Source organism: Ursus arctos, unplaced genomic scaffold (genome assembly GCF_023065955.2).
Source record: "Ursus arctos isolate Adak ecotype North America unplaced genomic scaffold, UrsArc2.0 scaffold_13, whole genome shotgun sequence".
In the NCBI taxonomy this organism is placed as follows: Eukaryota; Metazoa; Chordata; class Mammalia; order Carnivora; family Ursidae; genus Ursus; species Ursus arctos.
The window spans coordinates 31,231,833-31,376,011 of NW_026622797.1; the positions used below are offsets into that span (position 1 = coordinate 31,231,833).

The 144,179-nt window shown below is 38.8% G+C and overlaps 2 protein-coding genes across 5 annotated transcripts; one reads left to right on the forward strand and one right to left on the reverse strand.

The window, feature by feature from the left end:
- The first annotated feature begins 11,927 nt into the window (after positions 1-11,927).
- MED23 (mediator complex subunit 23) lies at positions 11,928-58,675 on the forward strand. 2 transcript variants are annotated; one of them, XM_026504805.4, is made up of 30 exons: positions 11,943-12,244; positions 12,599-12,630; positions 12,794-12,881; positions 15,344-15,468; positions 16,456-16,567; positions 17,979-18,077; positions 18,649-18,750; positions 19,421-19,490; positions 20,756-20,868; positions 22,386-22,481; positions 23,024-23,041; positions 28,097-28,297; positions 29,886-30,029; positions 31,946-32,091; positions 33,092-33,337; positions 35,517-35,659; positions 36,674-36,848; positions 37,775-37,938; positions 44,874-44,998; positions 45,991-46,196; positions 46,284-46,464; positions 47,467-47,637; positions 48,076-48,292; positions 49,868-50,104; positions 51,083-51,248; positions 52,251-52,323; positions 53,309-53,523; positions 54,461-54,581; positions 55,561-55,692; positions 57,539-58,675. In XM_026504805.4, exons 1-30 carry the CDS (start codon positions 12,197-12,199, stop codon positions 57,704-57,706), a joined length of 4,134 nt encoding a protein of 1,377 aa, XP_026360590.1. In that variant the 5' UTR covers positions 11,943-12,196; the 3' UTR covers positions 57,707-58,675. The 2 variants fall into 2 exon arrangements, with proteins under 2 accessions (XP_026360592.1, XP_026360590.1); XM_026504807.3 differs by lacking the exon at positions 23,024-23,041 and having other exon boundaries at positions 11,928-12,244.
- Positions 58,676-60,636: 1,961 nt separating this feature from the next.
- ARG1 (arginase 1) lies at positions 60,637-72,696 on the reverse strand. Of its 3 annotated transcripts, none has more exons than XM_048225928.2 (8): positions 72,605-72,696; positions 68,300-68,507; positions 65,649-65,823; positions 63,467-63,626; positions 62,124-62,218; positions 61,696-61,800; positions 61,355-61,491; positions 60,637-61,132 (listed from the first exon to the last, which is right to left on the reverse strand). In XM_048225928.2, the coding sequence occupies exons 2-8, from the start codon at positions 68,343-68,345 to the stop codon at positions 60,966-60,968; spliced, it is 885 nt and encodes a 294-aa protein (XP_048081885.1). In that variant the 5' UTR covers positions 68,346-68,507; positions 72,605-72,696; the 3' UTR covers positions 60,637-60,965. The 3 variants fall into 3 exon arrangements, with proteins under 3 accessions (XP_048081885.1, XP_026360589.2, XP_044242268.2); XM_026504804.4 differs by lacking the exon at positions 72,605-72,696 and adding an exon at positions 72,127-72,588 and having other exon boundaries at positions 68,435-68,507; XM_044386333.3 differs by lacking the exon at positions 72,605-72,696 and adding an exon at positions 72,301-72,495.
- Between the last annotated feature and the right edge of the window lie 71,483 nt (positions 72,697-144,179).

Here is a 144,179-nt window from a genome sequence, read left to right on the forward strand (position 1 = left end):
CTGTTTGGAGTTCAATCAGGTAGAGTGTTTGGTGGCAGTTGCCTTTTTTAAAAGGTCAGACGTAGAGGGGTCATGCTGAAGAGTCTGACAGTTTGCTGCCCAAATCCTCCCCTTTTTAAAGGGATTGAATCAGTTTTGGGTCTCTGCAGACCTCCTCTGGTTCTGCTCGTTATCAGTTCTGGGGTGTAAGCTGACTTGGTCTAGGCAATATCTTCTAGCGGCAGAACCTCAACTGCTTCCGTCATTTCTTGACCCAGGCTTCTGCTTGACATGAGAGACTCCATTTTACTCTCTACAATTATGTAGTTCATTGCCTCCCCCCACTGCCAAAACATCCTTCCTCTCTTCTTCCACCCTCATCCTCCACCCTCTTCCAACCATGAGAACACAAAAACACTGGATAAGAAAGTCAAGAGGCCTCTGATACAATCTTGTCTCTCTCACAAGTTAATTGACTCTTGACATCAAATTATTCATTTTTAAGATGGTCTCAGCTTATCTCTAAATTACTAAATTAATGGAAAAAGATCTTAGTCGTTCAGGTCCTGAGGTGAGTAAACCTCAGGGGATCTATCTGGGGCACACACCCAGTGGAGGTAGAGATGTTAGCATTGTTTGCTGTCTAGTTTATTTTCTACTACAGCAATACCCCTAAATGAGCCCATAACCCCAACCTCTTTTGAGCGTCTCAAGTCTTAGAAACTTATTCCCAACAGTCCACCGGAGCATTGGACACTGGCCAAATCTACACAGTCCATGCAACTTAGACTTTGGAATAGACTGCCTGGTCACCTGGATCTGATCCTATACTCTTTAACATTGGAAGCTGTGCAATTCTTTTCCCCTTTAAACTTTATTTTTTTTATAAAAGGATTTTTTTTAATTTACTTGACAGAGGGGGACAGAGGGAAAGACAGAAAGCACAAGCAGGGTGAGTGGGAGAGAGAGAAGCAGGCTCCCCACTGAGCAGGGACCCCAGTGTGGGGCTCCATCCCAGGACCCAGGGATCATGTCCTGAGCCAAAGGCAGGCACTTAACCAACTGAGCCACTCAGGCACCCCTCCCCTTTAAACTTTAGAACAATCTGCACCTTCTGGGTTCTGAAAGCTTCACTCTGCTTATTGTAATGATTAATGGCCTAGAACAGTTGTGCTCTGATAGGTAGATATCACTACATCTCCCACCAGTCATAAATATTTCTCACACTCTACAAGGTCGTCATGAATTCGCAGAGCTTTTCTAAAATCACAGAAAACCTATTTGCTGCTGTCTTGGGAAAGCCCCAGGGACTGCCAGCATCAACTTCTTAAGTCACATAAACCCAGCCTTTCTGGTTAAAGCACTAGAGCTTGAGTGGTAGTTGGACAAGCCAGACTGGGAAGGTTCAGAGAAACTAGATACACCGAGAGAGGTGGTGGAGGTGAGGCAGATACTAGGCTCAGGTCCAGCAGCAGAAAGGAGTCTGTCAAGGTTGAGAGACCTCAAATAACATAATAACAAGAGGGCAGGTGGCCAACTTCAAGGAGGGCCTGTCATAAGGAAAAGGCAGAAAAACACACAGAGATGTTGACAAGCATGCCTAGCAAGCAGAAGCTGTGCTAATGGGTAGTTAGTATAGGAAGGGCAGATGCTAGTCCATGGCCAGTGAAAATCCAATATTGGAGCTGATACTAGGACTAGCAGTCCAGGTAGGACTGCTGTTAACAATGCTGAACCAGGGCTGAGAGGCAACATTTTATATGAGGGTCAAGCAAAAGCTCAGCATGGGCTATAGGACCCAAGTTCTTGAAACTGAAATACAAATAAAGTGGCTGGGTTACTAGACATCCAAACAATGACAATGATAATGTAGAATCAATGACTATAGATTGATATCAGTATTTTGCAGTACCTCTGTGTGTGAAAAGACATTTTCCAAGATGAAATACATAAAGTTTCACTGCCAGTCAACTCAGTTGAACATTTATGATCAACTTGGAGATAGAGAACAGTCATTTTGAACCTCAGTTAAACAAAAATTTTCTCCCAACCCTGGAGGGGAAAAAAAGAATTCCATACGTCTTATCAGGAAACACTTATTACCAAGAGGGGAAAAAGGTACTCTATTATTATTACTTTTTGAATTTTACCAATAAAAATTTGCAAAAATTTATTTCTTAACTTATGGTAATACACACACATCTCTGATTTTATACACATAACTACGTAGTACCTTTAGTTTTGCTTCTTGGCCCACAAAGCTTAAAATACTTACTAACTGGTCCTTTGTAGTATTGCTAATCCCTAATCTACCCCTAATTTCTTCCAACTTTCAAAGGCTGCCACTAATGTATTTGGCCAGAAAAACTTGCATTAGCTTGTCACTTGAACCACCAATTACTACCTCTTATGATTCAGAAGTCAGAAGCCTACTCTGATTCCTCCCATGGCATTGCAATTGTTTTCTTCTGAACAGTCAACATTTCTAAGGTTGTCTCTGGGTCTGGAGCACTGTTTCTCTTACTTTGCCTCAAGTGCAGAAATATGCCCTAGTAATGTTAGAATTTTAAGACTCTTTCTTACTTGTTTCAAAACTCTGAAATAATTTTACTGCTAAAAATTTTCCAAGCTCTCGTAGATTCTTCTTGTTTTCAGTGTTCTCAAGTGGACCTCATTTATGACTGAAATTCTAGAGACATCTCCAGAAAAGACATCCAAAAACCAGAGTGTTATCATGCTACCTGTGTTCTCCAAGGCTCTCCAAGGTCCATTTAGGCATAGGCCGTGGGTTCATTCTTCTTCCCTGAAACCTGGCAGGAACTGGATTATTTTCCCAAACTCTGGTATCTCTACAGCATGACAGGAACAAGGTCAGTTTTGACTTGCCATTTGGTCCAGTATCTATCACAATGGCCAGCACCTATAAGACATTCAATAGACACTTGTTGAATAAATCATTAATGGTTTCAAAAATAATGAGAGGTCTAAGCCCACCCTCATAAATGTCTAGTAAACCAAATTGTAATGAATTACTTTACTAGATATAACTTCGGATGTGATCCAAATCTTTTCCTATATCCAGCATTTCAGAAATAGCAATCATTTCAAAGGAAGACTCGCCCATGAAACAAATGCACTTTATTTGGATTCTTTCATTTAATTCAGAATAAAAAATAACAACTGAGAACCACCAAGCCCCAGATTTTATGCCAGGTGATGCAAGAATGTTTAGCATCTACTCTAAAGAGCTTCAGTCTGGTAGGAGAGACATTTTCAACCATAATACAGTGTGGTATGCGCTATACTAGTGGTATTAATGAAGCTCTAGGGGAATAGAAGGGGAAACAATTAAACTTTTATAAGAGAATTCAGAAAGGTATCAACATTAGTTTGCTAGGGCTGCCATAACAAAGTACCCTAGACTGGGTGGCTTAAACAACAGAAATTTATTTTTTCACAATTATGGAGGCTGGAAGTCCAAGATCAAGGTGATGCAGGGTTGGCTTCTCTTAAGGCCTCTCTCCCTGACTTGCAGATGTTCACCTTCTCCCTATAACTTCCCATGGTTGGCTCTCTGTGCATGCACCTGTCTGGTGTTTCTGTCTGTGTTCCAATGTTCTCTTCTTATAAGAACACTAGTCATATTGATTAGGGCCTACCCTAATGACCTCATAGTAACTTAATTACCTTTTTAAAGAATCTATTTCCAAATACAGTCATATTCTGCAGTAGTAGGACTTCACCATATGAATTTTAGGGAAACAAATAATTCCATAACGTAAGAGGTAACATTTCTAATAAACGTTATGTAACTTAAAATGTAACTCAAGTGCTATTGCTGAGTAGCAGGATCATGAGTCCCATCACCACTCCAATTACGTCTAGAGCACAGTCTTTGCCAAGGTTTTATGCACTTGCACGTGCAGGCTTCAAGGGAAGCTCTGTGAGCCGCTTGAAATTATGCACAGCCTTGATTTTGTGAATGTGTGTGTGTGTGTGTGTGTATTTTTCTTTTTCTTTTTAAGATTTTATTTATTTATTTGGCAGAGAGAGAGCACAAGCAGAGGGAGCAGCAGGCAGAGGGAGAGGGAGAAGCAAGGAGCCTGACACCGGACTCAATTCCAGGACCCCAGGATCATGACCTGAGCCAAAGGCAGCCGCCTAACCAAACTGAGCCACTCAGGCATCTCTGTACTTGTTTTCTTTATAGCTTACATCAGGCAAAGCTTCTAAAACACAACACTTTATTTTTTTTAAAGGTTTTATTTATTTATTTGTCAGAGAGAGAGAGAAAGCACAAGCAGGGGGAGAGGCAGGCAGAAGGAGAAGCAGGCTTCCCGCAGAGCAGGGAGCCCAATGTAGGACTCAATCCCTGGATCCTGGGATCATGACCAGAGCCGAAGGCAGATGCTTAACCGACTGAGCAACCCAGGTGTCCAAAAAACAACACTTTAAAGGACATAACAGGACGAATATGGCAGAAGAAATGAGACAAATCCAAATTGAGGGACATTCTACAAAACGATTTACATGGAATCTTCAAAAATGTCAATTTTGTGAAGTGGGGACAGAAAGGATTACAGAACTGTAGTCTGAAAGGTGAAACCTAACAACTAAATGCAATGCAAGATCCCTGACTGGATCCTGGAAGAATAAAATGGAGTAAAAATGGAAGAAAAAAAGGATAATTGAAGGCCATTACTGAGACAAGTGAGGAAATGTGAGTGTGGATGCATTCCAGATAACAGTGGTGAATTGATGTTTAATTTCCTGAGTGTGATAAGTGTATCGTGGTTGGGAAAGTCAGGTCCTAATTGCATTGACTTACAGAAGGCACACGGTGAAATATTTCAGAGTGAAGTTATGATGTCTGTAAATAATTCTCAAGTAGTTCACACAGATAGAATCAGAATGGAGAGGGACAGAGAGAAGAGAGACAGAGAGGAAGAGACAAAGAAATAGTAAATGTGGCAAAATGTTTAAAATATGTGTGTTGATTATTAAATTCTTCTAATTTTTTCTCTAGGTTTTAAAATTTTCAAAATAGTTTGGGGAAAAGAAATAGTCTTTTGAGAAAGCTAATGGAGGATGTGCTCTCCTCCATCCCCCAAACCAGGGAGTAAATAGAGGAAGAGGAAGGCTTGTAGCTGAACACACAGATGTTACATAGGACAGGGTGGTGAAAGGGAATCCCCAGGATGCTATCCCCCCGCCGGTAGCCTTGAGGCAGGTGTAGACTGCAGGCAATCCGGACAGGCAGAGGACTCAGGAGGGACATCCGCAAGAGGAAGGTAAGTTGGTGAAGACTTTACACGTCTGCTTCCTGAGAGGAGATTTACATCTCAGACAGAGGTTTTTGGGTGAATTAGTGATAGGCACATCCTAAACTTAGCAAAGAAAAAAACATAAGACAATTATTATTTTTTTAAAGATTTAATTTCTGTATTTGAGAGAGAGAGAGAGTGCACAGAGGGAGAGGGAGCAGCAGACCCCCGCTGAGCAGGGACCCCCCACTGCAGGGGCTCCGCTGGATGGCTGGACACAGAGACCATGACCAGACGCTTAACTGCTTATCCAACTGAGCCACTCAGGTGCCCCAAAGACAATGATTAAGTCCCCAAACAAAACAAAAAGTGGTACAGAAAAGAGAAATGTAATCACAATGCACTGTGTTGCTAACTGTAGATAATCGTTACGGAGTCAGAACAGTATGAACGGTCTGTAATTATTTACTTAACAAGTTCTGATACATGCATGAGTAGGTTGGAGAAGGAGGAAATGTGAGGCATACCAGGGAACACTACATACTCGTCTTTCCTGGTAAGAAGTTGATATAATATCTAAAACTGAAATAGCAGGAAATAGTAGAATAAAGCATGTTATATAGAAAAAGATTTGAAAGTGGCTAGCTTCTGGGAAATGAGAGATAGGGAGGAGTTTGGTTGAAAACTATTATTTTTTTAATATGAGCTTTGGAGAATTATTCATCTTTTTAATATTTACATGTAATGCTTTGAAAAAGAATAACAGTGTAAAGGAGTTAAGGATTATATTAATAGTATTATCAATTGATTTCACAGTGTATAACCAGAAAATTAAAGTTTTTAATTCTGGGGGCGTGTGGGTGGCTCAGTCGGTTAAGCATCTGCCTTTGGCTCAGGTCATGATCCCAGGGTCTTGGGATCAAGCAGGCATCAGGCTCCCTGCTCAGCGGGGAGCCTGCTTCTCCCTTTCTCTGCTGCTCCCCCTGCTTGTGCTCTCTCTCTCTCTGTCAAATAAAAAAAAATCTTTAAAAAAAAGTTTTTAATTCTGGACTACACAATGAACACTACTGGTATGAGTTAAAGTACTGTCTGAATCAAAACATCTCTATACAAATAAAACAATCCAGGAAAAATGAGGTTTTTACAAGGCAGAATGAATTATAAGAATCAGAATTCTTTAAGCTGTGAAATCTATGCGGTAAGAATTTTAAAACAATAAATTTGGAGTTAGAAAGCCATTCTTTCAAAAGAAAGAAAGAAAAAAGAAATGAAGTAGCTTGGGTTGAAAAAATTTAAATGTGAGCTTATGGGAAAGGAAAAGCCAAAGAAGGATCTAATGTCAGAGAGTAAAATAATGGAAGATGTGCTCTCAGAATATTTACCCGGTTCTGGAGAATAGAGTGGACCGGAGCGGGGAGAGACAAAGACAGAGAGGTCAGGTAGGTGTGAGTGTCACAGTCCTAGAGAGAGGTGACAAGCTCCATGAAGCCCATGGAAACAGGTAAGTGCTGGCCTTGAGAAATAGGACAGCAGCACCTCTGAGCTTGGAGACTGATTCTAAACTCAGGTGACTAGGAGAAGGGTGGGCAGGGCCCTTAGCAGAGAGAGGGGCACCAGGAGGAGAGTCTAGTTTTCTAAAAAGATGACAAGTTAGGTTTTGGACCTAGTAAGGTTGAGTTATTTGGGGAACATATATGTTGAAATCTTCAGCATCAAAAGTAAAGAGAGTATCTTCTAGGAAAGAAGTCTCCACTCCATTTTTTTAAAAGTATTACTTTATAATAAATAGGCAATCTTTCCCATCTTTCTCAGGTAGCCAATCCTGATACTTAGGCATTTAGATTAGTTTTCTGCGGCAGTGCATGGGTGGCTCAGTAAGTTAAGCATCCGCTCTTGATCTCAGCTCAGGTCTTGATCTTGGGGGTTGTGAGGTTAAACCACATGTTGGGCTCCATGTTGGGCACGGAAACTACTTTAAAAAAAAAAAGATGGATGAGTTTTCTGTGGCTGCTGTAGCAACTTGCCACAAACTTAGTGGCTTAATACAACATAAATTTATTTTATAGTTCTGTTTCTTACAAGTATGCTACAGGTCTCATTGGGCTGAAATCAAGGTGTCCACGTGGCTGGGTTCCTTTCTGGAGGCTCTAGGGGGAGAATCTGGTCCGTTACCTTTTCCAGCTTCTAGAAGCCACCCACATTCCTTGGCTGATGGTTCCCTTTCCATCTTCTAGGACAGAAACCTTGCATCTCGTTGACTATTCTTCTTTAGTCACATCTTCTGGCTCTTCTCTTCCAACTCCCTCCTCTACTTTTAAGGACCAAATATTTTGATTACATTGGGTCTATCCAAATAATCCAGGGTAGTCCTAGTTTAAGGTCAGCTGATTAGGAATCTTAACTCCATTTGCAACTTTAATTCCCCTTTGCCATGAAATCTAACATCTTTTCAGGTTCTGGAGATGAGGATATGGACATCCTTGGGGGGGGCTAGTATTTTGCCCACCAGAGGCAAAACTACTTCTATACTTTCTCCTGATGTATGCAAGCACATACCTGTAAAGATAGATAGTGGTTGACATTTTCTTTCTTCTTTTCCTCCATCCTTCTCTTCTTTTCTTCTCCCCTCCCAGGCTTTCTCCCTTCTCTCTTCTTTTCTTTCCTTCCCAACAAAAGTGGAAGTGTGGTGTGTGTAGTTAAAAGGAGCACTCCTCAAGATTATCCTCACTTCTGACACCCATTCCAAGTTTGGGAGTCTCTAAAACAACACTTAGGTTTGATGATTTTCTAGAAAGACTCATATTATACTCATGGTTATGGTTTATTATAATTAAAAGATACATATGGAAATCAGCCAAGGGGAAAAGGCACATAAGACATAGTCCAGGGAAGTTCCAAATGGAGTTTCCAGTTGTCCTCTACCCATGGAGTTGTGGACAGCATTACGTTGCTGGCATCAGTACCTGACAACATACACGAAATGTTGCTAACCAGTAAAGCTCACTTGAGTCTCGTGTCCAGAGATTACTGGGGCTTCACAATGTAGACGTGGTTGATGCCTTTGTAGCTGAATTCTATCTCCAGCCCCTCCAGAGGTTGACCTCATAAGCCAAACTTCCTCACCCCAAATCACATTGTTAGACTGCCTAGGGTATCTCAAGGGCCCCAGGCAAACCAAAACACAGTACAACATTCCAAGGGCTTCAACATTATCCTTCAGAAGTCAAGGGCAAAGACCAGATTTTCATTTCATTGATGAGTCCATGAGTTAATTTATCTGCTTGGAACCTGAAACCCAGCTTACTCTCCATATCTTCCTTTACAATCTCAATATTCTTTCATTCATCATTCACTCATTCATTATGACATTATACTAGAATTTGGAATAGAAAACATGAAGATACAGATGATACTCTTATGTTGCTCACATGTTGATGGGGTATGCCTCCTCTCTACTCCCATCCTCCAAAGACCCTAAGCTGCTTCATTTCCACCCTCAAATCTAGGGTTTCCAGCTGCCCATTACATTTGCTATATCTTATTCCTTAAGGAGGTAGGTATACCCCTGGGTTCTTCTAAACCCTGCGCTTGTTTTTAAATTTCTTTTTTCTTTTTTTTTTCTTTTTTTCTTTTTCTTTCCTTTTTTCCTTTTGTCTTTCTTATAGCTCACTCCATTATTTACAAACCCAAAGCAATCATCTCATTAGCTGCTGACTCAGACTACTCACCCGGGCTTTCAGGGCCCTCCGATTCTGAATGATGCCTAGCCTGGCCTCCATCACTAAGCTGATTTAAGTATTTGTCTTGAGTCCAGAACTAGCAATGATCTAAATGTACCAGCCTTTTCCACAGAGTGGTCCTAGGTGTTCTCAGTTTATCCTAGTCTTGCTGGTCACTTCTACCTCCATGTCTGCCTTTACTTATTTCCTGAACTTCTGACTTAGTTCCTGTTCCCAGCACAAAGGCTCCATCTGGAACCAGTTCAGTTGCCCTGGTTCGATCATTAGCACACTTCCTTGGGTGCAGTTATGTGTTCACCCTTTTGCTCAGTCCACTTTGAGCTGCTCCAGGTAATTATTCTTCCTGCTGTGAAGGCTTGGTCATTTTTGAGGAAAGCTAAGAAGGTTGATATGTTACACATTCAAGCATATCTCCATCCAGTCCTTTCCTTAATATGTTTTTTTTCTTCCTTCTAGTGAACACAGTTATTTGACATTTTCTGCTGAGGAAATTATATTCCATTTTATAGAAATTTCAAGGTAAGGATTTAGAAGAATATTTTAACTGAATGGACTGATTCTTGATTATGGCGTACAGAATTGTGGAACCACTCTGTCACTGATTATCATCAAATATTGCCAAAGAAATAAAAGAAGACCTACATAAATGGAGAGAGCTACCATGTTTGTGGACTAAAAGACTCAACATTGTTTCTGTGTCAATTATTTCCAAATTACTCTATAGATTCAACTTAATCCCCCCAAAATCCCAGTATTCTTTTTGCTCAAATAGACAAACTGATTCTAAAATTATATGGAAATGCAAAGGACTTAGAATAACCAAAATAAGCTTGAAAAAAATAATAAAATTGGAGAACATAGGCTACCCTACTTCAAGGCTTCCTAATAAGCTACAGCAATTGAGATACTATGATATTGTCATAACAACTGGAACTCTCACACATCTGTAGTATTAGAGTATAAAAATGGTAAACACCAGTCTGGGGAACTGTTTGGCAATTTTTTATAAGGTTAAACATATACTTACCACATGACCCCAAAATTCTACCCCTAGGCATTTACACAATAGAAAAGATAATATATGTCTGCAGGAAGACTTGTTCAAGAGTGTTCATAGCAACTTTATTCACATTATTCAAAAACTGATAATAATCTAAATGTGCACCAACAGGTGAACTGATAACATTCTCTAGTATACTCATACAATGGAATGATACACATGGATGGATCTCAAAACATGCAGTTGTGTGAAAGGAGCTAGACACAAAAGAGTACATACTGTGTGATTCCAATTATATAAACTTCAAGAACATCCAGATTAATTAGTGGTTACAGAAATCAAAACAATCTTTGCTTCTGGGAAGGGGGACTGGCTGCAAAGGAACACCAGGAACTTCCTGGTGTGATGAAAATACTCCATATCTTGACTGAAGTCGTAGTTAAACCAGTGTAAATATTGGTCAAGATTCATGGATCTGTACATGTAAAATTTAGGTGCTTCATTGTTTATAGATTATACATCAATTGAAAAAATGAATATTGGGGGAAAACACATCAAGGTCTAGGACTAGATGGTCAATTTTTATTCAATGGATGAAGCATCAGCAAGCATGATATAAAAATTAAAATGTATTTGGTTGTGAAAAAAATGATGTAATTCTTTCCCGACCATTCTACCTTTTTAACTATACAAGCCCTGGCTAATATTAAGATTTGCTAGCATTTGCTGAGAACATACTGATTTGGAAACAGAGTGGAGGTATGGAAATCTGCCTGACAGTAACTGAAAACTCTTAGAAGATAGTCCAAAATAAGATAATGTGTTTATTTTTATTTTTTAAAAAGATTATTTATTTATTTATTTGACAGAGAGAGAGAGCCAGTGAGAGAGGGAACACAAGCAGGGGAGCGGGAGAGGAAGAAGTAGGCTCCCAGCGGAGAAGCCTGATGCGGGGCTCCATCCCAGGACCCTGGGATCACATCCTGAGCTGAAGGCAGACGCTTAACGACTGAGCCACACAGGCGCCCCCAAAATAAGATAATGTGTTTAGCATACAAAAAAGAACAATAGATTGTTAGGCTACTTAGATTTTAATAATTCTGACTCTGTCATCCTTCTAGCTTGGACATTCTACAAAATTGATTCCTGCAACAGAGTTCATTAAGTACCTAACATTGTGACTAGCGTGGAGCAAAGGGTGAACAAATATTGCATACATGAAGTACTCTACTACTTATGCACTAAGATGTTATATGAGGATAAGGAAGAGACCCTCGTTCTGCTTGAACAAGGGGGGCAGGCTTCCGGGAATATGTCAAACGGATGCTTGGAAGAATACAGTGGTAGGGGTCACTCCCTGCAATGCACTTAGCCATTGCTCTGCCCCTGCCAATGGGTCAGCCTTCCAATCTGCCAACCATTCTCCACCCCCACCTTCACCAAAGATGCTTTAGGTGTTCAGTAATTGACAAATATTATGTATTTATTATATTATTTCATTTTAGATGATTATAGCTAATCATTTATTATTATTTAAAAAAAATTTTAAAACGGTAGACATTGTTTGATTAATTAAAAATAGTATTAATGCATTCATTTTTTAAAAATTTTTATTAAAAGCCTGCTATGTGTCAGGCACTGACTGTTGCAAGGCACTGAGGTTACCATACTTGAGAAGACATGGTCTCTGTCGTCAAGAAATCTATGGTTTCAACTCCTGGCTCCAAAAGGTCAGCAGCTCACGGACATCAGGTTGACCTCTCGCTGCCTGCCATTCCCTGGGCTCCAGGCTCTTTTCTCCCTCCCAGGAGGCAAAAGCATTAGCTCGGAGCAGGAAGCAACTCCCGCTCTGGCCGGGAGGTGGCGGCCTACAGCCGACGATCCCTCAGGGTGACGTAGGCTCAAGGCTCCACGTGGGGGCGCTCTCGTCTGGCTCGGCGGGCCGCCCTTCTCCACGGCCGGAACCAACGGGCTGGGTCCCTGGTTTCTGCAGGTTTCATTATCCGCACGCACCCGGCGCTTCCCGGCTTCCGTGTGGACGCCGGCGTTTTGCTGGGCAGGAGAGGGGGAATCCTCTCGACTGAGAGCTAGAGAGAGAAAGCAACCCCCGCGAGCTGAGGTTTCCTGCGGGCGTCTCCGCCCCTCTGCCCGTCAATTCCCGGAGCTCGGGCCTCACCCGGGCCGCGCGCCGGGCGTCGAGGGAAGGCGGGGCGATGGTACAGATGGAGACGCAACTGCAGAGCATTTTTGAGGATGTGGTGGTGAGTGGAGGCGCCGGGGACCCAGGGCGGTTGGCTGGGCGGCGGGGGAGAGCCCGGGAGCCCGGCCCGGGCCACCTTTCCCCACCTCTCCTTTGTTGTGACACCTTGTGTGCCTGCGAGGGTTTAGCGAGTTTCAGAATGCTGTCAAATTCGAAGCCCCCTTTGAAGTCCACAGCACCCTTGGTGACAGGCCAGGCCGGAAATGATATTTTGTGCGGGTCGCTGATTAAGGTGACTTGTCCTCTATTACATTTAATACTTTCCTCAGGGAGGGCCCTCTTTTTTTTTTTTTCTTTTCATTTTTCTTTTGTTTTCTTTTTGTCTTTTACATCGCTTGCTTTTTGTTTCTTACAGAAAACGGAAATTATAGAAGAGGCGTTTCCTGGGTGAGTATCTATGCATGGCAGAATTTTGTGGTTTTACGTGAGTGTATCTTTGTAAGATTTTACTTAGGTTTGTCTTGGAGGTATCTTAAGATCCATAAGATGCTGGTTATGTTGAATTAGCCTTTTAGAACTAGTAGCAAATAATGTGAATTTTGTTTTTTAGAATGTTTATGGACACCCCTGAAGATGAAAAAACAAAACTAATTAGCTGCCTAGGGGCCTTCAGACAGTTTTGGGGTGGTCTGTCTCAGGTGAGCACTGCATTTTTACTACGTTCAGCTGATTGTTTTTGATGCCTTCTTTTTTACATTACTTTGATGTTGCTGTTGAGGTCTTTCTGGAAAGGGAGAAGCAAAAATGTAGTTATTTGTTATTTGTATATTCTGGTTTCCATTTGTTTCAATTTGCGTTCTTGCAGTCAAGAACCCGTAGTAAGAAGTCAAACTGATGACAGCATGGTGTAAGATGTCTTTAAAAATCTTCCCTCATGTTACATTATATAAAACCATTTTCATCCTATTTTGATTTATTTGGTGCATGGGAAAACAGCTCTGGTAGGGATTGTAAAAGATAGAGATTTCATTTATTTACTCAACAAAGGAGCTAGCAAAGCACTGATACAAAGATACTTTGTTTAAAGATACCGTAGTAAAGAAACAAAGATGCCACAATAAGGATACTATAATGAAGATACAAAGGTATTCTTTTTTTTTTTTTTTTTTAAGGTTTTATTTGTCAGAGAGAGAGAGCACAAGTAGGGGGAGAGGCAGGCAGAGGAAGAAGCAGGCTCCCTGGTGAGCAAGGGGCCCAATGTGGGGCTCCATCCCAGGACCTTGAGATCATGCCCTGAGCCAAAGGCAGACACTTAACCAACTGAGCCATCCAGGTGTCCCTAGAAACATATTCTAATAAAAATGAGGAAAGGAGCAGTAAAACTTAGTAACAAAGAACGGTCACCAGAAAATGTATCCATGAAAAAGACAAAATGTATGATCCTTAAAGAACTGGTGTTCCAATAGTGTATTATCTCTCATGGTGTATTCTTGGTAGGAGAATGAGAACTGTTTGCATTTGAGCCACTGGTGGTAAGACTTCCTACTCAAACATGGGTTACATAATGGCATACATTCATTTTTTAAAAATCTTGTTTTAATTATCTTCTAATAGGTAATCTTTTCATATGGCTCCAAATGCAAAAGGTACCAAAAGGGAAACCCAGTGAATAGTCTGCCTTCCATCTCCTTTAGCTTAATCACCCGCTCTTTTTCATATCAGCAGCCAGTATCCCCAGTTTGTTGCCTTCTGGAAGTATTTTACACGTATAGGATCCCATTTGTATAGAACGTTTATATAATGTGTTCACTGTTTATTAGCACCTTTTTTCCTCCTCCTGTTCACTTCTGAAAGTAATTCTACATCAATCCATTGAAAGTTCTCTCTGCCTTTCTTTCTTACAGCAGCACAATCTATTATGTGGCTGCACCTTGCTTTATTTAACCAGTCCCCTACTAACTGACACTTAGGTTATTTCTTAACTTCACTTTAAACAGTACTGTAATGAACAGTATTATGCACGGGACACTGCATAAATTTCTGGAAGTAGTATTGCTAGGTTAGAGGATATGTCTATTTATAATTTTTATAGAAATTGCCTAATAGCTTTCCATAAGGGTCATACCAATTTATACCCCTCTAGCAATGTGTAAGAGTATCTGTTCCCCAGGGCCCCTCGGTAGGGTGTTAATGAATTTTTTTGATATTTGCCAATCTAAAACAGGAGAAATTATATCTCATGGTTTATTTTGCATTTCTTTGGTGTTGAACATCTTTTCAACATATTTTAATTTTTTAATCCATTAAACATTTTATGAATTAAGGATGGTCCTTGTTTTCAAGAAATTTATATCCTAATGGAGCCAGGAAGAAAATAGATATTTCTGAATCACCAGTATACATTCAACAATAGAAGTGTGTATGAGGGACAATGGTAGTGCAGAGGGAGAGGACATGTAGGTTCTTCCTGAGCGTATCCTAGAAGACAAACTGATATGGAGACTACACTTTGGTATCAGATTTAAAACTATACAAGTCTACAATATTTAATATGTCATTGGATTCACAATTGGGCTCTTAGGGATTAGATTCACACAATTCTTTTTTTTTTTTTTTAAAGATTTTATTTATTTGACAGAGATAGAGACAGCCAGCGAGAGAGGGAACACAAGCAGGGGGAGTGGGAGAGGAAGAAGTAGGCTCCCAGCAGAGGAGCCTGATGTGGGGCTCGATCCCATAACGCCAGGATCACGCCCTGAGCCGAAGGCAGACGCTTAGCCGCTGTGCCACCCAGGCGCCCCAGATTCACACAATTCTTATGAGACTGATGTACTCATAGCGGATTTTCCCCCCCACTGATACAATCCTTGTTAGAGTTTTCTATTGACCATGAGTATGTTAATAAAAATCTTACTCCTTTTAGTGGTCTCCTGTAATAAAAATAGTGGGAGTTTATAGAATTACATGATTTTATGCTTAATAAAACTGAAACACTAAATCTGAATTTTTCCATTTTTTTTAAAATTGTTTTCATCTGTGAATGTTTATAATGGAGTTATTTCATTCATAGTTTTGATATACTCCCAGGTATAGTATTAGGTATTTGTCAGTTGTAAATGTCACTTTGGACCTAAAATGTAATCATTTTTTAATTTTCCAGGAATCTCATGAACAATGCATCCAGTGGATTGTTAAGTTTATTCATGGCCAGCATAGTCCTAAAAGAATTTCTTTTCTTTATGACTGCTTAGCAATGGCAGTGGAGACTGGTCTCCTTCCACCCAGGTATGTTTAATGGTGAATATGAGCAATCCAAAGAATTTTGGTTTTTTTTTTAATTAATGTTTGGAAATTGGTCGAGGTTGTTGTTATAAAAGGATGAAGGAATGAAGAAGGAAGTTAGGCTCAACAAGTAATCCTCATAAAACCTCAGGTTTTAGTTTCTAGGGTGTAGTATTCTTAGAATTGTATATTTAAAGGCTCAAAATGAGGCAGGCTTTGCCTTTCATTCCAGGGGCTAGGATCACTTAACATTTTATTAACACTTAACGGTTATGGTGGTTGACTGAGCTCAGTAGGCAGTTTTACCTCAGGGTCTTGGGATTATCGTCCGATGGTGGCTATGGCTGTAGCTATGACAAAGGTTTCCCCATTCATATGTTTGGTGGTTGATGCCTGGCTGTCATCTGACACTTTAGTTGTGGCTATGGGCAGGAACCTACATAGGCCCCTGTCCATGAGACCTGGACTTTATCACAGCATGGTGGTGTCCAAGACCCAAGCATTCAAAAGAATGCTAGGCAGAAGTTGCATTATCTTGCCTTGAGGCATAAGTGTCCCTTTTGCCATAATCTTAGGCCTGCCCACATTTAGGGGAAGAGAATGTAGGCCCTTCTCCCACCTCTTCATGGGAGGAGTTTCAGTGTCACCCATCAGAAGAGCATGTGGGATTGAAAATCTTTTCACAGCCATCTTGGAAAAATACAATCTACCACAAACTGATAGATGGTAAATACTTAATCAATAGCTTTTGGTAAATTTCTAGTAAAAATATAACACGATATTATTTAGTTCTATTTTGTATTCTATCTTTCACACAAGTAAGCAGCATAATATATTATATATGTAATTTTCTAAAAGTGCTCTTGAATAGTAATGTACCTTTCTGAAGAACACTGTGACAATATAATATCCAGAGCACACAGACCTTGGCTATTGGAAAACTTGGCAAAATTCTGTCTTGTAACTGGAATGGGTATTCTTATTTTCTAGGATGGTTTGTGAATCCCTGATAAACTCCGACACACTTGAATGGGAAAGAACACAACTTTGGGCCTTAACATTTAAACTGGTTCGGAAAATAATTGGGGGAGTGGATTACAAGGTATTTTTTACTAATTATAAAAAGTAATCACTTTGAGACATGACTAACTTTTCAGTGTGTATATCTTAACTTCTGAGGGGAGAAATGAGGTGGAAGCGTTTACAAAATCTATTTTTTGATGTATTTCCTAAAGGGACTTAAAATTGTTCAGTGTTTCCCACAGCTTTTCTGCTTTCCTCCTAGTATTCTTTAATGCAGGTGGCTAATATTTTTTTATGATGGATAGGAAAGTCAGCAGGCAAACTCTGGGCCCCTTCATCCCACAGATCTTATGATGTTGTGACCCCTTTCACATGAAAGAGCACAGAGCAGGGGTATGTGGAACTGTGAAGGGATGGAGGCATCAACTGATAAAGGGAGAAAGTCCTGCTTTACCTCTACTTTGACCTCCATTGAAAACATGTCCTTCAGCACTTCTCTTGAGCCAAACTAACAGCATATACTCTGTAACTGTGTATCTTAATACAACTCAGGATCTCCCTTGCTGCACAGCCATTCTCCTTCATTCAAATCACTTTGTTGCTGTCCTTTTTGAAAGAATTACCAATGCCTGACCCTATGCTTTATGTCTGTATTTTCTCAAATCTGAAATGACTTAACTGGTTATTATTGATTTGGATCATGATTCAATACAAAATTAAATCCAAGAAGTTTTTTTTTTTCTTTCTCTTTAGTTTCCTTAGCAGGTTAACATGTAGTTTCTACTTTCTTATTTGTATGGTGTTTTATAATTGTTGCTGATTTCTCTCATGTGTATGTTTTGTCTATCTTTTTTACAAGATTGATCACACAGTTTATACTCAATAAATGCATGTTGAATGAAATTTCTTCTCCATGTATCAGATTCTGCTCTGAAGTAATGCAGCTGGTAATAGATGAGAGGAGATGACCAATTAACAAAATAGCTTTATTGGATAAGTTTGAGTGATTAGGTATGTGATGGATGAGAAGGGGGATAAAATTAGAATATGACAAAGGGAGTGAGCAGAAGGAATCTCCTGCCAGAAAGTTTAACATTATGGCCCATGTCTCATAGTATTTTCAAGTTCTATTCAGATTGTTTCTGCCCCTAAGCTCAAATTAAGCTTTTTGGACCATTGTAACAATAGAAACTCTTGTAATGTTGTGAGGGTCCAGAAAGCTTCGCAGAGTGTGGAAAGATTAATTTTTATTGTAAGTAACTTTCTTTGTTCATTCATATTGTTAGACGTTCTTTAAAATTCTACTTTGGAACATGACTCTTCTTTTGGGCTATAGTTAGGGACTCGAATGTTAGTTCTGATTCAGAAAAATTGAAAACATGATCTTGAAGGTAACTTTTTTCCTGAGTATATTGTTGAAATCTTTAGGTGTTTTAACTAGCACAAGGAGCGCTACTTAGTTTTAACCTATGGGTTTCTTCTTTTATCAGGGTGTTCGAGATCTCTTAAAAGTGATTTTGGAGAAAATCTTGACAATTCCCAATACAGTGAGCTCAGCTGTTGTACAGCAGCTTCTAGCAGCAAGAGAGGTAATTTAGACATGTCCGCAATTCATTGATCGTAACCTCAAAAAAGTCTATAGTTCTGTGCCTTTAAAATATATGGTAGTTTGTGGACTATCCCATTTGGGTACTTTCACAAAAATCACTTCTAGTTTTAAAGATGCTGTTTTACTTGTATTATATTTCAAAAGAAAATTTTAAATTTTAATTAAGTCATGGCTCTTAAGTAAGAAAACAACGATACAGACATTAAAGTATCTTTAGCTGTTATAAGACTTTAGCCTATGGACCACTTAAAAGATCTTTGTGCTTTGTAACTGATGTTGCAAGAATTATTACTTTGGTCTATTGCTTTCCTGTTAGAGTCTACAAATATTTAAAGCAATATTACTTAGTAACATCATTTCATTTTTCATTAATCTTCATTTTTAGAGATTCTTCACATATAAATGAACTCTTTATGCTACAGATTGAGCCCAATAAATCCATAAAATAATATCTTTGCTTTTAATATCTTTGTTGTTACCACTGTTGCATTTAAAGGGTTTATCTGTTGAACTAACCAAGAGGAGTAACGTTGCTTTTTTATTTTTCTTAGGTTATAGCATATATCTTGGAAAGAAATGCCTGTTTATTACCAGCTTACTTTGCAGTCACAGAGATTAGGAAACTGTATCCTGAGGGAAAACTTCCACACTGGGTAAATCTGATATTTTCCAAGTTTTTTTGGTAGAAATTTTAATCAAAAATAGTTACATTAATCTTATTTTTGTGTGCTTATTTTTAAAATGGTCACTTATGTCCTGAGATAAAATGTACTTTTTTATCATTATAATGTATTTCTTTTATTTCTCTGCTATCCTGTTGAGACAGTTTCTTTTCTTTTCTTTATTTTTTTCTTAAGATTTATTTCTTTATTAGAGAGAGACAAAACGTGCCTGGAGTGGGGGGGGGGGCAGAGGGAGTGGAGGAGAGAGAATCTCAAGCAGACTCCCTGCTGAGCACAGAGCCTGACACAAGGCTTAATCTCACAACACTGAGATCATGACCTGAGCCAAAATCAAGAGTTGGACACTTAACCAGCAGAGCCACCCAGGTGCACCAAGACAGTTTCTATATCATGTGTGAAAATATGCCAGCTTCATGAAATATCGAAGGACATAGTGGTATGATTTGGCTTAATTCAGGGACAGATGAACTGGGAAGTAATTGTTTGGAAGGAAGTAAAAAAGGACTGACTTTTGAGTAATTTTTATATGCCACGTATTATGTTAAATCTTTACATACGATCTCATTTTACATAAATGATGGTTATAGTCAAAGCAATCTTGATTTTATTTTTATACTTATGTTTTTTCTTTTGTTTTTAGTTACTTGGAAACCTGGTATCAGACTTTGTGGATACCTTCAGGCCCACAGCAAGGATAAACTCCATTTGTGGTAGGATTATAATTTAAAATGTACTAAATAGTACCTGGTTTTTAGTGAACTATTCAACAGAATTGGCGGATGGTATCTTACACATGTCTTGGTGGTTTGTCATTTTGGTAATTTTGTAGAAGCTTAATAATAGCCATTTACTTGTTTTTAGGTTCTTTGCAGAGTATGGGGAGGAAAAACCAACTGTCTGGACTGAGTCTAAGCTTCAGATAGAATCATTCTAGAAGATAGAATGATTTCCTGGTGACTAGAGGGAACTTTTAATAGAGCTAGTACAGCACCATGGAATCTCCAGGCCACTAGAAGTCTCAACTGACTGTCCCTCTCTGGCCATAGTACACAAGACTATCAGGCTCTTTAAGCCCATTCCAATTCACACTTTTGTTCTGTACTTCATTTATTTTTTCATTTTTTCATGTTTTGTTTTGTTCTCACGATTTGCTTTTAAAAACAAGCATGTGATTTGGCAGTTGGTGCAGTGCCCAGCACTGTCTGGTTATATAGACCATTATTTAGTCAGTGACCAAATTATGAACACTTCTTGTAAGTCGGATGCTATTCTGGATTGGAAATACAAAAATAAAGCAAGCAGGCACTAGACAGATAATTCTCAGACTTCTAGCTTTTTTGTAACTGAGTGGATATTGATATCATTTAATGAATTCTGGAAGTGGTACAGGTTTGAGAAGGATGATGAGTTCAGTTTAAGATCTGTTAAGCTTGAGGTCCCTGGGAGACATCCAAGTGACAGTATTCATTAGGCAGTTGGATATATGAGTTGATGGTCATATGCTACATCTAAGTCCTCTAGGAACAGCATGCATAAAGTTAATCATGTTGACCCTAGACTAAAGATCTGCAGACTTTTTTTTATAAATGGTGACCATAAATATTTTAGGCTTTGTGAGCTATACAATCTGTTGCAACTATTCAACTCTGCCATTATAGTAGGAAAGCATCAGTGTCCCAACAAGACTTTACAGAAACAGGTGACAGATTGCATCTGGCCCATGGATTATGGTTTGCTGATCTTTATCCTATATACTTGGACAAATGCCAACATTTTTGAGTTTGGAAGTCCTATACAATTGGTCTCCAACCGTCTGGACTAAAAATAATCAAAATTCTCAAAATTTATATCTAATTACCCCTTTTTAAAAATCAGTGCCTGATTCAGAATAGATATTAAATATTCATAGAGTGAACGAGGGACCAGGCATTTGTGTTCACGTTTACTTTAAAACGTTTTTTTGTAATACATACAGGCCGCTGCAGCCTTCTGCCAGTTGTAAATAACTCGGGAGCCATTTGTAATTCATGGAAATTGGATCCTGCAACTCTTCGTTTTCCTTTGAAAGGCCTTTTGCCATATGATAAGGTATGTTGATAAATATAATGGAACTTTGGTCCATCTAACAGTCTTCATCCTGGATTATATGATATGTTATGCTAAATTGTTTCTTCATAGACTGAAGAAGTATATATTTAATGAAAATAGTTTTATGGTTTCTCATGTGATTCTAGTATCCAAATACACCCTGTGGTTTGTAATATTGGGTGTTTATGCTGCAGTTGGCCCCGACAAAGCACTTCTGTTAAGAAAACCAAATCTTTATAATGGAAACCTTTTTATTCTTCCTTTGCAAAGTGAGGACCAAAAATGAATTTGCACTTTTCTTAAAATTTAAAGAGTGAGTCTCTCCTTTGTTAGATTTTTTATTTTTTATTTTTTTTAAAGTTTTCAAAAAATTTAAGTAATCTGTATGCCCAGCGTGGGGCTCGAACTCAGGACCCCGAGATCAAGAGTCACATGCTCTTCCAACTGACCCAGCCAGGTGCCCCTACCTGTGTTAGATTTTTTAAAGGGGGTTGGAGAAGGCAAAGTAGAGTAGAATATTCTCAAAAGAAAAAAAAAAAATCTACAAGTATCAATAAAATGAAGCATGAGAGATAGACAGACCTAAAGCTAGAATGAAATTTGATAGATTCATTATAGTATCTTGGGTGTTGAAATGGTTACAGAGCAGAGTATGAGGAGGACTAGAGGTTTTTTTTTTTTGGACTAAAAATTTTTCATGTAAATGTTTTATGTCAAAAATGCTGTACAGAGTGATTAGGAAACTAGTCCAGAAGTGAGGAGAGGGAAATAGTGACACTAAGGTCACAGTCCTGGACTCTTGGCATATTAGTCGGCAAAACTTGGGAATGTGAAAAAGTAGTAAACTAAATGGAATTTACAGTTATCATGATAGCAGTAATATTGAAAACAGATCAATTCATTATACACTTACTGCATGCTAGCCACTGTTCTAAGAAGTTTTTTACAATAGCCCTTATTCTCAACTATTGTCTTAGTATCTCCATTATACAGATGATGAAACACAGAGCAGGGTAGTAACTTGATTAAGGCTCCATGTTTATGAAATGGTAGAATTAGAATTTGAACTCAGACATTCTGATTCCAGAATCTACACTCTTAACCCCTGTACTATCAAGTCATTTGTCCTCTCCAAATTTGGAAGTAGTGTTTGTTTGTTTACACTTGTATGAAAGTGATTGGAAACTACCTCCATTCCTCTTTGGTTAGATTTCTGAGCAGAAAATTTTCCTTACAGTGATGCTTAAGACTCTCCTGTGACAGTAACTGAAGTCTTTCTAAATTGAGCCTCTGTTTGACCTTGGGCAAGTCCCTTCACCTCAGTTGTATCTCCTATCAAATGAGGGGTGGGATCAGATTAACTGTAAGCACTAAAACCCTATGATTTTTTTCCACTAGATACTGCCTACTGTGTGAAGGTAACAAGTGCCTTTAGCAGATTTTTTTATCCCAATTTCAAATTTGAATTAACATTTACTTTGATCTTGAAGCAATAATTTTTTTTATTTTCTTTAAAGGATCTGTTTGAACCACAGACTGCTTTGTTGAGATATGTATTGGAGCAGCCTTATTCCAGGGATATGGTCTGCAATATGCTAGGTTTAAATAAGCAGGTACTGTACTATGCTGGAAACCGAGTAAATTCTGCATAGAATCTGCACTATTCTTTTCTCTTTTCTTTGCTAGAGCTAACTGAGCAAAACAGTTAAGAACTATTTGGTGATTTTTTTTTTAATATATGGTTTATTAAACAATGTATTGTTCCTATCATTTATATATTGCTTTAAAAATGTTTAAATTAAAAAGGAGATATTTTAAAAGTTGGTTTATTTTGCATTGCTTTTTTTTCTATAAGGCCAGTTTCAAGTATACCTTTTGCCAGAGAAACCTACACATGACTTAACCATAATTTTTGATTTTTTTGTTTGGGTGCCTATTTTTATAACCCTTGGTATCTTCAGCGTGGCCTGACTGCTGATTTTTTTTTCCCCCTTTTTGGTATATGTTTGTTTTTGGTGGTTTAACATGTGGGAGGGTTTGTGCTGACTCTGGGTTCCTTGAGGCTGGCCTCATAGTCACTGTTTTGTCTTTTCTTTTTTTCTTCCTTTATTTTTGTTCTGTCCTGTCTTGTCCTGCCCATCCTCCAATGCTCTAGACCTTGAACATTGCTCAGGTATGTTCACAACCTTACTGTTGTATTGTGACTAACGATACGCTGGCCGCTTTGTAGCCACTGATTCCATTTAGAGAATACATGTATGGTCGGGGCTTGAAATTGGCAGGACCATGCTGAGACCAAGGCCACTAAAATGCATTTCTTCTTGGGATTTGAGAGTTGTTTTTGGTGGATTGTTTTTGGTTTTGGTTTTTGGTGTTTGTTTTTTTATATTCTTTTTTTTCTTTTTTCTTTTTTCTTTTTTTTTTTAACAAAGAGACAACACCTGGCACACAATAATGCCTGTCACTTTTTGATAGGTTGTTTTTCCTTCCCACTCCATTTTACTTTTTTTTTTTTTTTTTTTAATACTTTAGGGCTAAAGCTCGCCTTGTGGAATTTTCAGAGATGGAAAGATTTATGGTGGCCTTTATCTTTCCAGATTATTAAAACATAAATAAATAACATCTATAAAAATACTTACGTTGCTTTGCCTTAAAACAAAAACAAATTAAAAACAAAACAAAAAAGAGGAAAAACTTTAATAGAGATACATTATTTTAAAAGTTGGAGTGGTAACTTTATACAGGGAAGGTTTTTTTGGAAACATGGGGATTGACTAAGAAATGTCACACTCTTAGGTGACCCCACACCTGCTTGACAAACACCCTTCTTTGTCAGTCTTTGCCAGAAGTGTCCTCCTCCTAGAGTGGGCTCCTTGCAATTGAAGCTCACCTGTAGTGGGAGAAAAACACTGTGGCCAAACTTTATAAACCAAACTCTTATACAGTCCCAAGTCTGTTCCAGGACTTTTCACCTTTGAGATTTTAAGCAAAATAGTGGTTCCAATTATTTTTGTTAAAAATTTTTGAGCCCAACATATTAAAATAGACCAGCTTTTTGATTTTAAAAAGACGTTCTTGTCTAGGTTATATAAAATAGCGTTACTGTTTGCAATACTATAGTGAAGGTTGTGCCAGTGCTTCCATTTATAAAGCCCTATTTTTAAGGACATATAGCTTGGCCATAAAACTTGCTCAGTGTTGAAACTTTGCATGCCAAACCTCACCCTAGTAGCAGTATCTCTTTTATTATTTTAAGTTTTTTCTTCTGAAAAATTTACCAAGTTTCCTTGTTTGGACAAGCCTATGTACATGTGAAACTGAAACTGCTTCACACTACAGTACCTGACAGTTACTTCATATAACCTGTCAATTTAACATCTTATATACCAAGTCATTAATTCTGATCAACTTTCACTTGAGTTAGAGGTAAGTATTCAGTCAACTTTGAAAGAATGCTTCACGCTATGTCTTAAAACTAATTTTTGCAATGAACTTTAAGTCATACTTGACTCAATTTTTCTTACAGTTTGGTGGATAAGTGTACCGATGGGTCATTCGAGCTGCGAGTACCTTCCCCCAGATATCCTTAGTTATCATTAGCTTTTTTCTCTTGGGATGCAGCTCTTCTCAAAGTAGAAATTGACAAAACAATTCATGGAAGAGTATTTCTGATTTGATTATTTTAATAACAAGTTTCAACCTAAAAAAAGTTTATGACTAAGACATAAATCCATAAAAAATAAAGTTTATAATGGAAATGCTGACAGAACATTATTAGTATTGGTCCCACTGTAAACATTGTCAAAAGTTCACAATTCATCAGTAATTGTTTTGGTAGAAAACTCTGTAGTGAATGGACTTGTAGATGGAAGATACATGCTGATTTGACTTGATATATTATTATTTTTACCACCTGGAAAGTAGAGTAGAAAATGAGAATACAAAGTATAAACATATGATTAAAAATAAACAAGTTATTTTATCACATCTTTTATCATTACAGAACTATATCCTGCACTATACTTTCTTGTCCTTTCTCTAGCAATGCAATAATTTACTTAAAGCTTGAAACCTTTTAATAGCTGTCCATATTGCATTTTCCAGTAGGAATTGGGCTATATTTTATCCTAAAGTCGGTCACATTCAGAAAGTCATAAATAGCCCAGTTCTGTGACCAGCAAGGTGGAGTGTTCACAGTGGAAGAATCCTGTTTTGTGTGTTTACACAACTTTGTGTTCTTTCTGCTGAATAAGAACATTACAAAACGGATAACACTCCTCAAGCTCTTTGGTGGTGTGTAAACTCTGGCTACCCTGAGACAATGAAGTACTAGACTAATCATTCAGTTATCTTTGAAAGGCACCATTGAAAGTGGTATTAACGCATAGGGCTCCAATTCTGATTGGCAGAGAATATGATAAATGACATACAAAGGGATTTCTTTTCCCAACTCGTCCTGAATAGGTATTGCTCTAAAATTGATTTCTAGCACTGAAATAATGATTTGAAATTTAACTTAAGCCCACCTAACTGTAATATTTTAAAATTTTACAACAAAAGCAGTACCAGAACTGTTAAATCGAAGTTGTCAGGGGCCACTTAATGTAGGATGTGGTTACTTAGACTGAAAAGGATTACCATTTGCCATTTGAAATAATGGTGGGAAAGAATCAGGGGCATGAGTAGAGGTTAATGCTAGTGTTTCTATTAATGCCTTGTACCTCATTTTCAGCTTTTACCAAAGCTGAAAATTAAATAAGTTTCCAATGTAGTTTGAGCTATAATGCAGAAATTAAATTGTTAAAATATTGACCTTAGATTCTTATTGTTTAAACAGGTTTTAACTAAATATGCGTATAGATATGATGTAAACTAGCTAGTTTGATTTATATGCCTATATCTTGAAGACTTAAATTTACAAAAGCTTTTAGAAAGCACATTGTAAATAGCCATAGACAAAGCACCCAGTGGCTTACCAAATTACCATAGCCTAGTGATTGATAATTAATCATTATCAGATTATTAAACTGCTTTACAAATTTTCATTTGTTCCACTTTGTAAAATAATCTACATGGTGGAGAATATTAATTGTAATGTACTTACTTTTTAGTAATGAAAACTAAAGCTAAACTTATTCTAAAGTAGTTCACACGGACCATTTTATATTTCAGTGGAGTTCTTTTTTTTTTTTTGGTATTAATAAAATTGGCAAATAAACGAAGGAAATAAGCTATCTCAAAACTCAGTTTGAGAAATATCCTTGGCTTTAACCAAAACACCTGGGAAACAGTTAATCCTGATGGATGTTCTGCCACACTCAGACACAGGGCATTGGATGCCGTAGAGATTCCAGACTGATAAATTCTTAACAGAAAATTTAGAGGAAGTTTGAGTCGTGGTATGTATTGAAAGATCATCAGCTTTAACTGTAAATTTCCCAGTTCTTACTTTGTCAAAATCTTAATATTTTTGGCTTTCCTCTTTAAATCCTTAACTATATGACCATTACAACATGGTTAAAGATATGTAGGTAAAAATCTAGTTTTTTAAAATAAATATCTAATACTAAAAAGGGAAATTCCAAAATGACTCAGGTGCTAAAAACCAATTTTATTTAGTTTGTTCTTTTTTCCTGAAGTGGACTAACGGAAGACCATCATGGATGGAGGAATAGATGACAAATTGGTTAGTTTCCAAACTAGAAGCAAATTCCCATCACTAATGAAAAATTCCTACTGGAAATCCTGGCTTTACTTCTTTTCACAAATTTTTCTGACTCTTGTATACTTTGAATGATTTCACTCTAAATTTGTGTTGTCTGACACATTTCTTAGGTTGTTGGTGGTTGGCAGAACTAGTGAATTTCAAGCCCTGTACACAGTAGTTTTGCATGCTGATTTAAGAAATAGTTTGTAGTGTTGTCTGTTGCACTTTGCTCTGCTTCATAATGATAATTACATTTGGAGGGAAAGTACTGTAGTCTCAACTGGTGGTGTTAATATTGCTATTTGTAAACCTGTAATGTGGTTGAACTGTGATCATGGCATTGTGTTTTTGGAAGAACTCTGAAACAACCATTGATGCTTACTGTTTTGGATAGATGTTTGTTCTATTTGCATGCTTTAAGAAAGTGCAGCTATATTGGAGCTTTACAAGTTTGGAGCTGGCAAAGAGCATGCAGAAGAGGGGATGCTACTCATTATGTTTTGTTTTTTTCCAAATCCGTCCCCATTTTGCATTTTTTCCCTAAATTTAAAGAAATCATATCCCTTTTTCATGGCAAAAGACTAATAATCATGTCTAAAGTTTAGAGGGAAAGCATCTGTATTAGTAATTGTATTCACTAGAAAGGCTTCCAAGTGCCTGGCCATTAAGTCATATAACATATTTTATAAAAGAAATATGAAAATGGCTTAAAATATGGCTTAACATATTTCTTTTGGTAAAAGTATATTTTTTTAAATCACTTTTAAAAGCATAAATCTTTTTGCCTCTAGAAAGGGAAGTTGCATTTTCATTTTTAGTGTTTAAATTCAATTCTTTTTCTTGTTTTAGAATTTAAAATAGTCTAATTTAAAATTAAAGCTGCATTATGTTTGGCTTCTAAGAAGGAAGAGCAGAGATTAACTTCGAGGTTGGTTTTTTTTTGTACAGGAAGTTTCCATTTCAGTATCAGGATCAATAACACACATTGAAAAACAGATACTGAGTAATCTGGCAGCTATTTAGATATACTTCTGTGTGTAAAGTTAGTATAAACTTGTGGCGGTTGTTCTAAAATACATAGATTCTCTCTGCCTTGTTTGCTGTCATCACAATATTTGATTCTTGGAGATTTGGGGTTTTTATATTTTGAGTTAGAATGCGAAATTAATACTGCTATCCTCATTTCATATGCTTTTTAAATTATCATTTTTTCAAAGGATAAATAACAGAATTTTCTACTGTGCAGTGCCCCTTGTCAAATTGAAACGATGTGTGTAGTGAAAGTCAGAAGTTAATAAGTCTGTTTTCCATGAGATCTGAAAAATAATTTTTTATGGAACTCATCGTCTATGATAATGTAACATGATGCAGCTTTAATAGACTAAATCTAACCTTAACTTTCTAAGTTCAACTTCATTCCATGCTTCTCAGCCTCTTGTTACAATTAATGCCCATTAACTGGTAACTTCTAAAACTAACCGGGAGGCTTTTGGAATACTGTATCTAATCTCTGCCCTACAGCACAAGCAGCGCTGCCCTGTGCTGGAGGACCAGTTGGTGGATCTGGTGGTTTATGCCATGGAGCGGTCCGAGACTGAGGAGAAGTTTGATGATGGCGGAACAAGCCAACTCCTGTGGCAGCATCTCTCAAGTCAGCTTATTTTCTTTGTGCTTTTCCAGTTTGCAAGTTTTCCACATATGGTCCTTTCTCTTCATCAGAAGGTAAGTACTAAAGCTTTCGTCAGAGCCACTTCACCTGTTGATTAGTATGTTTTAGACTGGTATGGACATTGCCTAGTGATTTCAGCAATGGCACAAGTTCTGAGCCCTAATTTTTTTTGTGCAGTGCTTTTATGGTTTCTAAACTTTTCATTTTCTTGTCACTGTAAATGTTGATTTCAGTCAATTCATTCCACATATTTATAGTGCAAGGACCAGGGAATGCAAAATGAAAAGGCACTGTGATACACTCAAGGAGCTCCTTACTATTGGGAAGATAATTTACTAGTTCACATAATGGAAGCATGTTTTCCTGCAGTAGGAATGAAGGAGAATAGTCCCTATTCAGGACTTCAGGAATGGCTTTATCAAAGAAATCTTGAAGCTAGCACTTGAAGGACAAGGAGAAATTTGCCAAGAGGAAAAGATAAGGCATTTCTATTGCAATAAGATGATCATTTGGAAAAGGATAAATGTGTGCAAGAACTGGAAAGAAAAATAAAAACAGGAAAATGTTGGTGAGATCAGGAAGGCAAGAAGCAAGACCAGACATGGAAAACTTCATATGGCCAAGTGTTTGTTCCAAGGTGTTTAGATCCTCTTTGGGAGGCAAATGAGGAGGGGAATGACATCATCATATACAAGTGGGAAAAATTACTGCTAATTGCCACATGTAAGAAGACGGTGACATAAAGAGATGGAGGGGGCCAAATCAGAGGCAAGGAAATTGGTAAGGGAGCCTTTGCAGTGATCTGGGTGGGAGATGCTGACAGCCCAAAGCAGAACAGAGGGAAGGAGCCCAAGACCAGGTGTGCTGAGACAGGTGTGCTGAGAGACAGATATGCTGAGAATAGGACTTGGCCATGGATAGGTAACAGAGGGAGTAACAGGAGTCTAGGATCACTCACTGGTTTGTACTTTGGCAGTGAATGAAAAAGTGGGACAACGAATCCAAAATAGGGACTACAAGTGAAAGAGTATGTTTGTGGAAGAGTTGGTTTTATCATACAATTTTAGACACATTGAATGGAAATAATTGTTGTTATATCTGTAACATCTCTCCAACATGGATTATTTTGGGGAAACTTTCGTAAGCATTGTTAGAATCCTCCCAACCACCAGTTACCCCACACTGCCATCTCCACCACCATTGATTTCTGTTACAATCTGCAGGAAACAGGAAGTGTTTTTTGATAACAACTTCTTGAAGATTTTAAATTAAAAAAAATTCCTTTTGGTATCATGAAGTATTCCTTGTGTTTTGATGAGATATTTTAAGTAATTATGTCATATTAAACTTGATTCTCTTGCATACATGGTCAACCTAGTTCTAAAACATTTAACTTTTGATATGCATTGCTGTTTTGGGGGTCAGGGAGGAAACATATATAGAATATTAAAATAATTTAAAAGGCTTTGCTTGGTGTGTCTTGAGTTGAGACTAAGTACTTTGTAAATGCTGAAGTTAGATGCTAACTTTCAGAGAACAGGGTTTCTCCTGTTTTTTTGTTTTGTTTTGTTTTTCTTTAAACTTTACTATATCCATCTCTTCAATCAACTGTGTAGATGTGTATTTAAACGTCTTTTACAGTTAGCAGGGCGAGGACTGATTAAAGGTAGAGATCATCTGATGTGGGTTCTCCTGCAATTCATTTCTGGAAGTATTCAGAAAAATGCACTAGCTGATTTTCTCCCTGTCATGAAGCTCTTTGACCTTCTATACCCAGAGAAAGAAGTAAGTTTTACAAAATAGTTAACAGTGTGATGAATGGATTATGTCTAATTTGTGTTTAGTGTGATTTTGTGATTTAGAAGCTGAAAACCTGAGTTCTTTCCCAATTCCGTGACTAGCTATAATTGGGATGGACGTCAGTCCCTCTTGACATTAGTTTACTCATATGTAAAGTGAAGAAATTGAACTAGATTATTTCTGAAGTTTATCTTAAATTATAATTGAACATCTTATATATCAAGCTCTTTCTCTACATTCCAAACAGGTTTAAAATTTTGAAAAGCATTAAGCTGTTTTAATCTATACACATAATTGAGTGACCAAATAACATCAGTATCTGTTAATATCTTTTTTTTGTTTCCTTGCCAATTGAGTATGTTCCCCTTTTTTATTATATGAGTATTTGAGTAAAATATGGTTTATATTGATGATTGCCATTTTTAAAAACACATTTTGTTATGGAAATTTTTAAATGCACAAAAAAGGTAGAGTGAATAGAAAAATGAACTCCTATGTACTCATCACCAAGAAATATTTAAGTTTTTTAGTAGTTTCAGGTGTATAATATAATGACTCAACAATTCGATACATTACTCAGTGCTCATCATAAGTGTACTCTTTAATCCCCATCACCTTTTTCACCTACCTCCCCTCTGGTAACCATCCTTTTGTTCCCTGTAATTAAGAGTATTTCTTGGTTTGTTTCTCTCTCTCTCTCTCTCTCTCTTTTTTTTTTCTTTTTCTTTGCTTAGTTGTTTGTTTCTTAAATTCCACATAGGAGTGAAATCATATGGTATTTGTCTTTCTCTGACTGACTTATTTCACTTAACATTATACTCTCTGGCTCTATCCATGTTATTGTAAATGGCAAGATTTCATTATTTTTTATGACTGACTAATTTTCCATTGTGTGTACACACACACACACACACACACACACACACACACTCTCTCACACCATATCTTCTTCATTCATCACTCAATGGACACCTGAGCTGTTTCCATAATTTGGCTATTATAGATAATGCTGCAGTAAACATACGGGTGCATGTATCCCTTTGAATTTGTGTTTTTGTATTTTAATACCCAGTAGTGCATTCCATTACTGGATGGTAGGGTAGTTCTATTTTTAACTCTCTGAGGAACCTCCATGCTGTTTTCCATAGTGGCTGTACCAGATTGCATTCCCACCAATAGTGCAAGAGGGTTCCTTTTTCTCTACCGACACTTGTTTCTGAGTGTAGCCATTCTGATAGGTGTAAGGGGATATATCATTGTAGTTTTAAGAAATATTCTTGCTTCATCTTTCCACTTATCTTTTTTGTTAACACTGGACAATTTTTCCGAGATCAGACAAGATCGGGCGTGTTTGGGGTGGAATGGTCATAGACAACACTGGGCAATTTTTAAGCAAATTCCAAGCATCCATGTCATTTCTCCCATCAGTATACAATATATGTAAATGTGTGATGATGTATATTATTAGTACTTACTTAGATTGTGTATTTCTTAATTGTTATATGTTCTTTGAAAAGCTTATATGTGACTTTTAGAAATTCTGTGCTTTCATTATATTCATCACATTCAGTAAAATTTCATAATGTGTTTGGTTTTTAAAGAATATAATTTTTAAATGATTGTGAATGCCTCGTGACAGTTAAGAAAAACAACTAAGCATCTGAATTTCTGCTGATTTCTTGACAAGTAAAAACAATCTTGTAATAGTTTCATTACTTTATAGCTGTTAGATCTTCTGATTTGTATCATTGAATAGTCAAAGAACCATTGAAGTTACATTAATAAAGGATATTTTAAAAAGAGGTGTATCAGTAATGGATTATTAGAATACATATTTATTAGAATACATGTAATTAGTTAATTCTTCTCTTTCCTATAATATGCATATTGTTATTTTCCAGTATATCCCAGTTCCTGATATTAATAAACCCCAGTCAACTCATGCCTTTGCAATGACTTGCATTTGGATTCATCTCAATAGAAAAGCCCAAAATGACAACTCCAAGCTGCAGATTCCAATACCTCATTCCCTAAAGCTTCACCATGAGTAAGTAATTTGTAGCTTAACAGTTAATTTTTTTAATTAATAAGTGGTGTATTATAGGCTAATGTTGGTCTCAGTATTTGTATGAAGTATGGAAATCTCCCCACACCCACTGGGGTAAAGGTGAATATTTAATGTGCAGTGGCCTACCAACACAAACTGACCAATACCTGTATCAGAAAGCAACTAGAAAATTTTTATATGTATGCAAATATTTATTTATTTATTTATTTATTTATTTATTTATTTATATGTGTATTTATATTTAATTTCCAGGTCTAATTTTTCTTTTACATCTTTTATCTTAATTAAAGTTCTTATTTTCCAAAAGCATGTGAAAATGTTTCAGAATTTCTTAAGTACTCAGGATTTGAGAGTGATCTGACAGATGTCTTCACTCCCTGGGCAGCCGGGATTATTTGAGCTGCTCTGGCTGGTGTGCTTCCCTTACACCATTTCCAGAGCTATGATTACTCAGAGAAGATTCCCTGGTTAGATAGACATGGCTTTAGATAGTCATGGGTGTTAGGAACACCTAAACTTCCCACCTAGAACTTCTGACAAGGACTGCCAAATCTCTTCATAGGAGGCTGTAGGGTAGGAAGACTTCGCATTTCATCTGGCTTCCCCTTTATGAGACGTTCCGTAATCATCTTTTCATAGTGACATCTATAATGAAGCCAAATTGTTGTGCTTAACTAGATAGGTAATAGATAGAAACCAAGTTCATGAATTCTTGAGTTATTTCTTTATTATCTGAATCTTAGTGCTGTGTAACAAATATCCATTAATTGACTACTTGTGATTACTTAAGTTCTTTTTGAAATGCTACTCAGACTTTTCTGTTTCCACTCTACATTTTGGGCAGAAACTGTATTACCTGTAGGAATAAAAGATAGTATTAGTAAATCATTTCATGAAATTAAATGTTTTTTAAAGCACAGAGTTAACTTTCTGGAAATTATTTGCATTTTTTACTGTTCATTGGTACTTGAAATTTTAGGTTCCTACAGCAGAGTCTTAGAAATAAAAGTTTACAAATGAATGACTATAAGATTGCGCTGCTGTGTAATGCATATTCCACAAATTCAGAATGTTTTACATTACCCATGGGAGCTCTGGTAGAAACTATTTATGGAAATGGAATTATGAGAGTACCTCTTCCTGGAACGAGCTGCTTAGCTTCAGCATCTATTACTCCCTTACCCATGAACCTCCTGGATTCACTGACGGTTCATGCCAAAATGAGGTATGTTCTTTTTATGTATTTGGTCCTGTGTCAGGGAATTGATATCAGTGTAGTGTAGGCTTTATTTCATCATTGCGTTTGTTTATAGTCAGGTGCATTTTTTTTAAATGAGTAGGTTTATTTTATTACAAAAATGATATTTATTTATTTTTTATGATTTTATTTATTTATTTGAAGGAGAGAATGAGAGCACAAGTGGGGGAGGGCCAGAGGGAGAAGCAGACTCCCCACTGAGCAAGGAGCCCAACATGGGGCTCCATCCCAGGACCCCAGGATCATAACCTGATCTGAAGGCAGAGCTTAACCGACTGAGCCACCCAGGCGTCCCCAAAATGATATTTATTATAGGAATTCTAGAGTATACAAATAAACCTCAAGAAAATATTGCCATAATCTCTTCATGAGAAATAAGCATTGTAAAATTTTTTGGCGTATGTTCTTTTTTTCTATCTATAAATATATGCATTTATGGGTTGAGATTTTTTTTAACAAAATAGATTATTACTGCAATACTCTTTTTTTTTTTTTAAAGATTTTATTTATTTATTTGTGAGAGAGAGAGATCAGGAGGAGAGGGAGAAGCAAACTCCCCACTGAGCAGGGAGCCAGATGTGGGACTCGATCCCAGGACCTGAGCAGAAGGCAGACGCTTAATCAACTAAGCCACTCAGGCGCCCTGCAATACTCTTTTATAACCACCTCTTCCCCATAATATTCTATCAAACGCCTCTTTCAGTCTGGTGTTTTTTTTTAAAACATCTGTTTTAATTTCTGTGAAGAAGTCTTTTGTGTGGCTATATATGATTATTTAGCCAGTTCCACATTGTTTGACATAAATTATTTGCAGTGTCTTAGTACTATAATGATGGCTATGAAAACTACCTTTAAGGCTGTCTTTGCACCTACCTGTAATACGTTTTTATTAGATAATTTGCTGGAAATAGAATTGTTGAGTCCAGGAATATGAAAATTATAGTGCCTGTACTATATTGATTATAAATAGGGATGCTTTTAGAATTGACATTATGGTTTCTAAAAAGACAGAAATGGCTGTTGGTTGTGATTCTAGAACCTCAAGTACCCCTAGGAACCAAGCTGACAATGTAAGTGAGTGCCACATGCTGCTGAAAGAGAACCAGATACTCATGCATATGCAAGTATATGTATCTAGAAGGAATTGAGGCTGACTGAAGTGTGCAGGGCTTACCTCATGGTCCTGCCATTGTAGCTTATTTCTATAATGTAAGAATGTAGATTACTGTAGGTATCTAAATTTTTTTGAGAAGGGCTAGAAATCCAGATTTTTATTTCTAGTCTTTTAGCTCTTAAGTATTGGCTCTAAGTTCAGAAACTTATGTAGGTAAAGGAAAATATATCTGTGGGGCATCAGTTCTAAAAGAGCCATGCTCTTTTTCTAATGGTAAACATTGTCATAACATTATACATGTGCTTTACCTGCTTGTCTGACAGAGTTGAGGAAACCCTGTTAGAATCCAACATTTGGATCTTAGCAGTGATTTTTTAAAGTAATTCTGTAATAAAAGTCATTTAATTTCTCAAAAAGTTTTAGTTATGTATTTGAAAAGGAAAAACAGACTAAAACCATTCATACATAATCTTTTAAAATTATTTTGGGGTTTGTTTTTGGTTTTTGTGTGTTTTAGTTTTTGTTTTAGTCTTTTTTTTTTTTTAATTCAAGTGTATTCTTATGAGTCGTACCCAAATTTTGCTTTTCTGTGAGCAGAGGGATCCTGATGCACATTGAAAGCACCGTGGAAACCAGAATTAGTCTCAGGTTGTACACTGCATCGCTACCAAGTGTCCTGCACAACTTAAATGGTTAAAATGGAGTTCATGCATTTTAAGTTTAGATTTTTTTCCTAAAGATTTTATTTATTTGTCAGAACGAGAGAGAGAGAGAGAGAGAGAGCGTGAGAGCGAGCGCACAAGGAGGGGGAGCGGCAGGTAGAGGGAGAAGCAGGCTCCTCACTGAGCAGAGTCTGATGCGGGACTCCATCCCAGGACCCTGGGATCATGACCTGAGCCAAAGGCAGGCATTTCACCGACTGAGCCACCCAGGTGCCCCTAAGTTTAGATTTATACCAAGTTCCCTATAAGTAGAGTAACTTCTTATCTGTGTCAGAAATAAGGATTTTTCTTTTCTTTTGTTTTTTCTCAGCCTTATCCATAGCATTGCTACCAGAGTGATAAAACTTGCTCATGCAAAATCCAGTGTGGCCTTGGCTCCGGCCTTAGTGGAAACTTACAGTCGTTTATTGGTCTATATGGAAATAGAGTCCTTGGGCATCAAAGGATTTATCAGTAAGACAGAACTTTCTGGTGTTTATAACCAATAACCCATTCATTAATTCAACAGATATTCTTTTAGGTGCGGGGGATACAATAGTGTGCAGATGTCACTGCCATCATAGAGATTACCTGCTAATGAGGGAGACAGACAAAAAAATAAATAAATGAAGTAGGGAATGTGTCAGATGATAAGTCTTATGGAGAAAAATCAAGCAAAAAAGAGGGATAAGCGTGTAAGAGTCAGGAGAGTGAGTTGTACTTTTAAGTAAAGTTATGATAAGAAACGATGTTGTGTTAAGTGCTTGGGGTACAGTGAGCTAGAAAGACAAGGGTCCTATTCTTATGCAAGAATGTGTGGTCCCAGGTGCTTCTTTTGCTGGTGCCCCTGGGACCAAGTCTGGGGCTAAGTCTGACTAGCAATAGGGAAGCAGTTTTCCTGCATTTCAGGAGATAGCTTATAGTGTCTGTAAGTTGTTACGCAGTTTTAAATAATAGATACTTTCTAATATAGAAGTGTTTTTCTGATTCATGGTAATTATAACTTTTTACTAATACAGCATTATTTTAATTTGAACCATAATTACTCTTTCCAGATAATTGAGGGTTGAATACAGCTTTTGGGGAGAGAGGAAGGAGTAAGAGTGGGTGTCATGCAATTTGTATATTAAGAAACAATCCTCATGCTTCAAAAGATTAGGAACAGTAACATTCTAAAAGTAATTTAAAAGACAACTGAGAAGTGAGGAAGGGTAATTTTTTTTCATATGTTGTCTCATTTTTTCAGATGAACTTAAATATCATTTGTCATATTCCAGTAAAAAAAAAAAAAAAAAGCAAACGTGGTGTTCTAATTAGGATATGGATTATTTTCCTTACCATTAAAGGAGAAATTAATGGAGAACATTTGGAAAGTGTGTGTGTTCATGATCAAATCTTTACATTGATTTTACTCCATGTGACTTTTCTTCAACGTCTTTTAATTCATAGCTTTTATAATTGGTGCCTTAAATTGTCTTGTTCCTCAAGGTCAACTTTTGCCCACTGTTTTCAAGTCCCACGCCTGGGGGATCTTACACACGCTTCTTGAGATGTTCAGCTACCGCATGCACCACATCCAGCCTCATTACAGAGTGCAGCTCCTGAGCCACCTGCATACTCTCGCCGCGGTTGCGCAAACCAACCAGAACCAGCTCCATCTCTGGTGAGTGCTTGGATGACGGTCTTGCCTTAAGATTGCTTAGCAACTTTGTTGGACATGGGGAACTTAATCCTTTTTATTATTTGTATTCATATGTCATAAGTCTCCTCTGCTTCTAGAGTATTTTATTTTCAATACAGAAGAAGTAGAGGACAGCTTTTTATTTTTTATTTTTTATTTATTTATTTTTTTTTAATGATTTTTTATTATATTATGTTAGTCACCATACAGTACATCCCCGGTTTCCGATGTAAGGCTCGATGATTCATTAGTTGTGTATAACACCCAGTGCACCATGCAATACGTGCCCTCCTTACTACCCATCACCGGTCTATCCCATTCCCCCACCCCCCTCCCCTCTGAAGTCCTCAGTTTGTTTCTCATAGGAGGACAGCTTTTTAAATAGGAAGTTATTAAGGTAGCTCAGTCCTCGCCTAGTGATCTTTGGCCTGAGAATAAGTACTTCCAAGGCCTTTGACAAAATGTTCCGATTTAGCCCTTTAGAATATTGGATTTAAATACACTTCAGATTATGGTTAAATTATCATGTCACTTTGGTTTTCTCTAAGTGAAAATGTATTTCAGATTGAAAAATGTAATTTTTGAAATTCTGTATATCCGGGTGAAATTGTTTAGTCCTATAAGCTACAAGCTGTCTTTTTCAAATGTGTAAATAATGTCAGATGCTTTTTGCTATAAAATTTGGCACCTCAGTTTTTTTGTTTTTGTTTTGGCACCTCAGGTTTTTAAAGGAAATTAAACAAAACTCATTCTCATGTAAAGGAGGAGATTGTTTTTTTAATCGAAGAGGAATTCATAGTTTGCATGTTTTTCCATTTTGATTAACCTAGAGTTAGATTTACTTCTATAATTCTGAAATTTTATATGCAACTTCACTTTTTCATTTCTTTTTGTTCTCCCACTTTCAGTGTTGAGAGCACTGCACTTAGGCTTATAACAGCGTTAGGGAGCTCGGAGGTACAGCCACAGTTTACACGCTTCCTGAGTGATCCCAAAACGGTGCTGTCCGCAGAATCTGAAGAGCTGAACCGAGCCTTGATATTGACCTTAGCCAGAGCAACTCACGTAACAGGTACGGTGAATATGGTGGTTACCGCCAACAAAAACAGATGAATTAGAGCATGCGGTGTCCCTGCTGATTATGAAGGGGATGACATACTGAAAAGATCCATTTCATTTGTTTAAAAAAAAAAAAAAGTTTTATTTTTAAATTTTTTAAAATTATTAACATATAACGTATTATTTGTTTCATGAGTGCAGGTCTGTGATTCATCAGTCTTACACAATACATGGCACATACCACAGCACACACCCTCCCCAGTGTCCATCACCCAGGTATCTCATCCCTCCCACCGCCTCCACTCCAGCAGCCCTCAGTTTGTTTCCTGAGATTAAGAGTCTCTTATGGTTTGTCTCACTCTCTGGTTTCATCATGTTTCATTTTTTCCTCTCTTCCCCTATGATCCTCTCCCTTGTTTCTCAAATTCCACATATCAGTGAGATTGCATGATAATTGTCTTTCTCTGATTGACTTATTTCAATTAGCATAACACCCTCTAGTTCCATCCACCTCGTTGCAAATGGCAAGATTTCAGTGTTCTGATGGCTGCATAATATTCCCTTGTATATATATATATACTACATCTTCTTTATCCATTCATCTGTCAATGGACATCTGGGCTCTTTCTGTAGCTTGGCTATTGTGGATATTGCTGCTATAAATATTGGGGTGCAGGTGCTCCTTCGGATTACTACATTTTTATCTTTGGGGTAAATACCCAGTAGTGCAATTGCTGGGTTGTAGGGTAGCTCTATTTTCAGCTTTTTGAGGAACCTCCATACTGTTTTCCAGAGCGGCTACACCAGCTTGCATTCCCACCAACAGTGTAGGGTTCCCCTTTCTCCACATCCTCGCCAACATCTGTCGTTTCCTGATTTGTTAATTTTAGCCATTCTGAATATTGTGAGGTGGTATCTCATTGTGGTTTTGATTTGTATTTCCGTGATGCCTTGTGATGTTGAGCACTTTTTCATGTGTCTGTTGGCCATTTGAATGTCTTCGCAGAAATGTCTCTTCATGTCTTCTGCCCATTTTTTTTTTTTTAAAGATTTTATTTATTTATTCGGCAGAGATAGAGACAGCCAGCGAGAGAGGGAACACAAGCAGGGGGAGTGGGAGAGGAAGAAGCAGGTTCCCAGCAGAGGAGCCTGATGTGGGGCTCGATCCCATAACGCCAGGATCACGCCCTGAGCCGAAGGCAGACGCTTAACCACTGTGCCACCCAGGCGCCCCCCTCTGCCCATTTCTTGATTGGATTATTTATTCCTTGGGTGTTGAGTTTGATAAGTTCTTTATAGATTTTGGATACTAGCCCTTTATCAGATATGTCATTTGCAAATACCTTCTTCCATTCTGTCAGTTGTCTTTTGGTTTTGTAGACTGTTTCCTTTGCTGTACAAAAGCTTTTTATCTTGATGACGTCCCAGTAGTTCATTTTTGCCCTTGCTTCCCTTGCCTCTGGTGATGTGTCTAGGAAGAAGTTGCTGCTGCCAAGGTTGAAGAGGTTTCTGCCTGTGTTCTCCTCAAGGATTTTGATGGATTCCTGTCTCACATTTAGGTCTTTCATCCATTTTGAGTCTGTTTTTGTGTATGGTGTAAGGAAATGGTCCAGTTTCATTCTTCTGCATGTGGCTGTCCAATTTTCCCAACACCATTTGTTGAAGAAACTGTCTTTTCCATTGGATAGTCTTTCCTACTTTGTCAAAGATTAGTTGACCATAGAGTTGAGGGTCTATTTCTGAGTTCTCTATTCTGTTCCATTGGTCTATGTGTCTGTTTTTGTGCCAGTACCATCCTGTCTTGATGATCACAGCTTTGTAGTAGAGCTTGAAGTCTGGAATTGTGATGCCACCAGCTTTGTTTTTTTTTTTTTTTCAACATTCCTCTGGCTATTTGGGGTCTTTTCTGGTTCCATACAAATTTTAGGATTATTTGTTCCATTTCTGTGAAAAAAGTTGATGATATTTTGATAGGGACATTGAATGTGTAGATTGTTCTAGGTAGTGTAGACATTTTAACAATATCTGTTCTTCCAATCCATGAGCATGGATTTTTTTTTCCATTTCTTTGTGTCTTCGTCAATTTCGTTCATGACTTTTCTGTAGTTTTCTGAGTACAGATCCTTTGCCTCTTTGATTAGATTTATTCCTAGGTATCTTATGGTTTTGATTTCAATTGTAAATGGGATCGACTGCTTAACTTCTCTTTTCTTCTGTCTCGGTGTATAGAAATGCAACTGATTTCTGTGCTTGGTTTTATATCCTGCCACTTTACCGAATTCCTGTATGAGTTCTAGCAGTTTTGGGGTGGAATCTTTTGGGTTTTCCACATAAAGTATCATATCATCTGCAAAGAGTGAGAGTTTGACTTCTTCTTTGCCAATTCAGATGCCTTTTATTTCTTTTTGTTGTCTGATTGCTGAGGCTAGGACTTCTAGTACAATGTTGAACAGTAGTGGTGATAGTGGACATCCCTGCTGTGTTCCTGACCTTAGGGGAAAAGCTCTCAGCTTTTCTCCATTGAGAATTAAATTCACTGTGGGTTTTTCATAGATGGCTTTTATGATATTGAGGTATGTACCCTCTATCCTTGCACTGTGAAGAGTTTTAATCAAGAAAGGATGCTGTACTTTTTCAAATGCTTTTTCTGCATCTATTGAGAGGATCATATGGTTCTTGTCCTTTCTTTTCTTAATGTAGTGTATCACATTGATTGCTTTGTGGATGTTGAACCAACCTTGCAGCCCAGGAATAAATCCCACTTGGTTGTGGTGAATAATCCTTTTAATTTACTGTTGGATCCTATTGGCTGGTATTTTGGTGAGAATTTTTGCATCCATGTTCATCAGGGATATTGGTCTGTAATTCTCCTTTTTGGTGGGATCTTTGTCTGGTTTTGGGATCAAGGTAATGCTGGCGTCATAAAATGAGTCTGGAAGCTTTCCTTCCATTTCTATTTTTTATAACTGTTTCAGAAGAATAAATATTAATTCTTCTTTAAATGTTTGGTAGAATTCCTCTGGGAAGCCATCTGGCCCCATGCTCTTGTTTTTTGGGAGATTTTTGATTACTACTTCAATTTCCTTGCTGATTATGGGTCTGTTCAGGTTTTCTATTTCTTCCTGGTTCAGTTTTCATAGTTTATACGCCTCTAGGAATGCATCCATTTCTTCCAGATTGTCAAATTTGTTGGCATATCGTTGCTCATAGTATGTTCTTACAATTGTTTGTATTTCTTTGATGTTGGCTGTGATCTCTCCTCTTTCATTCATGATTTTATTTGGGTCCTTTCTCTTTTCTTTTTGACAAGTCTGGCCAGGGGCTTATCAATCTTATTAATTCTTTCAAAGAACTAGCTCCTAGTTTTGTTGATCTGTTCTACTGTTCTTTTGGTTTCTATTTCATTGATTTCTGCTCTGATCTTTATTATTTCTCTTCTCCTGCTGTGTTTAGGTTTGCTGTTCTTTCTCCAGCTCCTTTAGGTGTAGGGTTAGGTTATGTATTTGAGACCTTTCTTGTTTCTTGAGAAAGGCTTGTATTGCTATATACTTCCCTCTTAGGACCACCTTTGCTGCATCCCAAAGATTTTGAACAGTTGTGTTTTCATTTTCATTTGTTTTCATGAACTTTTTAAATTCCTCCTTAATTTCCTGGTTGACCCAGTCGTTCTTTAGTAAAATGCCCTTTAGTCTCCATGTATTTGAGTTCTTTCCAACTTTACTCTTATGATTGAGTTCAAGTTTCAGAGCATTGTGGTCTGAAAATATGCAGGAAATGATCCCAGTTTGGTACTGGTTGAGACCTGATTTGTGACCCAGTATGTGATCTTTTCTGGAGAATGTTCCTTGTGCACTCAAGAAGAGTGTGTATTCTGTTGCTTCGGGATGGAATGTTCTGAATATATCTGTGAAGTCCATCTGGTCCAGAATGTCATTTAAAGCTCTTATTTCCTTGTTGATCTTTTGCTTAGATGATCTGTGCATTTCAGTGAGGGGAATGTTAAAGTCCCCTACTATTATTGTATTATTGTTGCTGTGTTTCTTTGATTTTGTTATTAATTGACTTATATAATTGGCTGCTCCCATGTTAGGGGCATAAATATTTACAATTGTTAGATCTTCTTGTTGGATAGACCCTTTAAGTATGATATGATATAGTGTATGATATAGTGTCCTTCCTCATCTCTTATTACAGTCTTTGGTTTAAAATCTAATTTGTCTAATATAAATATGGATTGCCACCCCAGCTTTCTTTTGATGTCCATTAGCATAAGTAGTTTCCTACCACTTCACTTTAAATCTGGGGGTATCTTTTGGTCTAAAATGAGTCTCTTGCAGACAGCATATCGATGCGTCTTGCTTTTTATCTACTCTGATACCCTGTGTCTTTTGATTGGTGCAGTTAGCCCATTTACATTCAGGGTAACTACTGAATGATATGAATGTAGTGCCATTGTATTGCCTCTAAGGTGACTGTTACTGTATATTGTCTTTCTTACTTCCTGGTCTATGTTACTTTGGGGCTCTCTCTTTGATTAGAGGACCCCTTTCAATAGTTCTTGTAGGGCTGGTTTGGTGATCACAAATTCTTTTAGTTTCTATTTGTCCTGGAAGCTTTTATCACTCCTTCTATTTTCATTGACAGCCTAGGGGGGTAAAGTATTCTTGGCTACATATTTTTCTCATTTAGTACCCTAAAAATAGTTTTTAATACCTTCACTATTTTAATCATTAATGTGGGTTCTTCTGTGTACTATCATTTTAACTGAGTTGAGCTTCAGTTTTCAGACATTTTACATCATTTTTAAGTAGTGGTTCTTGAGGTTTTTGGTCTAGGACCACTTTACACTCTTAAAAATAAAAAAAGAAATTCCCAAAGATTTTCCATTTATATGGATTATATCTATCAATATTTACTTTATTAGATATTAAGATAGGTGCTTTTTAAAATTTTTTTATTTAAATTCGATTTAGTTAATATATACTGTATTATTAGTTGGGTGCTTTTTAAATATTTTTTGATTCACTTAATAATGAACTTGTTACATATTAACATAAATGGCATATTTTTTGTGAAAAATAAACTACATATTCTCCAGAACAAAACTTCAGTGAGAAAAGGTGCCATTGTTTCACATTTTTTGCATCTCTTTAATATCTGTTGTAAAAGAAGCTTTGCTGGATTCTTATATTTACTTCTACATTTCATCTATTGCAATATGTTATTTTAGAAAACAAAATGGCCCCACACAGATAAGAGGTTGGAAAGGGGAGGAGTATTTTAATGGCATTTTCTGATAATTGTGAATATTCTTTGATGCCACACAAAATTGGACAAGTGATGATTTCTTAACCATTAGTTGCAGTATAGAATCCAAAATTCAATCAGTGAACTTTTAGTATTCTATTACATTATAATCCTTTGGTCTGTTTTGCACACCTAATGGTTTTTTTTAATCCATGTATATTTTATAACTTCATAAATTAGTTTTTGGAAAGCTTTGGTTCACTGAATTATGTAGATCTTGTATATGTTGGCACACTTTGTTATGCAGTATCATAAAATTACATTTGTTAGTATCACTGCAAATTTCATTAGGAAAATTGTTAAGTTTTAGAAAACTATTGGGCTTATAGTAGTGGATACAGGTTTTCCAAAATTTTGATTTTTCATTTGAAAAGTCAGATTTTATCATTGGCAAAATATGTGGTTATTTGTTTTCCTTGAAGTAACAGGCTTCCTTTTTTAATTTTCAAGAAAATTTCTGCTTAATGCCCAAGTCCAGATAACTAGTTCTCTGTCAGATGTTCACTCAAGTAAAAATGGAATTCCATAAAAAAATAAAAAGCTAATTATTCCACACTTGATCTTAGCCAAAAGGCCAAGAAGTGATTTAACTTGATATTCAGACAATTGCACAAATACTTTTCCTTAGGATACCCATCATACTTTATGCATGCTTCCATTTATCATAACATAAAATTAGATGTACTTAAGGGCTAAGATACGGTCCTTTTCACTACTTCAAGGATATTCTTGAGTAAAACTGGCACTTCCCCCCTACTCCCCCCGTGCCATGATAGTATAGTGAAGATTACAGTGGCTTTTAATATAGTCTGGTGCCACTGTTTGATTGTTCTGAGGGCCAGTAGTTTTACTTACCATTACCTTTGCTCCATCAGCGCACATTTCAACACAGTAAAAAGGTCAGTGCTATCTTAGTATTACTATTTTAATAGTTTTGACCTTATTGAATCCTTGAAAGGATATTGGGGACCCACAGAATCTGCAGACTACACTTTGAGAACTGCTGTTTTAAAGAAGTAGTTATTGAACTTAGCAACCCCAAATATATCTATGTAAACTATCTTATTTTACATAAATTAACCTTCTTGATTTAGAGAGTTAAAGTCTATAGCTATTTCAACCACTAGGAAAGGTATCTACTTTCTTAATTCTATTTCCTTGGCTCAGTAAAGTGCTGATACCTCATTGTCAGAGTGAACTACATGAGCAATCGTGGTGGGCCTGTATCACTGTTAGATCATTAGTGCTCTGTAATCTTAAAAAAAAAAAGATTGCAGGGGCACCTGGGTGCCTCAGTTGGTTAAGCGTCTGACTCTTGATCTCAGCTCCGGTCTTGATCTTAGGGTCATGAGTTCAAGCCCCATGTTGGGCTCCACGTGGGCTGGGTGTGGAGCCTACTTAAAAAAAAAAAAAAGATTGCAATGTCTTTTGTCTTATTTTCACTAATTGTGTTCATATTTACTAAGGTAATCATTCAAATTATTTATAAACTAAGAATGTAGGTTTAAACTGAATATAGTTAAGCATTGAGTGTATTGCAGTGAAATTCGATGGGTGTACATAATTGTTACTTTCTCTGTGACATCATTTATGAATTGTGGGTAATTTGTATCTGGATTACATCTATTTGTTTATGTTTAGATTTTTTTACAGGCTCTGATTCAATTCAGGGAACTTGGTGTAAAGACATACTTCAGACCATCATGAGTTTTACTCCGCATAACTGGGCATCACACACTCTTAGCTGTTTTCCAGGCCCACTACAGGTAATTTGGTCTTGAATTACATATTGAATATATACAAAGTCATTCTTTCATTTAATGTATATGAAATCATTCTTTGTAATTCATTTCTTCCCAGGTAGTGTTATTCTAGAGATTGTTTTTGTTATATCCAAAGGAAATTAGCTTTTATTTCCCTTTTTAAAAATTTGCTATTCCAAAGTCTCTTGAGTTGTTCCCTGTCCTACTCCAGGATTAGATATGTTCCTAAAAATTTAATTTTGGTTTCATCTTATTAGTTAACAGTTTTAGAATGTTGTGAGAATTAACACATTACCTGAAAAAATATTTTTCTCTCTCAAAATTGAAATGGGGAGAAATACAACTTAACAGAGCTTCACAGGATACACGTTGTTACAGTTGACTGAATTTTTTTTTAATCACACAGAAAGGAAAACTTCATCTGTCCTCTACTTTTCAGAGAAAAGTTTAGGCATAATGAACATCTGCTTTCTAGAACTTCCAATAGGGCTAGAGCAGTAGTTCTCAAACATACCAGAATTACCTAGAGGGCTTGTTCAGATAGACTGCTGAACTTCCAATTCAGTAGGTCTGGAATGGGGCCTGAGTCTACATTTCTTATAGGTCCCAGGTGATGCTGATACTGATCTGAGATAGTATAGTAGATTTTCCTTATAGAGATAATAAAATACGTAACCAAAAGGTACATAAATTTCTTTTTTGTTGTTGTTTTTTTGAAGACGAATAGAAGTATCAACAGATGATTGAGGAAGCTTGAATTCAGGCTTACTTGGAATTTCTGCTTAGGAAATCTAGGAAAGGAATCTTAGAGATAATCTAGTCAAGCCTGTGTATTTTCCCATTATAGAAATTCAGGTCTTGATTACTAAGTTGCTTGAGGTCACATAGAGTTTATTAGTGTCACAATCAAGCCTAGAACTGGTTTCTTGATTCTATAACCAATGCTCTTTTTTTTTAGTATAACCCTTGAAGTAAACTTCTGATCTTCCTTTTAGGCATTCTTCAAGCAAAATAATGTACCTCAGGAAAGCCGTTTTAATCTGAAAAAAAATGTGGAGGAGGAATATAGGAAGTGGAAGTCAATGACCAATGAAAATGACATCATTACCCACTTCTCTATGCAAGGCTCTCCTCCTCTCTTCCTTTGTCTTCTCTGGAAAATGCTCTTGGAAACAGATCATATTAATCAGATTGGCTATAGGTAAGCCAAAAACCTAGATCTGCATTCCATTTGACAGACCATATACCATATAGCAATATAACTTATTTTTTACTCTTGGTTTTCCAGAGTATTAGAAAGAATTGGAGCCAGGGCCTTGGTAGCCCATGTGAGAACATTTGCAGATTTCTTAGTGTATGAGTTCTCTACATCAGCTGGGGGTCAGCAACTCAACAAATGCATTGAAATTCTTAATGACATGGTATGGAAATATAACATTGTTACACTGGACCGATTAATTCTCTGCCTGGTAAGATTACACTTATTGAAGAATAAGTTTTTAAGATGCTTCATTCTCTTTCGGATCAAGGTGTATGACTGACGGATCTTGTGCTGATCTAGCTATATTGCTTCTAAGGATTTAATGAAATTATACTATAATCAAGCATTGCTATCACTTCCCTAAGGAACTAGAGATTTCCCAGTGTCTTCATCATTGATTCAGCAAGTGTGTTTTGAATATCTGCTGTGTTCTATGCATAGAAAGTATAGAAGTAAATAAGACAGTCATGGTCCCGGCCTTGTGATGCTGTAAAAGTACAAGCAATTAGACCCTGAGTTGATTCCCAAAGGCTCCCACTACAGGCAGGAAGTGGTAAAAAAAAAAAAAAAAAAAAGTCATTGTATTTCTTTGCAGAGTGCTAATAATAATTTCTGTACACTTTGGCAGCCATAGTCAGAACTCAGTGTTTCTCGCAGCCACCCAATATTCCCCAACTTATTTTTCCTCTTCACTTGATGTCTATTTCAGGCAAAATTTTAAGAGAAGACACTGAACCAGGCTGGAAAATGCTACTTTTTAAAAAAACTATAATGGTGATATTGGGGTGGCTTAGTTGGTTAACATTAGCCTCTTAGCTGTGGAACATAAACAAAAATATGGTTATGATATAGTAGGAGAAATAAGCTAAGTTTATAAATCACTAAAACAGAAAAACAAGATACAGGTGTAGGGAAAGTATCGGCAGGCAACAATGAGAGACCACATCTATCTAGGTGAGAGATCGTGAAGGATGGATTGAATTTCAGCAAAAGAAAAAAGAGGGACACTTCGGACAGAAGGAATGGTGAGAATCAAAAGTGGGCAAGAAAGTCAAATATGTTTATGAAATTCTGAACAGTTGGTTAGGGGTAGACTAGACATGCAGTGAAATTCTGATAATAGTGAGATATTCAAATATAGACTTGTAGCAGAGCCACGCTTTTGCACGGGTCGGACATTTTAATATCATTTTTCTGTTGTTCCCCAAAGGCCATGCGTAGTCATGAAGGAAATGAAGCCCAGGTTTGTTATTTCATAATTCAGTTGCTGTTACTCAAACCAAATGATTTTAGAAATCGAGTAAGTGACTTTGTGAAGGAGAATTCTCCAGAACACTGGCTACAGAATGACTGGCACACCAAGCACATGAATTATCACAAGGTACTAATGCAAATCACCACTGCAGGGAGTCTTGTTTACGCCATTCTTAGGTATTTGGCTAATTGGTTTGGCTGTTTTCTCTGTGGTTCTACTGTTCTCTCTCTAATCTGTGTAGAAGGAAATTAGCTCTCTAAACTGCTTCAAGGTTCTAGAGTATCTCTATGTTAGGAATTTATTGAAACTGCAGTTTTAGTAGATGTGAGTACTTACATGCAAAATGAAAGGGTTATTATAAATTCTTTTACACATAAATCTCTTGGTAAGTCTTTGGGGTAATATTTTTGTCAAGTAAAGCACTCCGTATTTATTTCATTGCATTGCAAAAACAGACATAGTTTCATATTCTTTTAAAAATGACAAGTTTTTTTATGTAGCTTTATTTTTTTAAGAGAATATAAAAAGATGCCTTGAACATTTACCATTTATTCACTTCCACAGAAATACCCTGAGAAACTGTATTTTGAGGGCCTGGCAGAACAGGTTGATCCTCCCGTGCAGATCCAGTCTCCCTATCTACCCATCTATTTTGGAAATGTGTGTCTTCGATTTCTCCCAGTATTCGATATAGTAATCCACAGATTTTTAGAGTTGCTTCCAGTTTCCAAATCACTGGAGACTCTTCTAGATCACCTTGGTGGCTTATATAAATTTCACGGTAAGCTTTTTCAAATTTTAATTCCATCTAATAACTCAATAAACAAAAGTAGGCTGGGCATAACTGTGTGGGTAATCATGGTTCTAAAGATTTTATTTTAATTGTTTTTCAATAAAAACTGTTTTGAGAATAAGTGCTATATAGTGATGCCATGAAGTATAAAATAGATGACATAAAAACATGAATAGGTAGGTCATGGCAAATGTATTAAATAGCAGAAATAAAAGTGATATGCAAGAGTTGCCCCCTTTTACGTGGTTTGTGATTAGTTGCCAAATGAGCAGAGAAGGAGAAGAGTCTGATATGAGTTCAGAACAGACTGATATTACTGTGAACTAACTCAGCAGGCTTCCTAGATGATAGGGTTCGAGCTGTTGATATATGTGATTTATATAAACAGGAAGGAAAAGAGAACGTCCTAGGCAGTAAGAATCCTTTGGAAAAATCACAGCATTTTTGTAAACAGTCTTCTCATTGGCTAAATTGAGAGTTGAAACTTTGTATCCAACAGATCTCCTTAAGTGCCAGGCTGAGAAGTTTTGATCTTATAACCTGCAAATAATCAAGAGTCAGCTAGAAGTTATTGAATAACGTCATGGCATAGAAAGCATTACTTTAGAAAGATAAATCTAGTTGTAGTTGGCAGCATGTTTTGGAAGGAGGAAGCCATTTCAAAGACTTCTGTCAAAAAATTCAGTTATATGATTAGTACCTAAACAACTAAGATGACATTGGAAATGAGAAGGAAGGGACGAATAGTCAAGGAAGAAGGAACAGGACTTGGTTCCCTGTGGGGAGAATATAGAAAGAAAGAAGTCAAAGACAACTCAGAAGTTTTAAACCAGGTGACCAGAGAATGGTGAAGTCAGCGACAGGAGCGTGAAAGGCCTAAGTGTATTTTTCTGGGGGGTGGTTCTGCTCAGTCCTTTGTCTAAGATGTCTTCCTCCTAACCAGAAGTCCGAATTGCATTTTAGCACTACAGACTAGGTATGAAGTTCAAGCAAGCATTCCTTTAAAAACTTTTTTTGGGGGCGTGGGGGGAATTAAATAACATATCCACATGGTAGAGAGGGGTATGCAGTGAAAAGTAGTTAACCCCATCATGACCTCCAGCTGGCCAGTTTCTTTCTCTGTAGGAGACCATTGTTACCAGTTTCTTGTGTATCCTTCCTTAGATATTCTGGGGTTAATTTTTTTCCCACAAATAATATAAGATATACACATTGTTCTGCACCTTGTTTTTAATGCCTTTATAAGGTGTGAGGATTGATTATTTTGTATCAGTACATAAAAAACCCATTCGTGCCACACATGCCATGATTTACCTTGTTTTGACTACTTAGGCTGTTTTAATCTTTTTGCTAGTGTAAACAGCGCTGCAGTGGATATTGTATATATTATTAGAAGCTTTCTGCCTTGTCCTAAAATAAAACTATTCATTATATGCAATTGCCCAGCATGTGAAATAGTTTCATGAGCTTCTGAGCTATTTTTGGTAATCTTGAAAACAGGGGGTTAGTTTTTTATTGTGGGTAACCAGATAAATGTGTGATGATCTGTTTTCTTCTTGGCAGATCGCCCTGTGACTTATTTGTATAATACTCTGCATTATTATGAAATGCACCTGAGAGAACGCCCACATCTCAAGCGAAAGCTTGTCCATGCCATCATTGGCTCACTCAAGGATAATCGACCGCAAGGCTGGTGTCTAAGTGACACATACCTGAAGTGTGGCATGAATGCACGAGAAGAAAATCCTTGGGTCCCAGATGACTCCTACTATTGCAGATTGATTGGCCGACTAGTAGATAATATCCTTTTCATTGTGATTTTTCCAGACCCTTCAGAAATAACTATATGTTGATTTGTGAGAACACATATTATCCTTTCAAGGTAGTATTTTTATATATTCCAAAACTTCAATTTTTTTATGATCATTTTTATTTCTACTTTTGTAAAGGTTCTGAAATCTTAAATTAGCAGCATCAAGTTAGCTGCCAGATAGGCAGACATTCACTCCATTATTTTTTATATCTAAAAATAGACCTAATGAGGTTGTTTCAAAGGAAAAATTCCATTCCTAAAAAAATGTATTCTATATTGTAGTAAATGCACCTGTTTGCTTCTGGAGAACATAGAATTTTGTTGCTTTAAATAAATCCTTAAATGCTTTTTGAAAATATTGATAGATAATAACAAAACTTAATTTCTCTCTTTTTTAATGAAAAGGCTGCTGTATTTGTATTTTTATTTCTTTATTTAGATTTCATGTTTTAAGTTATTAGCATTATGGTTTCTGTGTCTGTACACCATGCCACTGTTCACTAGGTAGAGCAGTTTTACATAAATGAGTGTGATTTGTTTTCCTACACGAAGGCATTTGTAAAATGTAAATGAGTAAAAGAATTACTCGTTATAAAGTAATGTTCTTATCAACTGTCTTATAACTACTAAAAGAAATAGGTGGGTGAAGCCTGGGGCTACTCTGGTTGCCTCTCTAGCTATCTTGTCACAGTTATAAAAGCACACCTGTGTAAGAGCAACCGTTTATACCTTGTGGTTAATCACATGGTTCCTGTTAATACATTTCAGTTTTGTCAAACTGATGTGTAGTTGATTCTAATTATTTACCTCTTAATTTCTGTTCAGTCACTTCTTGGGGGCTTATAATCAGATAAATTGATAATAAAATGCAGTGTTTACATGTGAAACACTTCTACAACTATAAAGCACCACAAATGTGAGCCGTTAATCTCAAAATAAACAGTTATTGCTTTAACCATCTGCACCGATGGCTGGCAAATCTCCTGGTCCATTCCCAAACTGCGACTGGAGATTCAATGAGTTTCCCAACCCAGCTGCGCATGCACTGCATGTTACTTGTGTGGAGCTCATGGCCTTGGCCGTTTCAGGTGAAGATGTTGGAAATGCTCTTCTAAATGTCGTCCTGAAAAGGTGTGTATCCTGTTTCATGCAATAAGATTCATTGTTTATTTGTAAAAAGAATGATAGTTTATTTGGAACTGTTAGACAAACCTGTTGTCCCAAGGCTGATGCACGTGGGATGGTAACTGTCTTTTGGTCCCAGATTTTATCTTTGTGATATAGATGTAATGGAGTGAGCCCCGGACAGGTCCGAAGACCTGGGTTTGTTCCCACCTCTACTCTTTGGTAGCTGTTTGACATTTAATAAAGTTAGGAATAATGTTAACATCTCACTAAAGACAGTCTTTCAAGATTCCATTCTTTTTTTTTTCCACCTGTACTGGGAGGTTTTTATTTTTTTATTTTTTATTTTATTTTTTTAAAGTTCGATGATTCATTAGTTGCGTATAACACCCAATACGTGCCCTCCTTACTACCCATCACCAGCCTATCCCATTCCCCCACCCCCTCCCCTCTGAAGCCCTCAGTTTGTTTCTCAGAGTCCATAGTCTCTCATGCTTCATTCCCCCTTCTGATTACCCCCCTTTCTTTATCCCTTTCTTCCCCTACCGATCTTCCTAGTTCTTATGTTCCATAGATGAGAGAAATCATATGATAATTGTTTTTCTCTGCTTGACTTATTTCACTTAGCATTATCTCCTCCAGTGCCGTCCATGTTGCAGCAAATGTTGAGAATTCGTTCTTTCTGATAGCTGTGTAATATTCCATTGTATATATGGACCACAACTTCTTGAAGATCAACATAAAGTAGGGGATAGTGACTGGAGAAGTATAAATAAGTAGAAATAGTCTTTCATCCCAGCAACCATTGTTAAACAAGACAACTAAGTAAAGCCTTTCTTAGCTTTTGGGTGTGGTAAATTTTTACTCAATAAAAATCTATTGTAGCTTTATTGGAGTAGGTTAGTTGTCAGTCCTGAATTATATATATTCTCAAAATAAGATCCGTTGTCAACCATATAAAAGTATTTTTGTAATTTCACATTTTTATTCTTTTTTCTTCACTTATAGTCAGCCGTTAGTACCAAGAGAGAATATTACAGCATGGATGAATGCAATTGGATTGATCATCACTGCGTTACCAGTGAGTTCATAACTGTGATTTGTACATAGTAATGGAATGCAGTTGTCCCTTGTCGGCCACGAGAATAGGATGCATGTAAGATGCCCTGGACAAGGACATCACACAATTAAGGAAGTGTTTCATATTTTTTAAGTTTTTATAGTATTACTGCTTCAGAAACCTACAGTGAGTGTTTTGTTTGCCTTCTGCCTGAGATCTAAAAACCTACCTGACCTCTGGGTCCCTGCATCCTTTGGTCCCACCTTATCTATCCAACCTTACTTTGACCTTAAAATCTGGTCTCCTTTTGACCACTTAACATGTTAGGTATCTAGAGCCTTTGCTCATGAAAATAATACTTGTTGAGGTATGTTTTAAGGACTTCTGCTGTGTTGCAGAATGAGACATGCAGAACCCCTCTTCCTTCTGTCAGCTTCTCTAAATCCTATTCATTCTTTTCCAGCTTAGGTCCTGCTTCTTCAGTGAGCCCTTCCCCGACCTTCCCTCATGTGATGTCTCCCTTCTGTGACCTCATGTGTGTCTGCTCAGCACCACACAGTTGACTGTTGCAATATCTTCCAATGTCAATAACATTGTCTAACCCTGTGCTCTCCAGACTTGATTGTTCACCTCTCCAAATCAATCACTTTTTTCTTACACACCTCCAAACATATGTGTTTATTTCTGAGTTATATATGTGTACTAGTGTTGTCTGTGTGATAGATATTGGCAAGAGCAATTTACTGTATAGTAAATATCAGATACTGGGAGGCACATGTATAGAGCCCTCTAACTCACAGACACTTATCCCCAGGTTCTATTGACCTAATTTGACTTATTATGAAGCCACCCCCTTTTGCCTTCAAAATCTTCATTATACAAAAACATAAGCTATATAAGTAAAAAAACTTTAAAGAATGAGAAAGGCTTTGGAGTGGAATATTGGAAATGGGGTGGAATACCGGATAAGGGATATTTTTCATCAGGCTTCCCTCTGATTTTAAAGGAGCCATATTGGATTGTTCTGCATGATCGAATTGTGAGTGTTATCAGCAGTCCCAGCTTGACATCTGAGTCAGAGTGGGTTGGCTATCCATTCCGCCTCTTTGACTTCACTGCTTGTCATCAGTCCTACTCCGAGATGAGCTGCAGCTATACGTTAGCTCTCGCACATGCTGTGTGGCACCATTCTAGCATTGGGCAACTTTCTCTCATTCCCAAGTAGGTATTATGATTTCTTAAGTAAATTGGGCTTTTTTCATTTTTGTTTTTTTTTTATCTCATTTACACATGAGGTATGTATCTCATTCAATAGAATAACTTGCAAAGTGAGTTTTAATTAAGTAGAGTTTCTAAATAATGAGAAAGCTCCTTTATTTCAGAATTGTTTGAAAAAAATTTATTTGTGTGTGCAAGAAATAATCTGGCATCTAGTTTTCCATTACAGTTTCAGGAGGTTTAGTCAAATGCATGCTTTTTCCAGAATATATCCCAAAAGCTGTATTTTGAACTGAATAACTCATATTAGCCTATTTTCTGATTATTTTTCTTGACTATAAAATTGATAGTAATTAGATTCAAATTTCTTGAGAATGGCATTTATATTAAATTGGTTATTCTCTTTTTATTTCAAATACAGGTTTTTCCTGCTATTCAAAAGTAGAGTATTCCTATGAAACCTTCCATAAGCCAAAATGACATAAAGCAAAGCGTATCCCACCCTTTCTGAAAATTCATGTTACACCAATTCCTTTTACAGAAAACCTACATTAGCACCTGTTTTTGCTAATCAAAAGAAAACCAAAAAGAATTTTTGCTTTTACAAAAAAAAAGCCATTGCTGTAATAATGTAGGCCTTTTGTAAAAGCAAAGTGGCGTAATGCAGATTTTCAGAAAGCAGGCAGGGGATACCTGTAATTCACATTCTGTCATTCAGTAATTTTACTGTTGAGAATGACCCCTAACTCTGAAGTAATTTATCTTGATAATCAAATGAAAATAATAGCCAGTGAGGAGAATGTAGGATTAATTAGAAAAAGAGACTTTACAAAAAATTACAAATTTTAGAAGTGCCTAGGTAGGCTGTGTCAACAAAGTTCAAGCAATTCAGCTGATTTGAAGTCACCACAAGTGTTTATTTCTAATCTTCAAATCTTAGGTTTCTCACTGAAGTCCTTCTTCCTATAGTGAAGACTGAATTCCAGTTGCTTTATGTGTACCATCTTGTGGGACCATTTTTACAAAGATTTCAGCAAGAGAGAACTCGATGTATGATAGAGGTAAAATATAACCTGGGTTGTCTGTGGTAGGATTAAGTTCTAAAAGATCTATTGCTGTTTTTTTCCCAGTGTTTTCCAAACTGTATATCATCATAACCATTAGTAGTGAAATTAGTTTAGTGGGATCTAATGATTTTAGAGGATTTAGTGTGCCCATAATTTAGTGTGTCTGTAATGAGTTTAATGTGGGATGTATTACATTGGAAATGCAGGGGACATACTCATTCTTAAAGTTGAAAAGAAAGGGATGGAGAAGTGCATATGAGAGCCTGCACTATAATACAGAGGAATTAATTAAAATCATGGGAATGGATGAAGTCAGTCACCTAACAAGAGTACAGAGAAAAGAAAATGAGACAAGTATAGAACCTTAAAGTGTGAGCCAATCAAATGGAACCAAGAAGGTACAACCTGAAGTATCCCTGAGACTGTAATTATCTCAGACATTGAGAAATGGTTTCTAGAAAGGATATCGTCTATCTCTTCATATTAAGCGAAATTACTGAGTTATGAAGAGAAATTGCATTGAAGCCCTATTAGGCTAAGGACATTTTGTAGCACTCTGGATTCCTTTGTAAATGCAGACCATATCAGGGTGCCTGGGTGGCTCAGTCAGTTAAACATACAGCTCTTCATTTCGGCTCAGATTATGATCTCAGGGTGTTGGGATCAAGCCCCACATCAGGCTTCCTGCTCAGTGGAAAATCTGCTTGAGATTCTTTCCCTCTGCTCCTGCCCCCACTCACATGCACACTCTCACATACTCTTTCTCTCTCTCTCTCAAATAAATAAATCTTTAAAAAAAAATGCAGACCATATCGTATACCCCATGCATATAGAGGTTTGTATGATCAGTGACAGTTCTTCAACAAACATGTTGTCCCTCTGTGTTAGTCTTGTAATGGAGTCTACCTACATCATTCTAAATGATTGAACCTTTTTTGCCCACTTAAATAATTTTATATTATTTGTTAAATAGATTGGAGTGGCATTTTATGACATGTTGCTGAATGTAGACCAGTGTAGTGCCCACCTAAATTACATGGATCCCATCTGTGACTTCCTGTATCATATGAAGTATATGTTTACTGGTGACAGCGTAAAGGAACAAGTAAGTTAACTTTGTCTTTTAATGATATTTAGTTTAGAAAACTTGAATATATGATGATACAGTTTTGTTTGAGTACTTTTGTTATCTTTTTTTTCTTTTAAGGGGAAAAGGATGGTACTATTAGACTTTTTTAGGCTACATGAACACATTATTCTGCATATATAATTCAAGTACTAGTGAATACATCTTATGATTTCTCACGCTTTTTCCCCTTGCTATTTGCAACAGGACGTCTGAAAAAGACCTAGGTGGTTGATTAATAGTAATCTCATTAGGAAAAAACAGTACAGAAAAGCTACTTTTTAAAAGACCAGAGAGGTGCTGTATAATGAGTGAAGGAGATCCCATTTTTCCCCACACTGACTAGGGTACACTTGGGGGACATTGGACAGATTTCAGCATAACTAGAAGACTGAAGCCAGGGGGATCAAGAGAATAATTCATAAAGGGTATTTGAAGGAATTGGAAGTACTTAACTTGAATTTTCAAAGTCCTAGGGAATTGTTCATGTTCTCACTATTTGGAGGGTTGCCATTTGGAATAGGCATTGGGTTTGTTGTGTGTCACTTCAAAAGGCATATATAAACTCCAGTAAAGTTAAAGGAAAGCACATTCTGACTCAGCTTATAAAGAGGCACTTCCTGGTAAAGTCGTCTGAAAGTGGAAAGGACGTCCTTGAATCATAACTGAGTTTCCTGTCTGTAGGAAACCAAAGCTTGGCTCTTTTAGAAGGGTGGAGGTAGGGCAGATAGGTGAAGTGACCTCCCCTCCAAACCTTAATGTTATTTCTTTCTCTGGTAGGAAAAGAAGGTAAACTGAGTATAAGCATAAGAATCCTAGTCTACTGGATTCTTTCCTTGGAGCTAGGGACATGGAGTGAGGAGGATGTTCACTTCTTTATTGCCTTAGCAAGATTGTCGGAGTTGAGTGGAAACCAATACCGAAATGTTTGATTTAGCATATCCTTTGTATTTGGGCTTCAGAAGTTCTGACACAAGGGAATACAGAAAGGAAAAATTATTGATGGGCTGATCTTCCCTGGTAAGGTCAAAGAGCATTTGGATACAGCTAAGAAAGCCGTCGAACTGCTTAATGATTTTATTTCTTTAAAGTAGTTTAAGTAAAAGTAGACGTAATATTATTTTGTTTGAATTCCAAGTATAAATCAAAACCAAAAAATTAGCTTTGTAGATAAATGTTACAGACGTAAGTTATTCAGAGAACTTCAAAATATAATCATGCTTCATGCTTCTGTGATGATGGCATTTTAAAAGGATGGTGAACTGGGTGCCTGGGTGGTGCAGTCGATTAAGTGTCCAATTCTTGGTTTCAGCTCAGGTTGTGATCTTGGGGTCGTGAGATTGAGCCCCATGTCCGGCTCCATGCTCAGCGTGTAGTCTGCTTTAGATTCTCTTTCTCTCTCCCTCTGCTACTCCCACCTGTTCTTTCTCTCTCTGTCTCTCTCTTTCTCAAATAAATAAATCTTAAAAAATATATATTAAAAAAAGAAAAATAAAAGGATGGTGAACTGGTTGGATGCATAAATTTCCAGTGGAGACTATGTTAGCTTTTGACAGTGGGATGACTGGCTAGCTAGGTAAGTGAGTATGTTTTTGTAAGTGTAGACATATATAGATTATATGCACATGTATAATGTGTGTGAGGGAGAACACATTTTTTCCTCATGTAAGAGAGAAATAATTTTGTTTTTGTTAAAACATAGAAACTTCTCATCCAGCCCACTCCACTCCCTAGTTTATTATTTCCAGATATGTATAAAGCACTTCTTTAACGGTGGGAATTGAAGTTCTCTAGTTAAAATATTTTTAATGTGTTTATTTCTTAGGTAGAGAAGATTATCTGTAATTTAAAACCAGCTTTAAAACTTCGTCTTCGATTCATCACACACATTAGCAAGATGGAGCCAGCTGCCGTGCCTCCGCAAGCCATGAGTAGTGGGTCTCCGGCCCCTCAGTCTAGTCAGGTGCCGGGGTCCTTACCAGTAACTCAGTGAAGTCCAGGTGTACGGTGGTGGAAATGGAAACACATTTGTCTTTGAAAGTGGACTCACATCTCTTAAATCTGAACATGATCGGGCTACATAGTGATGTAGTAGAAGCGGTAATGTTCAGATTGTTTTATTTTGATTCAAATGATGAATCTGGATACTTTATAACTCCCATCTCCCTATCTATATTTTTGTCTCTAAGAGATCAAGTAAGCTACATGTTGCTCCTGTCCATAACAATTTATTAGAGCTACCTGGGAATATGGAGGTATCTATGATCAAATGACTTTCGTTAGATACTTTCAGTCTTTCCTATTCTAGTCACTGGTTTTATTTTTAATTTTTATTAAGGACTTCAGTCTTTAAATACATTGTTTTAAAGGCACTGCATGTAAAATAGTTATCTAATCATTTTATACATAAATCTCTTGGTGTATCTTTGGGATAAGAGATTTATGTCGAGTGAAGGACTCTAGATTTCATTGCATTGCAGGAGCACAGTTTCATATTCTTTTAAAAATGGCTTAAAATTTTTACCATAGGTTTCCAAATACGTGGGTTAATGTTTCTGTCAAGGCAGATCGGCAAGTTTTTGCCTTTGCTGTGGACTTGAACTTACTGTATGAAATGAGTTGGAAGCCATGTAAGAAAATAACATAGAAATGCATAAACTTAATAAAATCATGGTTAAATGGTGATTCTCCAATCTCTATTTTTAAAAATAAATTAATTGCCTTTCCAGGTTGACACTTTCACCTAGCCAATGATACGATTCTTTAAATTTTTATAATCTTAAAAATTTTAAGTATTTATATTTTTAAATACAGCATACATTTTGGTTCTTTAGGGTTTATCAGATTTTGAGAGACAAACTGTTAATTTGGGGTGGGGGGAAATGGCATTAAGATTGTAAAAGCCTTGAAAAGTAATTACTAAAATCTGTTGAATGAATAAACTGATTACTTACTTACTCAATCTGAGTGAGTGTCTGCTGTGTTCCAGGCAGTATGCTAACTGGGTTATAAGAGAGAACTGGGCTGTTTCTAGGGGTTGTACACTACAGTTCATGACTGACATTGGCCTGGGACTTAAGAGTTACTTTTTTTTTTTTTTTTAAGAATCAGAGAAGTTTGACTAACTATACTTCAAAAATTTACTTCCAAATGCATTCCTCTTACACTTTTATCTTGCTTGTGGTTCATATTATTCTGATCATTAAATCTTTATTTGCCATGCAAGTCCAGGTTAAAATTTCTATAACGGTGTAAGTAATTTTTCTAGGTTAATGGTATTCTTAAAATTCTCCAGAAATTTTGGAGAAATGAATTCAAGTATTACTTTTAACATAGTTTCAATATATTCTTGCTGCCTTGAAGAATGTATTGCTTTGAGATCATAGAATGGGAATAATTGTGACACTGGTATTAAACAGAATAAAGAAAGTGAAAATCAGTCCCACTTTCCCAAGGACAAATACATTCCAGTTAATTTATTAAAAATTCCCTTTTCTCCTCTCTTACTAAAAATATGGGGATCTGATTTTCCCAAAAGAGGCTTTTAAAAGAATTGCTAATCAGGCATTAGAAGAAGATAGATTTATTTGGTTTTAGAATGCACCTGAGGGGAAAACAATGCCTTTATATTCATTGCATCCTAAAAGTTTTTCTTTCTGAAAATTAATAGTATTTTCAGAGTGGCTCTGTCCTATAGGACTTTCTGCAGTGGTGGAAGTATTGTGTCTGTGCTGTCCAATACAGTCAGAAGCTACACATGCCTACTGAGCACTTGAAATGTGGAACTGAATTTTTTATTTTATTAAGCTTTAATTAATTTAAGTAACCCCATGTGCCTACATTATTAACATTATACTTTAAGGTCCATCATAATTGCTCTTACCTAAAAGTAATTCAGTAAAATATTTATCTTACAGAGTCTACAGTGTCAACAGTTAGGTTTAAGATTCTGGGGTGCATGTGAAAAATCAGATGATAGAGGCTCTTTAACACATGCTGTTACAGCAATGGGATTGGCTTCATTACAGAGTCTGCTGGAGTTCTGTATAAGTTGGGGAGGAGGGGAAGAGTTTGCTTCCCTGATTTTGATCATGCAGTTGACCCTTAACACAGGGGTTAAGGGTGCTGACCTCCACACACAGTCGAAAATTTATAACTTTTGACTCCCCAAAAGCTTAACTACTGATAGCCTATTGTTGACCAAAAGCCTTACTGATAACATTAGCAGCCGATTATCAGATATTTTGTAGATAATATACATATATAATATGTATTATATACTGTATTCTTATAATAAAGCTAGAGAAACGATGTTATTAAAATCATAAGAAAGAAAATTTACATTGCTGTGCTGTATCAAAAAAAAATTCAGTTATAAGTGGACCCACACAGTACAAAGCCATGTTCTTCAAGGATCAACTGTAGTTTAGTCTTTTATTTTATTTTATTTTATTTTATTTTATTATATTCCATTTCCCTCACTATATTCCAGAGCCAAGATGAGTTTGTGGGTTGTTTAAGGATTTCAGCCAATGAGACACTATAATTGCAATGAGTGAAGGGGAGGAGGGAATGTTTGGAAGCCGCAGATAATTTAGTGAAATTCCTATCTGAATTAGAAGGTATTAGAAACAAATAATTTGGTTTCTTCTTTCTACCTCCAAAAAGGCTACCTCAATAGCAGCCTTGCTTAAAGTATAAACCAATATCATGTCTGAGGTTTAGAAAAAGTAAAACATGGTCATCTAACATTAACGAACTTGGAGATTCACGAGGCCGTACCATTACCCATTTTACAGATGAAAAAACCAGGAGGCAGAGTTTCGTCTCACCAGTTTCACAGTGTTTGGGGGATGATGATTTCACTGTGGGCTTTTTAAATCCTCAATAAATCCATGTGTTTAGAAACATACAGACATAATAGAACCTTAATATAAAGAGTTTATTATAAAAATCACATCTTTTGAACAACATGGGAATATGGTCCCTTTTCAGGTGGGATAGCTTTATCTCCTGATATCAGGAGTCCCACTCTATGTGTGCTTTTAATTACACAAAACTTAGAATTTCCAAATCTTGAATTTCACACCAAGAGGGAATTGATAGTTTATATTAATTATACCAATATTTACCAAGGCAGAACATTTTTCAGAAAGACCAAATATTTGGGAAAATAACTATAAGCTTAAGTAAATTATTAGATTGGCTAATTATGACATTAGCTGTGAGATTTTTAGGTGATGTTTCCACATTTACTTAGGTGGGTTAAGGTAGTCAATAGGCTTATGATTACCCTCCCGTGCAACTCCAAAGCAAGACAAGGTTATTGCTACTGCTGTGTTCACTGTTCGAGTTACTTCTTCTGGTGTCTTCCCCAGAGAGGGGTTCACTTCCATTATATCTAATCCTGAGAGTAGCCCTGTAACAACAATGGAAAATAATGTAATTTGTTAAATAGTTGACGTTTTTAATCCAGTACCCTGCCTTGAAATATTATCCAGGAGCGTGAACAGGTGGTGATTGCATCATGTGATGGGCATTCTAGAAGTGTCCGATGGGGCTTGATTTTCAGATCGGAGGGTATAAATATATACTGGCCATGTGTACACTTGCTTCTTTATTCATCCCAATTTTTACCTACCTGTTTTGTAAATTTCTTCTGCAATGTAGAGACCTTCTCTGTAAGACAGACCTCCCACAACTGGTGTGCCCGTAGCTGGTGTGAAAGATGGGTCCAATCCATCAACATCAAAGCTCAGATGAATTCGCCTTTTTTTCCTTTTAAGAGGTGGGAAAGAAATTCAGTTTAAAGTTGGTGGTTTAATACATAGTACATAAATATAGTTTTTACCTTGTTTTATAAAAAGTAACAATCCAGTGAAGTTCCATAATTTTACATGAAGGCTTTATTAATAATTTACATTAACATCAGTAGTAAGTCCTTTTAATAATATTTACATTACACACACACAAGCATCATACCTTCCTAGTAGATAGCTGAGGGCTTCTTCCATCACCTTGCCAATTCCCAGTTTATCCACTTCAGTCATTGAAAAATATTTAATACCCAGAGTTTTCAAAATGTAGCTATGAAAGATATTAAGATAATCCTACAGTTAATAAAGAGTCTAACTCTATGCTGTCTTGTTTCCTTTTAAAGAAAGGATCATTGTGGTAAAATACATAAAATATTTAAGTCCTATGAACTATATGTATATATCGATTTATTTTTAACAGTAAATTAATATAAAGATCACCTGATTTATAGACATAAATATTTATATGGGTATATAGTTATAGACATATATACTTGGTGCTTAAAATCATTTTTTTTCTCATAGGTTTGACCAGCATGCCTAGCATGCAAAAGAGAGAAAATGAAGGTAATTCACATCAAGGAATAAACTTACTGTTCCCCAGGGTCCACGTCTCTCAGGCCAATATACACAATATCTTTGGCAGATATGCAGGGAGTCACCCAGGAGAATCCTGGTACATCGGGGATCTAAAATTGCAATGTTTCCATTTGATTAGTATATATGATTCTTGAGCACATCTTATATTGAAAGTGAAGGGCCCTTGCTGGATTGCATTTATCTTCTATTTAGAACATATATTTTGAAGAAATCATTAAAACACAATACAAAATTCAGAAGAGAATGCCTGCCTTGGTTTGGGGTATCTAGGTAGCTTGGCCTTACCCACTTTCACCCTGGTCCAGACCCGAACCTGAATCATTTGTCAGCATTTACCCACTCCGTGCCCCATTCCACTGGGCTCTGCTTTCCCAAAATCTGCTATGAAGAAATCGGTGTGCTTTCATGACTTTTGTGGCTTTCTTCTTTATTCCTCTTCTCAGTAAGGACTTAGAGTCCCAAGGATGGCTTAGAGTGACTGGGGGAGATTTTCAAGCAGCTCTTCGGGTGCTCTCCAGATGTCCTGGAGCCAAGGGTGGCTATTCCCATGTGCTAACTACACACTTTGCAACTTTATAAATCTATCACTTGGTCATCAGTTCAGAAAGTGTTACTTCTGAGCACTTAACAAGGGGGTTTGGATCCCCAGGTATCCTCATAAAGACCAATATTGTACAGCTATATCAGTAAGAATTGTTTTTGATATGCTACAGAATATCGATGAATATGAACCACAGCGTTACATCTTCATCTGGAATGTCACCTCACATCTTTTAGAAAAGAAGTTTCTAGGGAGCAAGGAGTTAGTTCTTCCTCTTACGATGTAGATACAAACTTCTCACAGTAAGGATGCTAAATAATAAACCTTTGTAATCCACATTTTAAAACTCCATTTTTGAAAAAGGTCCCATGATTGGAGGGGACGCTTGCAAAGCATGAGAGGCTGTGTAGCACATGGTAGAAAGAGGTAGGTTATAGATCAGTTCTGGTGCTTGCCTTGCTATGTGCTTGGCATGTGATCTTGACCAAGTCAGTTAACCTCTGAACCTCTGCTAATTTGCTTATAAAGGATTACTCTCTGCCCCACATACTGAACTGGGTAACTTAAGAATCAAGAGGGAAGATATATGTAAAGTCAGTTTGCAAACTATCATGTAAGGTAGAGGCACAGGGCCTCACTTCCTTTACGCACCAACCCTTAGCTTATTGGCTGCTGAGAAGATGGTTTGCAATGACATCGAAAGTAAGATGGCACCAGGTTCCTCCTTCCCTTCTATCACCTGAACTTCTGCTAAAGAGACCGTTCCTTTCTAATAGAATAGCAACCAGCCTCTTACCTTTCCTTTTAGTTCCTTCAGGAGAAAAGACACCGGTTGTCCGTGCAAGTTCCCACTTGTAGTTGTCAGTGGAGTGTTGATATCGGTGTGAGCATCCACCCAAATGACACAGAGATCTGGGTGGACCCTGGCATGGCCAGAGATGCTTCCAACCGCCATACTTCAGAGGAAAAATACAGTGTGAACATCAGGTTTGCAATATTATTCCATCCATCATATTATTAACTCCGTGCTCTCACTTGGTTTTCCTTTCAGTCAAAATGGCTGGTACTTCTGATAGGTTTTTAATTGGAGGTGCCCATTAAATACTTATAACCATAGAAAGCATAGCTTGTGCTTAATTACTAACAAGTTAAGTTTACACCAATGGCCCTACTAAAAAATCTGTGATTTTTTTTTTTTTTGGAAACCACCTTCTAATAAAATTGCAAATTATTATTTTAACCAAAAATTAAATCTGTATAAAAACACTAGCTACACAAGAAATTCCTTAGCATGAGACACTATTTAATTCTCAAGATTAAATCAGTCTCACTTTCTCTTGTCTCTTGGGAAATACTTCCATTCTTTCAAGTGAATTACCACAGAGTCCGTTTTTCCTAAAATCCAATGATTTTACAACTGGGGAGCATCACTCAGAAATCCTTGTATCCAGTTCAGCCAGATTTTCCTGGGGGCTCGCTTGCTGTTCGTCACTCAGACGCTCTCTTGAACTCTCTCCTCTCCTGCCACACGTGTAAAGACCCACTCTTAGCCAGGTCCAGAACTCTCAAAGTTCCACTCAAATGCTCCGAGCTCCAGAAACTTTGCCGGATGGAAGCACTGAGTGACATCTTACATAAAAGTCCGAAGCTTAGGATTGGCCACCCGGCGTCTGTGTTCTCCCACGGCAGACGGTCAAGCGTCGTGCAGAGAACTGTGACCTCACAGTTGCTCAGGTGAAGGCAGCCCGCCTCGAAGCTTAGTATTGATCCTGCTGCTCGATATTTGTTTCCCCTTCAGATGTCTTGGCTTGTGGCTCTTTGCCACTCTTAAAACTGCCACTTACAAATTTTTCCACGTAAAAAAGAAAGTGAGCCCCAGTTTCTCAACTGCAGTTTTGTCACACAGGAGCCCCGGAAATGGTTTGGCTCTGGAGCCGAAGTGATTGATGCCTGCTTCAAGAGCCATTGTTGTGTTTGCACTTTTTCTTTTTAAAAAGATTTTATTTAACTATTGGACAGAGAGAGAGACAGCCAGCGAGAGAGGGAACACAGGCAGGGGGAGCGGGAGAGGAAGAAGCAGGCTCCCAGCAGAGAAGCCTGATGTGGGGCTCGATCCCAGGACCCCGGGATCATGCCCTGAGCCGAAGGCAGAGGCTTAAGACTGAGCCACCCAGGCGCCCCGTGTTTGTACTTTCTGATCTGATTAGACCTCTGAATATGTGCTCGGGGACCTCGAGAGTAGACATTAAAAAGGCTCGTGCACAGAACGGGTCTTTGCCACATTATTTATAATCAGGAAAATTTGAAAATTACCTGAATAGGTGGCAATATGGATATGTAGAGTGATTTAATACCTTGATGAAAAATTATACAACAATAAAAATTATGCTTATATATATCATGAGGTAACATAGGGAAATCTGTACTTTAAGTTAAGAACAAAGTATGGGATAACACGGTTGTTAAACAAAGTCAGGTACAAGTGAAACAGTACGGCAGGAAGCAAATATGTTCGATTTGCAGTTTCACTTGAAACGCTTGTTAGGAAATATAATTACTATTATTTTATTTATTTGTGTGTGTGTATTTCAAAAGTTTGAAAGTATTACTTTTATAACAGGAAGCGTATTTTTAAATGTTGACTTAAATAAGTTGTTCTGGAGTCAAGTACAATAACCTGGCTAGGAAATTTCTCATGCTTATTCATTTAGGAATGTAAGTTTGTGCTGAATATTTTACTGAAATCCACTCATGTCATATATTTTCTGCTGTAATAAAGATAATGCAAGACTTCAAATAGAGCTTTCTCTATTTCCAAAAGAAAATAATAACCGAAACAAAAGAAAAAAAAGGCAGAAAATTCGGTATGAAGTATTGATCAGTGCTTTCCCTTTCCTATTTTCTCTTCTCTCACGGTTTGGTTATACTCCCTTATGCCATTTGTGCCAGACTTCAGAGAGAGAATCATTAAACAAGACCTGTGATCTCCGCCCAGCACCAGGCTAGTCCTTCCATTCTTCTTGACTTCCGCCACCACGCCGGCCAGCTGCTCGTTCGCTTTTCCCACGGACCTTGGATTCTTCACAATTTGAAAGGGAGGATCACTAGGGACATCAACAAAGGGCACGTCCCCATAATCTTTCACATCACACTCTATAATTAAAAGCAAAATTCAAGTTACTACATAAAAAAAGATTACATAACAGTCTGTGTAGGATCATTCCAAATTTACACAACAGTGTACATTTATTTATTTATTTATTTATTTATTTATTTATTTATTTTTAAAGATTTTATTTTTATTTATTCGACAGAGATAGAGACAGCCAGCGAGAGAGGGAACACAAGCAGGGGGAGTGGGAGAGGAAGAAGCAGGCTCATAGCAGAGGAGCCTGATGTGGGGCTCGATCCCATAACGCCAGGATCACGCCCTGAGCCGAAGGCAGACGCTTAACCGCTGTGCCACCCAGGCGCCCCAACAGTGTACTTTTATAAGGATAAGCAAAGAAAACATTGGGAAGGACCATAAAAGTTGCAAAGGTAGAAACCATGTCTGTTTTTGCCTGACATCGTCATCTCAGCTGTACACAGGCTCTCGGTGAATACCTCTGGAATCAATCCAGCGAGGCTGGACACGAAAGTAGGACAGTGATAATCTTCCGGTTTGGGCTTAATGAGCGGCCTTGCCGTCTTTATCTCTGTGTGGTCCTCTTGGCTTATGTGCTTTCTACCTTTCTCCAATAAGCATTTGTATTTATAATAAAGAAATAGTTTTTTTTTAAAGAATATATATATATTATATATTATGTTATGTATTATGTGCCCAGAAGGAAATACACCAGTCACACCAGTATTTTCTAAATTTTCTGACTATAATTAACAGTCCTTGGTTTCAATCCAATCTGTTACCTGCTGTAGCAGTTCAGCTCCCTCCTCGGTGCATTGTACCTGCCTCATAGTGGTATTGTCAGAATTCAGTAAGCATACGATTAGCAACGAGCTTAACACTTCAGTGAGCTCAGGAAATAAAGGCTTATTATAACTTTTTAATAAGGAGAAATCGCAGGCAATCCCAGGTTCCTAACGACGTGGGTGCACGTCCAAGAAGGCCTTGCATTAGGCTTCAAGGTACAGAGCTTCAGGTAAAACTGTGGCATGAGATCAGTTCGGGGTTCTGAACTAACTAGTCATTGTGTATTTTATTTATTATATGTTTGTGCGTATCCATGATTCAATAACACATCTAAGAGATTTAACCTGATATAAAACCTCACCAAATTATGCTCGTAAACTGAGACTAGTCCGGTCCATTTACACAACCCTTCTGTTCTCTCTCCCCCTCCTTTTTTCAGCTTCATGACATGTAATTCTTATTTACTACAATTCTTTCATCTTAACTGTACAGGTCAATGAGTTTTAGAAACATCTACAGTCTTGAAACCACCACCATAATCAAGATTGAGAACACGTCCATTACGCCCCCAACTCCCATATGCCCCTTTGCAGTCATTCCCTTGCCCATCCCAAGGCAACTGCTGATGAGCTTCTGTTGCTATGCTTTTGTCTTTTCTAGAATTTCATGTACAAGCAGTCACACAGTAGGTGTCTCTTGTGTGTGCTCTCTTTCACTTAGCGAGCTGTCTTTGAGGCTCACCCATGTCCTCGCCTGTGTCAGTGGTCTGTTCCTTTTATGGTTGAGCACCAGCCCGCAGTGTGGGTGAACCACCGGTCATGTATCCCTTCACCAGTTATGGGTGTTCTGTTGTCTCCGTTCTTTGGGCTGTTAAAAATAATGCTGCTAGGGGGCGCCTGGGTGGCACAGCGGTTAAGCGTCTGCCTTCGGCTCAGGGCGTGATCCTGGAGTTCTGGGATCGAGCCCCACATCAGGCTCCTCTGCTGGGAGCCTGCTTCTTCCTCTCCCACTCCCCCTGCTTGTGTTCCCTCTCTCGCTGGCTGTCTCTCTGTCACATAAATAAATAAAATCTTTAAAAAAAAATAATAATAATGCTGCTAGGAGCACTCAAGTACAAGTCTTGGTGTGGATGTGTTTTCACTTCTCCTGGTAAATACCTAGGAGTAGATGTGATGGGCCAGAAGGCAGTTGGACGTTTACTTAAGAAAGAGCCAAACTACTTTCCAAAGTGGCTGTATCATGAAGCATTCCCACCAGAAACGTGTGACAGTTCTGGTAGCTCTGTGTCCTTGCCAATTCTTCATCAGGAATTTTATATAGAAAGACGACATTTGCTTTAGCCGATACGTTTAGACTCTGTATCATTTCTTATCTGCAGGCTCATGTATGTGTATGTGTGGTGTCTGCATATACAACGACACGCTGGGCAAACACTAGGTGCCATCAACATCATCCTCATCGTCGTCGTCATCCCTGCTTTATTTCCTTTTACAAACAGGAGTCCTCTTGCCAGCCGAGTACTTCCTGCTGCCCCTTGCTTTTCATTTGCAGTTCCCCTGACTCCCCTACTCCCCCACCCAACCCCCGTTCTAGCCCACAGATTCTTTCATACAATCGCCTGGCCAGAAAGACAAAATATCTGAGTGAGGATCTTCAGCCAACAATACTGACAGAGCATTTTCTCCATACACTGCTTTTTTAAGAAATAGGATGTACCTCTAAAGTGACCACTCGTGCTGCAGTTCTGTGGGATAAATGTCATTGCAGGTACACCCCCTTTTAGCAGGAGCCTGCTCCTTTCTTCAGAGCGGGAAGAAAATCAGGCTGGTCATCTTTCAATGGAAAAATTACCTTGTTCTTTCAGTTTCTCAAGCAGGCCAGCGTTTCTCAATGCTGCGGGGCCTTCTTCCACCCCTCCTCGTGGCTAAATGATTAGAAAATAAAATAATTCAGACATGATCAGATGCCCACAATAGAAACTCTTTTCATTCTTTAATCGGGTGAAGAGTAACTATCGTTTTTTGAGTTCCTCCCGAGCCAGGAATTTACCCCATCTCATGGAATCATCCCAGCAAGGCAGATTGAGTGAGTCCCACGTCAACGATGAGGCTCTGGAATCGGAAAGGTTATTTCATTTTCCTACAGACGCACAGCTAACAAATGGCAGAGTCTTAGTTCACTTCCAGGTTCTTTGGGTTCCGGGACCTGCGTCTCCTCTTCCCATGACAGACACCGCGCTACCAACATGGCGAAGATGTATTTTGTGCAAAAGCACTCTTAGAGACAGAGACACAATCAACTAAAAAGAGAGGCCTTCTGTGTTTGAGCAACTCATGAGCGAATAGGGATTTGTATATTTAACCCCAGTTACAGTACGTGGAGATCGGCTCCAGTGCCATGCAGGTCATCGCAACAAAAACAGATGCTCCAGACTCGGCCGGGGACACAGTGTGCCGGGAAGGCTGCGTAGAGTGGTTGACATTCCAGCTGAGTCTTGCAACATGAGCAGGTTTTTGGGAAAAGGGATGGCGTGCTGGAGCTACTTTGCAAACCCAGGGAACGACTTGGCTAAAAGCCTGAGAAAAAGCCGAGCCTGGCAGGAGAGAGCCATACGTGCGGGTCCGCAGGGCGGTAAGCGAGCGAGCTCCTGGCGGCAGAAACTCATCACCCGGAGCTGAAGCCACAAAGCCAATCCGGTATTTCAGGTTCTGACTTGCTTCAGCAAGATGGACAAGAATTCTCCCCTTGCCGTTTCCTACGTCAGAGAGGCCAACCCACATCCTCCTTGGCATAAATCCCCTCCAGCTTCCTGGCAGAATCCAAGTCTACAGGAACAGTCCTCTTCTGCAGCTGATTCTGATTTCCAGCAGGGCTGGTAGGCACGGGAAGTTCCTCTGTGTTACCCAACGAGAAGACGTGCCAAGAGACCGTGTGTGTGTCTGTCCCTACGACTGGGGCTGTGGCACCAAACGAAGCAGCTATTTCTACCGAATTCCAGGGACAGCTGACTTGGCCCGGCTGCTGGGCGAGCCCTGCGTGTCACATTCCTGCTCCGGGTGGCAAGTGCCCGCCTGCCTCGGCCTGACATGTGTTGCTCCTTCTCTCCCTTGCCTGCTGGCACGCGCACCCCCACACACCTCCCTCCTGGAGCAGATGGAACTGCCCCTTCCTTAAACCTCTGGGAAGTGCTGCTTGGCTCGAATTTTGCCTTTCCTTTGGTGGTTGTTTGCTTTGTCTTTCCTCCCTTGTTAGATTTCAGCCCAAGGGTTCTTTCCGCTCAGGGGCTACACGTTGTAGTGCTTCGTAGATGCTCAAAACCCATCACCCCGAGAAAACGCCCTGGCCGGTTCCCTCTTCCTTTTAAGCTTTGGAACAAGTCCTCTAGACCCCTTAGCTGACACTCTATTTGGGCTCACACAGTGACTAGATTTCCCAGAGTGATACGTTCCATCATTCTTTTCTACTTGTTTGATTCGAGCTGCTTCTCACGATTGGTCTTTTCTCGTTGCTCGGTTTACCGACTCACTCTGGAGATCACCTCGTTACCTCCACTGACTTCGAAGCTGGGCCCCAGCCCTAACTGGCCACAAGGGTCAAGTCCACTGCCAACTGCCGGCATCGACACACGTCAGGAGCATAGGCTTCGGGATCATCCAATCCTGTCTCGAATCACAGTCAAGGCTAGTAACTTAGCAAATTACCAGACCTCTCTGAGCCTTAGTGAACTGTACAATAAATATAGTACTTCTGTCGTCTGTTGCCATCAACTCCCCATGCACCGCTCTCTGCCTTGCAAGTGAGTGGAGTCTTTCCTCAGACTCAACCTCCTGGTCATCTGCCCTTAATCCTCTCCTTTGCCTGTTTGTGAACTTCTACTTCCTGTAGGTGAGGAGAGATGCTAATATGTTGGCCACCATTTTCCTCCTATGCTAGGGCTTAGGGTAGAAACATCTCTCTCTGAGCCCTTACTATCAGGAGACAATAAGCTTCCTTCTCATGGGGCCAAGTTTTAATAAGGGAAGAGCTCTAGGCGAAAACAAAAAAAGAAATACTAAGAAATACTGAAGAACAGAAAGTGCATCAGGCTGTATTTCAAAATACTATCCCTTTGAAGGGCTATTATTATCACAGCGTGAATTCTTCTGCTGAGGTCCGAGGACCAGAGTATATTCAGGCTGCTACCTGCCTTCCTGCCTCCCTCCCTCCCGCACTCCCTCCCTTCTCCCTTCTGTCCTTCTTTCCTTCCTTCCTTCCTTCCTTCCTTCCTTCCTTCCTTCCTTCCTTCTTTCCTTCCTTCTTAAATTTTTATTTGCCTCCCTCCTTTCCTTCCTTTCGGTCAGTTACTTTCATTCTGTCTTCATTAGAACCTGTCGCAAGAATAGGTGAGTATATTGTGGGTTTTGCAATTAACCCGAGCACTAGAAGAAACACTTCTGTGTCAGCAAGATGTCCCCGTGTCCGGGAGAGAGCTTTGAAGGGCTACCAGGGGTGGTGCAGCAGTGTTTACGGACAGTCCAGATGCAGTCTGGGTCTCTACCCTCTGACCTCTCCCAATCTGTTTTGCAATAAAATGCCAGAGTGCCAAACACGAGTTCAAAACTGAAAGGAGTGAACTACTACCCAGATGGGCAAAGAGAACGCTGGAAAACGAAGACCCTGTTTGAAACAACCACAGGGACAAAATATCAATCCGCGGAGTTTCGGTTCACACTTTGTCTTGTTTGCTTTTGTTCTTGTTCTCGGTTTTCCGCCTTTAAGGACCGATGCTTGCTGAAGCCTGAGGTCTCTCATCACACCGTATTTGCCAGAATGAGTGCGCTCACCAGAAGAAAAGGCTGCAAAGTGCAATGTTGCTGGCATGTGTTGGCAATCTGGGAATTTCATAAATGCATTAGTCCCTTCAATGTTGCCAACCTCCAGGTGGATTTTCTTTTCTTTCCTTTTTCTTTTTTCCTCCCTCAAAAGGAGATACACAAAGGATTCTACCTAGCCCGTGAACTAACACTTTCACAGGATCATGAAAGCCCTCAAAGAATATGAATCATCCAGCAAGTTGTAAAAAGCAATAACATTTAGGTTATGCAGACTAAAAGAAGTCTGAAAAATGCTGCCAATCCATGAATTGTTTCTAGGCATTAATACATGATTAAACCAATGTGTTTGCTTAAAATCCTCTCGCCTCTGAGCAACAAGAACGTGGGAATCTCAATGAGTAGCTATAATACATACACAGTCCAAATCCATTCAAATAAAAATATGTTCTCTTAAAGAATACAAAGAAAATGTAGTAGATTCACATAAAATTGGCTGCAGCTAAGATTAGGAGCCATGAGAATAAGTGAGTTTGTGACCATAATTCTCCAATGTTGCAAAATGGTAAGAGGACTTAAAAAAAAAAAAAAAAATATATATATATATATATATATATTTCAGGCCCGGTTGTTCCAGGGAACGGAGCTAGGCAGACATTAAGATCTTCCTAATTCTCAAGTCTGAGATTTTGTCATGAATTCCAGTTATTCAAGGCCGCGCTTTTTACTCACCTGGCCCTTCGAGAAAGGCGCTCCGATGATCCCTACAAATTTTGACTTGGAACTCATGCTCTGCCCCCTTCTCTCTGCTGCCCTGAGCTCTCCAGCCACGCACCACTCTCTACAGCCCTCAGTGACCGAGGACACATATTTTTTTCCATTTATAACTAGACTGAATCTGTTTACCTTATTCTAATGAGGAAGGCTGGCTCCACCCCTCGCACCCAAGAACAGTCAGGCAGAGGTCTCGCAAGTTCTTCATACTTGGAGTAACCACGCGTCCCTGTGAGTCTAAGTCTCTAATTAAGTGAGCTTATTCATGTCACCCGTTCACTTCCATTTTACAAAGTCAGCTGGATGACTAGAGTCTTGCCTAACCACAAGCTCGATTTCCTAAGCATGCTAATCTTTTCTAATCATAATCAATTAATCATAACCACATAAGTGATGTCATGGTTCTAGCTGTGGAAACACAGGGCAGGGCACTTACCTCCTCTAGGCCTTTGAATCCTCCTGTGTGGAACAGGGCTGGGCTTGGTGAGTGGGTCTCTCCCTTCCCTTCCAGCCCTGCAACACTGAGCGCCGGTCTCACACACTAGGGTTAATGGTTAATCCCCGAGACACGCCTCATGCCCCACCAGCGGACAGTGTCAAGGAAAGCATATGATTCCCTTTTCTCATTTACTGAGAAGAAAAATGAATTACCCGATGAAGAACCCAAAGATGTTACCGTACAAATTTTGAAATATGGTGTGTAGGGAAAACAACAATTCTTGGGATCGTGATACTATAATCAGAGGTAAAAATAGCCAACGTTCAGTTTTTATCATGTGCTGGATGCTGTTCTTTTATATTCTCTCATTTAATCCTTAGACCAACTTTATAGCAAGTCTGACCATTCGTTCCATTTTTACTGGTAAAGAAACTGAAGCTCAGAGAAGCTGCCAGATGCCAGGCACAGGTGGTAGAGGAAGAGCCGTGATTCACTGGCATTCTGGAACCACCTAACCACTAACCACTAGCCTTTACAGTCTAACCACGGGTGAAGCGTCAGCTCTCCACGCTGGTCAAACTTGTGTGTCCCCGGACGTTGTTTATCATCAGGCAAAAGTATGGATTTAAAAGAAATGCACCCTAAAAATCCCTCCAACTTTAAAGCGATACCATTGGCATTTAAAGGGAAAATTCATTTAGTAGAAACTAATGTCTTTCTCCTATGGATGGAAGAGACTACTGTGGAGCATTTAAATGCCAGAAGTGAAGGGAATTTTGTCTGCTGCATTATCCCCCGTGCTGAGAACAGCGCTGATGTGCGATCCCACTCAATAAATATTTATTGAATGAGTGAGTGAGGAAACCAAAGTCTCGCAGGTCCATTTCAATAGGACCATTTTCTAATGAGGTTTCACTTGCGAATTTGTCCGTATAGCCTAGGTACTTACTTGTGGTATTTTGTATAGTGAGGCGTTAACCTCTTATGGTGCGCGTGTTACAAATAACCTTCCACGCTCTCAGTATTTAATCTGATCACATTGGATATGTTATCATTCAAAATCTTTCATTTTGAAATAGATAATTGAGTATTTTCCCCTTATGCTTTGTGTTCTGGTGGTCTCATTGAAGTCCTTCCTGCTCCAAAATCATAAATATGATTTTGGATTTCTACATTTTTTATTTGCTTCAGAGGTTCCTGCATATTTAGTTCCATACCCACTCTTATACTGTGTACGTCCTCCAACTATATTTTCCCCCATGTCGTCCACCAGTTTCCTCAACAACAGCCGCTGGGCGGTCCATTTGTTGGCCACCGTGTTGTATCTTCATGGTGCACCAGGTTCCCCTAAAAGCATGAGCTTGTCATGAGGTGTTTGTTCTGTTCTGTTGCTTGATTTCCCTGTGGCTATACCAGGTCCTCACCGTTTTATTATCATGGGTGTGTGGTATTTCTTACCATTCTTTGGGCAAGAAGAACATTTTTGCTCTTCTTCAAAATGAATTCAGCTACTTATAGGCTCTATTCTCCTATATATTTAGAGTAAGTTATTAGATTCCTAAAAAAGAATTCTGTCAGAATTTCTACTCAATTTGTAGGTTTAATCCACAGAGAATTTGCTTTCTTTCAAGTTTCGTTATCAGCATTTTTTTATACTCTAACATTTTGAAAGTTCCTCTTACATCAAGCTGAGATTGCCTTCCTGTTACTTGATCCATTGATCACAGCCCTTCAAACCAAGTAAAACATACTGTCTCTTGACTGTCATGTCTTCCTTGGGTCCTCTGTTGGTTAGCCTGAATATCCCAAATACTTTATTTGGTTTTTTGTGTTACGTGACTACTATTCCCCTTCAGGTTACCACCTGGTCACTCTCTTCAAAACACTTTCTGACCCCCCTTCCCTCCTTAAGTCTGTGGCTCCATCCAGAACGAAGTGCCTACATATAGGCATAGACAGAGTCATTCTGGCCCATCAAAGACAAATTGGGTAATGCTCGACTTTTCCAGGCTACTGATAAAAGTGTTGAACGAGGCAGCACTTATATAAGAGTTCTTTGGCATTCCGCTGGAAACCTCAGCTAAGATCCGCATAGCTCCATTAATTAATCATCAATCCATACATATAGCTGTTCACTCAGCTCGCTCAACCACTTCATCTTGTCCATAAGGGCACCATAAGGAAAACCACCAAGTGTGTCCGCAAATTCTTGCTACCCTTTGTCTGCTACCATTTGTCATCTACCAGTCTGACTTCCCTGTCAAAGGAAATAAATTGACCCTGACAGATGCTGTTCTTGGAAAACATCCTGACTTCTGGTGATCCCTACTTCCTTCTTGCTATAAACACAAACCATCTTTTCAGTCTCCAAAGTTGTCATCTCAGGACTTCTAAAGGGAGAAGACAGAGGCCCTCTTACCCATATCATCCCATCAGAGCCCCACTTTCCCCAGCCCAACTCTTTTATTTATTTTAGAGTATACATATAATACACGTACATCATATATACCTCTATATGTAGTGTTGTTGAAGCCCTTTCCTAGCAATACAAACCTCTTAACCAATCTCCTTCTCTGTCTCTTTTTAAAAATCTTATCTGGTATTTTCCTGAGGATGGGAGACATCTTATTTGACTATGATCCAAAGCCACTAGGATGAGATTTGGCACATGGGCGCTTGTCTCGGTTTCTTAGGGCTGTGATAACAAAATACCACAACCTGGATGACTTAAGACAGCGTGAATCTATTGTCTCATACTTCTGGGGGCTTGCTGCCTGCCATCCAGGTATTGCAGAACCATACTCCTGCTGAACCCGCCAGGGGAGGTCTTCCTTGCCTCTTCTAGGTTCTGGCGGTGTTCCAGCAATCTTTGCCGTTCCTAGTTTTGTACATGCATCACACTAATCCTCCATCTTGACGTGGCGTTCTCTCCCTGTGTCACTGTGTTTTCACATGCTCATTTTTTAAAGATTTTATTTATTTATTTATTTATTTATTTATTTATTTATTTATTTGACAGAGAGAGAGAGAGACAGCCAGCGAGAGAGGGAACACAAGCAGGGAGAGTGGGAGAGGAAGAAGCAGGCTCCCAGCGGAGGAGCCTGATGTGGGGCTTGATCCCAGGACTCTGGGATCACGCCATGAGCCGAAGGCAGACGCTTAACGACTGAGCCACCCAGGCGCCCCACATGCTCATTTTTTTTTATAAGAGCACAGGTCATATTGAGGTAAGGGCCTATCCTACTCCAGGATGAGCTCATCTTCACGAATTACAACCGCAATGACCCTATTTCCAAATAGGGCCACATTCTGGGGTGCTAGACACTGGGACTGCAACATATCTTTTAGGGGAATACGATTCAACCCTTAATTCTCCTCAATGAAAATTTTTGCAATACAAAGGAAGGATGAATAAGCAAGTTGCATGATGAGACAAATCAAAAAATGACATAACTCTTACTCTCTCCTTTTTTTCTCTTCCTGAGGCTCCAAACTGTGACCCATTTCTGCATGAACGTTTCATCAGCCAGCTCACAAATAAGACTCTGTTCAGATGTAGCCTGGGCTTCCTAGCACTTTTATAGAGGACTGGAAAATACACAAAATCCAAAGAACTGAATCTCTAGGGGAATGATTTCGGAGTGCATTGCCCAGACTGTTTAAGCCCAACGCAGCAAAGATGGGCCTGCTCCTGGAACACTTTGAGTTTATGGAAAAGTTTACACTGGATGATTCCTGGGTAAGTTAGCTTGTCATATCTCTGGGTGATGACTCTCCTAACCCTTTGAGGCACACCGGAAGTCCAAGCCAAGTGGGCGGCCACAAAAAAAGGTTTACTTTGAAAGTTTGGCTCATGTTGTTTCATGTTTCCTTGTGACTATATGTTTATAATCTCCTCCTCTCTCTGTCTTCCTCTCTCTCTTTACCCAACCAGACTTGAAGCAGTACTCCTGGGAGCTTGGAGGCTACAGGAAACAAAATGTCAAAGTGTAATATTACTGATCTCTCTAGGAGCAGAGGGAGCTCAAGGCAGCATTGCACCAGGTGGCAGAGAGTAACGCAAATGTGGGAGCTCTACCCACTTTGGTCCCCTGGGGTCTCCAAAGATATCACCCAATGTCCAACAGGACCCTGAACTGCAGCCTTGGAGTCAAGGGAAGATATTTAAATTCCATTTTGGAGGCTGCAGCTACATACTAAAGAGAGTCTAAAATAGGGAGGAAAAAGAAAGAAATCACAGGGAATTAAAAATCACTAGATTTAGGAGAACATGAGCCACGTCTGGGCTACACCTAGAAGTAGTTTGGGGACTTAATGTCCTGCACTAAGGGTACAGATTGGAGCCAGAGAACTGGACCCCATTATTAGGGTCTCAATTTGCTCCAAGAAAAATGTGGTCCAGAGCATAGAATGAGAGACATATAAAATAACCGCGACCCCTGAGATAGAGTTGTTTGTCCAAACCACGTGACTAACTGAGTCTAAACTGAGACTGGAATCCACATGTTTTGGGTTCTTCTACTGTTATTCCTGCTTCCATGTGCCACCTCTCTCCACCTACAAGGCTTCTTCATTCTTGTAAGTGAGACAGTCACCCTACAGCTTTGAAAATATTAAAGGGACTTTCAGCTTCTTCCAGACACTAAACCTGATGAGTAGTGAAACACACACTCTCAAAAAATTGACAGACTCTCCAGAAAAATTCATCAGGTTCTCTACCCAAATCCAGAGAGTTAAACCAAGTTTCTATTTTATGTTTTAGTATTTGCTTTCTTGTTATTTGTTCTAGTAAAGGATGAATACCCTCAAAGTCTGGAAATTGAGCAGAAATTAAAAGCAAAATTTTATTTTTTGCTAAAGAATTTTAGGGTGTCTGCATATTAATTGGCACTGGATATCAATTTCTTATAATAGTTAAAGGAAACCAAAAGTGTGTTAATTTAAGAGATGGCAAGGTTTTTGTTTTGTTGTTTTTAATAAAACATCTGGGCTAAAGGTCTGGGAACGAATGTAAATTTCCATTGAGGCGTTCTTCAAGGAAAGTGGGCTTTTATCTAGTCATTTTATTTTTTTATATTTTTAATAATAATTTTTAATTATATTATGCTAGTCACCATACAGTATATCCTTAGTTTTTGATGTAACGTTCCAGGATTCATTATTTGTGTATAATATCCAGTATGTACTCATTTTAAAGATTCTTCTCTTTGACTTCGGCTTTCTGTAATTTCAGTGTACTCTATCTAGCTGTGGATTTCTATATATCTTTCTTGGATCTGTTAGGCTTCTTGAATCTGTGGATTAGTATTATCAATTGCTAAAATTTCATAGCCATTTTTATGTGCTCATGTCTCATATTATGTGCTTCATATTCTCTCTCCTCTCCTTTTGGGATTAAAGTCAAAAGTATCTTAGTGACAGCCTCGGAGAGTGAAGTGCACATAAATCAAAACTCAGGGCATTTAAAAAGTTCAGAACTGAAGAGGAGGCTGTCAAAACAAAAGTCAAAATTTATCAGAATTGCCAAAGGCCCCAGGACAAAAGCAGCTTCTGTTCTAGCTTACTCCTTGAGGTTCCCATTTTCTTTTTGAACTTTAACCTCACAGTTCTTTACTGTCCTGTCAGGTCACCACTGCTTCTAAGCAAGTTTTGCCCAGTATTTTTAGTTGTTGTCATTAAGAGAGATGATCTCAATAACCTAGCCTACCATTCTTGAAAACTGAAGGTCTACAGGTAGTATTTTTGAGAGCACTCAGGCAAATTGCAGTGGGAATTTTCATTTTTGATCTTTCCAATGGCATTTCCCAAAAGGGGAAATAGAAAAGCTATCCACTCTCTGGACAGATGTGTGAACCACACTAATTCCATCTTGGACAAACCCTCCATGATGACCACTTTGTGACCTAAAGTCTTCCTGAGCACAGCCCCCACCCCGTTATTTCTTTTTGTTTAGTCACACTCTTAAGAACACCTTTGGGGCCCAGCATCTTTCATCTACTCTGGAGTTAGGACTATGATTCTCAAATATTGGGTGGTCTCCCGACTCTAAGAGCAGGTCTTACAGGAAACGGGATTGTGAAGGTCTACTCATCTTGCGGCCACCCAAGACATGCTTCTGTCCGTAAGTCCCTTTAATAAACTTATTTCTTGTCAAGCTGGTCTTGAGGGCTTTTTCCTTCATTCTTAGGGCTCCTTCGGCTTTTGGAGGTTGTTTTCCATATACCTTCCTTTCTCCGAACAGTAGACATTCTAAGATGTGGACTAAGGACACATATGCAAGGATGCCTGGCTCTCTAGTTCTCCAGAGTCAAGAACAAATGAGTCAGAATTACCTCTGAGATCATGACACATTTTTACTTGGCAGAGTCTAGCAGTTTCAAGACAACTATTCACTTTTTACACCTATACTCTATGGATGGTTCAGAGCACATATTTCTACTCAGAGAGAGGGGAGCTGATGAAGCAGAGGACTCCAGTCATCTACAGTCCTTGGTAAATAATAAGTATTTACTAAAAGCCATTGCTTGCTTCTATGCTTTTTGTTATGTGGGACCCAGAAGTATAGTATAGGAACACTATCCTTCACTCAGGATGAATCTAAGATCACAGATTGCATGAACTTGTCTCTTGAATCTCCTTCAATTTGGTAGAGTTCTGCAGTTTTTGTCTTTCATGAACTTCAGACTTTTAGGGTCTCTCATTTTAGATTTGTCTGAGGTTTCCTCTGATTAAGTTCAAGTTTTGCATTTTTGTAAGAATACCACAAAAACAACATTGTTTACTTCCCAATATATCATAGTAGAAAACATGTGATGTCAATTTGTTAGTACTATTGATGTTAACTTGAACCACTTGGTTAAAGTAGGATCTGCCAGTTTTTGCCACTGTGAAGTTGCTATTTTTCTCTTTGTAATCAGTAAGAATCTTAGGGGGTGATACTTTCCTACTATCCTGTTTCTCATTTTACTTGGATCCACTAAAGTTTAGGATCCATTGGTGATTCTTTTTTTTTTTTTTTTTTTTTTTTTTTTACTTATTTATTTGACGGAGAGAGAGTCAGCGAGAGAGGAAACACAAGAGGGGGAGTGAGAGAGGGAGAAGCAGGCTTCCTGTTGAACAGGGAGCCTGATGTGGGGCTCGATCCCAGAACACTGAGACCATGACCTGAGCAGAAGGCAGCCACATAACGACTGAGCCACCCAGGCACCCCCCATTGGTGATTCTTGACTAAAACAATTAATACCATGATATTTGCCAAATGGTGGTTATTTCCATCGTTTTTTACATATATTAGTTGTAATTCTACTCCAAGGAAGAGCTTTTTTTTTTTTATGTTATGTTAGTCACCATACAGTACATCATCAGTTTTTGATGTAGTGTTCCATGATTCATTGTTTGCTTATAACACCCAGTGCTTCATGCAATACGTGCCCTCCTTAATACCCATCACCGGGCTAACCCATTCCCCCAACCCCCTCCCCTCTGAAATCCTCAGTTTGTTTCCCAGAGTCTATAGTCTCTCACAGTTCGTCTCCCTCTCTGATTCTCCCCCCATTTTCCTCTTTCTTCTTCTAATGTCCTCCATGCTATTCCTTATGTTTCACATGTAAGTGAAACCATATGGTAATTGTCTTTCTCTGCTTGACTTATTTCACTTAGCATAATCCCCTCCAGTTCCATCCTTGTCAATGCAAATGGTGGGTATTCATCTTTTCTGATGGCTGAGTAATTCCATTGTATATATGGACCACATCTTCTTTATCCATTCGTCTGTTGAAGGGCATCTCAGCTCCTTCCACAGTTTGGCTATAAACATTGAGGTGCACATGCCCCTTCTTTTCGCTACATCTGTATCTTTGGGGTAAATATTTAGTAGTGCAATTGCTGGGTCATAGGGTAGCTTTATTCTTAACATCTTGAGGAAACTCCATACTGTTTTCCAGAATGTCTGTACCAGTTTGCATTCCCACCAACAGTGTAAGAGGATTCCCCTTTCTCCACATCCTCATCAATATTTGTTATTTCCTGTCTTGTCAATTTTTGCCATTCTAACTGGTGTAAGGTGGTATCTCATTGTGGTTTTGATTTGTATTTCCCTGATGGCTAATGATGTTGAACACTTTTTCATGTGTCTGTTAGCCATTTGTATGTCTTTTTTGGAGAAATGCCTGTTCATGTCTTCTGCCCATTTTTTGACTGAGTTATTCATTTTTTGAGTGTTGAGTTTGAGGAGGTCTTTATAGATTTTGGATATCAGTCCTTTATCTGTAATGCCATTTGCAAATATCTTCTCCCATTCCGTGGGCTACCTCTTAGTTTTGTTGACTGTTTCCTTTGCTGGCAGAAGTTTTTTGAAGTCCCAAAAGTTCATTTTTGCTTTTGTTTCACTTGCCTTTGGAAACATGTCTTGAAAGAAGTTACTGTGGCCGATGTTGAAGAGGTTACTGCCTATGTTCTCCTCTAGGATTTTGATGAATTCCTTTCTCACATCGAGGTCTTTCATCCATTTTGAGTTTATCTTTGTGTATGGTGTAAGGTGTAAGGGAATGGTCCAGTTTCTTTCTTCTATATGTAGTTGTCTAATTTTCCCAGCACCACTTATTGAAGAGACTGTCTTTTTTCCATTGGATATTTTTTCCTGCTTTGTCAAAGATTAGTTGATCACAGAGCTGAGGGTCTATTTCTGGAGTTTCTATTCTGTTCCACTGGTCTATGTGTTTGTTTTTGTGCCAGTACCGTGCTGTCTGGGTGATCACAGCTTTGTAACATAGCTTGAACTCAAGTAACCTGATGCCTCCAGCATTGTTTTTCTTTTCCATCATTCCCTTGGCAATTCAGGGTCTTTTCTGGTTCCATGCAAATTTTAGGATTTTTTGTTCCAGCTCTTTGAAAAATGCCAATGGTATTTTAATAGGGTTGGCATTGAAAGTGTAAATTGCTGTAGGCAGGATAGACATTTTAACAATGTTTATTCTTTCAATCCATGAGCATGGAATATTTTCCCATCTTTTTGTGTCTTCCTCAATTTCTTTCGTAAGTGTTCTGTAGTTTCTACAGTAGAGACCCTTACTTCTTTAGTTAGGTTTATTCCTAGGTATCTTATGGTTTTTGTTGTTATTGTGAATGGAATTGATTCCTTAATTTTTTTTTTTTTTTAAAGATTTTATTTATTTATTTGACAGAGAGACAGCCAGCGAGAGAGGTAACACAAGCAGGGGGAATGGGAGAGGGACAAGCAGGCTCCCAGCGGAGGAGCCCGATGTGGGGCTCGATCCCAGAACTCCAGGATCACGCCCTGAGCCGAAGGCAGACGCTTAACGACTGAGCCACCCAGGTGCCCCTGATTCCTTAATTTCTCTTTCTACAGTTACATTGTTAGTGTATAGAAAAGCAACTGATTCTTGTGCATTGATTTTGTATCCTGCCAAATTGCTGAATTGCTGTATGGGTTCTAGTCATTTAGGGTGGAGTCTTTTGGGTTTTCCACATAAAGTATCATGTCATCAATGAAGAGGGAGAGTTTGACTTCTTTTTTGCCGAATTTAGATAACTTTTATTTCTTTTTGTTGTCTGATTGCTGAGGCTAGGATTCTAGTACTATGCTGAACAATAGTGGTGAGAGTGGGCATCCCTGTCACGTTCCTGATCTTAAGGGAAAAGCTCTCAGCTTTTCCCCATAGAGCTTTTCCCCATTGATAATGATATTCACTGTGGGCTTCTCATAGACGGTTTTTATGATATTGAGGAATATTCCCTCTATCCCTATACTCCAAAGAGTTTTAATCAGGAATGGATGTTGTATTTTGTCAAATGCTTTTTCTGCATCAATTGAGAGGATCATATGGTTCTTGTCTTTTCTTTTATTGATGTGCTCTACCACATTGATTGATTTGCAAATGTTGAACCACCCTTGCATCTGAGGCATAAAATCCACTTGGTCCTGGAGAATAATCCTTTTAATGTACTGTTGGATCCTATTGGCTAGGATCTTGTTGAGTATTTTGGCATCCATGTTCATCAGGGATATTGGTCTGTAATTCTCCTTTTTTTTTTTTTTTAAGATTTTATTTATTTACTTGACAGAGATAGAGACAGCCAACGAGAGAGGGAACACAAGCAGGGGGAGTGGGGGAGGAAGAAGCAGGCTCATAGCAGAGGAGCCTGATGTGGGGCTCGATCCCACAACGCCGGGATCACGCCCTGAGCCGAAGGCAGATGCTTAACCGCTGTTGTAATTCTCCTTTTTTGACAGGGTCTTTGCCTAGTTTTGGTATCAGGGTAATGCTGGCCTCATAGGAGTTTGGAAGTTTTCCTTCTGTTTCTATATTTTGGAACAGCTTCAGTAGAATAAGTATTATTTCTTCTTTAAATGTTTGGTAGAATTCCCCTGGGAAGACATCTGGCCCTGGACTTTTGTTTTTTGGGAGGTTTTTGATTACTGCTTCCATTTCATTACTGGTAATTGGTCTATTTGGATTGTCTAAATCTTTCTGTTTCAATCTTGGTAGTTTGTAAGTTTCCAGAAAGGCATCCATTTCTTCCAGGTTGCTTAATTTGTTGGCATATAGTTGCCGGTAATAATTTCTAATAATGGTTTCTATTTCCTTGGTGTTAGTCATGATTTCTCCCCTTTCATTCATGATTTTATTAATTTGGGTCCTTTCTCTTTCCTTTTGGATACGTTTGGCCAGTGCGTTATTGATCTTATTAATTCTTTCAAAGAACCAACTTCTAGTGTTGTTGATCTGTTCTACTGTTTTTCTGATTTCTATTTCATTGATCTCTGCTCTAATCTTTATTTGTGTTCTCCTACTGTTTATTTGCTGTTCTTTCTCCACCTCCTTTAGGTGTAGGGTTAGCATGTGCATTTGGGATTTTCCTAATTTTTTGAGAGAGGCTTAGATGGCGATGTATTTCCCCCTGAGGACCGCCTTTGCCGTATGCCATAGGTTTTGGACCGATGTGTTTTCATTTTCATTGGTTTCCATGAATTGTTTAAGTTCTTCTTTAATTTCCTGGTTGACCCGTTCATTCTATAGCAGGATGCTCTTTAACTTCCAAGTGTTTGAATTCCTTTAAGGAAGAGCTTTTATTTCTCTCCCACTTGTTCAGTTATTCAATTATTTATATCACCATGGACTGGTGGATTCTTACTTTATGGGTTATAATCCATTATCCATTATATAGTGAATGTTTGCAGTCCCCCCAAAATTCATATTTTGAAGCCCTAATCTCCAGATGATGGCATTTGGAGATAGGAACATTTTGGAAGTACCTAGGTTTGGATGAGGTCATGAGGGTGGGGCCCTCATAAGGGGATTATTGCCCTTATAAAAAGAGACACCAGAAAGCTTGCTCTCCTTGCACACATGCACAAAGAGGTCATGTGATACCACAGTGAAATGGCAACAACCACCTACAAGCCAAGAGGAGCCTCAGAATGAAGCCTACCTTGCTTGATCTTGTACTTCAGAACTGTGAGAAATAAATGTCTGCTGTTTAAGCCACTCAATCAATGGTATTTTGTTATAGCTGCCTGAGCTAAGACATTATCATTATTCATTTTTTTGCTCAATTACCCAAGATTCAGACAATGTTTTAAGTGGACTCCTGCACCTTTGTTTACCTGACTCCCACATTTATTGAGCATTTCCCTTCTGGCACCACAAGCTATTCCAGGCTCATCTTGTACTTCATTTTGTATTTTCCTGCTATTATCCTGCTAGTCATTTGTCCAAGGAGCCCCAGGTCCTTCTATTTTAGAACGGTCTGTGAAAACCAAGATTTGTGCTAGGAGTGTCCATTGTACTGAGAAATCATTGCCCCTCTGGGTTCTTTCAGCTCGACGAGCTAAGAAATAAGTGTATGTACACACATGCACACACACACACACACACACACACACCCTATTCCTGTATCTGTCCATCTGAAAATATTGTAAAAATCACAAGTTTTTACCAATTGAAATATACCAGACTGTACTGATGCTCCAATCCAATCCCACAGATTTTCAACAATTCACTCTAACCTTCTGTTTTTCCTTATTTGTAACTCCCTTTTCTGACAGCAAGAAACCTGGCTCTCATTACCCACAATTTATTCATTTGCCATATGTATTTAGTATTTATTCTTTAAATTCACCAAGTTCTTTGTCCATCTTTTGTTCTCCTCTTTTCTCTATCTCTCTTTTTTTTTAAAGAGAGCATACAAGCACGTGAGCAGGGGTGGGGGGCAGTGGGAGGGCAGAGGGGGAGGCTGAGAGACAGAGAGAGAATCTTAGGCAGCCTCCATGCCCAGTGTGGAGCCCAATGCAGGGCTGGATCTCACAACCCTGAGATCATGACTTGAGCCGAAATCAAGAGCTTAACTGTTTGAGCCACCCAGGCAGGCCTCTTTTTTTTTTTTCTCCTTAATGATTTTCAAAAGTTCCTTTTATATTAAGACTATTGGTCCTTTGTTGCTCAAATGTGTTGCAAATGTATATATATTTTCATTACCTTTTTATGTTTTTGCTTTATAGTAGTTAAAAATAATTTTCTTTGAGAAATTAAATTCAGTAACTGGTGTTTACTTTCTCATAAATAAGTATATCCTTGAGAAAAGGGAAGAAAGTAGTGTGTACTGACCAGCTTTACCTCAATGTCTCTTGCAGGTGAATAGCTGAATTTAACAGGTTTTCACTTCTCATGTAAACCCAATGCCTTCCTTTGGTTTAGGACAACCAACTGCCGTATAATTGGAAAAATCCACATGCAGTAACCGCTCACCAATGCACACTAACTTGGAGGAAGGCCAGTCTGAGTGATAAGTGTGAATTATGAAATATTCATGAAAATGATTGATTTGTTACCTTCACACACAATTGTAACTAAAAAAGCTGAACTTTTAAAAATAATTCATACATAATTGACACATCAAACACAAGCAAATACAATCAGATGCTGCCGCTAAAGTGTTGTGCCTTAAATTACCTTACCTCGATTAAACATTCTCATAAATACCATGTTATTTATGATATCGACACATTTGGCCAGCTCCCTTTTATCTACCTTCTATTCAACTGTGAACAAGCCCAGAAAATTACTATAAACGTTAAGTGAGAAATAAATAGAATTTTTTACGTATGTATTTATTATATGTACTGATTTATGACCTGTATATTTGGTTGTACTGGTTGGATTTTTCAACACATCTTACTGAACATCGCTTTTTGTTTTTAATTATCAATAGCTTGACATACTGTTGCGATGGACTTGATATGAACATTCATTATAATTATCATTTGGGCTTTGCCTACATGAGTTAGGGGTTTTGTTCCCTCAGTGCTGTTTAGTCGAGAGCTGGCTGGAGAAATAACAAAGTAAAAACATTATTTTGTAGTAAGGCCATGACACACTCCTACCACTTTATTTGACGTTAACAATGAAGGGATGGTTGTGAGACATATAAATAAGCATTAAGCAGTTTATCCTGTAAATAACTGGCTTGAAGTGCCCCGTGTATTAGCAGGGGTGTAGAGGCCAGTGTTCTGCTGGGGACAGCAGAGGAACTAAGAGATGTCCAGAATGATCTACGCTGTGCATGGTTGCTTTTGGAAAACACTTGAAAAGATCATTCTTGACTAGCATGTAACATCCGAACTCATCAAACCTCATTATCTTTTAAGATCTGAACCTCAGGCAATAAAATTTAATCTCACATGGAAACTGGAATACAGCTCTCTACCCTGAGGCCATTTAAAAAAATTCTTCTTTGAACATTTCATCAGTTATTAAGTACTTATTAATGAAAACTGTATGACAAGATCACAGAGGGGTTGATTAAGAAGAGAAGGAGAAACACTTCATGGTGTCTTGTTGCTTTGAGAGGCCTCCCAGGCAATCCATGATCCAGATCTCAGCTCTGACAGATCTCAACAAGCAGAGAAGTTCTTGGCAGGGACATCTGCTGCATCATTTAATAGCACACTGTTGCAGAGGTTGTATTCTAACCCCCTGTGTATTAAGGGGCCATGTTTTCATTTTGTTCCACCAACAGCATTTGATAGGTACTCAAATAAATACTTGTTAAACTGAATTGGTAAAGAACTTTAAGGGAAAACTATTAGGGTTTTAATCAGAACATTAAGTCTAAACAAAGTTCTAATGGTCCTTAATAAAATGTTAATAGATGTAATAATAATCTTAGACATTTTCTTGGAGTTTTGCAATGTACAATGCCCTTTCAAGTTAGTTATATCATTTGATCTTAGATCTTTGGTTATATATTCCTATTTTTCCAAATGGGAATAAACTCAGAGATACTGGTTAACTTAGCCAAGGCCTTATTGTCACCCATGGAAGCTAACTTTAAGCAGACTTATTTTTAGTCCAAATGCTATCGTTCATTGGATAATTTTGAAATATTTTGTCCCATTTGGTTACAGGCTTACCTCACACAATTGTCAAGCATTACTAGTTGACACTCTTAAAACTGTATTTTAAACAATTTTAAACAATTTAAACAAATGTAGCCCCCAGATTGTTGCTTGAACAACCTTCTAACTTTGTATGCGGCCATGGTAGAATGGCTTTTCAGGATAGATTAGTTTAACCCTGGATTTTATTAAAGAATATCAACACCAATTATTTGGTTGATCTTCAAGTATTTGGCTGGGACCTTTGTCAATTAATGTAACTTTATATATGCACCTATTGAAAGAGAATGATCTAAGGTGAAGTAATTCATCAATTCTGTTTTTTTATGAAGGTTTTATTCAGGGTTTGAACTAAAATCTAAGAAAGCAACATCCTTGGGCACCACTGTGATTCACAGGACACTGGTCTCCCTGAGTTGCTTTTTACTATCATGAAATTGATTTTTGGGGGAAGACACAACAGATATCTATATTTGCTATGGAGATATGACTGAGGTCATTATGTACCATTCAGTCCACTGGGTAATTTCTTTCAGGACTGAGTGCTGTAAAGTCTTTGGTTGGCCTGAGAAACTCATAAGTTTTCTTTTTTTGGGCAATAAATTCTATGCAACCGACTTTTCTCATAGGTTGTGTTCTCTAAGAAGCTCAAAGCCAAATTTGTGTCCTACCTGTAGACAATTATGTAGGGGTTGTGGGAATAGTTGGGTTTGCACTTTACTTGCATTTCATCTGGTCCTGGTTCTTAAGTTATTTTTGACTATTATATTTTGTGTGTTGCCTAAAAGCACCTTCAAATTCTTTATAGTCTCAAAGCATGAAAACACACACACACACAAACAATTACACTATAAATGTTAAATGTTTTGATATACTCTTTTTCTTAACATGCCACTGGTTGATATTGGTATCTGTTGGGAAAAAAAGACCCTAATTTTTTTGTGAGAGTTATGAATAGCCACAGAGCCCCAAGAGTATAAAAATACAACTCTTGTTTGATAAGTGGTTTCTCAATTGGGTGGATCTAATCTCTTTTCTCAGATTTAGGAATATCCATTGCTTTCCATTCCCACTAAGGTCTAGCTTTGCACATGGTATCTCCAGAATTTACAAAATTTTTTGCCAACAAGGCAGTTGGCAGCAGGGCTATGAGTGCTGTTTACTGTGTAATGTCCATGGACGTGGTTGCCAAACTCTATTACAAGTGAACACCCAGGAGGGTTTGTGCTACTGGGAGGAGCTTCTACTCTTTCCAAGACTTTGAGACAATTGTATGCAAGTTCAAGATGTGATGCTTTCTTTTCAATATTGACAGAAAGAAGTCGCACCCTCATTAAGTCACATGTAGCTTTAATATTAGTTGAATTCATATTGCTGTTATAAGCATACTAAAGCTAATCCTTCTAAAGAAGACTTAGAGAGAACTATGATTAAAATATCTATAGGATAAATGCTCATAAACATACTTGATGGCCGATTTAAAAAAAAAAGAATCTGGGGCACTTGGCTGGCTCAGTCAGTTAGTGACCAGCTCTCAATTCCAGCTCTGGTCATGATCTCAGCGTCCTGGGATGGAGCCCTGTGTTATTGTTGGGCTCCACACTCAGCAGGGAGTCTGCTTGAGGATTCTCTCTCTCCGTCTTCCTCGGCCCCTCCCCCCAACTGGTGCTGGTGCTCATGTTCCCCCTCTCTCTCAAATAAATAAATTAAAAAAAAAAAAAAAAGAATCCATGATTGCAGTGATAAAAGAAAGTGGGCAAATGGTGACCTCTTCACTCATTACAACCTGAGTAATCATTCCTACTCCTTCCTTCATCCAGCAAATACTTATGGACAGCACTCTGTGCCAGGCACCTTCTACTCTTTCCAGCATCAAAACAGTGGATATTTACAAACCAATATCTTATAAGACTAAACTCCCAAGGAAGGTGTTAGGCACCTGTGGTTTCTATAAAACAGACATACTTTCATAAAGGTTTTACATCTAAACATGAATATCTTTAATGAGACCACCTAGGGATATTTATCATTTCAGTTAGTCAACTCTTGGTTACTCATTGGATGATTTCTGAGATGCCTCAGAATTTTAATTTTCTTCCTGCTGGTAGACCAAAATAATATCTCTACTTATAAAAAATGGATATGTGCTCATTGTAAAGTATCTATAATATTGAAAAAATAAAGAAGAAAATGAACATTATTCACAACCCTACCTCTCATGTGTAAATACTACTAATATTCTGCTATATTACTTTCTAATATTTTGCATATTTACATATTTTTTTGCTCTTTGGGAACAATTTTATACCTTGCTTTTTTTCTCTTGGAATTATTTTCTGAACATTTCCCATATTATTAAAAATTCTTGGGGCGCCTGGGTGGCTCAGCTGTTAAGCATCTGCCTTGGGCTCAGGTCATGATCCCAGAGTCCTGGGATCAAGCCCCGCATCGGGCTTCCTGCTCAGCGGGCAGCCTGCTCCTCCCTCTCACACTCCCCTTGCTTGTGTTCCCTCTCTTGCTGTCTCTCTCTGTCAAATAAATAAAAATAAAATTTAAAAAAACTTTAAAAAAATTCTTTGAAGAATCCTCCTAAAAAGATATCAGTATTCTATCAAATAATACCTATCAAATACCACAATTAATTTGAATGATGACTATTTAGATTGTATCACTCTTCACTACTATTAAAAATACTGTGAGAATTTAAAAGTTGCTTCAACATCTGATTTTCTATAAACAATATGCAAATGAATGGTGGTGGCATTTGATATAACTGCAGAATGTAGGCATTTCTCTTTGTACTGGTACCGAGAACTTTGGTTCCTAACTAAGTATTTTATGGATTAACAACTCTAATTTTCTGAAAATGCATGTTGATGTAATACATCAAGCACAATATCGCCTCTTTCTTAAATATTTGGCATTTCCAGGCCAGCATGAGGCGTCAGCATTTAGAGGCCATGGTCATCGTGAGAAAAAAAGCGATGTGGGCTGAAGTTCTCCCTTCTCCCTAAGATGATCACTTTATTATTTTTTATTTTATTCTTCTGATGAAGTGCACCTGCATAATCCAACATGATAAAGCTGAAGGTTAAAAATTATCATTCATAAATCAAATATGCAACATAAGGGGATGAAACAGGCTTACAACAGAATGCAGAACTATACAATTGTGTGTCTACTACATGTGATCTTGAGCAAGTAATTAACCTGGTGGCACCAATGGGCTTCTACTGTCTTCCTTTGGGGGCTTGAAAAGCAGTCCTTCAGGCTTCCAAGAGGATAGATGGATAGATGTGAAATTCTATTAAAAAAAGACTTTGCATCCATTGTTTTTGCCTGCAGAATACAGTATGACTATTTTGTTCTAAGCCAAATAAGTCATTACATTTTGTAATACTTGGAAGAATCATGGGGTAGTTCCACAGCAAGTATGTGCCAAGATTCTGTTTCACCTAAAATTCTTCCCACAGGTTGTTGTCATGTCAAGATCATGTAACGGAGCCAAGTGAAGATTTGGCAAACGTCTGTTAGTCTCGTTAATATAAAGACATATCACACTCATCAGGCCCTAAATGCATAGATTGTTGCCTAAGCAATGTGGTTAAGTTTTCTTCAACTTACCAAAGAAAGCAGAGAATTCTTAGAGCAGTACCATATTCCATGTGACTTCAAAGCCGGCACGGATGACCGTGTGGGTCCATCCATTCTACAGGCTCTCATTCAAACATCAAGATAAATCTAATGTCGAATAAGGGTGTTTTCCCAGCTTAAAAGGGAGGCAGCTCTCCCAGCAGCTAGAGCTGGGGGATAGTGAGAGTGTGTAAGTAGCTTCTCAAACAGTTTAAAGGTGCCGTTGCAAGAGCAGTCTGGAGTGCTGTGGTCTGAGTCTTCCCCCAGGGTCATTTCCGGAGCCTATGACTGTTAGCGCTCTGCGGTGCACACACAGGATAGAAGACTGTGCAGTGTGGTAAGAAGTCTGTAGATCTGGAATCGGGGAGTTCGAGGTTTGAATACTGAATATTTGGCTTTGAACACCATGTACAGGGTGGGGATAATAATAATTATGAACGATTCTTGTGAAAAATATATTAAATAATGTATGCAATATATCCAATACAGTGACCATCTATATTAAATGCTCAATAAGATGGTGGCTATTATTGCTTTAAAAATATATAGATGTCCTTATTTAAAAAAAAAAAAACACTCTATTGGGAAGGGCAGTGTCTTTTATCTGACACTGTGACCTCATGCAGATATTCCAGAGGGCAGTGACTTGCAAAAATTGCTTCTCATGTGAATCGAAAGCCTACAATCTCTTCAAAGCAAAGATTTCTCCATTCATTGTGAAATAGATGTCTTAACAGAAAGTGTTAGCAGAGAGGCTGATCAGTAACAAAAATTGATCTATTTGTCACTAGGGACAGCAATTGGAAGGTAAGAGCCTCCACCCCCCAAATGGATTTCTTATCCTCTAGTTTCCATACAGACAATTCAGAAATTATATTTTATCTTTTCAATTTAAAAAAACCCTAAAAGAGAAATTAATATTTATTAATTAACTAGAGAGCAGGATTTGGAACTCCTGCTCTTGAACAGTGAATTAGTTGGGGGGAGATAGGGCATTGGGACATAGCTTCCAAAGCATCCTGGTGATGGAAGTGGGCTGCCTGGTCCTTTAAAGCTCCATCCTCGTGCCACAGTGCATGCTGGGAGCCATAGATACACAGGTGTAGACAATGGATTTTCTTCCTTTGGGGGCTACAGTCATTTATCGGGAACCAGAAAGCACATTTCCAGTGTTTAAACCAATAAGTCTCAACTATGTTTGCATATGAAGATTTCCTGGACATCTTTTAGGAACCCCAGTGAGTGGCCCCTCACACCAGACCAAGTAAATCAAAACCTCCACGGGGCCGGGCCTGCATATGGCATATTTCAATTTAGGCCGGTGGATATCAAATTTCAGCATGCATCAGAATCACCTGGAGAGCTTGTTAAAACAGATTGCTCCCCTACATCTAACAGTGCTTTTTCATACTATAGGTGCTCTAAAAATATTTGCTGAATACATCGTGTCAGGTTTGCATTTGAAAAGAACAGACTTCTAGAACAGAGTGGTTTACCTGGTGTCCATGGATGAGTTTGGTTGTTCTTGAGCTTCTGAAACTATCTGCAACATCTCATGGGCCTGTGCATATGTCCATTCCAAGGACAGTTCCTTATCTTCAGTAGCTTCTTCAGGAGGCGAGGATGGGTGTCCATGACCTATAAATGCTACAAGCCACTCTAGTAAGAATTAAGCATTATTTCCCTTTAGGCTTTGTCTTCATGAATAGAGTAAAAAAAAAAAAAGTAATCTTTCATTTAAAAAAAATACATTTCAGGATTGACAAGCACAAAAAGGATTTCATCTTGTTAAAATTAATAAATCAGCCACTAAAGACATGAGCCTCTTCACCAGAGCGTTTTGCCCATCATTGGTTCTGTCGATGCTTACTTTACTTTGAACAGAATTTATTGCAGGTTGAAAAATCAAGGGTAAGACTGTGGACTCTCCAAGGCAGAGACCTTGTCATCTTTGTCCCCCTGGGTTGTGCCAAGAGAGGCACACCATGATCGGCTGAAAGTAGAAGGAGAGTGATAGTACACACTACCCAACTCTGGAAAAGCGTACAAGAAATATCAATAAGGCATCATCCTATGGCACTCTGTAGTTGTGAGCTGAAAAACTTTTTTGACTATTTTTCAAGTACGTTTTTATTTTTTCCCTTTCTTCCAGCCAGTGCTTGTCCTTCAAGACTCAAAGATGCACGTTCTCCAAGAGAGATCTTCTTGCTAAACACATTCCCCTTTGCAAAGTGCATAGCAATTTTTTTAATATTAAGTTTTATTTTTTATGATGTTTGGCTCTTATAAACAAATACCTTCATTATATTACTGTTTTGGATACATCCATTAATGTTACACTGTTATGTCATAGGAAATAGGATAGTATTATAATGACAGTTATGAACAGAGTTGTGATTCTAAGAAGAGCCCCAACCAATGGGCCACCGCCCCCAATGCAGTTCTTTCTATGCCAAATACATCTCAAATTCACATGCAACTTAATTTAGAGAAATTATCTCTTGTGTACTCTGTTCCATAAAGGGTCCAGTGAAGGCTCTATTGACCAGGGTTATTCCACTGGCACCTGTTCACCAGGGTGCCAGAAAATATAACTGTAATGTGCACCTCTGACAGCTCTCTCTCCTCATATAGATGTGCAGAAGGGAATGGCCCCACAAAATTTCCAATTCATGCATATATTTTTCTGTAAAAGTAACCATTCTCTACATAGAGTTCGGTGATTTCTTTTAAAACTTTACAATGCATCACATAAATTTTTTCTATTAATAAAGATCTATGTTTTCCTTTTGAAAGACTGCAGAATATTGCATTGTGCACATACATAATACTTAGGGTTGTTTGTTTTTTTTTTAACCAAATCCCTACTTATGAACATTTAGATTGTTTCCAGTGTTTCCCTGTGGTAAACATAGCAATGGTCCTTTGTGTAAACACGGCTTAATGCCCTTGTCTTTCAGGGGATTAGTGTACCTATCAGTAGAGTTTTCTTCCTTCCAGCCCCTGCAATCAGAAGTCCTAGATATTATCCATGCCCATCATCTAGCAGCCATAGAAATTTGGGGAACTTTCTTCCGTTATCTTGTGTGTGGAATGGAAACACCAATCCAATCACTGCGTCTCACATAGTCATCATGGAGAGGAAACAATGGATGTGAACGTGTTTTGAAAACTCTCTATTCCATCAGTGTTTTGTATTCTCTTTCTCATACACTGAATGCCTAATTTTTGTTCATGAGACCCAGTTTTACCCTGAACACTCAGTAAACGCTCAGTGAATGAACAGGCTGAATGGCCTCTAGCAGCACTTCTCAAATTGTGGTCTGCCCACTGCCTGCCAACATGTCATCTGGGGCACTACTTCCTGGGACCACGCCCCTGACCTCATGAGTTAGAATCTGGTGTGTGTGATGGCGAGGGTCAGAGTAAAGAGACCCTGGATTCTGACTTTTATTAAACTTCCGAGGTGATTTGGATAGAGAGAAAAATTTGAGAACCATTGGACCAGGCTAATACTGTCATTGACATTATCAATGTCATTGTCATTGCTCTCGTGGAGAGCTCCCTGGTAGGAAAGGGTCACACTACCTCCTTGGGTAGAGGAGAAGCAAGTTCAATCCAGGAAAATGTCCCCTACACATTTTACTGACTTAAATCCCATCATAGGGTCCTTAGAGATCCATCACAGATGAGGCATCATACCCAAACAGACAGTACATTTCTTGTAAATCAATTTCCCAGGAGGGACTTCAGTTTTTTATTAAGTCTTAGGGTGTGTGGCTGTCTCGATCTGGCTGAATACAGTATTACCTGCCATGACTAATAGTCATACCGAATGTGGGCTGTGCAAAATGTCCCTGTGGAAATAGGAAAGTAGGCCAGTCCTTTCTGAGTAACGAAGGCCATGAATAATGCACAGAGAACGTAGTTTCTTTTCACGTACTGCTTACTGTGCTAACATTTGCGACCACTTTAGAAAGTAGAAAATGCTAGGAAAATAGGAGGGGGCATACATTAAAATTATATCAAGCAAAACAAACAAAGAAAGATCAAATCAAGCAAAGTTCAACAACTTAGACGTTGCTTTCTCATATGGTGTGGTAAATGGCTATGTGAGAGAATGATGAATAAAATTATTCCTCTGAAGATTAGGTAACAAGAATAGCTCACATTGGGAGAGCTCTACTGGTGTCAAAACTGGGTTAAGTGTTTACATCGAGTATGTTATTTAACCTCATTAAGTTGTTAATCAATATAATGTTTCTAATTAAATTAAATGTGGAACAAAGTTAAGAAAGCATGAACAAAGGCTCCAGATACCTCAAGCCAGCAGGTGAAGACAGAAATCCTGGTTTGCCCTAAAGGTTATTAGCTTCAGTACCTATGAAGTCATTCCCCAGACGACTTTATTGGACAAGTCTGTGGTTTGGTAAGCCAGTGGGTGAACTGCTCTGAGAAGTGCAAGGTAGCCCTCTTGGGAAAGAAAAACAAACACGATTGGAACATCTAGTGCTGTTTGATATTGTCACCGGTGACGCTGAGGACAGAGCCATGAACATTCTCACCAAAATTAAGGGAAGTAGATTTCAGTCAGTTAACATTTGACTACGCTGTTTGCGTAGTTCATAATATAAGGCATCTTGTAGAAGGTGGGTTCCCTGTCTCAAAGGAGCTTACAATCAATGTAGGGAGAAAGAGTAATAATTCCCAAGCATTTTTATTGTTAAGCTTATATGTTACTCCTAAAAAGCAGCCTGAGCCTCACAGACTGGTGGGTAGGAACCAAGAGATGAAAAACAAAGGTAGTGAGGCTCATGGAGCCAGAAGGGGTCCCAGCCTCAAGGGGGACCATTAGGCATCAAGTGGAGAATCATGGAAAGCATGAGACCACCCTCTGCTAGAAAAGAGCACAGGGGAAAGAGGAGAAAATTAAGTTCCTGGTTACCAGCCTTGTGCCAGTCACGTTATGCTTTAATCCTCTAGATCTGTCTCTAAGGGTTCAGTGATGTCTTCTTTCTGCATCACGGTCCCCATAGGACCCCCCCCTTCTTCTTATTCCTTCTTCCTGACTCTATGCAGCCGACTGCAGCTCCTTCAACGCCAGAGCCCATCAGAGGCACTAACGAGGTGTGGGCTTCCCAGCCTCCCAGAATCCAATGTTCCAATTCCTTCCTCACTCGGACCTTCCCCAGAACTCTGAGTGTGCCCAGATGCCACTGTACACTGATGTTCTCTTGGGAGTCAGCCAGACCCTCTTTTCAGTAGCCTATAATAATGGTCAGGGGCTTGATTCCAGTGGTGACTGAGGAGAACTCCTGCTTATTCATATTAACAGTGATGACAACAGGAGCAACATTATTGCCCAGCTCCCATATCCTGGGTGGTAAGCTAAGTGATGTGTGACAAGGATTGTGGTATCAGGGGTAGGCAAGGGTCTGTCATGTGTTCACTTCCCCTGATATTCTTTGTTCTTTGGTTTCTTGTTGGCTGCCTCTGCTCTTGGGCAGCCAGATCCACAAAGCTCATCCCTTCCTCCTGTATCACCCTGAGGCATCTCCAGGTCCACACCCCCCTCAGCCACATCTCCTTTAGAGTGGAAGAAAAGCCAAGCCTGCTCATGATATCCTCATGTTTTGTTTCGGCATTAACAGTGTGTGAGTTCTCCAGTTTGCTCTTGATATTCAAAGAGAAGATTTTTGGACTTCTAACAAGTAACTCATCACATTTCTTGGTCCCCTCAAACATCTGGCTCTTGAAATTGAAAATCATGCTTTGAAGATTAACATCTCCTTATTGAGATGATTTAAAGAACCTCTATAGGAACCCAAAAGTCGACAATTTGACTCTTTGTACAATTCCTGTCTTGAGACCAGTCATACCCAAAGCCATCTTTGCTGCTAGAAGTATATGGATACTGGGAAATGCTGGTATTGGGTTGAAGACTTCTTCAATTTAATATCTCCAGTTATCATCCTAGTGCACAAGGGAGGAACGAAACATGGAATTCAAAATTGGGTTGCTTTTTCTTTTTTTTTTTTTTCTTTTCTTTTCTTTTCTTTTCTCTTTTAAAGCAAACGAATAAAGATAAAAGAAATGTCAAGGACAGGCTAAGAGAGAGTGGGTCAAAGATAATTTATTACAGATGAAGGAAGGACAGATGGTACATTCTTTTTCTTCACTCTTTATGTTTAATATTGTTTAATCATTACTTTTTCATAAAGAGTATTTAGGTCAGAATTTCTAGTTGTAAGCATAAAAAGCATACTCTGGCCAATTAAGCAGAAAAAGGAATTTATTAAAGAATCCCAGGCAGCTCAGAGAAATGTTGGGTGGGCTGGGAAAACAGGCTCAGGGCTCTGGGAACAAGGCTCCAAACATCACTGCAGAGGGGGGCTGACAAAGGGATCCTCACCATGACTACTGCCCACAGAGTTCCAGATGTTACTGTTTGTCCTGCTGCCACCACACGGACTCTATCCAATCTGCAAATAACATAGTCACCCATGCCACTTCTGCATCATGAACTGGTCTTGGAAGCACTCAGAAGTCTCATACTCCTGCTGCCACCAATGCCGTCCAAAGGGATATTATGCAGAACTTCTTCCCAAAGTGCTTACTGCCAGTTCAGCTTGATTAGATGTACCCAGAAAATATGCGAATGCCATTTTGCAAGAGGAGGGGGACGTGAGAATCAATTTTTTTGGCTCTATTTATCATTATGAGGTTATATACTCACTAAAATACAGTGAGACTATTCAAAAGATGCTGGATTAGGGGACTCAATACTCTACACAGTTAGGAAAAGGTAGAGATATACCACTGTGGGGAGATCCCCAGGATATAGAGTTATGTATAAAAGCAAGGGAGAAGAAAAATAAATAACATGCTACTCTTGTGTAGGAAAGGAGGGCAATGAGAAAAAACGATGCACTTGCAAAAATAAACATTGGGAGGATAAAGAAGAAACCATTGAAAATGATCACCTAAGGTGGGGAGAAATGAGGAACAAGATGGAGTCTTCTCATCTGGATCGGATTTCTGAGTCATTACCTACTAAAAATAGCATTTCGTTTAAATCTCAGTGGCTGAAATGGAAAGCCGAACAAAACAAATGAACTAATTGTATATTAGATGACTCGGGTCACTCCACAGAGGAAAGATGTATTTTAAGTAACTTTAAAACAATGTACCTAGACTATACATTCTTACTGGGATGCATTCTAAGAATAAAAAAGAAAAAATCTACAAAAGTTTTTTAAAACTTCTTTTAGTAGTAACATTGGTATTATTTTTAAAAGCATTGTCTTTATATTACAGGATACAACATAAGGAGAAAGAGATGAAGAAATGAGGTAAAAACACTGTAGTGCTAAGATTGAATTGGATTTATCAAAGTGAACTCAGGTTTTAAACATGTATTTATTTTCTAACTTTCTCTACTGAAATATCCAAGATGTAATGTCACTGCATTAGCATTTAGCCCCCACAGAGCAGTGATTTTGGTCTCTCACACCAAGGGCGTGGATTTAGTGCCCAAAAGCAAGAAAACTTTCACAGATTAGTGGAGTCATGTCAAAAAGACCCAGGAGCCAGCTTCAGGTGTCTTCCATTGGGTATACTTGTGACAATTGGAACAACTACCCCCATTATTATAATTGAATCATCGAATATATAACAATCCATGAGTCCATACTGATCCTAACAAAAGGGAAAGTGAAAAAAAAGATCTCTTCACCACTTCAGACAGTTACTTAATTAACTCTTGTAGGTGAGAAAAAATAATTTTCCCTCTCTCCTTCTCTATTCTTGGCTGAGACACCCCCAACCCTCAATAATAAAAGACAGCTTTACAGGAGAAAGACAAACAGAACATATAGGAAATGATAGAAGCCAGAAGTCATCATTTTGCAACACTTAGTCCAATCATTGACTCAAGCAAGGAACTGGCGTTGACCCCACTAGAAGAATGATTGATGGGGAACTGGACTCTTGTGTGGAGCCACAGTGACAACACAGAGATTAGTTTCTGGTTGCCATGGAGGGATCAAGGTGTTGCTGCCAGATGAAGTGGTCTCACTCAGCATCCCGCGGGTGGACAACTAAATGTCATGAGTCCTCTGATGAGATCCAGTGGAAAGTAAAACACACCATCTTAGACGTATTGTTGTTAAAAAGGTTTGAATCTAATTGAGCCTTTATATCTAACTCTACTTTATAGGGAACAGGCAAATGATATGGCAAGGAAATGATTAGATAAATTCAGAATTCGTGGTATTTTCTTCACTGTGAGCTCTTGTCTTCAGAAAGACAATTTCGTTAAAATGTGAGTGGCCAGATTAAGAGATTTAAAGAATCAGCAATCAGATACAATATGTCGGCTCATTGGATCCAGATTTTGGAGTTATATACGATTTGGGGGACATATAGGGAAATTTAAATATAGACTGGTTATTAGATAAAACCAAAGACTTTAAAACAATGTTTTTAAGTGAGGAAATGTTATTGTAGCTATGTAGGAAAATGCTTTTATTTTTTAAAGATACAACTCATATACTCGAGGTGGAATGTCTTGATGTCTAGGCAGTAATGAGCACCGGGTGGTGTATGGAAGTGTTGAGTCATTACATTGTACACCTGAAACTAATATTACACTGTATGTTAACTGACTGGAATTTTTTTAAAAACTTGAAATAAAAAAATAAACAATTCCACGTAAAAGTGAATATTCGGTAAGCTTCTGGGTGTAGGGGAGGAAAAAATAACCTTCCAGTTTATGGGAAGCTACTGGGCAAAGCACAGTGAACAGGGTATGGTTGCCAATTGAAGTCCTTGCCTTCTTCTTTTTTTTTTTTTTTTGTTTTGATTCTTTATTTATTTTTTTTTATAATGATTTTTTATTATATTATGTTAGTCACCATACAGTACATCCCCGGTTTCCGATGTAAGGCTCGATGATTCATTAGTGCATATAACACCCAGTGCACCATGCAATACGTGCCCTCCTTACTACCCATCACCGGCCTATCCCATTCCCCCACCCCGCTCCCCTCTGAGGCCCTCAGTTTGTTTCTCATAGTCCATAGTCTCTCATGTTTCATTCCCCCTTCTGATTACCTCCCCTTTCTTTATCCCTTTCTTCCCCTACTGATCATCCTAGTTCTTATGTTCCATAGAGGAGAGAAATCATATGATAGTTGTCTTTCTCTGCTTGACTTATTTCACTTAGCATTATCTCCTCCAGTGCTGTCCATGTTGTAGCAAATGTTGAGAACTTGTTCTTTCTGATAGCTGAGTAATATTCCATTGTATATATGGACCACAACTTCTTAATCCAGTCATCTGTTGAAGGGCATCTCGGCTCCTTCCACAATTTAGCTATTGTGGACATTGCTGCTATGAACATTGGGGTGCATATGGCCCTTCTCTTCACTACGTCTGTATCTTTGGGGTAAATACCCAGTAGTGCAATGGCTGGATCATAGGGTAGCTCAATTTTTAACTTTTTAAGGGACCTCCACACTGTTTTCCAAAGTGGCTGTACCAACTTGCATTCCCACCAGCAATGTAGGAGGGATCCCCTTTCTCCACATCCTCTCCAACAATTGTTGTTTCTTGCCTTGTCTATTTTTGCCATTCTAACTAGCGTAAGGTGGTATCTCAGTGTGGTTTTGATTTGAATTTCCTTGATGGCTAATGATTTTGAACATTTTTTCATGTGTCTGTTAGCCATTTGTATGTCTTCATTGGAAAAGTGTCTGTTCATATCTTCTGCCCATTTTTTGATTTGTTTATTTGTTTCTCGTGTATTGAGTTTGAGAAGTTCTTTGTAGATCTTGGATACCAGTCCTTTATCTGTAGTGTCATTTGCAAATATATTCTCCCATTCCGTGGGCTGCCTCTTAGTTTTTCTGAGAAGTCCTTGCCTTCTGCATTGATGAGGCTTTGCAGAAATGTAGTCATGCTCTTTCCGAACAGAAAGGGAAACACCCTTGCAAATGGAGATGTCCTTTAGAATGTAAATGTTACTTACAAAAGGATGACTTTTACTGTTTTCAGAGCTTCCCCTGTTTCTTCAAAATAATGGCTCAAGATAATCCCCATGCTGAGGAGGCATGTTTTGGGGAAGCGTATTCTGCTCCTCTTCAGGGGCAATTTGAAAACACATTTTTCACTGAGCTAATTACTTTCTATAATAGAATATTTAATTGCATTGCATTTCAATGCTGTCATGTCTCTGGGTGAGACAGGGAAACCGAAGAAACCCCATGAAAGAAAATTGGTTTTTTTTCCCTCCTTTGCTTCTTTTCCTGCTTCTGTTCTTGCTAGGACCTGCATCCCCACCTTACACACGACTTAATGTATGTCCATCTTGTAAAGGTCAAGAAGTTAATGATTTCTTTGGAGTCTTCCATCAGAGTAGATGACATCTAGGGGGTGTCCAGGTGAGATGGCCATGAATGTTTTTCAAGACCACTGACTCCAAATACCTTGACCCAAGACCCTTGGCTCCAGGGCATAAGTGACTTATGAAGGACACCTGAGTACTTGTCCTTGTTCGACCAGCTCCTGGATGCCTGAGAGGACACGTACGCCAGACCACTGTCCTCAAACTCCAGACCCCAAACAAAGACAAGACTCATTCTCCTTTTCCTTTCTGAATCCCAGACATTCCGTCTGTATCTGTTCTCTCTATACCTTCAATAAACTCTGCTCTCACTTCTTGCCAGCTTGCGTTTGGACTCGCTTGGCTGGTCTGGTGGGACACCTTCTGAGAGCCCAGATCTGGGCTGCCTGCATCACGGGGATTTTTAGCTGCTCAGGCTAACCCTTAATCCTGTGTTGGTGGTGCTACTTCAGAGAGTAACAACCCACAGTGCCACCGACAGCAAATGTGGGGCGTTAGTGTGTTAGGGCTGCAGTACCAAACAGGAGACTTAAACTACAGACAGGGATTCATTATGGGGGCTGGAAGTCCAAGATGAAGGTGTCAGCAGGGTTAATTCTTTTGAAAGCTGTGAACAAATCTGCTCCAGGTCTCCCCGCTAGCTTCTAGTGGTTTGCCAGCAACCTCTGGTGTTCCCTGGCTTGTAGGGGCATCACCCCAATCTCTGCCTTCATCTCTACAAATGGCTCCTTTTGATAAGAACACCAGTTGTGTTGGATCAGAGCCCACTGCGATGACATTACGTTAACCCGATTATCTCCGTGAAGACCCTATCTCCAACAAGTCCCATTCTGAAGTTCTGGGGGTTAGGACTTCAACGTATAAATGGGGGAGGGCACCATTTAACCCTTAATAGGGGGGAAGAGCCACATCTGTAATCATGATGTCAAACCATGGTTCTGAGAAGTCGCAGATTCCCGGAGGACACAGCCTGAGCAGCTCCCCAGAGGAGGGCCCAGTACACAGGATGCCACCTCCCCTTGCCTAGATCAGAGAAGCACTGTTGGTACCTCTTCACATATTGAGGCGCACATGAGATTTTCCAAAAAAATAAAAATTGTCAGGAAGGGCAAAAGAGGAGTTGTTGTTCAGTGGGTTTGGAGCCTCTGTTTTACAAGATGAGAAAGTTCTAGAAATCTCTTGCACAACAATACTCATGCATTTAACACGACTTTACACTTACACATGGTTAGGAGGGTGTATTTTATGCTCCATGCTTTTTACCAGAAATTTAAAAAGATTGTCAGAATACTGTGCTCTGTGTGAAGCACGAGCAACGCCTTCAGCTTGTGCCAGCCTCACGCGGTGACAACAGCGTTTACACAGGAGAAACACGTGCCAACCACATTCCGTCTCTCGCCAGGTCTCCACATTTTCTTCGTGCCCGAAAACTCCAAGAATCTCTGAGAAATAATTGTCCTGTTTTTCAGAATTATTTTTCCTTTTTCTCCTGATAATGCATCTGATTTTCTTAAGAAATGTCCTGACTCATAAAAGTGGTTTTCGTCCACTGACCCTTGTAGGCGTAGCGTGAAACCTGCAAATTTCAGTCTTGCTCCTTTCTATAGTTTTTATTATGTATGCCTTTGGAGATGCAAAAAGACAACAACACACACACACAAAGAAGATAAAATAATGCCACTCTCCAATGACTATATTCCTTTAGAATTAGAAATCGAAACACAGGACACACATTTTCAAAGTTTGTTATTAAAATTTGTTACACAAGGGGGCGCTAGATTAACATATAACAGAATGTCTGACAAAAGACCAACAAATTTGAGTTAGCTTTAGTATATAATTTAACCTAAAATGAATTTAAGCCATGGGGTTTTCAGAGCTGAAAATTGGTGGTATTTACTAATTCAAGAATCTTACCCCCTTCGACGTGGAATTTTATCTCTTTCTTTACTGGTGAAATTCCAAAATTCTTTGAATGAATCTTCCAAACACACACACACACACACACACACACACACACACACACACTTACGCAGACATACCCACAAATGCCTGGCAAATACATGCACACACCTCTCACTTGATCTGAAACAGCAACAAGGTGTTATATTGTTACGCATTTTTCTTACCCACGTAATGTGTTATATTAAGTAATTAGAAGCAGTTGCCAAAATGATTAAGTAAACTCCATTGGTTATGCAGTGTGTCCTTGAAAAGGTTGCTCATTTACGTGGTTGCTTAGTTTAGATCTCAGGGAATTATGTGCCATCACGAGTGCGCAGGTCATTCTGGCAGGCTTGTTTCTCTTAACTGTAGAAACTATCAGGCCAAGTCAGCAAAATGTTCAGGAGTGAGAAGACATATCTGGAAACACTCATGTCCTCGTTTCAGATTTATTCAAGAAATGTCCAAAGTTTAAAATTTTGAATTTACATATAGCAGAAAAGAAATCATCAAACTCTAATTAAAGCCCAAGGGTAAAATGTGCTCACGATTCTAAATATCAATTTACAGACTGGGTATTCAACGAATAACTTCAGAAAGATAACCAGAAATTTTACTAAGTCTCTCCCCACCCTCATCATATACGCTAAGTTAAAAAACAGAGTGAGGTCTGGGGATAAGTGTACACGGCTTTAAATCCCAGACCCTAAACTTTGGCTTCTCACCTCCAAAATGGGATCAATATTCTCGATGTATTTGTTATAACACTGATAACATTTTATTTATTTTTAATTTAAATTCAATAGCCAGCATATAGAACGTCATTAGTTTTTGATGTAGTGTTTAATGTTCATTAGTTACACATTACACCCAATGTTCATGACATCACATGCCCTCCTTAGTGCCCATCACCCAGTTATCCCATCCCCCATCCAATTCATTGACAACATTTTAAATACGATAATGTTTGTACATCCTAAAGGTCAAATAATATTTATAAAGGGTCAGATATTCTTCCTCTTCCCTTTTCTTTCTATTCCTTTTTTCCTTTCTTCTTTCCTCTGTCTCCTTCTTTGTCCCCTCCCAAATTCTCTGATCTCAAAAGGCTTCAAAGAGTGGCAAGCTTTACACATAGCTTCTACCACCATGTTTAAGATTTGATTGTTTTTATCTGTTAACCTTCTCTTGCACCCTCTGTGGTCACCTCATACCCACACTCATCCTTACAAACTTACATGGGAATACCGTTGGGGTCTGTATTGCAAGCACGTGGCATAGTATCCGGTGCATTCTGAGTGAATCAACCATATTTAAATGTGTATTTCAAAAGTTATAGTCTTTTCCTGTTATTGTTCATTTCAGCTCTACTGAGAGTGCAAAGATATACTCTAATCAACTCTCTTTGATAGGTTGTTAGCAGTAGGCAATGGAATCCACTCCACTAGTGGAAGACAGGTTTTTTTAAGGGATAGAGGCAGCTCACAGAATTATTAGGATAATTGTAGAAATGGCTGAGCTTCCAGGAGCTGCTGCCTCTTCCACAGTCGGAAGTTGTCAAATCAGACAACCATTGATTGCCATAGCTGCCTACACAAACGTGTCTCCTCTGCCATGATCTGCGCTGGGAAAGTGGGTGCCTTTCCCTCCACGTAACTCAATTACAAGTGAGAAATTACTACAGACAAACTAGTAACAAAAATGACAAGGAAATTGAAAACAAATCATTACGTATGGCTAACAAACCGTTGTTTTTCAAAATATGTAAAGAGCTTCTATAAATCATTCATTTCCTTGGTTTCATCAAACAAGACACCATGAATAAGAGAATTGACAGATTTGATTACACTGAATTGACTGTTGTGTAACAACAGACACAATAAATAAAGTAACCAGATACAGACAGAGCGATCCATAACAGTGAATAACGGACAGAGTACTAAGTTTGCAGAAGTTACGGAATCTAAAGAGCTTAGGGTTTCTAAATCGGTAGCACTTTGAAAATCAATTTGACAATGTCCAGTAAAATTGAAGATGCTTCTACTCTCCGTGTAGCAATTTCTAGATAGAGTGTTCAGAGAAACTAGACTTGCACGCAAGAGGATATGTACAAGAATCTTACTGCAGCACTATTTACAATGGTTTAAAAAAAAACTTCAAAATAAGTCAGTTCAGCAATAGGAGAATGAATGAATAAATTGTGGCATAGTTATGCGTTGAATACTAGAGGGCAATGAAAATGAATGACCAAGAGCTTCATGTATCAGCATGGATATGCTTGAAAAGAAAAAGGATACATCTCAAAAGAAAACATTGAAGTAAATTATTGAAGGGTACATATAAGTTGATAGTTTATAAAGCTTAAAAGCTTACACAATACTTTAGATTTTTGAGGCTAGCTACATGGATATGTAGTAAATGTGTAGAGATGTGCACGGGGAAAAAACCATCCAGATTCTGATGGTACTTACCTCTGGTGAACATGATTGGTGGGAGGGAACTGGGATCAGAAAGTAGCCCACAGGGGACTCCAATTACATTGGTAACATCTGATTTCTGAAGTTGGATGATAGATATATAAGTATTTATTCTCTTATTCTCTACATCTTTGCGATGTCTCAAATGTTTTGTGATTAAAAATAAATCAAATGAAAAACTAAAAGATGACGTAGTGAAGACGAAGCATAATTAAATAGTGAAAGGACACAGGCTCCGAACAGATATGGTCTTAAATTCCCGCTTCCCCACTCTCAAGTCATATGACCTTGATCAGTGACAACATCACAGCCCTTCAGGTGATAAGTAAGAGTATTAACAGTATCCATGCCGTGCCACATGGACCCATTCCCTGCCATCCTGCAGGGTAAGAGCTTAGCAGTGTGTTTGACCTATGCTGAACGTGCTGCCTGTGGTTCAACCATGCTGATCTTCCAGAATGCCTGATGCTTTCTCTGACCACAGGACCTATGCACATACTCATGCTATGTACTTTACTTCACAGCCCTCATCTGACCAGGTAATTGTGCAGTATGTGAGCAGTTGTTTGCTTAATATCCATCTCATCGCCAGGCTGCTAGTTCCATAAAATCAGAGTCACTATTAGTTTGTGATCTCGACGTTGTATCCCTGGAACCTAGTCGTTTTACAGGTTCCTTCGGTACATTCTGGAAGCATTCATATTGAAGAGTGAATGCATAAGTACTTAATAATAACTACTGATATTATTATTTTGTACTTTGGCCAAGGCCACACAGCTACTAAGTGAAAGAGTTGGAATTCAGAGCTATCTGAAGGACTGGACAAGTCCTTATCCCTGGGCTGATGCTGTGTGACTAGGTCTCCTGAAGGAGGGTCAGTTGGGCCACCAGACACAATAGGAACTTGAAAAAGCAACATCTAAGTCCCTGACTCTCAGCTGGGGGTGATTCTGCCCCACATGGGATACTTGGCAATGTTTGGAGACATTGCTCATTGTCATGACTGAGGGACAGGGAGTGTGCCCCCAGCATCTAGTAGGCAGAGGTCAGGGTGCTACTAAACATCTCACCGTCCACAAGACAGCCCCCACAACAAAGAATTCCCAGGCCCAAAGTGTCACTGGCACAGAGGTTGAAAAGCCTGGGTCTAGATTCATCCATCATGTGTCTGGGAATTAGGACCATACTTTTAATCACCCCCGGGAGACAAAATCCAACAGAACAACCTCCTCCTTTTTCCTTCGATCACCTCAGATCTCAGTAATCAGGCTACTCGGTAGAGAAAGTCTCAGATTTCCGATGTTCATCTAAGTCGCTTTCAAGCAACTTCGGAGGTTTACGCGTTAACTCTGAAATCCCAAGGACCTCTGCTTCCACCTTCCCTCCCTCCCTCCCTTCTTCCTCCCACCCCCTCCCTCCCTCCCTTCCTTTTTTCTTCCTTTCCTTTCCTTTCCTTTCCTTTCCTTTCCTTTCCTTTCCTTTCCTTTCCTTTCCTTTCCTTTCCTTTCCTTTCCTTCCCTTTTTTCTTCCTTCCCTTCTTTCTTCCTTCCTTTCTTTCTTTCTTTCTTTCTTTCTTTCTTTCTTTCTTTCTTTCTTTCTTTCTTCTTTCTTTCTTTCTTTCTTTCTTTTCTTTCTTTTTCTTTCTTTCTTTCTTTCTCTTTCTTTCTTTCTTTCTCCTTGATTTTTCTTCTTGGCCCATTTACAGGACTCTGTGTGAAACCTATTTTTCCCATTAACTTTCAGGTTTTCGTTTCAGGTTTTTTCTTCTCTTTTCAATGTTAAGAAAGACTTGTCAGTCACGGAAAGATGAGAATAAAGTATTTTAATAAGCGTTTTACAGTACGGAGTCGGGAAGGAAATAATAACCGTGCCTTTTGCAGTTATACGCCCAATTCTTTCTATTGCTTTTTTGTATAATGTGCATTTTTACTTAGCCCCAAACAGAGAAATGTTTTCTCTTCCACCCACAGCAGTGCTGAGTGCTAATGGGCTTATTAACCAAGGCCTGTTGCATCATCGCCGGCTGGAGACATCAGCAGGCCCTGTGAGTCAGGGGTGCAGAGCAGAGCTCCAGGAGGAGGAGATCCGAATAGAAACAACACCACCACAGTGACCTCAGGGGTACTGTTCTGGGTTCTCAGAGTCTAGGTGGAGATATTTTGGTATTACAGAGTGAGAGAAAGTACGTTTTCCTGATAACAAGAGAGCAGATAATAACCCAAGCTATATGGCAAAGGACTAGAAATGCCTTTGCTTAATGAAATATTCACTTGTAGTAAAAATTCTGCTACAAATGGCCTATGTGACAGTTACCTTGAGAACAAATGAAAATGGAAGATGAGTGCCAATAAGGTCTAGAATTTCCTCCACTTCATCTTCACCACTTGGGAGCTGAATAAATTAGTTTCTTTAAGTCCCCGATTCTTCATTTTTAGATCATTGGGAGGATTGAATGAAACAATGACTGTGAATAGGGCAAATTACCATGCCGGACACATGCTAAGTGTTCCATGATGACTCTTATTATCATCATTGTTATTACCAGTCCCAGGCAGTTCTGAACACTTTTCCTATCCCTAGAAAACTCTGAAAGATGATCATTAAGTCTAATTTATAAAATACAATGAAATAAAGTGGAATTTTTAAAAATTTTCTGTAAACTTTCCCAGAGCACATTTTATTTACCCGAGGTAAAGGACAATGCTTCTTTACCAAATATATTTTGAAATATAGCAGGAAGACAACTCACTGGTTGGAATTAATGTGCTATCTCTTTTTTCCCTTCATTTGGCTGACTTGTGATCTGACAAGTTCTAAAACTTTCATTGTTACGATAAGCTGAGACTCTCCAAGTAGAACTTAGAATTAACTGCAAATGTAAGAGGACATGGGTAATAAGCCCTCTTTGCTTTAGGCGAAGTGAGGCTAGCCCTATCTGACCATATCAACTCTAATTTAAATGTACAGGTTTATGGTCATACTCACGACTGTTTCAGGTGTTGTTAGTGTCCTGAGGGACGGAAAACTGTTCTTGTGTATCTTTGTTTCTGGCACCTAATTTTACACCTATCAGGTAGAAGGTTCTCTGCTACTTGTTAAGGCAACAAAATAGTGTTTAAATGTTAAATACTCATGACACGTCTCACATGACTATACGAGCTATTAAATTCTGAAAACACCCTATTCTGAGTTTTAACTTAATATGCTGTTTATTATCTCTGGTTTTATTACAAAAGAAGTTAAGGCAAAACTGGGTGGAATGAAACTGAATATTCTATTTATAAAGTATGTCTAATGGTCTGAATGGGACTAAGGACAGTGTGTTGTCATGGTGACAGTATGTGGGGTGGTTATGCACAGAGACATTGTCAGTGTATAAAAGGAGATTATTTGGAGAAATATTGAATTATTTTTCTCTTATTCAGAAGTCCTAACAACCATCATCTAGGGATGATGATAATGTGCAAAGTGGCCAGGGATTTGAATTCAGGGGGATATACTATGAACCCCAATGTAGCAATTAGAGGACTGAATCATTTGCTCAGTGGGCATGTAATGAGTGCCCCTGTGCACTGGGCACTGTCTAGATTTGAGACTAAATAGCTAGGATTCCCTACTAACCTACACTGACTTACTGGTATTCATAAGGGGGTGTCTTAGTCTCCTTGGGCTAAGTCCCACCCAGACTGGGTGGCTAATGAACAACAGAAATTCACCACTCACGGTTCTGGAGGCTGGAAGTCCAGATCAGGGGTCCAGGGTGGTTGGGTGAGGGCCCTCTTCTTCTTGCAGATTTCTCATTGTACCCTTATATGGCAGAAGAATGGATGAAGGATCTCTCCGGAGCCCCTTCATTAAGACACTAATCCCATTCCTGAGGGTTCTACCCTCATGACTCAATCACCTCCCAAAGGCCTTATCTCCACCTCCTAATACCATCACCTGAGGGCTTAATATCTTGACATATGAATCTTGGGGGTACACAAACATTCAGATCATAGCGGGGGGTCACATTAGAAAGTTACTTGGCTTCTTTGAATCTCATTATATCTAGAACAGGGGCTACTGTAAAATTAAATGAGATATATATTGCAGCTACTTGGTGCGTGGTCAGGATGCTGGTGATTAGTGTACAGGACCACAGGGAACACATGACGAATGATGGCATAGACTCCGAAGACGGCTGAAGTCCAGGCACAAAGGGAGTCTGGTGGGGCCCTGAACGGATCCTGACAATCATTTTCTTTGATGTTTTTTTTTTCACTCTTAAGCGTTATTATCCATTTCATTTAGAAACACCGTCCTTCACTTCTTGCCCCTTGTCATTGTGTGGTAGTGTTAAACTACAGAAAACTTTTATGGAGGTTTTTTTTTCCTCTTGAAATCAACCTGACTCGATGATGCATGAACTATGCTCCGAAGTCAAACAAAAGCCAACTGTCTCTTAGACAGACTATCACAGTGTTTATAAATAATGCAATTAGTCCAAATTTAGTTGTAACATCTATTTGTCATCTTAAAGAGCCTAGAGACCATTCATTTTATATGACACACATGATGCATTAATTAGGATACTTTTGGCTGCAAGTAACAGATAAAACAACTGAAATTGGCTTAAGATAGAAGGATATTTATTAGCTCACATAACAGTAGGACAGATTTCTGTATTGGTTAATTTCACAGCTTAATGATGTCACTAAGGTCCCAGGTGTCTACTGGGCCATCTCTAGTATTAGCCTCATTCCAAGGTTGGCTTCATATTTATATAGACCTGCAGTAGTATCAATTTTCTTTTCCTCACCCAGTAGTAAAGACAGAAAACTTAGCTTCCTTCCTTCCCATAGTCTTAAGAGTCTACAAGCTTCATTTTCGGGCACCTGAGTGGCTCAGTAGGTTAAGTGTCTGCCTGTGGTTCAGGTCATGGTCCCAGGGTCCTAGGATGGAGCCCTGCATTGGGCTCCTTGCTCAGCAGAGAGTCTGCTTCTCCCTCTCCTTCTGCCTGCTGCTCCCCTCCCTTGTGTGCTCTCTCTTTCTCTCTCTCTCTCTGTGTCAAATATATAAAATCTTTTAAAAAATATAAATAAAAGCTTCATTTTCAGGTGACCCTGGAAGGCCTCTCTCTGCTTGTCATTGAAATTGTCCTGCGCCTGCTTCTGTTACACCTTTATTGGCAGGAAAATGGGATTATCATAGCCAGTTTAGGTTAAGTAATTGGGGTGGAATGGATATTGGTAATTAAACAACAATGTGCAATACATATAGAAGATTTGGGATTTTATTTTAATCTTTAAGCTATTCTTCACTCGTTTCTATTTTTATTTGCTTTTTGAATTGTTTCAGATCTTTAGCTCTTTTCAACATGAAATAAAAATCTTAACCCACCACACCTGAGACACAATAAGAACCTACAAAAGATTCAATACAGTGACCTCCACATTTTTTCACCCCAGACATGTCTGAAATTCAACAATACAAGAGATCACAGGGCCTCTTTTCTTTTCTATCTAGATTCTTTTAATGATTTCGTCCAATCTCATGACTCTAAATATTAACCATTTATTGAGGACCCCTGTATTTTTATCTCTGGCTTCTATCTTCCCTGACACCAGATTCTTATCAAATAGCTTAATAACACCTTCACGTGGGTGTCTAATAGATATCTCAAATTTCAGACATTCACAACTAAACTCCTGCTCTTCCTCCCAAAACTCTTCCCATCCAAAAGCTCCCATCTCATTAAATATCAACTCTGTCCTTTTAGGACAAGCAGAGTTTCTGCTCATATTTCCAATCTGGTCTGGAAGTTTCAGCTTCAGACTTCATCAGAGCACTCACCTTGGGGTAGAAGGTTCTGTGCAGATGCTTAGAAAGAGGTCCTTCAACTCACAAACTATTATTGGTATGTGAGTGTTTAATTCCCCCAAGGAACTGCTGGAGAGGAAGACCTCCTGGTAGGGCAGGATTCATGCATTTCAGGTATCTTTACAAAAACACCAAAATTTTACAATTTTGACAATATTAACTATTACAAAAGTAATTATCCAAAGTCATTATCTCCAAAGAATATGGAGAGCACAAAGAACATCAAAAGATCCTTTCAGATAGACCATGGGGAAAAACTCACTGCCCTTGTAGTGGGATGCTCACCACAGCTCATCTCGAATTAATTTCAGGATCTCTCCCTCTTCTCCATGTTTTCATGCCTCCTCATCTCACTGCCAACAAGAACCTGCAATGTAATAAAGCAAGCGTGCAATTATCTATAATATAAACCAGACCCTTTGATACAGGAGAATTAAGCAACTAATTCTGAAACTCTAGTTGAGGGAACATGTAACGGCCTTACAGGGGAGCCAGGCCAGGAATGATGCCATAACAGTGGTGGCACCGTGGGAACGCATATCAAGAAACAACAAATTCAAAGCTCAAAGCAGTGGAAGCCTCAGAGGATGTGAAATTGGATTTTAATGTTTGGGGTTTCAGGGTGGATCTCGAAGGTGAGAACAATAGGTGAGAGCACTCTCCCATAGAAACAAAAGAGCTATGGCATCCTAAGGACCTACTCCTAAGAGGTGGGCAAGATTGGTTCCACAACCAGGATCCTTATATTAACTTATGGGGCTGTTTTTTTTAATTGCAGACACACCTGCTCAATGTTGTTCCACCTAGCATTTTCCAAATATATTTGATCCAGTATCCTTGCTTTGCTCCAGTAACATCTGTTAACAACCCTGACATGAATTTATTGAATCATACCTTGAAAGCCATCATCGTTCAACAAACCAAGAAAGTTCAATATACAAATATGTGGGGGAGGGAGGGAGGAGGGCTCACAAAGTGGAGGACTATTCACACGAAAGCACAATGAAGAAGGCAGGAGAAGTAATGCAGGAAGGTAGAAGGAATGAACTAGAAAACAATGAGATGGAGAGGAATCACTTCCCAGCACAGCCTATTGTATTTCTGCATTCTGATAGTTCTGGGTTCTACTTGTGCTCTTTCTCTTTTTCCTCCCTATTCGTTTTTTAAATAGGCTTTTTATTTTAAAATAATTGCAGATTTATAGAAAAGTTGCAGAGATAGTAGAGAGTTCCCATATACCTGTCTCAGCCTACTAGGGCTGGCATAAAATAGCACAGATTGGGTGACTCAAACAATGACTCAGACATTTATTTTTTCACAGTTCTGAAGTCTAGAAGTCGAAGATCAAGGTGCTGTGGCTTGGTTTCTGGTGAGACTTCTCTTCCTGGCTTGTAGATAGTCACCTTCTCACTGTGTCCTCCCATAGCCTGTCCTCTATGCACACACACACACACACACACACACACTCACACACACACACACACATGGGGGCAGGTGTCTGGTGTCTTTTCTTTTTTATAAGGGCATTAGTCCTATTGGATTAGGGCATACCTTATGAACTAATTTATCCTTAATTATTTCTCTAAAGACTCTACCTCCAAAAACAGTCACAGTGGGGTTAGATCTTCAACAGATGAATTTGGGAGGACACAATTGAATTCACCGTACTCCTCACCCAGTTCCCTACTGTTATCATTTTAAGTACCATTTATAGTACTTCAAAAAAATGTCATCTCCTGCTTGTCTTCCCCTTACTCACTGCACTCTGGGATGTCAGACACATTCCTGGCTCACACTTTTTTTCCCTTGCTGTTCATCTCCTTCAAGTCTTTGCTCAAATGTCACCAGGCACCTCAAGGATATAAAGGATGAGAGAGGATTCTTTGAAGAAAATGTGTAGAAGTAAAGCACCATGGCATTTTCCCTTGCCAACCCCACCTCAGGCCTAATGAAGGAGCCCCAAGAGAAACCCTCACTGAAAAGCTGCACTGGCTAGGCGTGCCTAGAGAGTGCTTGCTGTCCTTAAGACATCTATTAGCCTGGACTTACTGGAAATGCATGGCCTCCATAGCCCCTGCCTCCTTTGTAGCTTCTGGAATGGAATATAAAGAGATCTTGGAAGACTCTGACATGTGTCCCCATGAAAATGGGGGTGTATGAGATGATGATAAAGGCTGGTTGAAGCCACCTCTGACGGCAGCAGGAGGAGAGTGAATTTCATTAGAGGGAACAAAGTGCAATCCATGGACATGGAGTAAGGTGAGTGACTGATGTCCTGTTTCTGTCACCCTCTGGAGGGTAAGTAGGCTGTAGTCAGCTGAAAAAGACCTGACCCCAGAGGACTGCCTGTTGGGCCAAAGGAAGAATAAGAAAACTGGGTGGAATGTACCACTGGTTGGACAAGAGCTGAAAGGGGGATACCAGCGGGAGAGTGCATCACCAGCATCAAGGTTCCGGGTGGAGGCCACTGCTGGAGAGGCGGCATCTAAAGAAGCAATTCTATTACTTTTAGAGAAGTCAACAGTTCAAAGTCTGTCCCGGAAGGAGGCAGTCAACAGCTTCATGAGAGGGATCAACAGCACCAGCTAAATAAAAGTCATTTGCCCTTCAATCCTCATCCCTTTTCCCTGATCTGATTCTGGAGAAGTCAGAAGTAGCAGAGTGAAAGAGAAAGAGTAGAAGATTCTTATGGGCTGAATTGTGTCCCCCCACACTCCCCACAAATTCATATACTGAAGTCTAACTTGCAGCACTTTAGAAGGTGAGTGTATTTGGAAATGGGGTCTTTAAAGAGGTGGTTGGGATAAAATGGTCATTGTGGGGGGTGCACCTGGGTAGCTGAGTTGATTGAGCATTGGATTCTTGACTTCGGCTCAAGTCATGATCTCAGGGTTGTGAGACTGAGCCCCATGCTGGGCTCCATGTTCAGTGAGGAGTCTGCTTGAGATTCTCGCTCTCCTTTTCTTTTGCCCATCCCCATGCTCACACACACTCTCTCTAAATAAATAAATACAATCTTTTAAAAAATGGTCATTGGGGTGGGCTCTAATCCAATATGACTGGTATCCTTAGAAGATAAGGAAATTGGGACACAGATTCATACAGAGGGAGAAACATGTGAAGAAATAGAGAGGATATGTAAGCAAATGAGTATGGGTATGATGTGTTCTGATAAAACTTAATTTATGGACACAATTTGAATTTCATGTAATTTTCCAATGCCATGAAATATTATTCTTCTTTCAACTTTTTTCCAATCATTAAAATGTATAAAAACCTTTCTTGTCCACAGACCTCTGTTTATGGACTCCACTTTTGGCCAGGTAGACAATGAAAGGGTACAAGAAAAGCCCAAACACTCCTTTTTAAGTTTTCCCTTTAGCTGAGCAGTTGTGGGCCCAGCTTAAAATCAAGATTTCCTTCCTAAAGGAAAGGGAAGAATAAACCTTGTGAGGCAGCCAACGTCTGCCACAGCGTTGAACACATGATGCGTGCTTAATGAGTTCTAGTTTCTTTGTCCCTGAAAGCAAGAGAGGGTCCGAACTTCAGCAGGGCAGGTGAATACAAAAGGCATTGAGGGTAGAATTGATGATGATTGATTGGTTGTAAGAGGAAAGTGAGGGATGGCAAAAAAAAAAAAAAAAATCAAAGGTGGGTGGGTTCAGACCAAGAAACCTGGGCCACTGAGGAGTTTCCAGGTCCTGTGACAAGTCAGTAACAGGATGGAAGAGAATGGTGTGAACAATTTCAGCAGAAGAGATGTGTGGGCTATCCATGTGCTTGGGGTCAGGGAATTAAAGATGGTGGTTATAATTAAAATGGTTAGACTTGGCTGAGAGCAGTACATATAAAGGCATGGTAATCTGGTTTACATGAAATACTGGAAAAGTTTTATTTGCTCTGCAATTAATTCAGTAAGACAGATATTATGATCCCCAAGACTGAAACCAAGGAATTTTTGTCTCTAATAGTCTTTTAGCTCTTGAAGCCTGAGACAGAGCCCTGCATTCCTAATTCAGTCTCGGTTGTTCCCCCTAAGTTTTGAACAATGGCAGGAGAATAGTTTGCTTTCCCAGTGACCTAAAAAATTTCTTTCTGTCCACTAGGAATCTGCCTTTGTTTCAAGAAGGGAGAGATTTCTCATCACGTTGTGGGAAATTCACAGCACTGAAGAAAGAAAAAGGTACCACTGAATAACAAGATACTTCATAAATCTGAATTTAGAAATCTAACATTAGAAGTAATTCTTTTCCTAGAAATCATGAAGCTTTTTAATTGCTTTAAAACAAATTGACGGCAGTCAGAGCCAGGTACAGCCACCTGACCCCCACTAAACGTGCTCATTTTATTCCTTTCTGTCCTTTATGCTCCACTTACTCAAAATATCTTTAAATTATTCATTACACTGCAGGGAAATCACTCAAAAAGACTATCCTTGGATGTCTCTCATAATAAATGAAAAGTGGTCTCCACCTCTCCCAACTTCATCTAGTGACCTTTCCAAAGCTCCTACTGCATCTGACAGCCTTCTTGTCTACCATGTGTCCTGCCCCCAATTAGGGCAGCTACAATATCCATGTTGAAAATTTACCACTCTGGTGTCTCAGCTCCTGGGTCTTATCAGTAAATCAAGAGTACTCACAAAGCAAAAGAAATGAATAAAGTTAATGAATTAGAAAGTGAACAGATAAGTAGAATTAATACATAAAATCAGAGCTGTTTCTTCCCTCCCAAAAGGTGATAAAAAAAGAAAAAGAAGAGCTAAGATTAATTAAAGAAAAAGAGGCTTAAAAAATGCACAAATTTATCAGTGAGAAAGGCAGTAAAACCACACACAGGGATACTTTGGAAGATTATAATAAAGTATTATGTGTAGCTTTTTGCCAATAAATTAAAGATCAAAATGAAATTGCTGATTTTCTAGAAATACAAACTTTAAAAATTGACTCAAGAATAAATAGGAAACCTGAATACACTAATCACTGAAAAAATAGAAAAAAATCAAAGATCTACTTAAAAATCCTGTATTCCAATGACAGGGTATGAAAGAAGTTTAAAGTAGAAGCAAGCAGAATTTGGAACTTTAGGAAAGACCAAAGTGGACCCCAAAATGTAGTCATAAATAAATTCTGAGGTGTTTACAAACGACTTGTGAATTATCACAAGTAGTCTTTAAAATCTAAGAGTCTTTTGTGAGTTATTAACTCACAAAGTAAACTCTGATGATAAGCGGTTCATCTAGATTCGAGAAGTTGCAATGTAGAGACCAAGGTCTTTGGGGAAAAAAATACTCTCTAGCTCATTTCATGGGTGCTTGATGGACTTACATGTCTGATTCTCAGACTTGGGGTCAGCATATCTCAGTAGTCAAGTCAGGGAAGGCCTGTTAGTTAGCCTTCCCTCAACCTATTTTTTTCTGGATCATACTCAGAAAATGTGATCCCAGAAGGAGTAAATGGCAATATGAACACTGAAGTACCTCTTAAGCTGGTTCAAGAATGGTAGAAGAGGATTGTCAAATTCAGGTGAGAAAGCATTCGAAATCAGACAGAAAGACACACACACACACACACACACACACACACACTCTAAGTCATGCCATGGCTAAGACGTCCTGAACAGAATTTAGAAGCCCACTCGGGTACTGCAACAGTATCTCCCATCCTTCATGCTGTCTTGCAATATAACTTGTCATTCCACCATCAAAACCTCGAGTCCATTTCCCCTCCCCTTACATCTGGCCTAACCCTGTGATCCATTTCTTTGTAAACTTTGAATTTTAAAAATAATGTTAATTCATAGAAGACTTGCAATCATTATATAGTGGGTACCTGTGTACCCTTCACCCAGCTTCCCATCATGTTAACATCTTACATAACCAGGGTACATGTCTCTGATATATTTTGATCAACAGAAGGCAGGGGTGGTGGGTAGCTTCTTAGACTGGGTTTGGAATGCTCTTTCCTAGAGCCCAGCTCCCACTCAGTTAAAATTAAGCTCAGGCAGCCACCTGAGACACACGGAGAACCACAGATCCCCGTTAACAGTCCCAACTGAGCCCCCTGCTGGCAACCGGCACCAACTGCCAGCACCGTGAGTTAAGACCATTTTGGTCCTTCTAGCAGCTCAGTCCCTCATATGAAGACTCAGAACACAGGACAACCACTTGGTCAACTCATAAAGTTGTGAGAATAATACATTTTATTGCTTTAAGCCACTAAAGTTTTGGCTGAACTTAAACATCCACTGGAACTACCTTGCATTTGTACTGCGTACTGTATACAAAATAAAACTAATCCAGACAGGCTGGGGGTGGGGGCGGAGTTTAGATCAGCAGCATTCTAGCTCTCGAATTCAAGCCTGCTAGTCTCTTTTGTTATCAGCCTAAATATAAAGCAAAATGTTTTTAAGTGATAACGCTCAGCTTTAGCATGAAAAGATCCAAAGATCAAGCTGGCAAGTGGAGAAAGGCTGATAAGGAGCCTTTTAAATTTTGCTTTGAATGAAATAAGGTACACATTCACCTATTCAAAAATACATTCAAATAAGGAATCTGCAGACATCTGAACTAATTTGGTTAGTCTGATATTTCCTCTAAGCTTAGCTGTGAAATTAGCAGTTATAAAAATGGCAAATAAGCAGGACCCATTGCGAAGTTACTCTCAATTATCTAGATCAAGAGTCAGCAAACTTTTTCTGTCAAAAGCCAGGGTTTTCAGACCAAGAGGTGAAAATCAAGAATATTTTATAGGGGGGACCTAGGTGGTACAGTCAGTAAAGTGTCTCACCCTTGGTTTCGGCTCAGGTCATGATCTCAGGGTCCTTGGATCAAGCCCCACGTCAGGCTCCCTGTTCAGCAGCAAAACTGCTTCTTCCTCTTCTCCCCACTTGTGCTCTCTGTCACTATCTCTGTCTCTCTCTCGCAAATAAACAAATAAAATCTTAAAAAAAAAAAGAATTAGTTGCCAAAAAAATGAATAAAAATCAGTTGTTCAACACTTAGTACACAAAGGGGTAAAGAGTTACTTTTCTTTTCTTTTCTTTTTTTAAAGATTTTATTTATTTATTTGACAGAGAGAGACAGCCAGCGAGAGAGGGAACACAAGCAAGGGTGTGGGAGAGGAAGAAGCAGGCTCATAGCGGAGGAGCCTGATGCGGGGATCAATCCCACAATGCCGGGATCACTCCCTGAGCCGAAGGCAGACGCCTAACCGCTGTGCCACCCAGGCGCCCCAAGAGTTACTTTTCTATCAGGAACCTGAATCTTTCCTTCCTGGCACTTCTTCTACAGTATCTACTAGGAGATAAAAAATATGAGGGTTGTAATAGTTTCCTAGTGCCGTCGTAACAAAGTACCACAAATTAGGTGGCTTAAGCCAACAGAAATTTACTGTTTTGCAGTTCTGGAGGCTAAGAAGTCTAAAATGAAGGTATCAGCCCAGCCATGTTCACTCTGACCTGGGTAAGGTGATGGTGACAGGTCCTCTTCCCCAGTGTCTGCTCAGGCCGTTGTCACTGTTCCCCTCCTCCCTCGTGCTCTCTCTCCATGGCCCACACTCTGGTCAGCTCACCCCAGCTACAACCCTCTCCCATGGCCGTCTTGCAGCCAGGGGTGGCCTCACAATCCAGTTCTGACCAGTAAGTGGCAGTGTGTTGAGTGGGGCACCTAGAAAGCTTTGCTTATATAATGAGAAAAGGACAGGCTCAGCTGACACGTCCCATTTGCCCTTCGTCTAGATTTGGTGTGGATGGGGCGGACTAGTTGGCAAACTTCCATAAAGAATTCCCACATAAACGCTAGTGTACTTTATGTGAATGCGGTTTGGCACAGCCACAGGATGGGGTCCTTGGCAGGTTGGAAATAATGAACGTGAAGAACCTACCATAGTGCTAATTGAGTAGATTATTTCAGAGGAGTTATTTTATTTTATTTTTAAAAAAGATTTTATTTATTTATTTGACAGAGATAGGGACAGCCAGCGAGAGAGGGAACACAGGCAGGGGGAGTGGGAGAGGAAGAAGCAGGCTCCCATTGGAGGAGCCTGATGTGGGGCTCAATCCCAGGACCCTGGGATCACGCTCTGAGCCGAAAGCAGACGCTTAACCACTGAGCCACCCAGGTGCCCCACAGATGAGTTATTTTTTAAAAATCTTTTCCTCTCTGACATTTCTCCAAACAACATATACAAATGGCCAACAGACACGTGAAAAAATGCTCCACATCACTCGGCATCGGGGAAATACAAATCAAAACCACAATAAGATACCACCTCACCCCAGTCAGAATGGCTAAAATTAACAAGTCAGGAAACAACAGACGTTGGCGAGGATGTGGAGAAAGGGAAACCCTCTTATGCTATTGGTGGGAATGCAAACTGGTGCAGCCACTGGAAAACAGTACAGAGGTTCCTCAAAAAGTTGAAAATAGAGTTGCCCTATGACCCAGCAATTGCACTACTGGGTATTTACACCAAAGATACAAGGGTAGTGATCCAAGGGGCCCCTGCACCCCCATGTTTATAGCAGCAATGTCCACAATAGCCAAACAAGGGAAAGAGCCCAGATGTCCATGGACAGATGAATGGATCAAGAAGATGTGGTATTACTCAGGCATCAAAAACAAAACAAAAAAATCCTGAAAGCTTGCCATTTGCAACAAGGTGGATGGAACTAGAGGGTATTATGCTGAGTGAAACAAGTCAGTCAGAGAAAGACAATTATCATACGATCTCACTGATATGTGGAATTTAAGAAACAAAATACAGGATCATCGGGGAAGAGAGGAAAAAATAAAACAAGATGAAACCAAAGAGGGAGATAAACCATAAGAGACTCTTAATCATAGGAAACAAACTGAGGGTTGCTGGAGTGGAGGGAGGTGGGGGGGATGGGATAACTGGGTGATGGACATTAAGGAGGGCATGTGATGTAATGAGCACTGGGTATCATACAAGACTGATGAATCACTGACGTCTACCTCTGAAACCAATAATACATTATATATTAATTAATTGAATTTAAATTAAAAAAGAAACCAAACTGAGGGTTACAGAAGGGGGGGTGGGGAGAGTTACTACAGATATTATTTGATACTTGTGATGCTTCCAAGCGTTTCCCTAGGAGTGTGTATGTGCATGTATCTCTCTTTTCTCAAAGTGTGTATGTGTATACACATTTATGCATATACATTTATGGTATGGTATACATATACTTGTATGCTATGTGATGTGGACATCTTTTTGTGTCAATAAAAAGGGGGGATGGGGTACCCAGGTGATGGGTACAAAGGAAAGCATGTGTGGTGATGAGCGCTGGGTGTTATACGCAACTAATGAATCGCTGAACACTACATCAAAAACTAATGATGTGCTATATGTTGGCTAATTGAACATAATAAAAATAAATAAAAAGGAGAAAGACGAAGGGAAAAGAAAAAAGAAAAAGAATGATATCTGCCGAGGGCTTTTCGTCTATGCTTTTTATGATATCGAGGTATGTTCCCTCATTTTGTGTGTTAATATACATGTATGTTTTCGGTTTTACACTAGTGATTGGCATTGGAAATTCTGTGCTTCTTTCAATAATGTAAATATAAATTAGGAGTTATTGAGTTAAAAGGTCATGTAACAAGTTAGTGTAGGGAGCAGCTGTGCTAGCAACTTTGAGGAACTTTAGGGAAATTGATCAGTGCCAAAGGACAAGGTAAAGAGGAGAGAACCTCGGAATGCTTCTGGATGAGGGGATGAATGTAAGGGCAACAATCTCTTTTGCATAGTGGGCTCCGGTAAGGCCGGTTGTGTTCAGCCTGCAAATCCTAGTTGATAAAAGAGTTTACAATTTTTGGTGAGTTAGTGCCTCTTTTATAGGTTTTTCTGTGTAAATCTTTTTTTGCAAGAGAAAACAACATTGCATCTAGGAAAGAAAGCACTGGCAGCAAACACATGGGGCTGTGACACTTGGAAATGTCCAGAATCTTAGAAAAAATACTGCTCTTGATAGGTTGGCATGCTATTAATGAAGGAAACTAGTGACATTTACTTTAAAATGGGCTGTTTTTATTCTCATTTCAAGTGACAATATAGAAAAAGAGATACTATTTTGTACGCTATCATCCATTATGGCATAAATTTTTCTGGTTTATGAGTATTTTGTGTTCTTTTACAAAAAAAATTATTCTTTGCGAGAAAAAGATACATATTCATTGAAAAGTGAATTCAACTACAGAAAACTACAAAGAAGAAAGCAAAAAGCATACAAATTCTACCACCTAGAGAGTTACTACAGATATTATTTGATACCTGTGATGCTTCCAAGCGTTTCCCTAGGAGTGTGTATGTGCATGTATCTCTCTTTTCTCAAAGTGTGTATGTGTATACACATTTATGCATATACATTTATGGTATGGTATACATATACTTGTATGCTATGTGATGTGGACATCTTTTTGTGTCAATAAATTTGGACGTGCACCTCCATTTAACCAAGAAACACACCTAGAAAACTTTGCATGACTTGAGACAAAATCAAGAGTCAGATGCTTAATCGACCCAGTCACCCAGGCACCCCCGCAAACATTCTTTTTGTTTCAATCAATATAAGTGTACTCTTATACTCTTAATCCCCTTTATTTTACCCATCCTACCTACCTCCCACTACCTCTCCTCTGGCAACCACCAGTTTGTTCTCTGTATTTATTTATTTATTTATTTATTTATTTTTTTTTTTTTTTTTAAAGATTTTATTTATTTATGTGACAGAGACAGCCAGCGAGAGAGGGAACACAGCAGAGGGAGTGGGAGAGGAAGAAGCAGGCTCATAGCGGAGGAGCCTGATGTGGGACTCGATCCCGGTACGCCAGGATCACGCCCTGAGCCGAAGGCAGACGCTTTAACGACTGCGCTACCCAGGCGCCCCTGTTCTCTGTATTTAGGAGTGTTTTTTGTTTTCTTTTTCTTATTTCTTAAATTCCACATATGAGTGAAATCATATAGTATTTGTCTTTCTCTGGCTGACTTATTTCACTTAGCAGTATATCCTCTAGGTCTATCCATGTTGTTGGAAACAGCAAGATTTCATGCTTGTTCATGGCTTAGTAATATTCCATTGTATCTAGGTGTGCATGCATGTATGTGGTATATACATACCACATCTTCTTTATTCTTCACCTATGGATGGATTCTTGAGTTGCTTCCATACCTTGGCTATTGTAAATAATGCCACAGCAAACACAGGGATGCATATGTTTTTTCAAATTATTGTTTTCATTTTCTTTGGGTAAATACCTAATAGTGGAATCGGAACTGGATCATATGGTAATTCTAATTTTAAATTTTTTTTCAGGAAACTCCACACTGTTTTCCACAGTGGTTGCACCAGTTTGCATTCCCACCAGTAGTGAACAAGGGTTCCTTTGTCCTTCAAATAAATTCTTTAAAACAATTTTTAAAAATTACTAATAGAAATTGTTTTAACATCTATATGTGTGAACATAAAAATATATATTTGCTTGGCTATTTGGCTTTTTTAAATTTGTACTTATATATTTTTCAAAATATTTTTGTGTTTACATTCAAAAAGTACGAATCTCCTCTGACTCCTGTTCCAACACGTAGTTTTCTTCCCCGAAGACCAAAACATGTCATCATCTACTCATGTAGCCTCCTAGAGATAGTTTACAAACAGTTGAGCAAATACATATATTGCAAAACCATATATTTATGTAACATAAATTCATATAAATACCAAAACATATTATTTTCTTCTTTAATATAAATGTTAGCACATTTTACACACTGCTCTGTGGCTAATTTTTTTTTTTTTCCAGTTAAACACCATATCTGGTATATCACTTAAAGTCTTTGTATAAAGAGCTCTCCCATTTTTTATATTTCCATAATATTCCATTGTATAGACATCCCATCATTTATTTAACTAGTCCCCTATACATAGACATACAAATTGTATCCAATCATTTACGACTACAAACAATACTGAAAAGAATAAACGTGAAAATGCAAGTTTACCTGCATACGAATATGCAAATATTTTTGACGTGTTCCAATTTTATTTTGACTGCTTCCTTAATTTCTGGCAAGACAAAACATTCCAGGCTAATTTTTTGGGCTTCTCTGTCCAGTCATCAACTCAATCATTCTCTAAGGATATGTGCTTAGTGAGGAAAAGATTTAGAAGCCAATATTTGGACAGAGTCACACATTACATATAAGGACATGGGTAGGATAAAAGACAAAGGTTGAAAAAGTTATATCACCCAGATACTAATCATGAGGAAGCTGGCATAGTTATATTAATATCAGATAAGATAGACTTAAAGATAAAGGCTATTACCAGAGATAAAGCGAGATATTTCATAATTATAAATGGGTCAATTTATTAGTAGCACAAAACAATCCTAATTACGTATGCATCTAATAATGCTGCTTCAAAAAAAAATGATGCAAAAAAAAAAAAAAGAAATAAAGAAATGGACAGATCGAGTCATCAAAGTTTTTAGCATACATCTTTCAGCAACTGATAGGACAGGTAGGCGAAAACCAGCTAGCATACAGCAGTTTTGAACAATATTAAACAAGTTAACTGATGTTATAGAAAACTACAATAAATAGCTACGAAATATGTTATTTTCAAGTTCACGACGTGCATATACCAATGCAGACCATGGATAGGGTCATCAAGAGAAATTAAAATTTTAAAAGTATGTTTTCTGACCACAGTAAACCTCTACATGAGTAAGGGAAAAAAACAAAAACAAGAAGATCTCCGCACATTCCTTATTTGGTTGGTAAGTGATGCATTTTTAAATTTAAGGGTCAAAAACAAAATAATAATGAAATCTAGAAAATGTTTTTGACTGAATAATAATGAAAATATAGCATAAAAAAGTTTCTGAGATTCTTCTACAACAGCGCTTAAAGGGAAATTTACAGTAACAAATATATGTAAATTAGGGGGGTAATACTAATCATGTAGACTTCCATCCTTGGAATCTAGAAAAGGAAGAATAAATTACATTAAAGAGAGCAAAACTCACCTTTCTATAAAGATCTCCTAGCACTACTCTAATCTTTTCAGTTCTTAAAAATGAATGCGATAGGTCCCATCTTTGGCCATAGCTATGATTCAGTGAGAAACAGTTCCATTATCCAGCCTGCACTGTTTGGACTCAGTTTCCTTTCAATTATGCTTATAAATTAGCCAGTTATTTTTTCCCCCTGAGGTCGTTTCCTTTTTACAACAGTGTGCTCATGGTAACCACATAGGCAATACCACATACACTAAGTTTTTGTAAAGGCAGCAACCCACTTCTAGTACCACTGTCTATATTAGTCAATATCTGTTATATTATAGACAGACTCAGAATTTCAGTGGCTTTCCACAATGAACAGTTATTTTCATCGTCAGGGTTCTGCACATCGCAGTGGCTTGGCTGATCTAGGCTGGGCTCTGTGGTGCCACGCCCAGCTCCAGGTTTTAGGGTCCACTTTATTTTTGTGACAAGTGTCTTCATTCTCAGACCTTTACAAGGGGTACCAGCAACCTGGGGCAGATCAAAGGAACACTTCTGAAGACTTTGCTTGAGTCATGTACGTTAAGATTCCAATGGCAAAGCAGGTCACGTAGTCAAGTCAATGTCAACGGGGTAGGGAAGTGCACTCTACCACCATGACAGAGTGTGGACAGGTATCTGGGATGAAGGGAAGTACTAGAAACAGTTCTGTAATCTGTCCAAAAGCAAAGGAAACATCAATTTAAATAAAAATATACTAAATGCATTTCCACTAAAATCAGAAATAAGACTGTGATCCCTGATAGCAATATTAACAAATGCAGCATCATAAAATAAATTTAAATTAAAGAGTTTATTACTGCATCACCTGAGTAAAAGCCATATAGAAAATTAGCTGAATCAGACGAATTCACATTCCATGGAAAAGGAGGCAAGACCAGGATTAGAATTTTTTTTCCTGAGATCAAGACCTGAACTGAGATCAAGAGCTGGATGCTGAACTGAATGAGCCACGCAGGCTCTCCAGAATAAGAATTTTTGTACGTGAAAATATGTAATATATATTACAGTTTTAGGCACACCAGATCAGCAATACTCCTTTCTCAAATGTAATGTTTCAGGAAGAAAAAAGGGTTTTATTCCCCCCAAAGACTGCTTACCAAAATCTCATGGACCAGTTTGGAAAAATGCTCAGGATCAAGTGTTTGTACAATGTACAATGATGAAATTCTAGGAAATAGAGGACAGCAGAGACCTTGATTTTTCTCAAATGGCCACACCTAGTTTGTCTTACTGTTAAAAATGATGTTATTTATTCATATGAATGCATCACCATTGTAGAGCTTCTGCGATTCTCTGCCCATTTTCATTTCTTCTCAGTGGTAATTTCTAGTGTCTGAAAATTAGGTAATAAATCAAAAATAGCTAGAGGCCCTCCTACCAGGAACCCTTTTTGTTTTAAAATGGTAGTGAACATTGACACCCCAGTCACTTATCTGCAACAACATAAGGAGAAAACCTATCCATCTGCCCATGCGGCTCCCTCTGAATTTTTTCCCACCGAGACACAGCTCTTCCTGCCAAGGTACACCTATGAAACTCATTTCACATTTATTCCTCCCCTCTGTTCAGTGGTCCTTCCAGACTCTTGAAAGCAAGAAACCTACCACAGCGAATCCCGTTGTAAACACCTTTTTTCAAGCAAGCAGACTATATTTAGAGGGCATCTGAGAATTGAAATCATCACCCTAAATCACTGGAATAGCTTTTCTGCTTGGGTCTCCTTAACTGAAATAGGTTATTTTTGAGAGCTGCACAAGACCTGTAAGACAAACCAAAGAGAACTCTGTCTCTAGAGGGGGAAAAGGAGATTAATACAGAGATAGAGGCAACCGATGAAATGTGAAAGGTAGGGCAGTCTCACAACTTTATATAAATCCCCAGTAGATCAAGCAAATCTCTCTCCAGTCCCACATCATAGGACACAGCTGAGTGAGATCAAAACCAGCTGAATTCAGGGGAGGGTGATTTTGTGATACTATCTCGCCATGCCACACATCAATTACTGCGCTCTCTTCAGTGCACTGCACTGGAATTGAGCAAGACTTTATTCCTGTGGATATTTTATTTCTATTTAACTACAGTAGCCACTGAGAAGAGCTCGTAATGGTTTGCATGTCAGTGAGCTCACTCTGAATTCTTGGAGTCCTAACTTTCTACCATCTTATTTAGACAGAAAACCCAGTAGGAGAGAATTCTAGTTATATGCCTTTTTATCTGGAATCAAAATACTCAGAAAAGCAAAATAAGTTGCCTAGGGAAAACAATGATAATTGCTTATTTATAACGATGACCTCAAGGCACTACTAGAGGACGTAAAATTCCTCTGGTTCTTGAAAAATTAAATCATGAGCAGTATAATTTTAATGTGAGGAACTGATCTATTAGATTCAAATTCTTTGAAAATTGGTCATTCATTTATTCAGTCAACAAAAACTTACTCGGCATCTACCAATTCTTGTTTCAATGAGGGGCGGTGGACATAATTGCTCAAAAAGTAGAATCAAGATTGAGATCTCTTATAGGAGTTAACAGAATAAGACACAAAAGGAACTTGGCCCCTGAGCTAGACTGAAGCAGGTTGCAGACCTGCTTGCTTCTTTTCCTAGCATGCTCATCCTCAATCGTGTTGACTGATTTCTTTCCTCAATTGTTCATCTTGTTCCATTTATCTTGAATGAGTTCCTAACTATCAACCCTGATAAGACCCAAACCTTCCTTGAATATGCACATCACTTAAAAAGATACTCATATACTTTGTATATGTTGAATTGAGAATATAAGAACATAAAATATTTTTATGCACATTTATCACTTAAGAAATTTCAAGAAATCATTACTGTAGAACCAGGACATTACATACTCTGAGTTCATTTCAAGAGATAGCTAACTGTGGCTCATCAGTGAATACAGTACACAGATTTTCTTATAAATGATTTCATCAAGTAGAATGATCTTTCAAGGTCCTTTTACCAAATAGAATGACCCTTTCAAAGTCATGCCTAGATTGTCAGATGCTCCCATGCAATATATCAGAATTTAATCAGATGTTGTTTTAATAAGCTAAGTGTTCATTAAATACAGGAAGCATTGAGAATGCACATCAAATTCAAAGACCTTTAGATATAAATGGAAAAGATCTTTAAATATTTTAAGAGCTTTGTGTCAGTTTTAAAAGGTGGTCACATATTTGTTGCCACTTTTGCCATAGAAAGGAGGGACTATGTCCCCTCCTCTGGAATATGGATGGCACTTGTGACTTTTCAACCAATCAAGTCTAGTGACAGGGGATGCTATGTGACTTCCAAGGTTAGATCACAAAATGTCACACAGTTTCCACCTTGGTTACAGGAACGCTTGTGCTGAGTGTCCTTAGAGGGCATGTAAGAAGTCTGACTACCTTAAAGTCACATTGCTGGAGAAGCCACATATAGACACTCCAATGGACAGTCCCCACTAAGCCCAGCATTCCAGCCATTCTCCCAAAGTGTGAGACCTGTGATTGAAACCACCTTGAACCTTCGGACCATTTTATTATATTTCACAGCTTTCTAGGTCAGGAATGCTATGGGGTGCAGCTGGGCGATGCTTCTGTTCCATGTGGTATTAACGAAGGTCACTTGGTGGCACAGAAGAATGAACCAGCTGATTCCTGCCCAAATTCCTGGCCCACAAAATCGTGAGATGGAGTAAGATGGGTTTTGTTTAAGTCACTAAGTTTTAGAATAGTTTATTATGTAGAAATATGTAGCTAGAACAAGATCGCTCTGCCAGCACCTCCTGAGAGAACAAAAAGAAATAAGAGAATTATTTATGCAGCTGCTGAAGAGCAATCTGCGAGCAGATCCAAGAGTTGAGTCATGTACAGCCTAAGTATAAGAACATGGAGCACGAGAGCTGTCAGACCACACTGTTTGGAGGTCATAATATCATAGGTCAAAACATGTCCCAGCAATGTTATCAATAAGAATCCAATCAGTGTTCCTGCTGAAATCTTTCACGTCTTAGGAATTTCAGCTGGCAGAGAAAACATCCTTCAAAATTGACTGCAATGGTATAATTATTTCCTTGATAGTGAAGCATTTTTCAATTCTATAAAGATTTAGAATTAAATATAGAAATGCATAAGTAGTCAACACCGCAGGATTAATATTTGTGTTAATAAACCTGTGTATTCTTAATATTTTCATACTCATTATAAGAATTTGGCCAATTAGAGTAGATCAGCCTTGTAATTCCAATTTAAAATGTATAATTGAGTACTTATCTTGGACTTGTGATTTCAAAAGGAAATCTTATTAATTTTATGTACAGTTTCAGTACCTTGAAGAAAATCCAAGTTTCTTCAATATTATAAGTTTAATTTTTAAAATATTTTTAGAGTACTTAGGAGGGTTTCTTTTAGTTAGGTCACATAGTTTATGTACCAAATGAATTTAAAATATCTGGAGACGTCTTGCTAAGTTTTCAAAATGAGACAAACATTATTTAAAGTCAATATACTTCCTAATTTAAACTCCTTCCAAAGAATTTCCTCTTGCCATTGATTTCCTGAGAGCTATTTTTATTCGTTCCGCCTGGGGATTTAACGAAGCTGTCTAGAAAGTATGACTGGTCACCGCCAGGGGCAAGAAAGAAAAGGAAATTCTCCCTGAATAGGGATGAAGAGTCTGTTAATTATCAGCAACAGACATCAGCTCAACAGTTTTGGCACAAAAGCAAGCTCTGCCTTGAAAACCAGCCGTCATCCGGTCATCCGCTGTCAGTGCCCTGAGCCGGCACTCTGCTGCAGCCCGCTAACTGAATGAGCACCCTTAAATGGGAATCACTGCAAACACCACCCAGGGAGATGACCTGAAGCGAGAAAGGGACCCGATTTAAATGACAGTAACAACATAAACCTGTGCTCCCGGAATGCAGAGGTCCTTTGCATTCTGCCTCTAGACCTCAAGAAGGAAAGGAATTAAATCCATATGAAACAATAAGAATAAGGAAATATATTCATAAAATCATCGGGTCTTGCTATTGGACCCAGCCTACCCTTCCTATGTGTTTCTAGAAATGTGAACGTATTCCTTGGTGGGCAACGGCCCCATCTCTGGCATTTTTCTAAGTCACACCTCTTTCCTTCTACCGTTCCTAGGTTCTTCCACCAGATTCCTCTGTACTTCAGCTCTCAGTGAAGTTGTTCCAATGACACATTTAGATACACTTAGATTCTCTTTGGCTTAGAAAGCCAGAGATACCTGTCTATTCAGATTCACTGGCCATTGCTACTTGCGGATGCAGAGACAGACGTTACTTGGGCAAAGGAGCTCAGAGCTTCCCCTCACCCAACAGAGGAATAGATGACCTTTATCTCAACAGCCTTCTTTTTCCATGTGTATCTTAAATATTAATTCCTTTAGAATTCTTTTGACTTTATACAAACCACTAACAGTGTGGTGGACTTATAATATTGTCTGTGTAGGTCCTCTTCTGCTCCTGGGAAATCACACAGACCCCATTGTGCACCTACAGCAAGCTTGGCCATCCTCTTACCCCAACCTAGAACCTTGGCCCCAGTTGACTCGCCCAGGGAAGCACCTAATCTCTGGTTGGGCTGTTAGAGTCAGTCTCCAGGTTGCTTTCTAACTGGAATTGAGAAGGAAAGAAAAGAATTCTTGTTATGGGTTGAATTGTGTTGTGTAAGAGTGTGTTGACTAATGTCTTCAAACTTGTGAATTTTCCAGTTTTCCTTCTGTTACTGATTTCTAGTTTAATTCCATTGTGGTCAGAGAAGACACTTTGGATGATTTCAAACATTTGGATGAATACGAACATTTGTATTCTAACATATGGTCTATTCTGGAGGACATTCCATGTGCACTTGAGAAAAATGTGTATTCTGCTGGTTTGGGGGGAGTGTTGTATATATGTCTGTCAGTTCTACTTTATATATAGTGCTGTTCAAGACCTCAGTTTCCTCATTGATCTTCTGTTTAGTCGTTCTGTTTATTATAGAAAGTAGATTATGGAAGTCGTCAACTATCGTTGCAGATCTGCCTATTTCTCCCTTGAATTCTGTCTATTTTTGCTTCATAGATTTTAGGGCTCTGTTGCCAGGTGTGTATATGTTCATAATTGTTCTATCTGCCTAATGATGACACCTCTCTATCCATTCAGAAACCTAAAGAAACCATCACTTTTTCCCAAGGTGCTCAGGAAATCTAACAAGATTGGGTAGTCCTCTGTTTTGCTGTTTAATATTTAACATAATATTTGGGATATATGCAATAGTTGCCACCATGCGAATATCTAGAAACATTTGTATATAGTTCATTAATTCACATAAGGAAATATAGAATTTCTTAAAACAGGAAAAAAGAATGACTAAGACAATGAAAAGGATTTCTAATCACATTAGAAATGAAAATCAATTATAAAAACTCTGGCAGAACATCCTCCTTTGTGAAAAATGCTACATGATGCAATTCTTACATATACATACACAAAAGATGCTTTGTAAGAGGCGCCACTCCCAGTAAATGAATTTACTTATATAGATGCCTGTCACGATGCTCTTAGTAATTTTTAATCCGAAAAAGTGATTTATAGTCTATAAAATATAATCAACTGCATCCTCTAGCTCTCTATCCTGAAAAGGTAATTTAATCTAGTTCAAGCAGCAAATATAAAACAGCTATGTTCTGTTCCTTTGCCCTTTCTTTCTGGGGCTCTCCTGTGTAATTGATCCCAATGCCCAGATAGGAGGGCTGCTATTTCTCCAAAACTCTAAATACTGAAGGTTAGTTCCCTGTGCTTTTGATGCCTGTCAGAAAATTTCAATAGGTTAGTTAAGAAGCCTGAATGAGTCAGAGAATCTTTGAATAAAAAGACAACCAAAGCTGGAAGATATTATAGCAGCTTTTTTAAAAAAGCAAATATAAAAATAAAAGGTCCGATTTGATGTTTAAGTATGGACTGTATTTTGGTGCTAAAATAGGTGGGAAAATCCCCAGGCTCACGAAGGGAATATGGGATCCCTAACTACGCACGACTTTGACTTGCTGTCCTTACAACATCCACTCAGTCCATAGTTCTTCCATTTGGAAATGCACCGTTCCCTCCCTGGGACAGTAAGGGAACAAGGGAGGGCCAGATAGAGTTAGCAGGCTAATTCTTCCCTGGTCTATCACCACCTCTCCCAACACACACACAGACACACACACACACATTTCTAATTAGCCCTCAGGGGAATAAGAAATTGTTCCAGAAATGGGGCTGGGGTCCGGGCCAGAGCTTCCATTACCAGATTTGGGGCCGGGCAGGGAAGTGGGAGTGGGCTGCTTTGGCGAAGTGCATTGATCTGGGGAGGGCACAGTCAGCGGAATCTTCCAGGCCTCCACTGAGCTACGGCTGACCTGCACTGCCAAAAAGCAGATTGATGTAGGGGCACCTGGGTGGCTCAGTGGGTTAAGCGTCTGCCTTTGGCTCAGGTCATGATCTCTGGGTCTTGAGGGTCCCAGGATCAAGCCCTGCATCAGGCTTCCTCCCCAGCAGGGAGTCTGCTTCTCTCTCCCTCTACCCCTCCCCACTGCTCGTTCTCTCTCTCTCTCTCTCTCTCTCTGTCTCAAATAAATAAATCTTTTTTTTTTTTTTTTTAAATCAGATTGATGTTGACAGTAAGAGCAGAGAGAATGCCAGCCAGGATAGTCTGAAGGGAAAGGAAAAGGGGCCTGGCCAAGCCTATGTAGGCAACACGGACATTTACAGAACACTTTACAGTTTATGAATGTTTTTCATCTTCACTATACTATTTATTTTTAAGCAATTGAACTGTGTAAGAGATAGATAAAATTATTATTCCCAAGTAATATAATTATCTCCATTTATTTTCATAAATGAAGACGTTGAGGCTTGCGTAAGATCACAGTTGTAGTAAAGATAGAGCTGTAACTCAGACCGACATCGCCTCCTGGCTCTTAAACTTGTGTTGTTTAGAATATCAACCCCAAATAGCCCTACTTAGTCAGCTGTGGAGCAAAACATAAAGCAGTAATGTAAGTCTTTCGATATGGCTGGAGCTGAGTTCATAATGGAGGTGGATGGTAACAGATCTGGTTGGGCTGGTAAGCTGTTTACAAGATTTTGTAATTTATCCTAAAGGCAATGGGAAGAACGTGTTTAAGTTTATGTTTCAAAACAGAGATCAGCAACTTACGGCTCATAGATCAAATCTGGTCCACTGCCTGTTTTGTAACTAGTTTTATTGACTCATATCCATGCTCATTTATTTACATATTGTCTATGGCTGATTTCATGCTACAACGGTAGATTTGAATATTTGCAACAGAGACCGTAGGGCTTGAGAAGCCTAAAATAATTACTGTCTAGGGACTCATTCGGTTAAGTGTCAGACTCTTGATTTTGGCCCAGGTCACAATTTCAGGGTCACGAGATCAAGTCCCAGGTGGGGCTCTGTGCTGCTGTGGGGCCTGCTTATGAATCTCTCTCTCCTTCTGCCCCTCCTGCCCCCACTTATCCTCTTTCTTTCTCTCTCTAAAAAAAATAGTAATAATAAAAAATAAAAATAAAATAGTTAACTATTTAGACCTTTATAGAAAGTTTGTTGGCCTCTATTTCATTTTATTTATTTATTTATTTATTTATTTATTTATTTATTTATACCACCGTCAACTTTATTGCTTTAGGTTCTATCACCCACATAAACTTTTTCAATTTAATTAATTTATTTTTTAAATTAACATATAATGTATTATTTGTTTTAGGGGTACAGGTCTGTGATTCATGGCCTCTATTTTAGAAGACTCTGGCTGTGATATTGATCAGAAGGAACCAAGATGAGAGGCAGTAAGCCCAGCCAGAAATATATCCCCAAAATCTTAGTAAGAGATAGCAAGAGTCTGAGGCTAGTTTTGGGCAATGGAAATGATTCAAAATATGCTGATGTGAAGACTTGAAAAGACTTGGAGACTGGATGGGTGAGTTGAAGAACTAGAAAGGTAAGACATGATCCAACTACACTATTAGATTTTTTAAAGATGGCAGTTGAAGGGAAATCATACGGTATTTGTCTTTCTCTGTCTGATTTATTTCACTTAGCATTATACCCTCTGGGTCCATCCTGTTGTCACAAATGGCAAGATCTTATCCTTTTTATGACTGCATAATATTCCATTGTATATGTATATAGACACATCACATCTTTATCCATTCATCTATTGGTGGACACAGGTTGCTTCCACAGCTTGGCTCTTGTAAATAATGCTGCAATAAACATAAGGGCCCATGTTATCTTTCTGAATTAATGTTTTCATTTTCTTTGGGTAAATACCCAGTAGTAGAATTATTGAATCATATGGTATTTCTATTTTTAATTTCTTGAGGACCTTCCATGCTGTTTTCCACGGTGGCTGTACCAGTTTACAGTCCTACCAACAGTGCATGAAGGATGCTGTTTCTCTACATCCTAGCTAACACTTGTCATTTCTTGTCATTTTGACTTTAGCCATTCTGACAGGTATAAGGTGATATCTCATCGCGGTTTTGATTTACACTTCCTTGAGGATGAGTGATGTCGAGTATCGTTTTATGTGCCTGTTGGTCATCTATATGTCTTCTTTGGAAAAAATGTCTATTTTCAGGTCCTCTGCTCATTTTTTAAATGAAATTACTTGTGTTTTTTTGGTGTTGAGCTGTAATAAGCTCATTACATATTTTGCATATTAACCCCTTATTGGATATGTCATTTCAAAATATCTTCTTTCATTCAGTAGATTGCCTTTTTGTTTTGTTGATAGTTTCCTTTGCTGTGCAAAAGCTTTTTATTTTGATATAGTCCTAAAAGATTATTTTTGCTTTTGTTTCTCTTGCTGTAGAAGACATATCTAGGAAAATGTTGCTGTGGCTGATGTCAAAGAAATTATTGCCTGGATTCTTCCAGGAGTATTATGGTTTCAGGTCTCACATTTAGGTCTTTAATCCATTTTGAGTTTATTTTTGTGTATGGTGTTAGAAAGTGGCCCGGTTATATGTGGAATTTAAAAAATAAAACAAATAAACAACAAAAAGCAGAATCGGACCTATAAATACAGGGAACACACTGCTGGTTGCCAGAGGGGAAAGGTGTGGGGGGAGGGGCAGAATGGGTGCGGCGGAAAGATACAGGCTTCCTGTTATGGCATAAATAAGTCACAGGAATGAAAGGTACAGCATAGGGAATACAGTCAATGATCCTGTAATAGTGTTTAACAGTGGCAGATGGGAGCTACACTTTGGGGAGCACAGCATAATGTATAGAGACGCTGAATCACTAAGTTGTACACCTGAAACTAATGTAGCATCATGTGTCAACTATACTCAAATTAAAAAAAAATTAAAGATGGTAATTGAGGGCACAAGATTAGATATTTCAGCATAGAGATAATGAAGAGAAAAGAGGCTCCAGGCAAAACCTTGAACACAGGTGTATACAGGCTGGGCAGAGAGAAGCATTCAGAGAAGATTTCAGAGGAGACCCCGGACAGGGGAGGGGCAGTAGTGTCAAAGATATCACTGGGTGGAGGTGAGGACTCAAAACTTGCCATCGGATTTGTCAAGAGGGAGCAGCTTCCGTGGAAAGGCAAGGGGCGTACACCAGGTCCTGGTGGGCGGAGGAATGACAGAGAGGTGAGGAGGAAGAGAGACAAGTAGACACAACATCGTCAAAATGCTTGAAGCCAGAGGAAGAGATAGCAAGGCGGCTGCAGGGAAACCTAAGATTGAGCAATGATTTCATTTTTTACTCTCTGTTTTTTAATAAAGGAGCTCTGTGAGCAAGTTGAAACAATGACTAGGAGGAGCCAGTAAAGAGAGAAGCTGGAGAAGCCCGAACTATCCCAGACACCTCTCTGATGACAGGAGTATCAGCCCATAAATCAGATGTGTAAGAAACTTGAGGAAATTTCTATAACTCTGTTTAATCTCTCTTTGAAGCCTGTTTCTGATACTTCTGTGAGTAGCTAATCCCTCCTCCCGCTCCACTCAGAGTAAATGGCAATGTTTGGGGACTTATGAAGCACCAAGGCATTGGGGGCCCTGAGCCTTAGTTATCTATCCACACTCAGTACTACTACTAAGACAGTCGTTGTCCCACTCAGTGTGGCCCCTCGACCATGGGCCAAAATTTGTCAAGTACAATAGGTCTGTTTTTTCTGCCCTTACAGTAGTTTTAAATGTGGGGTTAGATCGCCTTTGAGTTTTGCACCAACCCCATTAGTTTCCTAGTTACACCACTCCAAACCTCACGTTCATGTTAAGCCACCTGGAACGTGGCCAGATGGGGTTTATGACCCTGGTTGAGAACCTGTAAAACCTTGATCTCCATGGTTTGGCTGCAGGAAGCCAGGCTTTCATCCCTTTTGCTCTTAGGACCCAAGGTATTCAGAGGTCTCCCTGCCTTTCTGGAGCACTACCAGGGTGCAGGGCACGAGGCATTGTCTCTTCCTCTATATATATAGCCCTGGGCCTTGGGGAATATTTCTGATCTCGGGGAATCCTTTACCTGCCATGCTTATTAAGGTCACTTTCCTTGGGCTCACAAATTTTCTCCTCCCTTCAGGGTTTGGGATTTGGAAAGCAAAAGCCAGGATTTCCAAGTTTATCCTGCCCCTTTCTCTCTGGAGACAAGGAGGGCCAGACAAAGAACTGTTTCAACAAAGAAAATACAGGAAAGAAAAAAACGGGGTCGTATAGAATAAGACAAGACCAAAATAGTATCTTGTCACTCTCAGTTCTTTAAAATGAGAATGCCAGTCAGCTGTAAGGAGCTGTAAGGAACAAAGTATAGAATAAAGGTCCTTGGATGACTTGAGCAAGAGCTCCACTAACTTCTTTTCTGGCACAAATCCAGCAACTGCACAGAAGGGCAGACTAGGCATAAGGCAGCCGAGTGCACTTAATATCCAAAAAAGTTAGAAGCTGCAAAAGCTGTGCTTTCCCAGCATCCTCGCAGCACATACCAGGCAGCATTCTCATAGCCTGCCCCGGGTCACGTGGTGTAACACTCTGCTGGCTTGAGGTCACAGAGTGCGGACGCCATTTAATTTGTTGTCCCATTTCTAATGGCTGCTGTGTCAACCCCATCAGGAGTCATTTTCTGGTTAAATCACAGGTCAGTTTCCTGCATTCTCTCTGCTTTTCTCTTTCTCCCAAGATAGCAGTTGGAACTAAAGAAAATTAAAAAATGATGAAGGACCAAATATATGGACAATGTAACATGGCGTTGGTAGGTTAGGGTTTGTTTTAGTTTTTGGGTTTTTTTGGTCTGTTTTTATCAAGTGTGGCTCTTCAAGGCAGAGTCTAATGAGTCTATTCTCAAGTCCTTTCTATGAAATGTTTTCTCCTGAAAAAGAGTAATAATTGCATTTTTCCTGCAATCTGACATTCCTTAAAGGCCCAGATGAGCATTTATCTTGAGACAATGCTGCTTGTACTAAGTTGCACATGAAAATATATTCCAGGCCTGTAGTGTGGGTTCAAAAGTATAAAAAGGGGATATTAAAGAGGTTCCCTGAGCAGGCTGGGTGTGGAAGTTAGGGCAGCAAGAGATCAGGCAGGTAAAAGTGGGACAGAGATGCAGTGAGGGTCTAGGTGGGCGGGCAGGGTTTAGCATCCCAGAAATGCAGCACTAGGGACCTGCAAAGAAGGAAGGATGACCACTGAGAACTGTCAGATGATACAGGAGGCAGGACCCATACACTGAGCATTGGAAAGCCTGGACATCAGTCATGAGGGTGAGGGGCCTGAGAAATGGTGAATGCTAGTGCGTAGTAGGAGCTCACAAATGTTGTTTTATTTAATCCTGCACAACCGTTCTAGGTGAGACTTCCCTGTGTGCTGGGATGAGGGAACTAAATGTTAGGGAGTTAGGGGATTGCCTGCTCATACATTTAAGAGAGTGATTCAGAATCGATTTGACCCCAAGTCCATTGAAGTCTACTCCAAAGCCTGAACATTTTCCAACTTCACCAATGATGACAAGGTGTATACCTGAGGTCTTCTCAGGCAGCATCCCATCCCAGCCAGTTTGGGAGCTTACCGCGTTTCTCAAAACACAATCTGAGAACCCCCCTCAATAAGAATCACTCTAGCAGCTTATAAAAAAAAAATACTAACTCTTGCAATTCTTCCCAGGATATTCTGATTCAGGCCTGGAGTGGATTTCAAGAATTTTAATTAGAGCTCCTGATCCAAGATGCCCAATGATACTGCTGTATTATCCTGGCCACTGCAATTAAACTATGGTTGGGCATAAGACCTAGGCAGGGCCAATTGGTGTCTTCTCTAGGATTAATATATGTACATTTGAAGAGGGCAATATTCTTTCCACTGGTATTGCTAAGCTTTGAGCTTAGCTAGGTTGGCTGGAATTCATCTCATCTACCATGTAGAAGGAGATTCCTTACAGAAGTTTGCAAATCAGAAGTAAGCTTTTGAGCTCCCTGGATGTACTTATATCTGCAGTCTACTTTGAATCTCCTACTTTGAACCCAGGTTCCTTTTCCTTTTTTCTTCTTAATCTGGTTTGAGTTGGGTAGCTGCCACTTGCAGTCAGGTAGCCTTGCTAGAATTTGTATCAAACAGACCAGAAGATTTCCATGAGTGCAGTATGAATCACCAGTGTGATAAAACTTTTCACTTCACTGAGGTCATCCTTGGACCTCAGAGCAAAGGGTCTAAGTTACATGTTGTTTTTCTTGTTCTTCTTGATCCTCACATTATCCTTGGCTGATATTGTCCACTTCCATGCCTTCAGTTATCACATGATTTGAAAATCAATCTCTCCACCTACATTACTCTTCTGTGGTTTTGATCTTTGGTTGTGATTCAAATGTCTACTGGAAATTTCTGCTTGGGAATTCAAATTCAAAAGGTACGAAAGTGCATTCATGATTGTTTCTCCCTCATATATGATTCATCTCTTGTTCTCCTTGTTTCTGTGAAAGGCACTGCCATTCATCCATTTCCAAAGCCAGAAGCCTGTGTGTTCTCCTTAATACCTCCCTTTCCTTCACCATCCCTACCCTTCCATTTACCGCATCAGGTTGGTTCTGCCATCTAAACTCCAAATATACATCTAAACTTACAGAGCTATTCATATTTGGCCATTGCTTACCTAGATTGTTCCATTTTTGACCCCTTCTCTTTTTGGATTTTATGTGCTAGCCATACTCAATTTTTTCAGTGTCTTGAAGTACCTTTCCATACTCTCTTTTGCCTCTGGACCTTCCTATAATTTGATCAAGTTATCTGGAAGTCTCTTCCCTCCTCTCTCTCTGCCCAGTGAATTCCTATTCATTCTCTAAGACTCAACTGAGATGTCACTTTAGGAAAGACTTTCCTATAATCATGAGTAGGGCTTAGGTTCCACTATAATATGTTCTCACAGTATCCCAGTAACTCCCAATTGTAGGAATATTTCATTTGTGTAGTTTACTATTCAATTTATTGAGAGTTAGGTAATTCATATAAGGGGAGAGAAATAATATGTCAAGGATGGAAAAATTAATTCATTTCTTCTCAAATTATTTTTTAAGCTCAACCCAATGTAATCATCCACGTATGGGGGTTTTTTAACTGATAAAATTACTCTAAAATTCACCTAGAAGAATAAGCAAAAACTAGTTTAATAAACTTTTTCAAAAAGGAAAAGAAATAAAAGGAGATTGGCCTTGTCAGATATTGAAAACTGTTAAAGATATAAAAGTTAGAAAACTGCTTAAAATCTTCCAATGGCTTTTCATGGCCTTAACAAAACTCATTAACAAAAACCTACCTGAGGTGCATTTATTTGGTAGAACTTAATTCCTTCCAGAATCCTATCCACAAGGCAGTCTGGGAAGTGTAGTGTTAGCTTCCAGGCTATGCAGAAAAGGAATAGAAGCTAGAAGAAGGTGAAATGCAGAGTGTCAGTCAACCATCCACCGTAACACATCGTAAAACTTGAATTTACTTTATTGACTTTTTATAACTTTCTTTTGGGAGGGGAGTCTTCTCCATGCACCTCTACCACTCCCAAACATAAGCTTCATAAGGATAAGAATTATGTCCATTTTGCTCATCATTATATCCATAGTGCAAAACATACAGAAACCACCCAATAGATATGTTTCATTTAAATTTAAATTAAAAAGGCCTCACTGCGCTTTGAACTATTTGATCCAGTCCTTAAGGTAGTGATCCATCTTGAAGACTACATTTTCAGAGAAACAATAACAAGTTAGACTGGATTACAAGAAGATGACACTGCCTATGAAAATCTACATGTCATATAAGGAAACACTTTAGCTGAAGACAGAAACTCAAGAAAAAATCGGAGTCCTGACTTCAATAACTTGAAAGTCTGTCACATGGAAGAAGGAATAGACCGATTTTGTGGCTTCAGACAATAGGACTAGAGCCACCAGATCGATGCAATAAGGAATCCGGAAGCATTGCTGTCTGACGCACTCACTAGGAGGTGGTGAGTATCTTCCCATGGGAAATGGCCCTACGCAGGGATGTGGTTCCTATACATTGGGCCTGGGTGGTAGGGGACTAAATGACTTCTGAGCCCTCTAGAATCTTAAGCTAGACTAGAAGTGGACATGTTTCTCCAAATTCTTATTGAAATGCTTGAATATGCAAGTGTTAACATTTCATTTCTTTAGGATTGGAATGAGTTATTCATGCTCTTAGCTCATGACAAAGTCTTCAAAAGCCTTCCAAGCTGCAGTGGGGCTGAACTGTAGATCTAGAAATATAGGCAGGCTATTTGTCATCAACTCACCTTCCAGTCATCCTACACTGAATAGGGTTATCACTGGGTATTTCGTGTGGCTCTTCATACAATATTAGCAATGCATTTTCGATTATGCTCATTTGCTATTCACCCCCATACTCTCTTGGTAGGAGACTGATATTATTCCCCTCACCTTAAAAGCACGCAGAGGCACAGACTCTTGAAGTAATTTTCACAAGGTCACTAAAAATTAAATTAAATTTATGCAGGCTCTGGGACCTCAGTTCAATGCTTGATTCCCTCATGGTGATGGCTGCTCTGCAGGAGGCCTGGGTTGTCTCAGGAAAACATGGCGGTAGCTTGATGATTTCTACTTTTCTGTTCCTGCTTTTGAATGGGTAAAACAATCATTGTTATCTTAAAACTTTTTTAAGAAATAAAGAAACTCAGAACCAGGAGCATAATTCTTTGACAGGATGCTTATTTTGTAGTACAATGCCTGGATTCTAATTACTCTGTCCTTGTTCTGTAAGATTTCAGAGACATATCACTTGGCTGGAAATGGTTTTAATAAATCCTCGTAAATGTGGTATTTTAGTGGCGAAGTTGATTGTTGATTCCTTCTATGTACTGTTTTAGCCACCATGGAACTGAATAGGGAATATTTCACAGAAGGACGCTTATATGAAGGGACACTCAGTTTGTAGCTATATGTGCACTTCCATCTGCCCATTCGTGAATTATTCAGACAACACGAAACAGCACTGTTTGGGGGTGGGGTTTTTTTTGTTGTTTTTTTTTTAACGGTGAAATTTAAATGAGTTCAATTCCCTGAAATAACTAAAAAAAGGAAACTACATCAGCACCTCCAACACAGGCAGAGCTGGCCAAGGGCTGTATTTATCATCACCAGCTCTGCAGGGTTTTAAAATTTTTCCAAGAAAACTACAAGAAGTTGGTTTTCAAAGAAAAAAAGACATTAAAAAAGAGCTATTCAACTATTCAATGTATTATCCAACACTCATCTCTTTATTCTCCTTGGAGGAAGAGAAATAATAGACTTGTTCCTTGTAGATGTTTAATTCTTTGGGACTATGCTAATGATTCAAGGACAAAGCACGAATCGAGAGGGGAGCAAAGAAGTAGTTAGTGCCGGATATCTCCCTTTCCACAGGAAAAGGAGAGCACCTGAGAGCAACTGCTACCGTGCCGTTAGACCTTGCCTCTCATCTCAAAAATTGTTTTTAAATGTTTCGGAGTTAAGTAGGCATATCACATAAAGGTGAAAACCTTTCTGGAATAGATCGAACTTTAAAAATCAGAATGATATATATCTTTAAAGACACACAAAATGCTATCCAAACTGTATCTTCCATTAGCCTTTTCTAAAGACCTAATAACATAATTTTATAAGTGTGACATGTAACTTCTCAGAGTGTGAAAAAACACCTTCTGAGATTAAAAAAATCAGAGATCGATCACAATTATACATGTGTTGAAGGGCAGTTTATTAAGATATTCATTTTGTGGTGATTTTTAAAATCTGGTTTCTTTGCTACTTTTGCTTGCTTTCTATTTTATTTGTTTGCCTATGAAACAATCAGAAGGAATGAGGAGTTTTAGTCCTCCCCCAACAACCCCAGCCTTGATGACAAGCAAGGATTTAAGTTCTTTTACTCCCATTATAGAATTAAAAGATTTTGAAAATATCTGCCTTATGGGGGTGCTGGGTGAGGAAGGGAGGTCTATGGGGTTGGGAGTAGGGATGCAGAGTGGCCAACTGAAATGAACTATTCTGACCAGGAAAGCAGGTGGGCCTAAGGGAGGAATAGGGATGCTCCCCACCTGGGCAGGTGGCAGTGGGCAGTGGGAGGACAGAGAGAGAACAGCTACCTCAGCATTCTGGAGAGGTGTCAGGACCCCTGGGGAGGAACACCTGTCTGGAGCACCTAGAGAGGCTAGATCCTGTGAAGGAAACCTCAATCCTTGACAAAGACCTTTCTGCCCCTTTGTTAAGAACAACAGAACCATCTCTCTGTCCTCTGTGTGCTGCCACTACATTCAGCAGTGACCATGAAGATCAAAGACCAGACGGCCCCTCATGTAAGAGCTGACCTGAATAAGAATCCTTAGCTCTTTGAGTAACCCTAGTGGGACTAGGGGGAAGGGAATCTATAATGAATGAGATCAAACTTCCCACCATTACAGCAAAAAAATTTGGAAAATACTATATTTAAAGAATGAAAGAAAAGGACACATTTTGCATCTTGATGTTGAAGTAAAGGATTTATGTGGTACCACATATATGTATATGAGGAGATTATTAGGAGATTATTCAGATTATTAGGAGACAGCAAACCAAAAGTCCAATTCTAATAATAATTCAATACTTTGGAACTATGAACACATTTCTCCATACTTAATTAAAATAATTTCATCTAAAATATTACATATTTACAATGGAAAATATTATTGCAATACGGTAATTAAATAAAAGATGGAGAAGTTGGAGCATAGACTTCATTGTTCTTTATTGTGAATGCTGGCACTTGAAGAACAGCAGATTGCTAGCAGATTGGTTTTTGTTATGTCTAATTTGCTCAAGAAAGTGGTGAACAACTTTCAGGTTAGGTGGTTTGCTGCACTAGTTACCAGATGGTGACACTGACCCAACGCTGCTTGGTTGCTACTTAAGGAAGGTCGGAGAAATGTTATCTGTGGGAAGTATGGTGGAGTATTGGTCTCAGGGGCAGGGACAATCATCTGGTCTCCTGAATAAGGAAAGTTTGACATGTGTTCCTCTGGGGAACTTGGTATGACCCTTTTTACTCACCTGAGCTGGTTGCTGCACACTGTCTGACCATCAGAATTTGCACATAGACCTGCACTTTCATTTTGCTAAGCATTCAAGACAAACTTCATACAAAGACAGAGCAGGCAGCCATCTTGCTGGGTGCTTTAAGACACATTAGGCAAGACGCTTGCCAAAAAAATCCACCCTCACCAACCCTCAGGGTATAGGAGATACAGGTATTGATGTCTTTGGGTCAAGGTCCCTGGTAAAAATGCATATATTTTCTGGGAAGTAATCCTTTTTCCAAAAATTTGAGTTAGTATCTTACTTTCCTATAGACTGGGAATTTAAAAAATGCATATATTAGATAATCAAATATCAACAATGGATATGTTAGAGGGAAAATTTCCTTCTCAGCGTTAAAAATACCGTAAAACTACCAACTACATTTTGTGCAGACATCTCTTCCCACCTAAACAATCTTAAAATGGTGAAGAGAACCCATAATAATAGTATCACCCACTGAGAAGCACCTTCGACAGCCAAAGATACAGGCAGTCTTCAAACCCCCAGGGTAGGGCCTAGCCCCCTGCAATGTCCTGGGGGATACCAAGGGCTCCTTCTGTTCTCTACCCCTGGAGATGGAGCGTGCCACACCTGCAGGAGAAAGGATGGTACCCTTTTGGGGAGCTGGGGGCATACCAGTACAGAAGGAGGACGATGAGGAAAAGGAGAAGATTCATATTTTCATAATTAAGAAATTCATAAATTCATGTGAGACAATTACTCCAGTCTTCGCCCCATGTGCAATCATTCTCACAGCAGGATTCCTGTCTTCTTAAATCATGTTTAAATAAATAATTATGTAGCTTCTTTATAGGAACTAACATACTCAGTAGCCAATTTGAGATTATACAAATAAGCCCTTACCTTAAACTCTTACTCATGCCTTCGCTTGCCTCGAATTTTAAAGCAATTCTTCTAAAAGCTTTTTTGGAGCTTCGAACAAATGATTATTAGCTTTTGTTGCATTATTTTAAGTCTTACCAAAGTACTGAGAAGAAAACCCAGATAATGACTAAGGGCAGTGGCAGGATGGGACTGAATTCTATGTGCAAAAGGAAAGGAAATAGGGTAGCTTAGGGCTTGTATTCACTTCCTAGGGCTGCCATAACAAAGTCCCACACACTGGGT

Excerpts from the sequence above, each read along its gene's own strand:
- MED23 (XM_026504805.4), top strand. The coding sequence starts at position 12,197 with ATGGTACAGATGGAGACGCAACTGCAGAGCATTTTTGAGGATGTGGTG. Across the intron at positions 12,245-12,598 it reads GCATTTTTGAGGATGTGGTG|AAAACGGAAATTATAGAAGA; the intron begins GTGAGTGGAGGC and ends TGTTTCTTACAG. Across the intron at positions 30,030-31,945 it reads TTCTATACCCAGAGAAAGAA|TATATCCCAGTTCCTGATAT; the intron begins GTAAGTTTTACA and ends GTTATTTTCCAG.
- ARG1 (XM_026504804.4), bottom strand. The coding sequence starts at position 72,183 with ATGAGTTCCAAGTCAAAATTTGTAGGGATCATCGGAGCGCCTTTCTCG. Across the intron at positions 63,627-65,648 it reads GTGCTGGGCGGAGATCACAG|TATGGCGGTTGGAAGCATCT; the intron begins GTCTTGTTTAAT and ends TTTCCTCTGAAG. Across the intron at positions 62,219-63,466 it reads TGAAGGAACTAAAAGGAAAG|ATCCCCGATGTACCAGGATT; the intron begins GTAAGAGGCTGG and ends TTGCAATTTTAG.